General features: G+C 52.0%; 4 protein-coding genes across 12 annotated transcripts; 3 read left to right on the top strand and 1 right to left on the bottom strand.

Annotated features, from left to right (window-relative positions):
• The first annotated feature begins 33,913 nt into the window (after positions 1-33,913).
• On the top strand, positions 33,914-60,414 carry SP2 (Sp2 transcription factor). Of its 3 annotated transcripts, XM_032616887.1 has the most exons (8): positions 33,983-34,012; positions 35,543-35,655; positions 47,994-48,070; positions 48,870-49,844; positions 56,140-56,452; positions 57,311-57,485; positions 57,700-57,893; positions 59,148-60,414. In XM_032616887.1, the coding sequence occupies exons 3-8, from the start codon at positions 48,008-48,010 to the stop codon at positions 59,246-59,248; spliced, it is 1,821 nt and encodes a 606-aa protein (XP_032472778.1). In that variant the 5' UTR covers positions 33,983-34,012; positions 35,543-35,655; positions 47,994-48,007; the 3' UTR covers positions 59,249-60,414. The 3 variants fall into 3 exon arrangements, with proteins under 3 accessions (XP_032472779.1, XP_032472777.1, XP_032472778.1); XM_032616888.1 differs by lacking the exon at positions 35,543-35,655 and having other exon boundaries at positions 33,914-34,012; positions 48,870-49,721; XM_032616886.1 differs by lacking the exon at positions 35,543-35,655 and having other exon boundaries at positions 33,914-34,012.
• Positions 60,415-67,510: 7,096 nt separating this feature from the next.
• Positions 67,511-74,020, top strand: PNPO (pyridoxamine 5'-phosphate oxidase). 3 transcript variants are annotated; one of them, XM_032617703.1, is made up of 7 exons: positions 67,511-67,795; positions 68,679-68,803; positions 69,891-69,990; positions 70,863-70,877; positions 71,130-71,258; positions 71,583-71,653; positions 71,876-74,020. In XM_032617703.1, exons 1-7 carry the CDS (start codon positions 67,658-67,660, stop codon positions 72,042-72,044), a joined length of 747 nt encoding a protein of 248 aa, XP_032473594.1. In that variant the 5' UTR covers positions 67,511-67,657; the 3' UTR covers positions 72,045-74,020. The 3 variants fall into 3 exon arrangements, with proteins under 3 accessions (XP_032473594.1, XP_032473593.1, XP_032473592.1); XM_032617702.1 differs by having other exon boundaries at positions 70,824-70,877; positions 71,130-71,222; XM_032617701.1 differs by having other exon boundaries at positions 67,512-67,795; positions 70,824-70,877; positions 71,876-74,016.
• Positions 74,021-76,121: 2,101 nt separating this feature from the next.
• Positions 76,122-81,472, bottom strand: PRR15L (proline rich 15 like). Of its 3 annotated transcripts, none has more exons than XM_032616818.1 (2): positions 81,206-81,472; positions 76,122-77,287 (listed from the first exon to the last, which is right to left on the bottom strand). In XM_032616818.1, the coding sequence occupies exon 2, from the start codon at positions 77,256-77,258 to the stop codon at positions 76,956-76,958; it is 303 nt and encodes a 100-aa protein (XP_032472709.1). In that variant the 5' UTR covers positions 77,259-77,287; positions 81,206-81,472; the 3' UTR covers positions 76,122-76,955. The 3 variants fall into 3 exon arrangements, with proteins under 3 accessions (XP_032472709.1, XP_032472710.1, XP_032472708.1); XM_032616819.1 differs by having other exon boundaries at positions 81,401-81,470; XM_032616817.1 differs by lacking the exon at positions 81,206-81,472 and adding an exon at positions 79,268-79,300.
• A 9,817-nt stretch (positions 81,473-91,289) lies between these two features.
• Positions 91,290-101,700, top strand: CDK5RAP3 (CDK5 regulatory subunit associated protein 3). Of its 3 annotated transcripts, XM_032617569.1 has the most exons (15): positions 91,301-91,415; positions 91,640-91,685; positions 94,229-94,360; positions 94,642-94,742; positions 95,096-95,144; positions 95,776-95,954; positions 96,179-96,315; positions 96,711-96,855; positions 97,237-97,347; positions 98,064-98,142; positions 98,716-98,804; positions 100,121-100,326; positions 101,055-101,226; positions 101,317-101,339; positions 101,416-101,653. In XM_032617569.1, exons 1-15 carry the CDS (start codon positions 91,410-91,412, stop codon positions 101,555-101,557), a joined length of 1,617 nt encoding a protein of 538 aa, XP_032473460.1. In that variant the 5' UTR covers positions 91,301-91,409; the 3' UTR covers positions 101,558-101,653. The 3 variants fall into 3 exon arrangements, with proteins under 3 accessions (XP_032473461.1, XP_032473460.1, XP_032473459.1); XM_032617568.1 differs by lacking the exon at positions 101,317-101,339 and having other exon boundaries at positions 101,416-101,700; XM_032617570.1 differs by lacking the exons at positions 91,640-91,685; positions 101,317-101,339 and having other exon boundaries at positions 91,290-91,415; positions 101,416-101,700.
• The last annotated feature ends 4,211 nt before the right edge of the window (positions 101,701-105,911 follow it).

The raw sequence follows: 105,911 nt of genomic DNA, 5'->3' as shown, positions 1-105,911 counted from the left end.
CTCAGCCAACTGCGAGCTGGTGATCACGGACACTAACACCTTCCTCATATCCCCTCCTCTCCCCCACACTCTTCAAGCCTCCTGGGAAACTGGACAAGGTCCAGAGCTGGAGCCAAATGGTTTTCTTTCGTTCATCCTTTATTCACTGAACTAACACTTACTGAGGGTCTACCCAGGGCCAAGCACTACCCTGAGCACTGATTCTATTATAAACCCAAATGTCCCTGTAGCATCACAACCACTCTTGGTCTGAAAGATGAGCCCAGCTGAGGCTAGTGCATTTGTGTGTGTGTGTGTGTGTGTGTGTGTGTGTCTACAGATGTGTGTATCTACAGATGTGTGTGTACCCACCATGCCTGTGCGTAATCACCACACCAGTGTGTACCTACCCACCAGTGTGTACCTTTGGGGCTTGAATGTGGGGTGTCTGTCCTCTCTCCTCCATCATAAAGGGTGTTCCCCACAGGCCATGCACAGCGGTTTCTCCCTTATGACTTCTGCAGATATGCTCTCATGCATGAACTTCCATGTGGTGAGTGTGTGCCCTGTATGTCTGTTATATTAGCCCATCTTTTTCCTCAGAATGAAGTCCCCAGTCATCTATTAACCGGTGAAAGTGGTGAATCACCGCTCCATTTCTGCCTCAGATCTCAGCCCAGTCCAGAGACCTCAAGGAACCCTCTTTCGTTCTCCATGCATCCACTATCTCCCTCTTAGGTCCTCCTCCCCAGTACAGAGAGAATCAAGCCTTTTAACCCCTTCTCAATGATCCCCACTTTAGAGTGAAGACCTGATCCTCTTGTCCTCTGAACTGGACAGGGAACAGCCCCTCTTACCAGTCCATGGAGCCCAGAGTTGGCAGCGGCAGTGAGGGGCAAGTGGGGGTGATGGAAGAGCCAAGCTTTATAAAGGAGGCAACAGTCAGAGCCAGAGTGGGAGGTGAGAGACTCGGGCAGGGATGCTGCCAAGTCCTCACGGCCTCGGAAGCTTCTAGGATAATCCAGGAAACAGTGGCCCCCCAGCTCTCCTGGGGGAGCGGTGGGGCTGAGATCTGAGTCTCTGAGATCTGCCAGGAAAGGAGGATATCGGCTGGAAGAGCCAGCTGAGGGTGGGGGTGGGGATCGGGGTGGGGAGGAGCAGGACATCCTTCCCTCCGCAGAGGCTGGCCAGGTGGTGGGAGAGGGACAAAAGTGGTTCTTTCAGGATGGAGGAAATGAGAGCATCGCCAGGGGAGAGAGCTGGGATGGCTGGAACTCTCCAAATTCCAACCCCCTCCTTTTGTTTCCTCCATGGACATGGTGGGAGAGAAAGAAGTACCACTTTTAAGACCACACACACACACACACACACACACACACACACACACACACACTCTCCCCTTCACATGGTCCCTCCCTGCAGAAGCTGAAGCAGGTCTCTCCTCTGCTGGAGCCTTGTCCCTCCTCCCTTTCCTTTGTCTCCTTTTCAGTTACTTCTCAACTTGGAACCACCAGGAGGGTCCAATAGAATTCACATTTTGGATCTGGGATCTCTCATTGCCAAATAGGGAGGGAAGACCCTCTCCTTGACTTAGGGTAGCATGGGGCAGCTTGGAACGGACAAGAGTTCACCTAGAACCAGAGGCAGAGCCCAGCCAAGAACTTTCATGGATAATTCAGGAATCCCAGAACTCCAAGAGAGTGAAGAGGCTGGGAACATGGCCTGGAAAGGGAGAAGGGGCCTGGAGGTGAATTTAGGTGGACCCCCATCGTCCCCAACGAGTTACGTGAACTGAATTTTAGGCTAATAGGAGCATGTCCTGGAGCAGAGAGGGACAGAAGACCAGGAAGGGGAAAGCAGATGAAACAGGATAAGACTGGTTTCCCAAAGCACTCTGAAACTAGGAATTATGACCCACATAGGAGAGTGGCCTGGAGACTTTTCTCGTGACCACTTCCCATTCAGTCAGGGCATCTTCGCCCTGAACTCTTGTACTGCTCCTCCCCACACACCCCTAGAAATCTCTAGACTGAAGATTCCCAGTCCTCTCATTAGCTTTTCAGTAATTATCCTGTAAAGGCCCCAACAGGTCCTTCCTCTACCCATTTCAGAGGTGAGAACATTGAGGCCCTTAAGAGTGTGAAAAAAAACTCAGCAGAAAGCTACTCATCAGGCAGGAGAGAGTAGAGTGGTGGGGCGCTTAGGAGGCAGAGCTGCACCCTTTCCTTTAATCCCAGGGAAGATTAAGAGGACAGGGCGCGAGTACAACTCCCTGGGGGAGCCCAGGCGTCAGGACGGAGGCAGGCTCCAGGGAGGGGCTTCCCTGGCCCTCCCCACCTTCCAGCCCAGAAAATCAGAGTGAGGGGGGAAACAAGGCGAGGAGACCACACAGGTGGAGTAAATAATGTTAATACGGGAGCATTATCACTAGGGCATTTCCTCATGGATAAATGTCTCAAATACCAAAGGATGCCTCCAAATTATAGTTAATTACAGAGTTGATTTGCATAAATTATAAGGTGAGCATACAAATTCTTTCAATCGGTTCCATATGCTTAGGTAGCAGGTCCAGTCCAAAATGGGAGAATCTTGTGGGGTGGGGGGTTGGGCAGAGGAAAAGGATGAAGCCCTTGGCCTGGACCTGCTGGCCCACACCCCTCCCCAGCTCTCTGATCAGTAAAGAGTGCGTGGAGACCTTGCCTGGTTTGCAGGGAGGGGCTTTACCTGGATCCTGGTTCACCTGGACCCTGTCTGGCAGGAGACCCCCTTACCTCCTCTCTATTCGCACCTTGGAACAAAGTGCTCTCCCACCACCAGTCATGAGGTAGGCAAGTGGGGGGGGCGGTGCCCAATGGGGCCTCAACCTACATGTCAGGGGTGGGACTCTGGAGCCCAGGCGTTCAGAGGAAAGAGACAGCAGGGTTCGGGGTAGATTCAAGCCCCTCTCTTGCTCTCAGCTCCCCCTGCAGCCACCCCCACCCAGCTCCAGCTCACTCCCAGAGCCAACCTTCCAATCCCAAGTTTGATGTTGCCGCTGCCTGCACCTTCCAGGCGGCTCTTCAGAGGCTCAGACGCCCAGACTTTTGTCTCCAGTGCCTGGGCCCATTTCCTCTGCGCTCGCCTCCCAGCCCCACCTCCTCCCTCACCCACCTCTAGCTGCTAAGACTCTACTTCCTTCTCCAGCTCTCTAATGTGTCCCTCCCTCCCTCCTGGCCCCCATTCTCACCCAGAGGCCTGTCTCCCACTCTTCTCTCCACCTCTCTCCTCCTCCCCCAGCCTCCCTCCCCCAGAGATGCCAGGTCGCCCCTACACTCAGCTGTCAACTTTGCTTTTTCCCTCCCATCAGCTGCTGCCCAAGCTGCTTACCCTCCTGCCCTCAGATTTTCCTAACTCGTGCCATCCCCCAAATCCTTACTGTGTGTAGTTCTCTAATTTTTTTCCATATACCCGCTCCAAAGGCAGAAGTTACTGGATTAGCTTGGGGGTGGGGGGAAGGAGGAGGCTGGGCTAAGGCCCCCAGATGTGCGCAGGTGAAAGTTTACCTGAGAGAGAGAGAGAGAGAAGAAAGGAATGAAGAAATAGCCTTAAATGGTTTTTGGTACTTGGTAAGTGTGGCTTAAATATTTGTTGAATGAATGAGTTGGAAATGAGCACTGATCTGTGAAAATTCTAGAGAGGTGCCAACTTGGTGACAGGAATTACTTTTTTTTTTTTTTTTTCTGACAGAGCACAGTGAGGATTTATTAAGTGGTAGGTAGTTCGCTCTGAGGGGGACAGCGGGCCCACCTGGGTGAGTAGCTGCCAGGAATTGCTTCTCATTTGGATTATTTTTTAGGTCTCCTATGGGTTTTCTCCCACTTCTCTGCCCACCTACCCAAGGTGTCCCGCAGACCAATACCAGATTAATCATCGTGAAATGTCCCTCTACCTTGGCACACTTCATCTCAAACACGTCCAATTGGGGCTCTTCCCTGGTGGTGCAGTGGTTGAGAGTCCGCCTGCCGATGCGGGGGACATGGGTTCGTGCCCCGGTCCGGGAAGATCCCACATGCCGCGGAGCAGCTAGGCCAGTGAGCCATGGCCACTGAGCCTGCGCGTCCGGGGCCTGTGCTCCGCAACGGGAGAGGCCACAACAGTGAGAGGCCCGCGTACCGCAAAACAAAACAAAACAAAACAAACAAACAAAAAACACGTCCAATGGCTCCCCAATTCTAGCCATGACATTTAAGACTCTCCTACTGGGCCTCCATCACCTTCCCAGTCTGCACTTGCAATGGTCTTTGTACAGAGCCTCCAGCCCAGCCCGCTGGACTTAATCTTCACTAAACATGTCTAGCCTCCCTAGTTTGCTCCAACTATTTCCACCCCTGTCACCCCACCTGCCCTCAAGAAAGATTCTCATCCTCCAAGCTCCAGCCTCATGCTTTCTCTATGAAGTCTTCTCTTACCAGCACATCACTGGCTTGCTCCTGTGAACTTCCCTAGCACTGATTTCCACATGCCCTCTTTCCACAGAGTTGTCTTATCTTCCCTACGGTCGGTAGGCTCCTGAAGGGCAGGAACCATATCCTTTTCATGCCACACAGTCCTTAGCTCAGCACCTTTCTTTGAGAAGGGGCAGATAGGGCACAGATGAGTGAATGGAAAAGTGCTTCCCTGGAATCAAAGCTTCCAGAAGCTCCTTAGTCGGGGAGGGTAATGGTGAAGGCAGAAACCTGGGTAGGGAGGGAAGACACAACAGAAGCCTTGACACCCAAAGATTCATGAAGGAACCGAGCCCAGCTTCCCCACCAGCTGTCCCATCACCTAGCCCCTCCCCTACTTGTGTGATGGAGGTTGAATGACCTAGCAAGATGTCTGAGACATGAAGGGTTGGGGTGAGAGCTGGGAGAGAGTGAAGCGCTCTGCCCTGTCAGCCTGCTTGGAACAAAGAGTTGGAGGTTTGGGACAAAAGGAGCAAGGATAATGAGTGGGAGCTGGGAGAAAGGGCTGGCTAGACAGCAGCCATGGAGAAAAGAAGAGGCAGAAAAAGCAGAATCCTCTTTGTCCCTCTGTGGGCAGTTAAAATTCTTCTTACCAGGGTGGCAGGATCCTGATCATGTCATGCCTCAGCTCAAAATCGTTCAATAGCTCCCCATTCCTTGCAAGAGAAAGTCTGTACCCTTTGTCCTGGAATTTAAGCCCCATTTCCCCATCCGGTCTCAGCCTACCTTTCCAACCTCAACCCTCTCACTCCCCAGGCTCCAGCCACAGGGGGTTTCTACTCCATCCTATTGTTCATACAGTTTTACACCCTATAGTCTTCTTTGTCTGAAATGTTCTTCCCCATTTCTCTGCCTGTGAACTCCTATTGATCCTTCGAAGCCCAACTTATGTGTCCCCCTCATCTATGAAGACTTCCCAGTTCTCCAAGTTACCCTTCTCTGTGTTCCTAGAGTTCTAACAGATAGAGGCCTTAACATTGCCTGATGGGTGATACGATTAGTTGTGTGTGTATGTCAGCTCATGAGCCCCTTGAGAGACTGGAGTGTTCTCTGTTCATCTTTGTATCCCCCCAGCATCTCGTACAATGACTAGTGCTGAGTGTGCATAGATATGTGTTGCACTGAATTGAATTGCACCCTTTGCAGAGAATGGGCTGCCAGGCCGGGGGTTGGTGGGTTCTCTATAAATCCCATTGTCGCAGCCATCCAGAGTTTGCCTCATGGGCATCAAGATGTAGCACCAAAAGCACAAAAGCATGCCTTGACCCTTTGTCTTTCACCCCTCACTGTGCCCAGGGCCCTGTCAGGAATCCAAGATCAGGCTGGTGGCCGAGGCTTACTGAGAGGTCCAGCATCTTGTGTCGTGGCCAGCCGGGCACTGCCACCAACCTGCAGCCAGCGTCACCCAGACAACCTCCAGCTGGATGCCACGAGAGGGGAGTTAGAGGGGAGGGCTGGGATTCAGGAGCTGGCAGGCGAAATCTGACAGGGAAGGGGGAAGGCAGGCAGTGCCCTGGAAAGGGGGCCAGTCTCATTGTTGTGGTCTGTCTGAGAGATTCCTCCCCTTTTTAATTTGCTTCCTGATTGAGGGGTTGGCTCTGCCTGCCCAGCTCCCCAGTCATTATCTGCTGCTGGTGGCTCAGGTGCTGGCGAGCCTGGCATGGCCCCTAGGTTATTACCTGGAGCTCCGGGGGTGGCAGAGGGCTGCCCCTCTGGCCAGGGTGGGGGCCTGTCTAGAATTTGCCCTGATCCTACCACCCACAGGGCAGCCATCTTGACGCCTATCATAGTGGACATGCTCGCACAGCGGGGGCATGGGCTGCTTTTATGGGAGACCGCTGGTCCCAGGGGGACTTTAAAGTCTAGAATAAGCTTCATCTGTAAAGTCCCTACAATATTGATTCGGGAACCTGAGACACATAAGACGTGGGTGCTAAAGCACCCAAAGTCGGAGTCCTTCCCCAAAGGCTAGTGAAAGGTACTCAAGTTAGACATCAAGAAGAACTTCCCCGCCATGTTGAGAATGAGAAACAGAGGGCAGTGAAGTTTGGTGATTCCCACCCTGAATTCCCCCTGTTCTGCAGCATTCAGAAAGCCAAGAGTCATAGAGGGGAAGGAATATCATTGATCCGAGAACCTGTGACGACGAGAACCCAGAATCTAGAATACCCTCTATAGTGTGGGCGCAGGGGGCTCAGGCTCCTCACTGAGCACCCTGGAATATGACACCTCTGACCTCTGCCCAGTGTCCCTGAACACAGCCTAGAAACCTACAGGGGAGGGCACACTGGCCTCTCCCTCTCTCTGAGTCCCTCAAAGCTCTGGCCCTTTGCCCCATCCCTGACTGGGCCTGTGGGCTTCAAGGACAGAAGACAATATCAAGACAAACAGGAAGTGCTGAATTAGAGACATGGGGTTTGTTGTTTTAGAGGGCGCCCAGCGCCAAGCAGCGGTGCCAGGTTGGCAGCCGGGACCCTGGCGTCTGCCTGCTCTCCAGGCAGCAGCTGCCCCTTCCCACCCTCGCTCAGGACCTCGGCAGGTGGACTCCCTGGAGAGGAAGGGAGTGGGGAGATGGGGCATGGCAGGGAAGGGGTTAAACAAGGGATTCTTTCTTCCTTCACCAGCTGACTTTTTGCAGTGTTACCTCTGATTCATATTGGGCATCTAGTCACTCATTCGGCAGATGTCTGTAAGTGCCTGCTTTGTCCTACGAACGTGCTGAGCACAGCCCCTTCCCCCTGTAGCTAACATACTCCTTGCTGGAGGCAGGGGGTTTTGTTCATCGCTCCACACTCCCAGTGCCTGGAAAGGTAGGTGCCTGGCACTCTATGAAAGCTTTATGAGTTTGCTGAATGGACTAATGGAAGGAAGGATAGGTGGAAGGAAAGAAGGAGGGGGCACTTAGAATGACTCTAGGAGGGTCCATGATTTTTCAGTCTACTGGACTTCTTAGTGGAGTCTAGGAGGGTCTTAGAATGAGTCTAGGAGGGTCCATGATTTTTCAGTCTACTGGACTTCTTAGTGGGAGCACCGGTGATCCACAGGTGTTCTCCTCCTCATCCTGGCTGCCCCAAATTAATCTTTTTATTTATTTATTTTTGCTGTACGCGGGCCTCTCACTGTTGTGGCCTCTCCCGTTGCGGAGCACAGGCTCCAGACGCGCAGGCTCAGCGGCCATGGCTCACGGGCCCAGCCGCTGCGTGGCATGTGGGATCTTCCCGGACCGGGGCACGAACCCGTGTCCCCTGCATCGGCAGGCGGACTCTCAACCACTGCGCCACCAGGGAAGCCCCCAAATGAATCTTTGAGTCTTGACGCCAGTAGGTGGCCATTGTCCATTCTCTTGCCCAGATGCCACCTGGGAATTCAACTTCTAGGCTTCAATCAGAGAGGATGAGGAAGGAGGGCTGATCAGGAAACATGGGTGGTCCATGGGGTAAAGCCCACCAGGCCACGACAGTCCCCTCCCTGGGCATCAGGGTGCTAGTGGCCTCCCAAGCCCGGAGCTGTTGGCTCGCCAGGGCCCTGGCGAGCGGCCCTCTGCCCAGGCTCCCCTGCTCTCTCCGTGGTGGCACCAGGTAAGGCTTGGGGCATGGCAGAAGCTGAACTGAGAGCCACCCCACCTTGTTCCCGTGGCTCCATCCCCCATCCACACCCAAGAGGTGAGATCCTGGGGCAGTTCACATCTGACAGCCTGGCATTGACTCATGCCAACGGCTTGGAAGCTGCAGTAATTAGAAGGGAAGAGGGAGAGAGGGGGAGAGAAGGAGTGCGAAGGCAAGCTCAGGAGAAACCTTCTCTTGTCTGCCGCAGGGCAAACTACTTCAAACGAATTCGTTTCGCTCTTGTGAAACTGAAGACAATTTCCTTTTCTGTCATAAAACAAATTATTGCTCATCAGAAGTGCTGGGCTAGTCTCTCTCCCTCCGGAGGGTTTTCTCCTGCTCCCGTGCAGGGCCCCAGGTGGGCAGGAAGATGGGAGTGTCAGGGGAGGGGGCCCAGGGAACAGGAGGCACCTGAGGAGGGGCAGGGAAGGACGTGTGGAGAGAGTAATGTCCCCATCAGGACTGAAACAGCACTCTGTCCTCCTTGTCAAGCTCCTCCGCTGACCAGGGAAAGGCTCTGACCACCGGCATCAAAAGGGACTCTAGGGAGGTCATCTCACACCTCCTCCTGCCTCAGAGCCAGGCTGGAGAAGCTCCACTTCTTCCCTCAGGCACCTGTTCATGGGGTGGAGGGGTGGGGACAGGAAAGGGAGGCCCAGAGAGGTTGAGGAACTTGCCAGAGATCACTCAGCAAATTAATTAATGGCAGATCCAGGATTAGAACCCAGTGGGTTCTCTTCCAGGCCAAGATTGGAGGATGCCTGGGGAATTTGTTAGCACTTTATGACTTGGAATGGCTCCAGTGAGCCCATGGCACCCCAATACTACTGCCAGGCAAGTAGGGCTCAAGAAAGAGAGACCAGTGGAGCAGATTCCCTCCATCTCAACAACTGACCCCCAAAGCTGGCCTCCCCCATGCCTGGGTAGGAAGGAAACCTCACCTCTCTCAGCCTTTGCTTTGATAAACTCTTCTAGGGAACCTCCTGTCAGACTCACCAGAGAAGCCATTAAGACTTTCTTTCCGCCCCGCCGCTCCCCACTAAACTTTCATAACTCTTCCTTCCTCTTCTCTGCTCTGCTCCCTGGACCAGAGCTCAGGGACACACCATCCTTATCTATGCTTTAGCTCCTGCCAGTTTTTTCCCATCACCTCCCTGATAATTGCCCTCCCTCACATCTTCTAGCCCTGCTCTCATGGACTTTTCTGGGAATTGGGAAAATATCAAGGTTCCTATCTCTGCGGTGTTTCTAATAGGGGTGGGGGGAGATCCAGGCCCCGTCCTCGGGGAACTCCTGGCTTACTTATGTAAGACCCAACGCACACACCAGGAGAGACGCTGGCCGACTCTGGCTGAAAACACAGGGGACAACAGGACTAGGGAGACAGGGCAAGGCAGAAAGGAGGACGCATGGCCAGGTGAAGACCGACTCCCTGGAGAAGAAGGGGAAGGAATATGTGAAAATCCAAGCCACAGAATTCGCTCTTGTGAAACTGAAGACAATTTCCTTTTCTGTCATAAAACAAATTATTGCTCATCAGAAGTGCTGGGAGTAGAAAATCCAAGCCACAGAATTCTTGGAGACGAGGAGGAAGATGGGTCCAGATTGGGGAGGTATCATGCTGCCTGGGAAGGGGCTAGGAGGCAGGACACGGGGTCACCGGGCAGCTGGGAGGGTCCAATATTAGCAGCCATTTCCAGGCTGGAAGCCCAGTTTTACGCCAGGGTGAATGGAGAAATCTGGGGATTGGCTGCCAGACCGGAGCAGCCAGACATCTGTGGGGAACAAAGGGTTGGAGACAGCATTAAGGACAGAAGGGAGACAGGAGGAGTCCCCCTGTCCACTCTCTGCCCAGGCTCATGCTCCTGACCGGCACTCCTCTGCTCCCAGAAGTGGGGCCTGCCCCCTGCCCAAGCTCCCCACCGGATGATACCCCTAAAAGTTCTTCCTTGTGTCCCACTGCAATACCCCTGGTGGCCAGTGGGAGCTTGGCAAGGAGAGGGGCGGGAGGGAGACTGCAAGCTGCTGCCCCCACCTCACCCCACCCCCTACACTCCCACACCCCAAAAGTGGCTTCCCCGTGGCTGGGAGGGAGACAGGAAGGAGGAGGTGAGCAGAGGCCAGGGCTGGGAAAGGATCGTGTCTGGGCAAAGACTCTGGCTCATCGGACATGCCACCCTGGGGATCTGAGAATCCACGGTGGGAATGGGCCGGGCAGGCAGAACAAAGGATGAAAGGGAGGCTGTGTGGCCGGCTGGGACATACACACCCTCTGCTGACGTACTTCAGCGGCCGGTGACCTCAGCCGGCCGTCAGACCCCGTCTCATCACGCTGCTCCAGAGGGGTCCCCCTGCACCCAGCCCCCAAACAGGGCCTGAGAACATGGAGTCAGTTAGACTCCTGAAGGACCTGCTATCAGGATAAGCTTCGGGAATTGACTTTCCAGAGATGGGTAGAATCAGAGGAGGGGATGTGGGAGGTGAAGAGAAATGATGAGGCTTAGAAGGAAAGTGGGGAAACTGTGATATCGGCGCCCTCTGATTGAGGATCCAGCGTACCCATGATCAACGATTCATGTCTATGTAAGCACTCTGACAAGGACAGGGCAGGGCCCAGGTTGGCCTGGGATACAGGAGATTTGGGTTAGACACCAAAAACTTCCTTGCTTTTGGTTAGTAGGACCATTAAGGGTCTGACTGCAGAACCCCACAGCCAATATTGAAAGTGTGGAATCAGGTCTCCTGTGCAAGGGCAGATTGCTGCTTGGCTCCACAGCCAGTCAGGAGGGGACTCTGACCCTCCTGCCCCCGGCTCCTCTGGACCTACCTTAGCTCCCTGGGCCTCCCAAGGAAACCCACCTCTAGCACCTCACCAGTTCCCATGGCCCAAGATAGGAGGACTGTGGTGTTAGGGTAGTGGCAGCCTCCCATTTACCCCACTCTGGGGAAGGAGTGGGCTCTTACCCAGAAGCCCCCCTAATTGGGGACTTATCTGCTTCTCTAAAGACCTCCCCACCACTGGAAGCCCTCACAGACCCTCAGGTGCAGCCAGACTTGCACGTGACCCCTGCCATCCCCACGCGCCCAGACATAGATGGATACATCTCCTCCTGCACACTTTCACATGCAATCACATAGATCCTCTGCCATGACACACATACACACACATGCACACACCCCTTCACTCATCCATCACTGAGAGGCTCATTCAGACTCAAACACAGAAAGATGCCGTGGAGTCACTCCACTCCCCGTCTGCCCACAGCGACCACTCGTGCACGAGCCCACACACGGACCCCCCTCACTATGTGACTGTTACCTGCAGCAGTCAGATACACTCTCTTGCTGACACAGTGACCCTCACTCCAGAGGAGCCCTGCACTCATGTACCTCCATCCCACACTGGCAGATCCTATAGTGAGCACCTGCTCTGTTCTGGGCACTGGGCTGGAGGCAGATCCAATATGGCGCCCCGAGGAATTTGTTCACAAGGTGATAGGAGACTCGGACCAATAAACAGATTGTTGCAAAGCAGTGTGTTAAGGGCGGCAGGGGAGTAAGCACCAAGTACTATGGGGACTTCTACCCAGTCTTGGGAGTCCAAAGAGCCTTCCCACATAAAGTGACATCTTTCCCATGCTCAGATGCACCCCTACTAAAGGCTCAGGGCTTCACAACCATCATGAGGTAGGTATTAATAGCCCCATTTTACAGGAGAGAAAACTGAGGCTCAAATAAGTCAGAGCACAGTCATGCAGCTGGTAAAGTAATGGAACACAGACTCTAACCCAGAGCTGTTTGACTCAGAGCCTAGGTGCTCATGGTCACCATTAAACTGCCTCCATCGGGAACTTGAACTTTCATGCTCTCAGGCCCTCACCTACTCTCTAGAGCCATTCAGCAACCCTCCTAATGCCACCCAGACCCCTCAAGCCCCAATCTTCGTGTACACACACAGGTCCACCCTCCAGCCTGCTGCTCTCACGGGTCTTCCCTCCCAGGAGACAGGGCCACTTGTCACTAGAGGAGCCATAATAGGCAGGTGCTGAAGCTGCTGCTGGAGCTTTAGAGCAGGCAGAAGGGAGGGAGGAGAAGGGTTCCTGAGGCAGGGGGCTTGGGCGCTGGCACGGGGGAGGAGGGAGGGGGCTGGCTCCACTGCCCTCTCCACTCTGCAGGTGTAATTAGCCCTGGCAGATGAAAGGGCGTCTTTGAAAGCGGGCGAGATCCTTGTCTGTCAGCAGGGCGCTCTGGGTGGCATCGGCAGCTTATCCTGAAACCACACACGGCACCAGAGTCGGGCTGTCTGGGCGCTACCCAGGAGGCAGGGAGGCAGACCCCAGGGGCGTGGGCCCTTGACTCCCCACTCCCCAGTCTCTCGGCCCTGGGCTCCCTGCCTCTTTGGGCAGGAGCTTCTCAGAACCAAGAATCCTCCAGAACCTGGAGATGCCAATCCCAATAGGCTGATGCCCCATCCCTGGGGCCTGAGGGGATAGAGTACTTCTTCCCCTCCCCCACCAAGCTGGACAGCAGGCCAAGGACAATGGCTCTAGGCAGTCCTTTCATCCTGAGATCTCAAAGCGCTGTCTAATTAACCCCACCCAGGTCAGGGACTTCTTCTGAGTCCCTTTGGAGGGGTGTGGTGGGGGACCAGCAGTTCCCAGATCCCATCCTGGATAGCAGCCCTGAGAGGACAAGGTCTCCCAGAATGTTCATCCTGTTTGGGACCTGGAGGTGCTGAAAGGGATCTCAGGGGAGCCTGAGTTTGAGACCTAAAGGGGATAATCTCTGATACATCCCATCCCACCCCTCACAGACAGGTTCAAACTCAAGCAAAGGATGAATCTCACAAACATGTGGGGTGAAACAGGTCATATGCAAAAGAGTACACAGTACACAACTGTATTTATATGAAGGTGGAAAATCGGCAGAAAAACGGTATATGCTCTTTGAGGTCAGAATATTCTGTTACTCTTGGGTGGGGTAGTAACTGGAGGGGACACAGCTGGGGCTTTGGGGTGGTGGTCATGTTCTGTTCCTTGAGCTGCGTGCTGGTTACCCAAGTGTGTTCACTTTGTGAACTTTCACTTCATTTTTTAATTTGTGATTTACTTATGTCATATACTTACGGCACCTTTCTATATGCATCTCATAGTTCAATAAATGTTTACATTAAAATATTTTTACATGTCAAGCCAAAACTTTGCTTTATGATTCCTTGGAGGGGCTCTCATATCTGTCTCTTTCCTCAGCTGGAAGATCACAGGGGTCACTCCAGAATGAAGACCAAGTGGGGCCAGATTCCTGGAGAATTTCTTGACTGTATTTGTGTGTGTGGATAAGAAGGGGGATGGATATGAAGCTCCACAGACTGAGCACGTTGGTGGAGGATCCTGCACCCCTCTCCTGCCACCGCCACCACCAATACTCACACTAACACACTAACCAGTTCTACTTTGCTGAAAGCCAATGGATGCTTTGATGTCCAAGGAACCAATGAGATTGCCAGAATCTCTACTCTCCTCGGCCCCACCCCCTCTATCTGCTCCTGAAATCCATTCCCAGTCAGCTCCCACCTTCTGCCTACCACCCCAAGTCAGCTCTGTCCCTTTCATCTTCCTCCTCTGCTTCAGGGCCTAAAACAGGTAGCTGGGGAGAGGTGGAGGGGTGTTTGTGAAGGAGCCTTTGGTCTCTACCTCATCAGATGACATCCTTGCTTCTTTGTCCTTCCTCCCCCCTGGAAAAGCGTAGGAGGCATTGCTTTCTTCCACTGCCACTGAGGGAGAGGGTTTTGAGTTGGACCTTCCAGACAACTTCCTGATAACTGAGGTGGTAAGAAGTGCTTGGAGGGACCAGGAGGGAAATGCGGGAACACAATGACGGTTCTTCCTCCTGATACTGCCTATCTGGTTGGAATAAATGTTTTTGGTTTCTCAGCTGGTACCCCAGAACCCACAGCCCTACCAGATAGTGAAACTCTGCCTGCGCTGTGTGACCTCAGGAGGAACCCACTCCTTCCTGCCTCCGAACTCAGTGGGGAGACCTGGTCTACACTGGTTCGATGGTCTCCATAACCTGGAGCCTCAAGCTCACCTTCCCTAGTTTTCTGGCAAATCCCAGCACTCCCTGAACTCGTGCTCTCTAAGTACCTCCCCTAAAACACACTGAGAAGAGGGATTTGTACTTTCTGAACTTCCTTCCAGCAGGCAGAGTCCATGACCTTCTCACGTCTTCCCAAGGATCTTCATTTTATTCACTAATTGTATCAGAAACACCCAGAACAGTGTCTGGCACATAGTAGGAGCTCTATAAATATTTGTTGGATGACGAATGGTTCTTATGCTTGGAAAGTCCCTCCTCCAGAAGTCCATCCTACATCCCTATTGCTGCCATTTAAATTTTCAGTTGTCTGGGCCTCAGAAGAGAGGGGTCATCTGCCATCAGTTATGATTGATGGCACACCTCCTGTGTGCAAACCTTTGTGATATGCGACTGTCTCTTCATAATTTAAGAGTCTTTGTACAGCATGGGGAAGTATACACATCATTTTCTGGTGACTTTAATTGGAGTATAATCTATAAAAATGTTGAGTTGCTATGTTGTACACCTGAAACTAATATGATGTTGTAAGTCAAAATACGTCGATTAAAAAAAAAAGAGTCTTGGCCCATCCCAGTGTCTCTCACTGCCTCCCTCCATCCTCCACGTCCAGGCTTCATTCAACTTCAATGGTCTATTCTCCAAGAGTTACCCAAGATTTAATAAAATACCACAAGACAGGGTGGGAGGGAGGGAGACGCAAGAGGGAAGAGATATGGGAACATATGTATATGTATAACTGATTCACTTTGTTATAAAGCAGAAACTAACCCACCATTGTAAAGCAATTATACTCCAATGAAGATGTTAAAAAAAAATACAACAAGAAACAAGAGGCTTGCTTTTTCTAATTATATTTGTTCTGTCTATTTCTTCTTTTGTCACCATTTAAGTGAAGGCCTCTCCATTTCTCCATCCTTTTGTCTCTGTGTGCCTCTGGCTCTCTGTGTATCCTTCTCTGCGGCCCCTCTGTGTCTCTGTTTCTTTGCTGGAATCTGTTTCTTTCTTTGTCTGTGGGTGTGTCTCAGGCCCTCTCTCCCTCCATCTCTCTCTCTGTTTTCTTCCTTTTCCTTACAGCAAGTAGGTAAACAGGTGGTTGAGAAATGGAAAAAGGGTGGAGTGGGGGAAAGAAGAAGAAGCTAGAGTGGAGTGTTTTCTCCCAGGTATCAGGGTCGCAGGTAGCTCCAACCCTAACTGGGAGCGAGTCTGGACAGGTGCAACTCCTGTCCAGATGTTGCGCAAGGGGAGGCGCGTGCCCAGGGCCCGGGTCTGGGTCAGGTTCCCGGGCAGGGACAGTGGTGGAGGATTTGTTCGGACCAGAAATATCCTTTCAGGTCCCTGTCCTGGAGACAGACCGCGACCGGCCGGGACTTCTCCTCCCCACCCGGCTTGGGGGCGGCGGGGGGTGAGGAAGCGGGGAGGCCGAGAGGTTGTTTGCCGGGAAAGGACAGTTGGGGGCCGGGGAGGGGAGTTCCCCGCGTCTGGGCCGCGGGGGGAGCTGCAGGCCAGCGGGGATGAGTAAGGCCCAGCGGACGCAGGAGGCTCAGTGGCGGCGGCGGCGGCGGCGGCGGCGATGGGGAGGAGGGTAATTACGCTGGGAGGCTCTCGCCACAGCACGTCCCCACAAATGAGAGGCCCCGGGCCCCAGACACCACACAACAAAGCAGGACGCAATTATTTGGCTCCAGTGGGAGGGGACAGCCCTTCGCCGGCCCACTGCTGCTGAGCGCCGGGCCTCGCCGAGGGCGTGGAGGCTAAGGGTGCAGACTCTGCTCTCGCCGGCCCCCGCGGGCAGGGCGGCCCCAGGGACTCCCGCTGGGTTACCCTCAGTGGGGGTCCCCGTTCGGAAAGGCAGAGCTGTAGGAGGCCCTCAGCATTACAGCCATCGATCAGCCAGCCCAGAGCCTCCCACAAGGCCTCCAGGAGGCCTCCTGGGCACCCAGGGAGCGAGGCAGGAAGACCGGAGCAGGGCTGGGGCACGGGAGGCTCTTTGTCGGTCCTGAGGAAGCCAGTGGCCACCACCTGAACCCCACCCTCCACCCCTGTTCTCCAGCTGTGGCCACACAACTGGCAACCGGGAGGCTCTCAGGCAGGTGGGGAAAACCACAGAGGAGGGAGCAGGAGACAGGGAGATTCCAGAGCACGTGGCCGGGCCTGGAATTCACACAATCGATATGCAAATCAAATGCAAATTTGTCTTCTTTTTTTTCCCCCTCAAAAATCTTGGATCAGGCCCTTTTGGAAGAAGTGCGGTAAGCCTGACCAGCGGGAGTGGGGGTGGGGGTGGGGGGTGAGGGGATGCTCCGGCATCTGCTGGCCTCCCTCTCTCTTTCCATCCACCCATGTTAGCTACAGGAAAACTGTTAGAAATCCTGTTACTACCTTGGATTCATTTAGGGCCTTCCTGCAAAGGACCTTCCCCTCTCTAGATGAAAGGACCCAAAGTACAGATGCGGAAAAAGAGGTCTTAAGAGATTCAGGTCCTCTCCCCTGTACTAACAGCGCACCTGGAGGATGGCAGGGCTCCTGGAACCTTCTGACAATAGCCCTAGGTTATCAGCGTGCTTACCGGGGGAGGGGAAAGAGTGCGGACTAGGAGCCCTAAGATCTGGTCTCTGGTCTCAGCTCTGCCCCTAACTGGCTGGGTCATCTTGTTCAAGTTACTTCTCCTCCTTAAGGCCCGGTTCCCCTGAATGTCAGATGACCAGCTCTGGCAAAATGCTCTTCCAGACATGGAGTCCTCTTCTGGTACCAGGGCCATCCAATGCTGCTGCTCAGGGGCCTTTGAGACCACTGTCCCCCTCTTCATCCCCACCAGCTCTCACCCTTCCCTGCTCCAGGTCAACGGAGAGTGAACCCCTAACCCCTGTCTTCCTCTATCATCAAAATCTCACTCAAAATCCACTTCAGGGAGCCTGCTCTGATTAACCCTGCTGAGCTGATTGCTCCCTTATGTTGGGGTTCCCACCATCTGTGAAAGGCTCTGCTTGTCCCCTAAGTTTGGTTTTGTTGTTATTGTTGCTGAAAGAACTCTTAAGTAATTTTGAGGATGTGTGTAATATCCCCTTGTGCCTCCACCCTCCACCCCAGGCTGCAGGCAAGGACTGTGTCTCTTCCACTGGACTAGGGCCTTCCCAAGGACCTGGGCTGTGTCCTGGGGACAGAGGCCCCCATCAGGGTGGAACTGTGTCTCTACCATCAGATTAGGACTTTTCCCTGGGGTTGAGGATTCTGCCTCCCCGACTTGCCCCAAGCCTGTTTCAGGAGGAGCCATTCTCAGGGGAGGAGGGACCCAGACAGCCTGCCTCTCCCAGGTCTTCACTGGCTGATTTCTCAACTTCTCCTTCAACCCTCTGCCATGGCCAGGGTGGCTGACTTTGCCATCTGCCTCTCCTGCCCGGGAGTCATTCTGCCTCTTCCTTCCTCAAGAAACTCTGGCCTGGCACCTGCCTCCTCCCCCTCTTCCAGCCTCCTGTCTCCCTCATCCCTCTCTAGGGCCTCGGGGCAAGTATTTGCCATCTGCCATGTTAGTACATTCCTAGGGCTAGCTCCCAGGCTCTCAGCTGCCCTGGGAGGCCTGAGAACCCTGCTCATCAGAGCTGCCCTCACCACCCCCGGAATGGATCCCTTGCTCACTCCCCTCCTAGGCTTCCTGGGGCCTGCAGTGCCAGGGCTCCTAAAGTCCTAGACCGCTCTCTCTACTCCAGAGCTGGAAAGGCTGTCAGAGTAAGCCTGGAGGTGCCACTGGAGCTGCAGGCATCTCCCTGAGCGTCTCTCATCCACATCTTCTCTGTCTTCACCTCAGAGAGACTCCTTACGTTGGAACCCCGCCACTTGATATCAATTTGTATACTGCGTATATTGGTCCAGCCCAATGAAATTAATGCAAACACAATGCAAACAAAATACAAAGAGGCAGCAACATTGGATGGCCAAGGAGAGGACTCCACATCTGAAAGAGCCTCTCCTCTCTTTCCAGAGATGGTAATTTGCAATTCAGAGAAACTGAGCCTTAGAGAGAAGTGATTTACTCATGTGTTCCTGGCTGGGATCCCTGGGCCTTTGGAAAATTCCAGGGGCCACTGACCTGAGTTGTGCAACAGGTGTGCTCTCCTCTTCCTTAGACCTCATCCAGCTGTGGCTCTTCTTTCACACAGCTTCTATACTTTTCCATCTCTGTGAGTTTCCCCTTCTCTGCCTCCTGCCACTCCTTGCCCTCGGCACAGGAGCCCCAAACCCCACCATCACTCCCTGTCGTTGGGTGACAGAGGTGGTTCCCCATGTAGACTCTGAGGGGCCTCACCTGCCCCAGTGGGTGCTCCCCACCAACCTGCCCATGAGCCTAAAATCCCTGCCATTAGAGTGTTTCTGTGGATGCCAGTGGTGAACGCAGACGTATTCTATTTAAAGACCTGTGACACTGGGGTGGGGTGGGGGGAGGGTCTGGCTGATGTGTTACCACCTCAGCAGAAAGCAGGAACTTGGAACTCCCCCTCCCTGTGGATTTGGGATTGTTGGAGAGGCCAGGGAAGAAAACTGGAGTGACAGAAAGAGTAGTCACTGTCTAGACATGCATTCATTCAACGGGTGTTTATTGAACACTTACTATGTCCCAGGCACTGAGCTGGGCCCTGAGGGTGTGATGGAGAAGAGAACCTGCCTTCGTATAGCACAAGCGGGTGTTCTCAAGCTTGAATTACACCAGCATCACCTGCAATGCTCATTAAAACAAAAGGTCCCACGCCCCTCCGGATTTAGTAAGTCTATGAGGTCCCAGGACTATGCGTTTAGACAAGCATCTCTCCCTCCCTTTCCCAGTGATGTTCATGCAAGTGGTCTGGGGACTACAATTTAAAAAGCCCTGGTGGTATGTTTTGGATTCTAAGAACAGCCTGAAGTTTCGAGGCCCCAGGGAGGCAGAAAGAGGGGAGGAGGGTGTTGAGAGGAAGAGTCAGCTGGAGCTGGAGGGGAGATGCAGTGTCTTCTCCTCAGGGCCGCTCTCTGCTTGCTGGTCCCCTCCTGGTCCCTCGCCATCCTAAGGAGTAGGCCTGCCTCCCTCTCCTGGGGAGGGCGTTGCACATTCAGGTCTCTCAGTAGCCTGTTGAGTCTTGCCCTTCGCCTCCCTCAGAGCCTCAGGGCACCTTCTCTGGAGTCCATGAAGGGTCAGCACCGGTGGGGATGGATGGCAGAGCTGTCTGGCAGAGACCCAGACCATTCTCCCCACCCTACCTGCTCCTTCCCCCTGGTCTCAGTCAGTGACCAGGCTAAAGAGAGAGGGGCTGAGAGGAAGGGACTGAGGAAGCAGAAACAGAGGTAGAGAGCAGAGGCAGGAGGCTGCCCCCCTCCCCTCCACGCCTGGCGTTTGATGCTGGGGGTACTGAGACATCTCCTGTCCCGGAAACTCCGAGGCCAGACAGATAAACACAGATGGAGGGAGAGACTCAGCTGCTTTATTTATGGGCCCCGTGACAGGCCCTCTTCTGTCTCAGAGTCACTAATCTACCAGGCGGAAGAGACATCCCACCCCCTCGCACCGTCTTCCCTCCCTCCTAAGACTGGGGCTCAGCCAGGCTCCGAGCCTGCCCCCCCGCCACTCAGGCGAAGGTCTGTGGTGCTAGCTCCTGTGGGCTGGGGGAGAGGGTCCGGGGGCTCAGGGGATACCCTCTCCCTTCCTCTCCTCCAACCAAGTGGGGAGCACACATCCCACTTCTTGCCCCTCTCCCCCATGTCCCACCCTGTTGTGAGTGGGACATAGAGAGCCTTTGACTCTGCCAAGGAGACCCACTCCTGTGAATGTGCCTGGGGACAGGGGGATGACCCAGGCTGCCACCTCAGGGGGTCCTTCCCCCTGAGAGGCCAGACAGTTCAAGTGTCTTGATTAGGAAATGTCTCAGGAGACCCCCTGGGCTGGCCCTGCTTGGGCCTCCCTAAAGCAGGGGCTGATAAGGGATTCTCTGATGTCCCTAAAGGGTCAGACCCAGAGCCACAGGATCCAGTTGCCTGCAGGGTTTCCTTCTTTTTTTTTTTTTTTTTTGTGACACACTGAGTGGCTTGCGGGATCTTAGTTTCCCAACCAGAGATCGAACCCAGGTCCCCTGCAGTGGAAGCGTGGAGTCCTAACCGCCACTGGACCACCAGGGAATTCCCTGCAGTGTTTCCTTCTAATGAACTCCCTCTAATGGCAGTTAGCACCCACATAAAGGGGGTCTGGGGACCCATGTGAATTCTTCCTTCTCTCCCACACAACATATTCCTGCTCCTGGCACCCTCTTACATAGGGTTAAATTCCACTGCAGTACCGGAGTGGGACCCAGCCGTGGTCAGACTGAACAACGTGGATTTCTCTGGCACCCCTGCCCTGTGCCCATCTGCACAGCCTCTTCATCCTGCCATTTTTATCCAGGTCTACCCCAAATCTGGGTAGGGGGAGGAGTAACTCAGCCTTCCAGAATGGGTCCCTCAGGCCCATTCTGGAGGTCAGAGTGCAGCAAAAGGGCAGGAAGAGGAGGGGGTCAGGGAGGGGGCAGATCCCTACCTGGTGGTCAGAGCTGGACACAGGAAGCCTTTAAAGCTCCAGAGATTTGGGGATTTGGCTCAGAGGATCAGACGGCCAGCCGGCTGCCTGACTCACCAGAGGGGGACCTGTTCAACTTGCCTCTCTTTCTCTCTCTCTCTCTTTTTTTTTAAATTTATTTATTTTTGGCTATGTTGGGTCTTCGTTGCTGCGTGCGGGCTTTCTCTCTAGTTGCAGCGAGGGGGGCGCTACTCTTCATTGCAGTTTGCCGGCTTCTCATTGCGGTGGCGTCTCTTGTTGCAGAGCAGGGGCTCTAGGCGCTCGGGCTTCAGTAGTTGTGGCACACGGGCTCAGTAGTTGTGGCTCGTGGGCTCTAGAGCGCTGGCTCAGTAGTTGTGGCGCACAGGCTCAGTCGCTACACAGCATGTGGGATCTTCCCGGACCAGGGCTTGAACCCGTGTCCCCTGCGTTGGCAGGCGGATTCTTAACCACTGTGCCACCAGGGAAATCACTCTCTTTTCCATTTCAGTGACTTTGGCTCATCCGTGGGCCAGGGAGGAAATTCACCAAATGACATGCTCCCCCTCCCGCTCCCTGGGAGTGCCCTGCCTTGCCCGCCTGCCCCTTCCCTTCCTCCACACCTATCCTTGTTCCCTCCCCCTAGCCTGGGAAAAAGGGGCGATTTGGAGTCCTAGCCTAGATTTACCATGAAGTCTCAGGCAGTCTCTTCTTCGGATAAATGGGTATAGCTTAAGGTTAAATGGCATTCACTGGCTTCTTCCCCTAAATCGACTTCACTTTCTCCTCCGGGACATTTTCTTCCTATTCTTCCAGCACCACCTCAAGAATTCCATTCATTTGCTGTCTGCTCTTGTTTCTGGACTCTGATGATGAATCAGGGATGTGTTCTGTCTTTCCCTTCAGACTGGGAAATCTTCGTAGTCTAGAGCCATATCTCCCCTGTCTAACCAAGAGCTCCCTGAAACGATCTCCTTCTGGACCTACTCCCAGCACCGAGCACGGAACCCTGCCCACTGGCAGGCGTAGCCAACAGCCCTGGGAAGGGAGGAGGGTGGAGGAAGACAGGCACATTCATTTCTCTACTCCTGTAAACAGATCACCCCAAAGGTAAGCCCAGGGAGCAATGGGAACTTATAAAAAAGGCTTCTTTACCAGTGGGGGTGACTTTTAATTTGAAACTAAAAAGAAGAAAGAAGAGAGGGCATTTTCCCCCAAGAGCTTCAGAGCACCTCCTCCCACCCTGCCTTCCCCTTCCCACTTGTTTCTTCCTTGGAAGCCCAAGACAGAGGGCAGAGGGTCTGTCCCATCTCTTTTGTAATGTCATGGTGCTCCCTCCTCCTCCCACTAGCCTGTCCTGCCCGCCTGAGGGCCCTGGCTCCAAGCCAAGTGTCAACCTACTCAGGTTCACCCAGCACCCTTATTCAGGGCAGAACCAGCTGCGGAGGCAGTGCCTCCTTTTCCTCCCAACATCTGTCAACGTGAAGGCCCCCTTCCGCGTGATGAGAGGCAGTACCAATGTGTGAAGCAGCTTGTGGACTGCTCTGAACTCAGGGGCATTTCTCTGTCCATGACAGAGTAGGTGAATGTGTGTGTGCTCAGCTTGGGTGCATTTCCACCTCCTTCTCTCCCCTCCTCCCTCCTTCAGGTGAGTTTAGAATCCATGGTCTGGGAGAGGTCATTGTGTCCACTCCCCTGCCCACGCCCAACCCTCTACCATGCTGGATGAGCATCTCTGTTGGGTTTGAGACTACTACCACCCTAGTAAAGAAACCACCATACCCCTGGGAATTCCCCGGCAGTCCAGTGGTTAGGACTTGATGTTTTCACTGCCGTGGCCTGGGTTCAATCCCTGGTCGGGGAACTAAGATCCTGCAAGCTACGTGGCTCGGCCAAATAATAATAATAACAATAATAATTTAAAAAGAAAGAAATCACCATACCCCTCCCCAGTCTTCTGAAGCAATGAAATGCAGAGACCCACACAGAGCCACTCCCACTTTGAGGGCTACCCCTCTAAACCTAGGAGGCTGGGGTCCCATCTGGTTTCTATCTTTTTTTTTTTAACATTTATTTATTTATTTTTGGCTGTGTCAGATCTTAGTTGAGGCACGAGGGATCTTCGTTGCAGCGCGTGGGCTTAGTTGCCCTGTGGCACGTGGGATCTTAGTTCCCCGTATCGAATCCACATCCCCTGCATTGGAAGGCATATTCTTAACCACTGGACCACCAAGGAAGTCCCTCCTATCTGGTTTCTGCTGCTGCCCAGGAAGGAGTCTCTTCCCTTTTGCCAGCTGCCCAAAGAGCTAATAAGAGCTTGCATTTACTGAGCCTTTATCGTGGGCCAATCACACAGAGTTTCTTGTTGACTCTTCACAACAACCCCTGAGGTGGGTCTTACTATTACCCCATTTTACAGATGAAGAAGTGAAGGCTCTGACAGGTTGTGGTTGCCCTTCCTAGCCAGCATGCAGCCCCCACTTTGAGCCAAAGACTGAACCATTGTTTGATGGACAGCAGCGGAGGCCCACTTGAGGGAAGGGGCAGAGAACAAACGAGGCCTGGCCCTCTCTTGGGAAGACACCTTCTTGAGCAGTGTTCAGTCTAGTGGAGGGGATGGATGGTCTGAGAGAGGAGTCAGACTGTGCTTGAAAAACCAGTGATTTCCTGACCCTTGATGCCAACATCCAAGGTGGCACCAATCAGAGGCTTCCACTACTGTGTCTGGGTCCCAGGTATGAACCTGGCTCCCTGTCAACCTTGTCCTAGGAATAAACAGACCTGGGATTTCTCTTCCCGGAGGACAAGTGAAAACCCCTTTCTGATGCTGAAGGACTCTTGTGAGACACAAAGACCTTCTGACTTCCATGGGGCAGGCCTCCCCTGAAGGAAACTTTTCCCACCCGGAAGCAGGGGGATGGTTGGAATGAACTCTGAGGGCATCTTGGACTTCCATCCAATCCCATTTCTTCTTCTTCATCCTGGCCAAACTCTGAGGATTATGACAGTCCTCAGTGTGGGCAATAAAAAGTGCCTAATTGGTTGTTGTCCAGACAAGGCTGCTCCCCGTTTCCCTCGTGGGGGTAGGAAACCAGCTGAGTCAGTTTCACTTGTGTTATTACAGCTTTCCCATGGTTGCTGGGCACTAGCGGAAGCAGGGCACCCAGTGGGAGTCGGCAGCTGGTGCCTGATGCTGCTTCAGAGGTGGGCATCCCCTGGGAGGCAGAGGGCCCCCAGAGAGGACCAGAACATTAGGCCATTCTGTTCCTAATCTGAGGAAAGAGGACACCACCCCTGCTGGCCTCTGTGGGAGCCAGGAGGAATGCAGGGGATACCCTCTGCTTTGGCCTCGGTGATAGCACCCCTTACTGCTGCGGTAGAGAGCAGAGGAGAACACGGGCTCCGGAGCCAGGCTGCGCCTGACTGTGCCATTATCCAGCTGGGTGATCCTGGGCACCCAGGGTGATTATTTAGCTCACTATGCCTCATCTTTCTCATCTGTAAAGTGGGGCTAAGTATATGTAAAGTGCTTGGAGCAGTGCCTGGCCTGTAGTAAGTGCTGAATAATTGTAGCCATTAGCACTGTCATAGCTTGACAGTGGGAGTGAGGAGATGGGATGTAAGTCAGGCTGAATTTGGACATGGTGGGATGGGGGAGGGGTGGGTGAGATGCCCTCTGGGGCAGAGAACCTGGGTTTCCCAAGGTCTTCTCTGAGGTTGCCATGCTGAACACAGCTCTCCTTGTTTCCTTCTGGAGATAATGGACTAGACCTGTCTACTTGGGTCTCAGCCAGAGATGGCACAGAGCCACCAGGCCAGCAGTCTTCTTCCCCTCCCATTTTGGGGGCAACCCTTCTAAGCTTGGGCTGCTGGAGAGCCCCGAAAGCCAGGAGGGTGAGTGAGACCCCAGAGTGGGAAATTCTTTGCCCTAGAGGCTGCCTCCGACTCTCCCGGTGCCCTTTCTCCCACCACCCACCTTGCCTCTCCCGACCTCCAGCAGGAAGGCTGTTCTCTTCCTGCCTCTGATTCCAGGAAGCCCAGAGCCAAGCACAGGCTCCTTATATTTCTGGCAAACCTGCTCAAGTCCCCCGCCCAGGCTGCATCCTCTCCCCCTGCGAGTCTTCGAACAGGCTGTTTCCTCCACCTGGAAACACCCTGCTCCCTCTGCAGCTCTCACCTTGTCCTTCCTGAGCCCCTCCTGTGCCCATCCCTTCCCTGCCTGCCCCTGCCCTGAGACTCACCCCAAGGCCGGCAACGTGACCCTCCTTCTCTCTGCCTCAGTCCTGGATGAGTGTCCAGCCTCCCCCATCAGACTGGGAAGGTGCAAATTGTGTTTTACTACTGAACCCACTGGACCATGCAGGTCATCCATGACCCCTCCAGGTCTCAGCCACAATTACCCCTTTTCCCATTCTTCAGGCTCCCCAATTTTTTTTTTTTAATAAATTTATTTATTTATTTTTGTCTGCGTTGGGTCTTTGTTGCTGCGCGGGGCTTTCTCTAGTTGCAGCGAGCGGGGGCTACTCATTGCAGTGGTTTCTCTTGTTGCGGAGCACAGGCTCTAGGCGTGCGGGCTTCAGTAGTTGTGGCTCGTGGGCTCTAGAGCACAGGCTCAGTAGTTGTGGTGCACGGGCTTAGTTGCTTCATGGCCTGTGGGATCTTCCCCGACCAGGGCTTGAACCCGTGTCCCCTGCCTTGGCAGGTGGATTCTTAACCACTGCCCCACCAGGGAAGTCCCAGCCTCTCCATTTTTGACCCAGGAGAGTGGCATAGTCACTGGGCTGCCTGCCACCTCTGACTGCCCCTGGGGGCTTGGCAGACAGACAGCCACCTGTCTCAGGAGGTTCAGGTGGATGCTGGCAGGCAGTGGAGGCCAAGGACCTCCCCACCAAGGACCCCCCCAGAAGCCCCTCCAGTGCTGGAAGCTGCCACAAGAGATCATCCAGTGACAGGGTCAGAACCCAGCTAGGCAGCAGCTGATACCAGAGCAGCAAGGGAGAGGGAGGCCCCAGAAAACCCCCCACCCCTTCCCTGCCACTGCTCTGTGTCTGCTGTCTCTTGGTTGGGGGGATGCTTATGGGTAGGGGGTGGAGTGGGAGGAACGCTGCTCGGCCCCTAGGGGGGCAACTGAGATTTATGGGACTGGATTTTTACGGGCTGGGGAGAGGCCCCAGGCGGGAGGAGAGCATGCATAAAACCTCCCAACATGAAAGTCTCAGCAGCAGGTCCCCCCGCCAGGCCTGTGGGTGGTGAGAGATTTACAGCTCTTGCACAAGGCCTGGAGGGAGCCTGGGGAAGTTGCAAGGACACTTCAGAGCCAGAATAACTCCCCACCAAGGCCTTCACCTTTCTCCTCTAGGAAAAAAATTACTCACCAAGAGAACAGGTTGGAGCTGCCAGAAAGATGGTTAGCACTGCGGGGAACCCGCCCCACCTGAGTCTAGGTGACTCCCAACTTCCTCCCCCACCCTGACCTCTTCTCTGCCCCCAGGTCGGGGGGGAGATGCCTGGAGCAATGTGGGGGAGGGCACGGGGACAATGTCCAGGAGGGCCTCCCTCTGGGGACAGGGGGGCTCGTGCTCCTAGGTCCCTTTTCCCAGATGAGGAAAATGCAACAGTGGCCTGGAAGTGGGAGCAGGAGTGTGGGTGGATTCTGGCCAGTTCTGGAAGAGTCTCAACATTTAGGGAGTACTTTCAGAGCGTGTATATGGGGTAGGAGTTTTACCTGAAGGGAGACACGGGTGGCCCAATAAGGACACAGAAACACAGAAAGCCCCTGTGCTCAGGGGCTGCCTCTCATTTCATCCAATGAGCCCAAAGGCTGGGCTGGGACTCAGGAGTGGAAGGTACCTGACCCCAGCCCTACACCCTCAGTTCTTGCCCACCAAACTCAGCTGCCAGTTTTCCCTTGGGCCAGACCTCTGGCTTCTACCTCACCCATGGAAGGATTATGTGCATCTAGGCTCTACCTCACTGGGGACAGCTCAGTTGTTTCGAGGGTGCGTTTCTGCCTCTCCCTGACTCTGGACTCTGCACCCCATCACCCTGGTCCCCCCACGTCCCCTTCACCTGCACGGAGAAGCCCTAAACCTCAGCTGGGTGGGGGAGGGGCACACCGCTAACCACTTGAAAGGGCCAGGTAGGCATCCCGGGACAGGTGAGGGGCCAGAGCCTTTGAACTGGGAGGGGGCGGGGCTGCTGCCAGAAGATGGAAATCCTGGGCCAGGCTTGCAGCGCCAGAGGGAGAGGGACGGGGAGGAAGCGCCATAAAAGGCCGACCCCACCCTCCGTACAGCCCAGGCTTTCCCTCCCCACCCCTTAGTCCAGCCTCCCAAGACCAGAGCTGGCACTGAGACAGCCTACTGAGTAATGTCTCAGGTGCCCCGCCAGCTGGACAGAGACTCGCCCACTGGCAGGCCCCACCCTGAGTGGTCGGTCAGCACTCCCCAGGCCAGGGGCATGGTGGGGAGGAGATAGAGGCACTGCCCGTCCAAGCAGGGCACTGCTTGAGCCCAACCCGACAGGAAAGAGGTTGGGGTGGGGAGCCCCGTACTGGGCAGAAGGTGGGGATGCAGCTGTACTGCCCGCTTGCCCTTTCTCTTGCTGGCTGGCTGCAGGGCAGGGAAGGAAGACTAACTCTGGGTCAGCGCTCCAGCAGGGAGAGGGGGAGTCAAAGAGGAAAGATGGCTCTGCTCCCTTGGCCCCCAACCCCCTTCAGACTGCAGGCTCAAGGAGGAGTGGGGCCGGGCTGGTCAGGACCTGCCTCCAGCCTGCCTTCCTTCCCAGGAAGTCGGCAAAATTACTCTCCTGGTACTGCTCTTTATTTTTTGAAGCCAGATCAAAGGTGGGAGCCAGCTGGGAGCTCTAGTAAAATCTCAGCAATGTGGAGCCTTGGAGTTCAGTCGGGAAACCAGAAGCTGGGGGGAGGGGCATTGTCCCAGGCCCTGCCTGCGGGCTCAGGGGTGAGACAAGAGTCCGGAGTGGAGCTGGTGGGTGGGGACCAGTCAAGAAGGGTCTGTGACCTGAAGGATCCAGGCCAGGCTGTGGTCACCTTGGTTTCCACTGCTCTTCTCTCCAAGTAGGGACCCACCCACGTATAACTCTTCCAGTCCCAGCATCCAAGCCAATTGGAACCCCTGTTCACATTGGCCACAGGTCATCCCACTTTGACCTCACTGCCCTCATCCTCGTCACCTGCTCCAGGGCATTACTTTGTAAACCAGGAAGCTCTTAGATTAGATAAACTTACTCCCTCCTGCAAAAACAAAGCACATTCCCCCTTTCCCTTCCGAGTTCAGACTAGAAAAAAGCAAAAGCATCTCCTTATTTTTTTATATAGTTTCCTGGTGAAGCTGAGATTCAGTCACGTGTGCCAGCAGCATCTTTCCCCTCCTCCCCTTGCTCCTGTCCACACTGTCTTCCTGTGTGGGCCAAATAATTGTCATTCTTGTTCGGGAGACCTTCTCCTTCCTCCCTAGGACTACCACATCTCCTCACTGGAATCACATCGCCATCCCTAATATTGTGGCTGGACGGGGTCAATGGGATTCTTCATTCGTACTGGTTTTCAGGGTGAACACGTCCCTGGCATTATCAGTGGGGGACATGTTGGGTGGGGCCCTCAGACATCCCACACTTCTTTCCTCATGAGTCCTGAAGTCTGGAGAGGCTTGGTCCTGACTGGCACGTCGCCAGATGCGAGGCTCGTCCAACAGAACAGTGAAAGATTTCCCCAGAGCCCTGGCTGGCCCCGAGAAGCCCTCCTCAATCATGACTGGGATGGCACTCCTCGTTGCCCCGGGTCCAGCTTCTCCCAGATGTGGAGGTCCCTGGCAAGGCTGATTGGGATGGACAGTGAGAATGTGTGTGTGTGTGTGTGTGTGTGTGTGTGTGTACCTGGGCACACACACTTAGGTGGGTCTGGATATAGAGGAAAGGAAGAGAGAGTGCTACTTTACAAATTCTGCCATCATGAATGCACCGTGTAACTGGCCAACTCCCTCACCTTTTCAGGGCTTCGGTTTCTCTGGCCATAAAATATGGGGTTAACTGTCCCTCCTAGGGAAGCTAGGAGGATTCACTGGGCAATGGCTCTGAAGTGTCTAGGAGGAGAAGGAGAGCTATAAATATAAGCGATCATTAGAGGGTATTTCACAGCCATTTCTGTGGCCCCAACGTTTCATTAATATTATTATTGCTATTGTCACCACTTCCCGAGTCTCTGCTAGCTGGGTTGGAGCTTCCAGGTGAAGGTCAGGCTCCTGAGCCCAGCATCCCCGATAATGACCTCACTGAATCCCCACCCTCCACACTCAGGGTGCCTGGGGGACTCTCAGGAAGCTAGTGATGCTGACTGAGATGAGGCCTTGACAGGAGGGGGTCAGGGACCCAGAAGAGAAAGTGCCCGCCCAGGGAAATTCACAAGCCCTCTCTGTCCCTAGGGATGTTTCCAGTCTGCTGTGGGAAGCCTGGGCTCAGAGAAGCAGACATGGAGCTGTGGTCCCGAGGTCAGGAAGGGTGGAGAGGGGCTGAGTGCAGGGGAGAGGCCAAGGTGGAGAGAGGATGCTGTTACCCAGGCAGTAAGAGGAGCTGGTTGGTAGGAAATGATTCCTTGGAGAGGCAAATGGTTCTTTTCAAGGAGTCTTTGTAGAGGCTAGAACATACTCTGTTTCCAGGTGAATCAGGGCACAAGCCTGGCAGACAGTGGGCACTCAATGAATGCTTGTTAAACTGAATTTCCGTTTAGAAAATTGTTTAGTAGAATTGCCTTCTTACTCCAGTAAGATTAAAAAACCTGGCATTTGCTTTTGGAAATGCCTTGGACGCCCCCTGGTGGCGACACACAAAGGCTGAGGGGGCACCAGTGCCTTCCATCCTAACTGGTTCCTGGGAGGGCTGCCCTTTCCTCCTGAGTCTCCACAGACCTCATCCCAAGGGGACTGGGAGTAGGAAGAAACAGGGAAAAAGGAAGAACCCTGTGGGGGAAGGATGAGTGGAACGTCCTTGCTGGAAGATTCCATGGCAGTTGGTAGAGGACAGCCATTGGTCTGGGCAGGGGAACCAGGGTGCAGAGGGAGTTGATGAGTCAGTGTAGGACTGGCATCCCTGAGCAGTGGAGAAGGAGGGGTGGCTGTGTGTGCACCTGCGGTGTGGAGTGGGGTAGCTGCCAAAGTATAATAGGGAGACACATTTTACAGCCTCTGTTAATTTTTCATGCTCAGAAAAAGACTAAGGAAACCTGGATAATTGAAATCAAAGATGGACCTGGGAGAGAAAAAAAAAAATGGTTCATTTAAACTAGGTGGAAAGAGGAGAAATGAGAACGTAGAAAACCAAAGGAAGAAAAGGGGAGAAGCAGAGGCTACTGGGAAAATTCTTAAGGCAGAACGTGCAGCCTTTAGAAGACTGGGTTGGCTTCTTCAAAAATAACAATAAAGCTTGGGTTGTAGGGGTGAGTGAGGATTAACAGATAGTCAAGGGCTGGGACATTGATATTCTTCTAGTTTCTGGACATCCAACACCAGCTGCTGCACCATGTGGTTCCTTTCATAGGAGGCCCCAGAAGGAATGTGGAGCTTCTTAAGGGCAGACTGTGGTTCTGCAGCCATCCCTCCCTCCTTCTGGTGCCCTAGGCATCCTCAGGGATAGATGCTCACTCTCTGGTACTGATGAATCAGATGGGGGCAGCCACATGCAGAAAAGAAGGACAAGGAAAATGTCAGGAAGCAGGAAAAGCATGGGAAAATGAAGAGGGAAGGGGGTTAAGAGGCAGACAGGGAAGGAGAAGTGAAGTGGAGGTGGAGGAAGCTGGGCTTGGAAGAGAAGGGAATAAGTACAGGAAAAAGGTTAAAAAGATGCAGTCATTCAGTCAGTCAACAAACATTTACTCTACACCTACTATATATCAAGCAATGTGCTGGGAGTGGAAGGTGCTATGGTGGACAAGACAAATATGGGGATTTTAGGAGTGGCGGCGAATGGATAGCTTTATAAATTAGAAATGGGGAGAAAGTGACAACTTAGAACAGGAAGAGGCTGAAAGCATTGGAAACAAGGGAAATATCACCGAGGGAGAAACTGTCTCCAGATGCACCCAGGGAAGAGACGTTTCTCCTGGTTGGTGCTGAGACCCACAGCTGGAACCGCCTGTTGGCTCTGGGGCCATGGAGATCGAAGCAGGTAGGATGGGCAGGGGAGAAATTCAGGACGGGGAGGGACAGGAGTGGGTAGAGGTGGAGGGTACAGATGCGAAGCTTCACAGCGGTTTACTTGAGCACCACCGTCGGAAGATATCTTTGGGCTGATGAGTGGTTCTCTAATTTGGCTGCCTGTTGGAATCACCTGAGGAATTTCTTAATACCGTCACCAGGGTTACACTCCCAGAGATTCTGATTTCCTTGGCCTGGGATGGGACCCAGGCTTTAAAATTTATTAAATGCTCACAAGTGAGTCTAAAGCGCAGCTAGGACAAAGCAGGCATTAGGGGCTGGCTGCCCAGCCTCTTTCCTCTCTGTAGAGTATGGGGGCATCTGTGGGAAGCAATCTGTGGGAAGCAAAACTGTGTGGTGGTTTTAGGGTGTTGTAACTGAGGCTCAAAGACACCAAAGGTCCTGACAAAAGTATAACGGGGTCCTCTCCTTAGAAGATGCTCCCTTCCTCTGCTGTGCCTCTGGTAAGAACAAGAAAGATGGCAGGGAAGAGCAATTTAAATTACTCAGAACTGCTGGCAAATTCTTCTACGTTTTTGCACCCTGCGTCCCCACCCACACACACGCAAACTTTCCCCCCCCCCCCACTTCTGCTGTCTTCCTGATGGGGCCTCTGGGGTAGGAGAAGCACAACTGCCCCAGCTTTCATCCCATAAGAGGTCTGGCAGGATATTCAACCCCACCTCCCTGGCCCCCAAATCCCTGCACCCTTAAATAGCTGAGTTCCTGAACCCGGGTGTAGTCCTTGGCTTGACAGTGAAGCAATCTTAACTTGAAAAATGGCCTGGGAACAGAATGCACGGTCTATATAAACAAGTCCCATGTAGATGTAATTGTATGCAAATATTCATTCTTTAACTAGGCATACATTTCCTGTTGGTCCTCTAGTCTGGGCCTCTAACCTTCCACTGCAGCTCACAGTCTAGTAGGGAAGTAAGAAGTAAGAATAAAAGTGTGCAGTGCAGTGTGAGTGAGTGAAGCCCTTTGCATGTGCCAAGAGCAGCCCAGAGAAGTAAAAAGCTCTGGCTCGGCAGGAGTTCAGACTTTGAGCAGGTTCGTGAAGGATGCATAGGAGTTTACCAGGAAAAAGGAAGGAAAAAGTAGGAAGGGAAATAGAGAGATGCGTAAGTGTTTAGGAACTGTGGAATCTTTTCTTGAGGCAAAAAGATAGGATTTGTGGAAGGACAATAGGGTGGCAGAGGGAGATAAAGCATGAAAGGTACACAAAGAGTGTGAAGGACATTGTTTGCCTAGAAAGGAGTATGGACTTTTTACCCAGAAGGGTGCAGGGAGCCAATGAAGGATTTAACTAGAGGAGTGATATCTTTTGAAGTCTTGTTCTTTCAAAGGCTAAATCTGAGAGGGGTAGACTGGAAGAGACTAGTAACATTTATTCAACAATTACAATATACTGGGCATTCTGCTCTGTATTTTATCACAGCAACCCTTTATGATAGTGTTCTTCAAACTGCCAGTCATGATCAAGAAAAGGAAGTGGTGGGAGGGATAAATTAGGAGGTTGGGATTAACATATACACACTACTATATATAAAATAGATAACCAACAAGGACCTACTGTATAGCACGGGGAACTATACTCAATATTTTGTAATAACCTATAAGGGAAAAAATCTGAAAAGGAATATCCATCTATCTATCTATCTGGATCACTGTGCTGTACACCTGAAACTAACTCGATATTGTAAATCAGCTAGACTTCAATTGAAAAAAAAAAAGGAAGGAAGGAAGGAAAGGAGGAAAGAGGGCGGGAGGGAAGAAAGAATAAGATAGGACAGGATAGAAAACATCAGTCCATCACGCGTAGGAAGGGTAAGTATTGTTTTTGGAAAGTTTTATCATACACTCACAGGAGTATAAGTGTACTGGGTCAGGATGCAAATATATTTCTCACTGTGGGGTTATGATTTTTTTTTAAAAAAAGGAAAGCCACTGCTCTAAGATGTAGGTGTGATTAGCCTCATTTTACAGGAGGACATAAGGCGCACAGTTTCGGTACCCTGCCTCTCTGTAAGTAGGCTGTGCGAGTTTCGAGCCCAGGCTGGTCTGAAACCAGAATGGATTCCTTCTCACTAACGCCTTCCAAAGTTACACAGCCATAGGGAAGATAAACCTACCCAGGTAGAGCTTTGGCCAAGTGCTGAACTCACAGCACCTCGTTCAAGGAGGTAAGTGGGACAGAGGCCAATTCTGTCCACCCGAGGCGCTGGTTAGAATGCATATTCCAGGCGTGCCCCCCACACGGGAGGCAGCCCCAGGAATCTACTTTTAGAGAGCTTCAGGTGATTTTGATGCCCCCGTTAGCGGGTCGATGCAATAACCAGGTGAGGATTAAGAGGGGTTTGAACTGAGACGGCGAAAATATTCCCCTCTGAGAGGTGTCACTTAGCCCCAACTCCCGCTATTGTGTCTGACTCCAATGCCTCGCTGTACAAAGTCGCCCAGAGGTTCACCTCCCTCTCCAGAAGCGATGAAGGGCGAGAGACTAAATTAAAGACTGGTGGCTTTCCACTCAACAGGTACTGGGTTCAGTGGCCGAAGACCGAAAGGCCCCTGCCACACCAGGGCTACACTGGATTGAGGCGCAAAGTAGATGCTATTTATGGGGCATTTTTCGGCCTCACCCTGATGACTTCTGATTGGCTTTAGCGCAGATCTATCACTCATCTTCTGGGTTAGAGGTGGGTGGAAGGTCAACCACGACCAATACAAAACCACTCCTCAGCTAAGCCCCTCCCCATCCAGCTTCCTGTTGCTGTCCATCAACTACCTTGTAGGCGGGACTTTGCCTCCCGCCAGTTGGCTGGCGAACATGTCGTTCACTCTTCAGTAGGCTTCCGGTTGGCGCGCTCTACCGTCCATCAGTGACATTTCACAGTTCTATTGGCCAAACCAACGTCGCTCTAGGTGCCTCTCTTTGATTGGTTGGTGGTGCTGTCGGTCCCCAATGTACCGAACTCTTATTGGTGAACGCTGCCGTCGCTCGGGCGGTGGCGGGCTCCGGGATTGGCGGGTGCTAAGCGGGCGGTGTCAGGCTCTCGGTGGCGGCGGAGGCGGCGGAGGCCAGGGAGGAAGATGTCGTAATGAGCGGTGGGTCCTGGCCGCTGCCGGCGGGGTCTTCCCGGCTCTCAAGAGTCGGGAAGACGGGCAGAAGCCGCAGGGAGGAGGAGCCGGGGCTGGGGGTTCCCCCCTGGGGCCGGGCCTGGCGCCGGGGCCCGGCTCCGGGAGGGGCGGGGAGGGAGGATTCCCGCCCGGAGGAGGAGCGGGGCTGGCCAGCCAGGCGGAGGCACCCGGAAGGGGGCGTTCGACTCCCCGCCCCCTCCGAGCCCGCTGGGCTGGAAGGCGGCGCTTCCGGGGGCTGGCGAGAGGATCGGGCACCCGGGGCGGGCCTGGCACCCCCTCCGCCCGGTGGCCGACACGCGTGAGCGCTACCAGGCCCGGGGACGTTGCCTGGGTCTGCTCTGAGGAGGCGGTCGGCGTCCTGTGCGCTTGTTCTGTGTTCGGGGACCCTCTTGCACTCTAACTCTAGGTGCCCATCTGCAATTCAGGGTTCTCCCGTGTGCAGAGAGGGGCGGGGGAATGCTTGAAATTCCGACGGCGCCAACCACATGGGCACTGCTGGGTGTGGAAGCCAACCTAGTTAGCGATGTATCCCAGTCGAGAGAGAGTGTCAGGACACGAGGGCACTCCCTAGGCAGATGACCTCTCGCCTGAGACTGCGGAGTGGGCAGAAACCTCCTTTTAATATTTTTCACTTGCATCCTTGAACCTCCAACTAGATTATCTGCCAGCTCTTTGCAGAATTGTGAAACGTTTAAGAAATTGTTGACAGAGTTCCCAGCCTGTTACCAGACATCCCAGGCGGGGAAGGGAGGGGACTGCCGAATCCCAAAGGCCAGGAGCAAACCTAAGGAATGACAGAAGAAATAAAACAAAATGGATACTTACTTTCTTCCTCCACCCCACCTTCGTCCCCATTACGGTTCTCAGCCTCCTACCCATGCTTCTTGGCTTATGTTCCTGGTGGCTTTCTAATTTTAGATGAAAAGGAACTGCGTCTTCTCCTCTGGGCAATTGAGAAACTTGTCCTCACTTCATTCCTTGGTTTTGATTCCAATATACTGTCATGTCTAATTGTTTCTTAATTAACTTGATCCAGAGGGACTCAGTCTGGCTTTTCTCAGTGCACATTCTCCCGAAGTTTGTTTCTTCTGAGGCTACTTCTTGCTCACTTATTTGTTTTCTTAGAGAAAGGGAGGGAGGTAGTTCTGCTTTAAACAATTGGCCCATGGTCCCCCATGACATGGGTTTTGTTGCAGATAGAAGGGTGATGATTGTTGCAAGGTACACTGGCATGCACTGTCTAAAACTTGCATGCTGTACCAGAGAAGGCATTAAGTATCACAGTGGAGGGCTAAATGTTGAGTTGGTATTTTGGATACGAGTTTTTGGGCTAGAAGGTTTAGGGTGTTGGCCAGCTCACAGTTAGGCTTTGAAGGGAATGGTGGTGGAGTCCACACCACAGGAGTAATTTTGATTTGATAACACAAACCTGGTGTCTGCAATAATGAATATAACTGCAGTGTCTTGTTTTGTTTTAAATTCTTGTGTGCGATGAAGGGGGCGAATCTGTCAGACAACCTATCAATTGGGCTGATGATGTCATTGTTCCAGTGGCTTCTAACAGGCATTAATACCTGTTGGAAATGGATTCTCATTGGCTGGGGCGATTGGTAAGTTTTCTAATTCTGGTTCTTCCACTTGGTTGTACAGAGGCGTAACCTCTTTGTTTAAAAGCAGCAACAACAGGGCTTCCCTGGTGGCGCAGTGGTTGAGGGTCCTCCTGCCGATGCAGGGGACACGGGTTCGTGCCCCGGTCTGGGAAGATCCCACATGCCGCGGAGCGGCAGGGCCTGTGAGCCATGGCCGCTAAGCCTGTGCGTCCAGAGCCTGTGCTCCGCAATGGGAGAGGCCACAACAGTGAGAGGCCCGCGTACCGCAAAAAAAAAAAAGCAGCAATGACAACAAAAAAAAAAAAAAAGAAAAAAAAATAAGCTGGTCTGACATAATTATGAGCCCCCTGAGCTAGGCTGCTAAAGACACAGTCTCTTTGCCAAGGAGACCCAAGTAGAGTTAGTTCATAATTGGAGCGTCACCTGACTGCTCAGCAGGAAGAACTGACTCCAGGAGGAAGGAGGAAGAGTTTGGCCTCACTGTTGAGAGCACATAGACTGGCAGGCTCTTTTCTCTCAGATTCTATTAAGTTTGGGCGTCTGGAGGCTTGTCAGAGGAGAGAAGAAGCTTTAAGAAGATTGTGGCAAATGCCTGGGGGAAGGAGCCTCATGGCATAACAGCAGAGAGGACAGTTCATTTTGATATCTTTGGCCTTGAAATTTCTAGTTCTTCTGTTGATGAATAGCAGCCTTTCAGAGAAGTTGCATAGTCTCTTGTACCCTAAACAGTTCTTTGCTATAGGTATGTGATCATTCCCAAGCTTGCTTTATGCAAGTATTGCCCAACCAGGGCCTTTTTGAAAACATTTAAGCTTGTTGCAGCTGACCAGTAGACCCTGGTATTGGCTTGGGTTTAGCAGTCTTCTAGACCTTGCCCACTCCCGTCTATATGATGGAAATGTAGCATGTTCTTCTAAGACTTACCTTTACCCCTTCTCTGTAGACACACAAATTGGAAGCCTTACTTCCAAAGATTGAAAAACTTAGGAATTATTTTGGAGGAGATGGAACAACAGCCACAGAATGAAAGATGCAGAGAAACACTGGGTGTGTAGAGTATCAGAAAATGTAGAGATGTGAACACTTCTGAGTTTAAATTATTACATTGTCCGGTCTGAAACCTCGTGGGCTGCAAACTTAGAGCAAAATCTATTTGGAGAAACTCCAATATTTTCTTATGAGTGTATTGGGTGATACATCTGGAGTGTCCCTTTGAGCAGCTTAACTGGGTTTGTGAACGTCTTCCCAGCAAGCTCTAAGCCAGGACACTTGGCTTCATGGTGGGCTGGAAGCCAAGATGGGCTGAGAAGTGGACACCGTTGTGGATACATTTGTTGATGCTTTTGCTTTGCTTTTGTTTGGATCCACGTGCAACTCCTCTTGTGACTTCCTTCTGCTGAAGGAAGGGAAAAAAGCTTTCTCTTTATTTCTTCCTTCATAGCGCCCAGCACTTAGATCTTTATATTTCTGAACATAGTTGAAAGTCTCTTTCTCTCTGAAGAACTACTTCCTCGGTTATCAGACCTTTTTTTGGCTAGCAGCATTGTCTTAGGAGACCTCAGGGTGGGGAGGTATCACTTTGCTGTCAGTTATCTGTTGGAGCTGGGTGGAAAGATGAATGAAGTGGGTAAAAACGTGGGGCATTCCTAACTCAAGGGCACTGTCCGCTTGAGTAGGAAGGTTAGAGACTGCCCTTGTGGAGATGTTCCCAGGTAGTACTGGTTGATTTGTTCCAGTTGACAGGGTTCCAGAATGGAAAACTGATTTTTCTACTGCCTCACTCGAGGCTGAGAAGAGAGCCCAGGAGCAAGCAGTCAGCACTGGCAGCCTGAGGGACGCTACCACTTCACTGCACGTCTAGGTCGCGCTCTTTGCCGATGCTCTGAGGCCGCCACTAGCATAGGGGATTGCTTCTCATCAGGATGGGCTTCGAGCTGGCATGCTCTTGGGAGATGGGCTCCACTCAGGAGCAGAGGAGTATAAAGAGCTAAGTGCCCTGTTTTGCTGCTTCTCGGTTTAGCCTCTGTGAGCAGCTCCGAGCAGTGTTGAGATGTCAGGGCTGTTTGTGTCACAGGAAGAACGTGCTTGCAGACCCAGCTGTTTGAATCCTTCCTTTGGCCATTTCCCCGAGCTATAGTTTGTTTCAACATCGGAATTGCATGCTGTCCCTAGCCAGAAGCGCCACCACACTGAGAAGTGTTTGTCTCCATGCCGTGATTTAGGCTGTTAGGTGGTCTCTTTGTCTCAGCCATGCAGTGAAAATGGCTCAGGAACCAGCAGGCACTGGCCTCCACACTCCCAAATGTCCTCTCTCCAGAGCTTCCTCTTTGGGGTGTTTGTTACCTCTCCTAGGGGACTTGGTGGAATCACAAAGCTGCCTTTCAGAGGGTGTAAATAGGCAGTAAGAGACAGCAGGCAGGGTCACGTGATTGGATGTGGAATATTTCTGCCCCTGGCCAGTGTCTAACTGGGAGTCTTCTCAGACTAGCCTCAGAACAGACCAAAACATTTCCCAGCCATCAAAAAAGTAAATGGTGAGCCAGCCCTCTCGTCCCAGGGGAAATGAAGTCACTACTCATTTCAGAACCGATCGTAGCCCCGGATGAATGTGTGAAGTGACTCACAAATAAAGCAGAGAGCACGTGTTTGTACCTAATGATATTGTTTAGGGGGGAAAAGTATGTCTTGGTTTTTTTTCTCCTGTTTTCGACAGAGTTCTGAGGCCCAGTATTTTTGTACCATTTCCTGGGACTGCTTCTGTCAGAGTGAAGAGTTCTCACCATCCCCTGCTGGCTGCCCCGTGTCCCCACTCACTTCTCCAGGGTCCCTTCCAGTCTGATAGGATGCAAACTAGCAACGACACGGTCACGTTTTCAGGAGAGAGATTCAGGGTGGAGACACATAAGAGGTATTCAGACAGCAGGTACGCACGTTGTCTTAACTCACTCGGAAAAGAACTTCTTCCCAGTACTTGTTAATTGAAAGAAGCATTGAGATGTGGTGCCCGGTGTGTGGTGATGAGGTATGTGCTTTGAGAGTTCTGTCCGGGAGAAAGACCGCACCGTGCTGGTCCACGCACAGGCTCTTGTCCCCGTGTGAGGTGACTAGCAAGGTTGAGTTCCTGCTGGGACTGGATCGGCAGAGTTGACCTGGTGAGTGGATCCCAGCCTAGTGCCAGGATATGCAAGTCTGCAGGTTTTCTCCTTTGGTTCTTAAATTCTACTCAGGCTCTCCCGCTCTGCAGTCTCCAGGATTCATTCATTTATGCACTCAACAAGCATATATCGGGCACTTGCTGTGTGCCAGGTTGTGGGGTGGGGGGGTGGGGAGTGTATCACTAAGTAAGGCAGAGAGAAGTCCCTGCCTTTAGGAAGCTTACATCTTAGTGGGAGACAGTAAGGCTAACTAGTAGATACTAGACAATGAGAAGTGCTAAGGGGAAAAACCAAATAGAGGACGGGAGAAGTGAGAGGAGCGGTTTACATAGGGTGGTCCGGGAGGGTAGTCTGAGTAAAACCCTGAAGGAAAGGAGGGATTGAGCCAGGCTCAGTCTGGGGAGGGGGTGGTGAGAACTCAAGCAGAGAGAACAGCAAGTACAGAGTCCCTGAAGAGGGGCCATACCTGGCATGTTCAGGAACAGCAGGGAGGCCAGCGTGGCTGAAGCGGTGAATGAGGGAGAGTGACGGGGAGAAGTCAGAGAGGTCACATGGGCCCCTTATGTGTCATGGTGTGGGCTTTGACTGGGAGACGGAATGTACTGGGGGCTCTGAGCAGAGGAGTAACATGATTTCATTTAAGTTTGATGGATCTCTGGATGCGTGTTGAGAATAAACCAGCAGGGACAAGGTCAGAAGCCCAGCTAGGAGGCTTTCGCAGTTATCCAAGTGAGAGGTGATGGGGACGTGAACCTGGTTGTTAACAAGAAGTGGTTGTGAAAGCAATCAGATTGTGAACATATTTTGAGGGTAGAGCCGAAAGTGTTTACTGACATGTGTAGAGTGGAGAAAAGAAGGGTCGAGGATAACTCCCAAGGTTTTAGGGCTGAACAGCTGAAAGGATGGAGTTCTATTCACTGCCGTGCGGAAGTCAGAAGAAGGCACAGAATTAGGGAGCTAACAGGAGCTCTGTTTGGGGCTAGGTAGATTTGAGTTGCTTATTAGTACCTCCAAGTGGAGATGTCAGTAGGCAGTGAGATATACAAGTCTGAAGATATAAGTTTGGGAGTCGTCATTATATAGAACCTGTATATATTATTGGTTTCTAAAGCTCTGAGACTAGATGAAATCCTCCAGCAAATAGGTGTAGACAGAAGAAAAATAGGCCCCAAGACTGAGCCCTGGAGCAGCCCGACCATTTAGAGTTTGAGACAAGGACCCAGCAAAGGAGTCTTAGAAGAAGCAGCTGGAGAGGTAGGAGGCCACCCTACAAGCCAAGTGAAGAAAGTGTTTCAAGATAAGAGGGGCCAGCTGTCAGATCAACACCAGCTGAGGTCTACGAATTAACCATCGGACTTGGCAACGTGGAGGTCACTGGTCGTGGGAGCAGTGTTTGTGGTGTGGATGGGAGGGGGCAAGCTAGCTGGAACAGGTTCAAGAAAGACTAGCAGGAGAGAAATGAGGGACAGCAAGTATGGGCGACCCTTGCAAGGAGTTTTGCTTGAAAAGGAGAGAAATAATGGATCTTGGCTTATAAAGGGAATTTTAACTTCTTGATGAAATTGTGGACTCACATCAGGGCTGAGGCTGGGGGTCAAAGTTGGGAACAGGGAAGACAGGATGGCTCAATAACTGGGTGGAGACAAGATCTCCACTCTTTAGCTTGTGGCATTAGCCACACCCAGAACTGTTCTCATTTCGTGAAAAGTCAATGAAATTCCTTTTACTGTTAGGAGTTAGTATAGTTGTTGGAGATTTGCTTCTCAGAAATGCTCAGAACCATTTGGAGTCTTTCTTGATCCTTTCTCCAGCTAAGCTGATTCTCTAAGCCCATTTGTCAGCTCCCTTTGAGGTCCAACTTTGTTCTCTAAAACCAGCTGTGGCTTGCTTTTCCCTCAACAGCTCTGAATTCTTCCAGGCTAGGCAACTGGAAAAGACTGGGCTTAGGAACAGTTTTGTTGGCTTCAGGCCCAACTGAGCTGACCAAAATAGCCAACAGGAGAACTGTCTACACAGAGTGAAATTCCTCCAGGGGAAATACCATAGCAGACAGCCAAGATGGCCATAGCCAGGGTGGTGGGACCCCACGAGGCAATAAAAACCTAGTACCCCCAGGCCTGGCTGTGGAGTTTGAGCCAAGTTCTTGCCCAGAGCCTGCTGTTGTGGTATTTCTTTGGATCCCTTCTCTCTCAGCCCCTGTCTCAAGAGTAGTATTCTCAAGTGAAAGACCAGTGGAACAGCCCCTAGTCTGATGGCCAGGGCTCCGGGGTCCCACCTGAGGCCTCTTCCTGTTACGCGGTGCTTGCTCCCTGAGTCAGCCTATGGAGAGAGCCCTAGAACAGAGCTGTACTCCCTGCTCCATCATGGGGGGTGGGGAGAGTTCTGTGAGGGGTGCTGTGGGGCATATACACTGGCACAGAGCAGGGGCACTTGCCCCAGACTTGGGGAGCAGGAGGGAAGATGTCAGGAGAGTTATAAATGAGCTCTGAAGAGGGACCGGAGGTGGCCAGACAAATGGGAGCAACTGTGCTTAGGCTCCGAGTGAGAGGACAAGTTGTAGTTTCAGAAATGGAAAAAACTGAAGTGTTTGTCCGGAGGGCTGGAAGGGCAAGAGATAAAGTAGGAGAGGGGGAGGTGCAGGGAGGGAGGGGGCGGCTTGTTTTGGCCTTTATAAGGTTATCTTAAAATCCTTTGGAAGCTATTGAAGGATTTAATCTGGGGAGTAACTGTGTGGGATTTACATTTTAAAAGAGTCTTCAGACCAGTTGGTGGAGGCTGGATTAGAGGTGGCTAGGCCAGAGGCTGGGAAGCCATTTTGAAGACTTTGGGCCGAAAGTGGTTAACCAGCATAATGCAGATGGAGAGAGGTTTGTATTTAGGAGGTAGACCCAGGAGGACTTAATGACTGAACGGTGATGAGGATGGCGTTCAGGTTTCCTTGTGATTGAGAGGCTGGTTTAACCAAAACTATTCATCATTCATTCAGCCTGCAGGCACTGAAGTGTCGCTGTGCTGTGTTAGGTTTGATGTAGCAGTTCAGCGGTGAAGACAGACCTGGGCCACCCTTCCATGAGTGTGGAAGAGAGACATTAAGCCCATGATTATTTAATGGATGGTGAGTTACCAAAGGAGTTAACCTCATCTCAGGGGTCCTGGAAGGCCTCTCTGAGGAAATGACATACCTGTTACATTACATAGTGGGCTCTTGGGGAGAAAAAAAAAACCTGCCTGAGACCTGAAGGGTGAGTAGGTAGGTATTAGCTAGTGAAGAGAGAAGAGAGCTCTAAGCAAGGAAAGGGCAGCGGCAGAGATGGAGGCTCTTCAAGGATCTGGAAGGAGGCCCGTGGTGGCTGGGGGTGAGAAAGCTGGGGAGAGAATGGGCAAAGGTGACAGCTCAGTGTTGGAAGTTCTGTGGCCAGCCCAAGTGGAAGGCCCACAGAGGGCTGGATGTACTGGTCCGCCACTCAGAGGGCAGATGTAGGCAGTTCATAGACCTGGGAGTCATCAGCCTGTGGAAGGTACCTGAAGCCACGTGAGTGGGCACAGTCACTCGTGGAATGGGTGTTGGGTGAGAAAGATGATGTTGAGGAACATCCGTATTGCAGGGGTGGCAAAAGGAAGAGGAGCCCACAAAGGGAAGAGTTGGTCGGAGAGGTAGGAGAAAATCCATGAGGATTTCAAAGAGGAGGGAATCGTCAACGGGTCAGAAACTGCTGAAGGGGTCAGTTGGATTAAACAATGAGGAGGTCCCTCGTGACCTGGGCAAGTGCAGTGTCAGTAGAGAGCTGGGGTGAAAGTCCAAGTGAGGGGGTGGGGTAGCAAAGTGCTGGCAGCTTTTCCACTAAAAGCTGAGAAGGGAGGAAGCTGTAGCTGGAGGGACGGAGGTGGAACTGAACGATCTGTATGTACCTCAATAGCCGGGACACTCAGGGGATGCTTTTTCCCTGGTTTTGGAATTAAATTGGCTTCCAGCATGGGGAAAAGGAAAGTCAGGTGTGGTCCTATCAGGCACTGGACACCCCCCAACCCCTGTCTGGAAGCCGTGTTTGATAGCCTTGGAAATTTTTCTTGCAGCTTAAGAGAGTTAACTATTGCTTATGTAGTAAATCACCGTAAAACTTCACGAGCCAGGGGACTGTTGAGAAGGTTTTAGCCAACCCAAATTAATGAAAGTCTGAATGATAGCACTCTGAAGGAAATGCAGCCTTTCCTTCCAAGAATATGCAATAACCCCACTCACCAACCTTGCTAAATGTAGGTTTCAGTGAGCAGATATAAACTGCTGTTAAAAGCAAATGGTACCATTGAAACAGTGGCAGTGGTATAAAACAGTTCCCTAACTATGCCTTAGAGTCCCTTTGCAGGCTTCATACACTATTTAGCCTCGCTTTGAATAGTATGAAGGAAAAGCTAAGAACAGTTTATGTCCAAATTATACATTTTAAATATAAGGCTCCAAATTAACGAGGTTCTAAAGTACCTTTGAATATAGTCCTGCAGTTAAGCATCTATGCTACTTCTTAACCACTGTTCATTTCCAAACACCAACTGGAAATGCTGCTTTTCCCTTTCATGGGTAATCCCAGGATATAATTCTGCAGTGGCAGGGAGATTAGTCGCTGTTTTGGTTGCCCAGGTCCACAGCCCAGGGGCCACAAAACTCTGAGTGACTCTAGGAGAGAGTTTGAGATCTGGAGGAGTATTTCAGGGGCCAGCGGGGAAGGCAAATGAAACCAACCAAGATGGTGTGGGTGGAGCGCCCACAGTCTGCAAGGGCATCAAGACTCTGCTGTAACTTTTTTTTTTTTTACAAAGTTTATTTATTTTTTAAATTTTATTTATTTATTTTTGATTTTTGGCTGCGTTGGGTCTTCATTGCTTTGCATGGGCTTTCTCTAGTTGTGGTGAGCGGGGGCTATTCCTCGTTGCGGCGTGTGGACTTCTCATTGTTGTGGCTTCTCTTGTTGTGGAGCATGGGCTCTCGGCATGCGGGCTTCAGTAGTTGCAGCACGTGGGCTCAGTAGTTGTGGCTCACAGGCTCTAGAGCACAGGCTCAGTAGTTGTGGTGCACGGGCTTAGTTGCTCCGAGGCATGTGGGATCTTCCCGGGCCAGGGCTCGAACCCGTGTCCCCTGCATTGGCAGGTGGATTCTTAACCACTGCGCCACCAGGGAAGTCAGTCCCTGCTGTAACTTATTAACTGAAGAGCCTCTTAGCCCAGCCCAGTCTCCAGACAGTTTGAGTCCAGGGTGATAATGCCTGCAGGGGGAGAGAGGGAGATGGGAAAGGGAGGTGAATAAGCACTGGGCCGGTTTTCATTTTGTTTGCACTCTGTCCTGTTCTAGTGTCCTTCAGTTCCATAACAGGGGATGTCTGAGGGAGAGTCATTCACCATTTTTAGCTAAGTGAACCTAAGCCCAGGGGAGCCTTCTGGGAGAGGCCCTGCCTTCCCTTCCCAGTCCTGCCGGCAGCTCACTCATCTTGTGTTTTTATCGGCAACATGGTTGGAGGATTATAAACAAGTTTAAATTCTCAAACAAGATCATTTAGTCCAACTTCCCACCCCATCTAGACATCCCATCTCTGACAGAGACACGCATCCTGTCTCTGGCTAAATGATTTCAGAGAAGGGAGAACATTACCTCAGGAGGCAACTGATTCCGTCTTTTGAAAGTTGTCCCCTCTAATAAACCGAAATTTCCACCCCAAAGTCTACCCATTGAACGCATGTATGGAATAAACACCCTCGTGGGTATCGCTCCTCTGGCACCCTGGTCACCACCATGGCTGCCCTCCTCTGAACGAGCTCCATTTGAAAATCCCCCTTTTAAAATGTCCCTCAGGACGGAACCTGACACTCCAGATGGGGCCCGAGTGCAGAGCAGATGAGGACTATTATTTTCTTCTATGAATGAACTTTTGGAAATTCAGTCCAAGATTGCAGGAGCTTTTTCGGCCACCACATCTAGATTCTAACTGCTTCCCATTTAACTTTGAGTCAAAACCACTGGGGCTTTTTCTCATGAGAACCGCTATTAAGCTCTGTCTTCCTCTCCTATATGCATGATTTTTTTTTTTTTTTTTTTGCTTAACCCAAGTGCAGTGTTTACTCAGCTTCAAAGTTTAAACCACCATTTATTGATAACCCCCTGTGTGCTCAGTGTTTTTCATATTACTGATGCCTCCTAGAATCCTGTAAGGGTGACATTACCTCTGTTTTACAGACGGTGCACTGAGGCTGGGAGAGGAATGCCCCAGCGATCCCACAGTCTGCATTCTCATTTCGGTCTGGAGCCTGGTGCTGTTAAGCACTGCACATACCAGTTTTTTAAGATCTCTTTGAACCCTAATACAGACACCCATTGTGTTTACAGTCCTCAGTTTTGTGACATCCATAAAGTTAATTTGCCTTCTAGGTCTTTTGCATGGTTTCCCAAACTTGGGTGGTGGAGAGACTGCTTTGAAGCCGTGTTTTCCAGCCTGTAGGGCACAAAACCAATTTAGTGAGTCACAACTGGCATTTTAAAAAATGAAATAGAGTAGAAAAATACCAAAGCCCATGACATGTAGCAAGGGCAAATTTTGTTTCAGGAAATTCTTACTACATCAGCACAGGACAGGGAAGTGTGTGGGGGGGTGCATATGCGTACACTGGGTCTTGATGTAAATTGTTTTTATGACTGTGGTTCATGGTCTAAATAGTTTGAACACTGCTCTAAAGGGAAAATGTTTTTCAGTCAACTTAGATTGTTTTCATTATAAGGCTGCAGCCTTAATTATGTATGCACATAAATCTGTTTATCAACTCATAGATCTAGTTCCTGTAAAATTTAATAACTACAGAAAAGCCAATAAAACTCAAATCAACAACATCATTTTGGGAGGAAAACAGTTGACCGAACCCAAATTGCTGCTGTCAGCGTAAGCGCAGCACAGACTTGACATCCGGGCTCCTTGAGTTCCGCGTGCCCACCCTGCAGTGTCTAGTGCCCAGCCGCATAGTCTTTCCAGGCTTCTGAAGAGCCGTCATTCCTCACTTTGCACAGATGTATCATGAATTACACGTGCAGAATTGAGTTGTCTTAATTAGCCCATGTAGTTAGAGTGGTGCCACTTGGTACCAGTACAGTTGTAAACACACACACAGGCCCAGAAATGTGCAAATCTTGGTTAAGCAGCAGTCACCCAGCGATCTGTAGTATATGTTCATTTTTAAAAGATGATCATCGCGGTGAAAACACAAGAATAAAACATGCTGGTAGAGAAAGCACGAACCTCCGAGGAGAAGCCTGCATATCCTGGTCCTGGCGTGCACCCGTAGTTTGAGACCCTGGTTGACACCGTAGCAGCAAACTGCTCAGGATGACCTGGGTCTCAGCACTTGGGTGGAGGCACGTTCAGCTTAGCCCCCAAACCAGACTATCATCCTGCCTGCAGTTCTTTTCCTTCTCGTTCCTAAGAATACTATGAACATTTCAGTCAGATGCCTTGTTGTTACAAAGTACACAGTGTATACCATTCTCTTGATGTAGCCAACCAAAACCCCCAAAAAAGAAACAGGTTTATTCAGCATGACTTGTTTTTGGCAACCCCACGCTTATTCTTTGTGATCACTGCTTCCTTACCTCAGTAATTGTAGTTGCTGTTCAGTCATTTGTTCTAGGATTTTGCTAAGGATCAGTGTCTGTAATATTTCAGGATCCACATATACGATTTTGCCCAGAGCTCTCCTCTGGCTCCTCAAACAGTTTGCAGATGTGCCTGCAAAGTGCCTCCCTACTCTGGAGTGCAGTTCATGTGGCCTTAGGGCCAGGAAACCATTTAAGGCTTTGATGAGCCTACTGTACTTACCTGTACTGGGCTGCAGTTCCCGCTTTACCTTTTCTTTACCTTTCCCATTTAAGAGTCACTCCCCCAAAGAGAGAAGCCAGAGACAGCTGAAACGTGAGCGGTTCCGCCTTCTTCCTGACCTCTGTCTTCTTCCTGCCAGATGCCCAGCAGGGGCTCCATGCCTGAGTCATTCTGCCTCTTCCAGTCTCTGAGTAATACCCTTCTTGTTTCGGTACCTCCTGAAACTTACTTTCCAAAGGTCTAAGATACAAGTCTGACTCTCTGCCTGGTGTTCTTCTCCTTAGTGATTTATAAATTATAAGATGGCTTAGATCCTTTCCCCCCAAATTCTCCTGATTTCCAGTTTACTTGTATTTCTCTTAGATCAGACTTAAGTTCAGAGTAGAGATTCCTTTCGTTACTTCCTCAACGTAAAACAAGTATAGTAGAGTGTATTCGTTGTGGGGAAAATGAGAAAATACAGAAAAACAGAGGGAAAAATTCTTTAAGTGAAGAAAAAACCTACCACCAGGAGATAATGGCTTTTAACATTTTAGCCCCTTTTTGTTTTTAGACTTTTTCCTGCTATATTCATATGTAGAAATATATACACATTTAAGGAAAAATAGGATTTATTATATTTTCATTCTCATTATATTCAGTTATTAGCTCTCCTAATCTCGGTGATACCTATGGGGCCATGCCTGTTGTCCTGTGTAAAACTGAATTCATTTAAAGTGATTCCCTGTGTGCTATCTATAATCTACACCTGGGCCATTGTGCTTATGTGGTGAAAGCTGAGCACAAAGCGCTCAACACTTTTGCATGGAGTGGGTGTGTCCTCCTCAACAGGGATCCTGGCCCTGAGATGCTTCTTTCCCAGCCTGGCTTGGCATCTGGCTACGGCAGGAGTGAGCAGGAAGCCTGGGTCAGAGCCACAGGATTAGCTGGGGGCTTCCCCTGCCCACCGTATAGGGGTTCCAGTCTAGCTGGGGAGAGGCAGCAGTACCCGGCAGAGAGGGCTCCATTAGGTGGTACAGCATAGTTACTGAAGCCAGTGTTCTTATAATCTCAGTATCTTCACGTTATCCTAGACTTTATGACGGTTGGAGGAGACGGTCCAGGCAGGACCCGCTGTCCTCACAGCCTCAGGTGGCTGAGTCTGAGAAAGGGAGAAGGTCATCTACTGAAAGAGTTGTAGGGCTGCTAACCTTGAGTGGGGAAGTGTGGGGAAAGGTCATTAACCTCTCATGGGGAGGCAGCCCAAATAGAGGCAAAAAGAAAATCTGAGGCAAGGGGACTTGGGTTCTTTTCGGGCATCATGGGTATTACTCTATCTCTTTTCTTCCAACAGATCCACAGACCAGCATGGCTGCCACTGCCGCTGTCAGTCCCAGTGACTACCTGCAGCCTGCCGCCTCCACCACCCAGGCGAGTGAGCAGTGGGCTCTGAGGGTTGGGGGCTGCATCAGCCTGGAAGGACTCACTGAAGCTGACATGAGACTGCATCTGAGCTCTGCCCTGGCTAACTATAACTCCCCGAGGCAATGAGACCAGGGAGGGTTCAGTTTTCCACTTTTTCTGAACTAAGAAACTAGGGCCACTCATCTAAGGTGCCACAGTTGAGTCAGGGGGAAAAGCAGGATGAAACTCAAGTCCTTTCCTCCAGACCCCACTAGCCATAAAAGGAAAACAGAGACTGTGTCCCCGCACCCTGGAGGCTCTTTCCTTGTAGCTTCAAAAGAACAGCCCTCCTTGATCAAAAAAGTCATGTCCCAAGCACTGGAAAACACTCTTCCAAAGGGTTTATTCCTCCTGTCCCCCTCCCTTTCTTTTTCCCTCCCTCCCTTCCTCAGTCCTTCCTCACTTGATGACTCAGTAAGGTGAGCTAACGGAGCTCCATCTATAAGCTGAGGGTGATTCCGTGTCCCCATTAGACACTAATAGACCAGTGGGGAGTAAGCGGTCAGCCCATGCCGTTAGTTCACCCTGTCAAGGGGTGCTTCTGGGGAGTTCCTTCCTGAGAAAGACATTTCTTACCCTTTCTCCCTTAATTTCTCAATGGAGAAACCAGCGGGGAAGGGGAGACAGGGGCCACTGCCCGGAGAGGATGCTAGCTCCCTGCCCGCCAGTGGGCAGGAGCCTGCGAAGAGGAGAGGATCTTAAAGGGTGGGGCGGCTGGGCAGCAGGCCTCCTGTCTCACTCCTTTTCTCCACGTGGTGTTTTGCAGGACTCGCAGCCATCTCCCTTAGCCCTGCTTGCTGCAACATGTAGCAAAATTGGCCCTCCGGCTGTTGAAGCTGCAGTGACGCCTCCTGCTCCCCCGCAACCCGCACCTCGGAAACTCGTCCCTATCAAACCTGCCCCTCTCCCTCTCAGTCCCGGCAAGAATAGCTTTGGAATCTTGTCCTCCAAAGGAAACATACTTCAGATTCAGGGGTCACAGCTGAGCGCGTCCTATCCTGGTGGGCAGCTGGTGTTCGCTATCCAGAACCCAACCATGATCAACAAAGGGACCCGATCGAATGCCAGTATCCAGTACCAGACGGTCCCTCAGATTCAGGCAAGCAATTCTCAGACCATCCAGGTACAGCCCAATCTCACCAACCAGATCCAGATCATCCCTGGCACCAACCAAGCCATCATCACCCCCTCACCATCCAGTCACAAGCCTGTCCCCATCAAGCCAGCCCCTGTCCAGAAGTCGAGTACGACCACCACTCCGGTGCAGAGCGCGGCCAATGTGGTGAAGCTGACAGGTGGAGGGGGCAATGTGACACTTACTCTGCCTGTCAACAACCTCGTGAACACCAGCGACACCGGGGCCCCCGCTCAGCTCCTCACGGAGAGCCCCCCGGCCCCGTTGTCTAAGACTAACAAGAAAGCCAGGAAGAAGAGTCTTCCTGCCTCCCAGCCCCCCGTGGCCGTGACCGAACAGGTGGAGACGGTGCTGATCGAGACCACGGCGGACAACATCATCCAGGCAGGAAACAACCTGCTCATCGTTCAGAGCCCTGGTGGGGGCCAGCCCGCTGTGGTCCAGCAGGTCCAGGTGGTGCCCCCCAAGGCCGAGCAGCAGCAGGTAGTGCAGATCCCCCAGCAGGCCCTGCGGGTGGTGCAGGCGGCATCCGCCACACTCCCCACCGTCCCCCAGAAGCCCTCCCAGAACTTTCAGATCCAGGCTGCTGAGCCGTCGCCTACTCAGGTACCACGCACACCCTCTGCACGCGCCGCCCTCTCCTCCTCAGCTCTACACGGCTGACGCTCCATCCCCATTGGCTTGCTTTCCTAGATGATGCTGATGCATCTCCTGATCTGACCTGAGTGTTGGGAGTCAGTACTGTTTGGGGTGGGTAACAAGTGACCATTTCTGCCAGTTCATAGGGCCACGTACTGCTTATCTTTAGAAATCAGATGCGACGTGCCTATGTACCTATATTTTGGAAACTTTCTTTATGGGAGTCTTTTGGCAGGGGGATGAGTAGCAGGCAGATACATACTTTTTAATAATAAAGGTTTTTTTTATTATAGAATTACATACTCCAAATGATAGCAAGAATGAAAAAATTCTAGTCAGAACCATAGAATTTGATGTAAAGTAAGAAAACCAATGAGAAAAATGCTGATCATTGTTAATGACAAAAAAAAAAAAATTAGGAAGAAGCACCCTAGCTTCATAGCAGGGACATTTAGGATAGATTCTTCTGGGATGCCAACTTCAACAGGAACTTATTTTTGGCATTCATTAAGGTGCTGTAATACTAAAATTTATTTGGCTTTGCAGGGCAGGTTTTATGCTTTGTGTAAGCCTAGTAAATGCCAGAGATTAGGCCCATGTTGAAGATGGAGAACCTGGAACTCAGAGAAGTTACCCAGTATCCAGCTCTCATGGAGCCCAAATGACAAAAGAGCCAGGATTCAACTCAGATTTCTGACCTACACTTTTGTCCTTACTCCACCCTGGCCCACCCTGGCTCTTGTGTATGGCAGGGGCTACACTTAAAATTGTACAAGGATTTTTTTAAATATAAAAACCAGCTCCTGCCATGGAGGAATTTACAATCCAGCTGTCTGTAGAGAGAACCGAGGCGTCAGAGTGAGTGACAGAAGTAGGGAGCTGTGTAGTCTCCCAGGTGGAGAAGTGCCCTTGAGTTTGAGCTGTGGACATAACGGATGCACAGGAAATCTGAGGCCTGCCCTCAAGTGCCTCCTCCTTTCTGGCATATTGCATACTGCCAAGGGGTTTTCTATGAATCGTGTAATTTGTTACAACACGTGTGAGGCTCCCTTATCAGACCTACCTTAAAGGTGAAGAACTGAGGGATACCCGCTAGCTCCTCTCTCGCAGTGCCTCCCCTCCCTTCCCTGAGGTCCTGTGTCTGGAGACTGATGGAGGCAGGGCTTAAAACTAGGTCTTCCTAAGGAAATAAGCATACGTATGCAGAAAGATTTAGCTACTGCATTACTTTGTAATGGTGACATAGTTTTCCAGTATCTGGAGGTGCTTTCTGTTACCCAACTGTAGATTTAGGCTGTTTCTAATCTTATCGCTAAATAAATTCCTAAAAGTGGGTCAAAGGATATGCACGTTTTAAAAAACGTATTATACCCTGTATCAGAGAAATTGGCAATCCTCAGCCCTGAGGTCAAATCTGGCCCATCTATCTGTTTTTGTAAATAAAGTGTAATTGGAACACAGGCATGCCCATTTGTGCGGCTTTTGCACTACAAAGCAGAGACCTCATGACCTGCATAGCCTAAAATATTTACTCTCTGCCCTTTACAGATAAAGTGTGTTGACCTCTGCTCTACATTGTGGGAAAGAAAATGTTCTAGTAACAGAAACTTCAGATATGCAGAAAATAGCAATGATTTGCAAAAGGGGCACATACCAGAAAATTGAGGATGAAATGTGTATTTATTAAGAGATAACATGAGGTTTGTTTGTTTGCTTTTAACTGAGAACCACAGTCCCAAATAATCCAAGGATCAAAAATAACCCCAATCAAAATCACAGTAGAATTTTTTTTTAAACAAGTGACTTTTCCCCCTGTATCATTTGAGTGTAAGTTGTCACCATGCCTCTGTTACTTCCAAATGTTTTATAGAAAGTGTGTAATTCTTATACGCAAGGAGGACAACAGCACAACCTTCAGACATAGGCAGTTAGCAAGGAAACACACTGACGTCTAATTCAGAGACCCCATTCAGGTTGCTCATCACTTGCCGCAGTGATTCCTTTGTGGCAAAAGGATCTCATCCAGTATCACACATTCCATTTAATTGTCATGTCATCTTAGTCTGTTTTGACCTGGAATAGTTCCTCAGTCTTTACTTGATGTTCATGACCATGACACTTTAAAAGGCCAGTTACTTTGTAGAGTGTTCCTCAGTTTAGGTTTGTGTGATGTTCCCTCATGGATAGATGCAAGTTGTACACTTGTTTTTGCAGAAGTATCAAAGAAGTGATGCTGTGTTCTCACTGCATCCCAAAAGGAGGTGCATGGTTTTGATTTGTCTCAGTACTGGTGATGATTAAAGTGATATTTAGCGGGTTTCTGAACCTTAAAGTTACTTTTTTTCTCTTTGTAATGGATTAGTATTTTGTAAGGAGATACTTTCTGTGTAAATATCTCATTCCTTATCAGACTTTCACCTGCTTATTTTAGTAGCTTTTACTGTGTTAGAGATTTTTTTTTTTTTGGCCAGACTGCAAGGCATGTTGGATCTTAGTTCCCCGACCAGGGATCGAACCCCAGCCCCTTGCAGTGGAAGCACAGAGTCTTAACCACTGGACCGCCAGGGAATTCCTGTAACTTATTCTAAAATAAAAAGTTAATTTAAAAAAATCTCTTATCATGGGACTTCCCTGGCGGTCCAGTGGTTAAGACGCTGCGCTTCCACCACAGGGGGCCTGGTTTCGATCCCTGGTTAGTGAACTAAGATCCAACATGCCTTGCTGTGCGGCCAAAAAAGTTACATTTACAGAAAGGTTGCAAAGGTAGTACAGAGTGTCTTATACCTCTGACCTGGTCCCCCACCACCACCTTGTTAAACATCTTACATACCAGGTTGCACGTGTCAAAACTAAGAAACTGACATTAGCATGTTACTGTTCAGTAAACTCCAGACTTGATTGGATGTCACCATCCAATCAGTTAATCAGTTATGTCCTCTTTCTGCTCCAGGATCCCGTCCAAATACCACATTGCACTTGTGGGCATGTCTCCCCAGGCCCCTCTGGTTGGATAGCTTCTTAGTCTTTGTTTTCCATGATCTTGACAGACTAGAGGCACATTGGTCAGGTATCCTATAGAATATCCCCCAGGCTGGATTATGGGTTTTTGGAAAGAATACCACGGAGGTGAAACGCCTCTTTTCATCACATTATATGAGGGGTACATGATGTCCACACAACATCTCTGATGATGTAACATCCCTGATGTTAACCATTGTCACTTGGTTAAGGTCGTGTCTGCCAGGTTTCTTCATTCATCAAAGCTGCTACTTTTCCCTTTCTCAATTCTTTGGAAGTAAGTTGCTAAGTCTCCCATCGTCAGGGGTGGGAGTGGGGGTGAGAATTAAGCTCTACATCCTGGAAGGGAAGGTATCTATATAATATTATTTGGAATTCTTCTATAAGGAAGATTTGTCTCTTTTCCATTTATTCATTTATTTATATAAATTTATTTATTCATTTATTTTTGGCTGTGTTGGGCCTTCGTTGCTGTGCACAGGCTTTCTCTGGTTGCGGCGAGCAGGGGCTACTCTTCATTGCGGTATGCGGGCTTCTCGTTGCAGAGCACGGGCTCTAGGCATGCGGGCTTTAGTAGTTGCAGCATGTGGGCTCAGTAGTTGTGGCTCGTGGGCTCTAGAGCGCAGGCTCAGGAGTTGTGGGCACGGGCTTAGTTGCTCCATGGCATGTGGGATCTTCCCAGACCAGGGCTCGAACCCGTGTCCCCTACCTTGGCAGGCGGATTCTTAACCACTGTGCCACCAGGGAGGTCCCACCATTTATTTTTTTATTCGATCATGTATTTATGTCAGTAGAGACTCATGTATATTTATTTTATACTTTGGGGTACAATCCGATACTGCGTTATTTATTTTGTTGCTCACATTGTTTCAACTCTGGCCATTTGGAACTCTTTCTGGTTGGCTCTTGCATCTGTGTGACATACTCCCAGTCTTTTTTTTTTCTTATCAGCTTTTTAAAAAAATAGATTTATTTAAATTTTATTTATTTATTTTTGGCTGCATTGGGTCTTTGTTGCAGTGCACGTGCTTCTCATTGCAGTGGCTTCTCTTGTTTTGGAGCACGGGCTCTAGGTGTGCAGGCTTCAGTAGTTGTGGCACACAGGCTTAGTTGCTCCACAGGTTGTGGGATCTTCCTGGACCAGGGGTCTAACCCGTGTCCCCTGCCTTGGCAGGCTCATTCTTAACCACTGTGTCACCAGAGAAGTCCCCTTTTCAGCTTTATTGAGGTATTCGCATACCGTGAAATTTACCCTTTTAAAGTGTACAACGCAGTGGGTGGGTTTTAGTATACTCATGGAGTTATGCAGCCATCACCACTATCTAGTTTTAGAACATTTTTGTCACCTCAGAAAGACCCCTTTAGTGGTCACTCCTCATTTCCCCCTTGCCCCAAGCCCTGGCAACCACTAATCCATTTTCTTTTTAAAATAAATTTATTTATTTATTTTTATTTTTGGCTGTGTTGGGTCTTCATTGCTGCACGTGGGCTTTCTCTAGTTGCAGCGAGCGGGGGCTACTCTTTGTTGCGGTGCTCAGGCTTCTCATTGCGATGGCTTCTTTTGTTGCAGAGCACGGGCTCTAGGCACATGGGCTCCATAGCTGTGGCGCTCTAAAGCGCAGGCTCAGCAGTGGTGGCACATGGGCTTAGTTGCTCCGCGGCATGTGGGATCTTCCTGGACCAGGGCTCGAACCCGTGTCTCCTGCACTGGCAGGCGGATTCTTAACCAGTGCGCCACCAGGGAAGCCCTAATCCATTTTCTATCTCTATAGATTTGCTTATTCTGGACATTTCATGTAAATGGAATCTTACCATAGGTGATCTTTTGCAGCTAGCTTCTTTCACTTACTACACCGTTTTCTGAGTTCATCCATGCTGTAGCAAGTGTCAGTACTTCATTCCTTGTATTTTCCCAGCCCCAGTCCTGGGATCAACCATTTGTCCTAGGAATCCTAGTTCCTTTTATTGGAGGATGTGATAACAGTTTTTTAAATTCTGTCATTTTCTTCTCCATTTGTTTATTTATGTCAGTATGGATTCATAGGTTCCTGTTTCATTCACTGAGTTATAATCCATTAGTATTGTTATTTTGATGTTCAAATTATCCTATGTTTAGCCAGTGGGGGCCCCTTCAAGCTGGCTCTTGTGTTCTTTTCACATGTCACCACCATTCTTTGAGCATTTCCTTACTTTCTGGTATAAGAGTTGTTCCAAGGTCTTCTTGTACTTCCGCTGACCAAAGTCCTCAAATCAGCTATTTCTCCAAGGAGCCCTGGTTTCTTTTAGTGGAACATGGGATTTAGAAGCTAAGAGCTGGGTGCTAGGTGAGCTCATTGCTCCTGGAGTTTTGCTGCTTTCAGCCTTTCTCAGTGGACACAGTTAAGAAGTATATATAAATATACCTATACATATATCTGTAATATCAAGATAGATACAGAAATGCACACACATATATACATACACTTATATTTTTCTATTTATATTGAAACCTAAGAGTTTCCATCAATACCTCTAATCCCCATCCAGTACCACACGGTTCATTCTCGTTCTCAGGCTCTAATATGCATATTTTTAAAGGCTTTGGACACATACTCCCAGTTTCCCTCCAGCAAGCCTAGACCACTTCACACCCCCTGACGTAAGAACACGTGCCCATTTCCCTACTGTCTCAGCAACAGTGAGCATTATGTTTTATCGTTCCATCTTCGTTGGTATCAATTGGAGAGAGGCAGTAGTCTCCCCACTATTGTGCCTCCTAAAGGCTGTTTTCATTTCTGTGAAGAGCATTCACAGCGCATCTTTTGTGAGGTCATCATTTACCTGCCATCTAATTCTTCAATTCGGAGATTTGGCATTATATTTTTCCACGCTAAGTAAATTAAATGTTTTGTTTCAAATCAACAGTCGGCATTTGTCAGCTTAGTACAGGGATGCCATCAGCCTTTTTTGCTGAACATCAACAGTGGGTGAACGTAGGCCTGGGCTAGTTGGAGAAGACTTGGGTGGACAAAAAGGCACCCGCTTCTCCCTTGGGCAGGGAGATGATGCTGCATTGAAAGGGGGCAGGAGGGCTTCCCTGGTGGCGCAGTGGTTGGGAGTCCACCTGCCAATGCAGGGGACACGACAAGAGTGTTATACCAGGGGATGGATGATATAAACGTTCTTTAATGCAAAAAAAAGGGGTGGGGGGGCAGGAGCCAGGGCTCTCAGGGGGCATTGACTTTTTCTCTCTGGCCCCTCCCAGGTCTACATCCGTACACCTTCTGGTGAGGTACAGACGGTCCTTGTCCAGGATGGCCCCCCAGCAACAGCTGCGACCACCTCCACCACCACTTGTAGCAGCCCTCCATCCCGTGCTGCTCATCTAAGCGGGACCAGCAAAAAGCACTCGGCTGCAATTCTCCGGAAAGAGCGTCCCCTGCCAAAGATCGCCCCTGCCGGGAGCATCATCAGCCTGAACGCAGCCCAGCTGGCGGCGGCAGCCCAGGCCATGCAGACCATCAACATCAACGGGGTCCAGGTCCAGGGTGTGCCCGTCACCATCACCAATACTGGCGGTGAGGGAAGGCCCCCGGCCCCAGGCATGGGCAGCCTTGAGTTAAGGTTGGAAGGAAAGGAGGGAGCCTTTGGACTGGCTTGTGCCGCACTTCTCAGTTCAGTGGTAACATTTGGTGATATTTACGTTATGAAAGCAGCCTTGCACATAATCAAAGGAACATTGTAGGTACCTAGCACAAATGGTTCGTTGCATTCTTTAGCTGGGTGAAGGGCAATTTTCAAGGTAGTGGGGGTTCTCTGAATCTCCTCCCTTCCTCCTTGAATGAATTTCCAGCACTTTATGCATTTGGTTTAGTGGCCTGGGAGAAGTCCACCCACAGGCACTCCCCCTGCTTTGATGGCTTTATGCAAGTCCTAGAGGGCTTGATTTGTTCCAAAGCCCGTAGAACTCTCTCTCCCTCTGTTAACAGAAATCCCTGGAGACTTTCCTGGGAGCAGAGTTGGTGTCTCACAAGGGCCTAAGGTTGGAGGAGATTCTGGAAAAACACTCCAAGACCCATGTGGGCAATGTCTGGAAGTGAATTTGGCCTATGTAGTATAGTGGTTCTGGGCATTGACTCTGAAGTTGACTGGGTTCCCATCCAGATTCTACAAGTTCTACATGTGTGATCTTGAGTGTCAGTTTCTTCACCTCTAAAAGGGGGATGATAGTACCTATTTCATGGGGTTATGAAACTTAAGTGTATTAATACATTTAAGATCTCTAAAATGGTATCTGGCACATAGCAGGCTCTCAAAAATATTAGCTGCTATGACTGTCAACCTTACTATGTGCTGGAAGGAAGAAGGGGGTCAGGCTCCCTCTTCCGCCCCTTTGCGCTTCCTCATCCTGAACTCTGCTCCACTCCTCCCCACAGGGCAGCAGCAGCTGACAGTGCAGAATGTTTCTGGGAATAACCTGACCATCAGTGGGCTGAGCCCCACCCAGATCCAGCTGCAGATGGAACAGGCCCTGGCTGGAGAGGCCCAGCCTGGGGAGAAGCGGCGCCGCATGGCCTGCACGTGTCCCAACTGCAAGGATGGGGACAAGAGGTGAATTGAGGAGACGGGCCAGGCGGCCAGCCTGGCGTGTGTCCTGTTCCCCAAGCCCTCCCTGGGACACAGACAGAGAGGGGACCAGGTAGCGGCTCCGTGCTCTCCGACCTGACCCCACATCCTCTCTCCATCCTGTCCCGCCCCCATCTCTCTACCTCCCCGCTCTCTCTGCTTCCCATTCCCTCCGCCCCACCCTCAACCCAATTCCCAGGTCTGGAGAGCAGGGCAAGAAGAAGCACGTGTGCCACATCCCTGACTGCGGCAAGACTTTCCGAAAGACGTCCCTGCTGCGGGCTCATGTGCGCTTGCACACTGGCGAGCGGCCCTTTGTCTGCAACTGGTTCTTCTGTGGGAAGAGGTTCACACGGAGTGACGAGCTCCAGCGGCACGCCCGCACCCACACAGGTCTGCTCCCTCCCCTGCGGCGCCCTCCAGCCCCCCGCCCCCCCCACTCCGCACTTCAGCTCCCTGCCTCTCTCCCCACCCCAACTCCATTGTCCTCAGCGACATGGAGACTCCTGGCCTGGCCAAGGAACTATGGCACTGAGTGGGGCTACAGACTGTCTCCTCGGGGTGCAGGACTACCCGGAAAGTCTCGCAAGCCATTCCTTATTGCAGTGTTTCCCAAAGTGAGGTCAGTTGCGTCGCACAGCCTTGATGGCTTCTGCCCTAAGCTGCATGTGTGTTTAACGGTCAGTGGCACCTCGTGCAGGCATTGTACTACACATTCTACCGTTAACTGTGTAATCCTCACACGACTCCATGGGGACGGCGCTGTGACTGTGCCCATTCTACTGAGGCATGGAGCGGGGGCCGGGTCACACAGCCAGCGACTAGTGGAGCTGGTTCAACCCAGGCCCTCTGGCTCCCAAGTTCACGCTCTTCGTCACTATCCCACGTTGCCTTTCCTACTGTTATTTACCGAATGATTTTCCTTAAATCACTTCACTATTTTTACTTACTATCTTTTCCACCATTTTTACTCTCTTATGTCCAGTGCAGTATTATTTTTCACATCACAGGCTTGGGATGATAGCTAAGTGTTTTAATGTACTGGCAAAGTAGAAAATCGTTCATGCATCTGCCGCCCGAGATTGCCCTGCGTGTCTCCAGTGGTCCACAGCACATGCTTTGAGAACTGCCGCTCCGGCAGTTGCCTGTAGTGAGCAGATGCCTGTCCTGGGCCTGGGGACACGAGGCCCAAAGCTCTGGCTCCTGGCCAGCGTGGCGGGGCAGGTCACGCCCACCCTCTGCAGGCTGCAGAGTAAATACTCAGAACAGCGGCAGAGCCAGCCCGGGTGTGCGGCTCAGTCTGGCAGGTCAGAGGGGAGTGGGGTTTCCCTGTGAGGGGGCGGACTTTGAGCCGGGGTTAGTCAGAGGGACGAAGATCAGAAGAAAGTAGGTGACAGGCTACACGGGAAGCGTCCTGGGTGCAAGTATAGCATTTGGCACAGCACAAGGAATGGAAGCAAAGTAGACTGGAGGGTGATGGGGGGAGGGGATGAGGACTGACAAGGGTTCCCATCAGTGGATCACAGGGAGCACTGTGAGCAGCAGGTAGGCCGGTGACACGGCTTCACAGGTGCCCCTCACACCTCACGTGTGTGCCTCCTTTTCCGGGGCATGGCACTGTGAGTGACGGGCATCTCCTCTTCCCAGGGGACAAACGCTTCGAGTGTGCCCAGTGTCAGAAGCGCTTCATGAGGAGTGACCACCTCACCAAGCATTACAAGACCCACCTGGTCACGAAGAACTTGTAAGGCCAACTGAGGCGGGAGGCCTCGCAGATTGCAGACCCCTGCCTGTGTCCTGCCTGGGCCCCTGGAGGAAAGAAGGCCCACGGCTGCCCCGGGCCCGCCCTCTCCCGTCCCTCCTGTTCTGCGACTGTCCCCACAGGAAGGGACTCTACCGCCCCCATACTCACCTCCTTCTGAAGCCCCTTGGCTCCTCCCTGGCCCTCCCCTCTCACCACAAGCTCCCGGCCTGCCCAGACCGTGGACAGTGGCCGTGCCCAATGAGACGTTCTAAACCAGGACGAGTGGGAACCCTTATTTCCAAAGGAAAAACGTGAATTTCACTCCATCGAGGAGCAAAGTGAGCCCGCCCTCCCCCAAACACTGCCAGAGTCGCATCGTGCCATGCCCCTCCCTCTCCTGCACCTCCCTGGCCCCCTCAGCCACTGCGGGTGCCCCGGGGCCCTGCACGCAGGGCACCACTGGCATCCAGCTCCACCTCCGGAGAGGCTCCAGAGGCCGCCTCCACTCCACATTCCCCTGTCCCACCCCAGCTCTCCTCCAGCACATTCCAACTTTCTATTTAAAAAGTAAAGCTACCCACGGACTCCCTGATTCCCCTCTTTTTCTATGGGGAGCGTTGCCTTATACTCTACTTCCGATGATGAACACTGTGTATTGTGTGCGCTTTAAAGAAGTTTTATTTAATTGCTCCCTTCTTCCTGTTCTTGTTACTCACCTCCCCCATGCCTGCTTTTAGTTTAGGGTTTTTGGGGGGCAATGATGAGCATATAAATTTTTTTCTCACTCTAGTAATTCTCTTTTCTAAACGACACAGCATTTCAACTCGAATCTGGATTCAGGTAAAACACCTTCCCATCCTGAACCTCATCCCTCCCCCTCATCTCACCCACCCCAACCAGCCCAAGCCCTACTTGTGTACAGTGTATATTGTATAATAGACAATTGTGTCTACTACATGTTTAAAAACATATTGCTTGTTATTTTTGAGGCTTTTAAATTAAACAAAAATCCAACTTTATTTTTAGTTGTAACTGCTTGAGGTATGTTTTTGAATTAAGTGACAGATTTGTTATCCTTTATTAACGATGTACTTTGTTGGTCAGCGCTGGGCTGACAAAAATTTTTTCTTGCTAATAAATTTAGTTGCCTGAGGCAAAATCTGCAACGTGGCACTGCAGCTTCCTTTGTCTTTCCCCTCGGAGAGCTCCGAGAGGGGAATCCTGAGGAGGGAGCCCTGGTCTCTCGGAGCTGTCCGCACTGGGACCAGGGCAGGACCTTGTCCTCCTGACCTTGGCAGATCTAGGCCACAGCCCGAAAAGGACTTCAGCCACAAGGACCTCCTGGCATTGGCACAAGCCCCCAGAGCACCTGGGGGGGTACGGCAGAGGGCAGGGCCTGGTGCAGGAGTTCCTGCTGTGTTCCCTAAGCCAGTTTTGCCCAGATCAAAGCAGGCATACTCTGCCCAGAGACTCAAGTGAACAGCAGTGCCTTCCTTACCAGCAGTGAATTCCTCCACTCAACTCTCCAACCCCTGGAGCAGGGCTTTGGCCTCAGAGCCCGTTAGTAAGAAGCTTAGGGGAGAAATCCAAAGGGACCTTGCCTCAGTCACTTCCAGAAGGCTAAAGAGTCTGGAGAAAACACAAGGTCCCTTCCCAGGGTGGAGGGCCAGGCCAGAACCCAGCTCTACCCAAGAGAGAACCCTGGCCCCAGTTTCTGTTCTTCTACTGTCCCTCACCCCAGCACCGCAGGGAAGGCAGCAGGCTGATTTTGGTTTTAGCAAGTGCTGCAGATCTGAAATTTTGGTGGGGATTTTTGGGGTGGGCAGGGGATGGGACAGGGCTCATTAGGAGATCAGGGGTTGGGATGGTAGGCAGACTGCGATGGGACCCAGCTCAGTACCTGTGTTTAAACCTAGCAGGGGCCTGAAGAGCATCTGAGCCGAAGGAAGAGGCAAGTTGTTCTCAAGCATATAGAGAACAGTACGTGCTTTCCTTGTAACAACAATGCCTCTTAATCAGCCTCAAAAGGACACAGCCAGGGTGGCTGTTCTGTGCAAGAGTGGCAAGGCTCATTTAGAGCTATCAGTCTCCTTAACTGTGTTTCCTTTGTCACCAGCGCCTGCATTTTTGCAAGCAAACAGCTTGTCCTTAGAGCCAGTCCACCCTCACGTCAGCTGAAGAAATAAAAAGGAGATGGATCTCAGATAGATCACAGGTCCTCTGCCCCCATCACTTCTTTATTAACAGGCAGGGAGTCCCGTCCCAAGCATACTTAAGCCCTTTGGGTGATACCAGACCAACCACTGTCTCTACCCTGACATGGAAGCCTCCTAACCAGCCCAGCAGCCCCACTTCTCATTGCTGCACTGGCAGGAGGAGGAAGACATGAGGTATATTTATCTACTCTCACGTGCGGATTGTGTGACTAGAAAACTGCCTTACTGTGTTCTTGATCGGGATTGGCGAGAGAAGGGGAATGTTAATAACTGACCTCTTTCTGCCACATGTTCCCCACCGGCTTTGCTCTCAGGCACAAAGAACTATCCTTTCCTGGGAACTGATTCCAAGTCATGTGCTTTATGCTTCAAGTGTGGAAACTGACCTGACTCCTTGGCATCCTTTGGAAATGAGGTGTCAGCCCTCAGCGGGCAGAGCGGTGTGCTGGCACTCGGGATTTCCCTTCTCCAGTGAGACTCACGGGTTCAAAAGTTATGCCTGACCATCTCTGCCTCCCGTGGGATGCCTGAGTTAGAAAGGGAGCAGGAGGGCTTCCCTGGTGGCGCAGCGGTTGATAGTCTGCCTGCCAATGCAGGGGATGGGTTCGAGCCCTGGCCCGGGAAGATCCCACATGCTGTGGAGCAGCTGAGCCTGTGCGCCACAACTACTGAGCCTGCGCTCTACAGCCCGCGAGCCACAGCTACTGAGCCCACGTGCCACAACTGCTGAGGCCTGCGCGCTTAGAGCCCATGCTCTGCAACAAGAGAAGCCACGACAGTGAGAAGTCTGCGCACCACAACGAAGAGTAGCCCCCAGCTCACCGCAACTGGAGAAAGCCCGCGCACAGCAATGAAGACCCAACACAGCCAAAATAAACTAATTAATTAATTAAAAAAAAAAAAAAGGGAGCAGGAAAATGTATTCTGCCTAGCGCGGCTGTTGGCCTGGGGAGAGAACGGAGAGACCTGGTAGCAAATTAGCCCTCATCTGCTTTAATCCATCCCTTATTTACTGGAGTTGCAGGGGGTGGGACTGTTGACACTGATGTGGCCCAAGCTCGCCCCAGGCCAGAGGCCTCCCCAGGACACCTGATTGGCCCTGGTTGAAAATCTGGGGGCAGGTTACTCCCAGCAGCTTGAGAGTGGGGGTCACACAGCCCGAGTTCCCTCCCTAGGGTCCTGTGCACCAAGGCCACCCCTCACCACCCGCTCCTGTCTGCTCAGTGATGGTCAATGCTACAGCTCATCCAGATACTAGGATTATGAGCCCGAAATAAAAGGGGGCTGGGGAAGACCCTCCCCTCCTGAAGGCACATTGGGCAAAGTACTTTTTTGTTGTCTAACTAAACCAGCAAATAGATCTCAGGCTTCCGTCAAACTACTCAGTCCATCTTGACAATCACCTTCGAGGCCCCACACTTGAGTTTAATGATGGGAGCTGCCTGCAGCATCTCAGGTCCCTGCACCCATCAGGGGCTTGTGGCTGAGGTCTAGATGGTGGTGGATTCCAGGGAACCTAACTTGGGGGTCAGACGCTGCCTTGGGACAGAGACCTCCTGTCACCTGACCAAGGTCTCTGGGGCTGGGATGAAGCCACTAAAGGAACTGCAATAAGCTCAGGACAGGTGGCAGTTGGGTTTCCTAGTGAAGAGGTCCTCGGGGAGTGGAAGCGCAGGAAGTGAGCCTGGGAGGATGGAATAAAGAAGAGGGGTGTGGGTGAAAAGAAAGCAAACCATGGAGGGAGAGGCAGAGAATCAGGGCTTGGAGGGGAGCGTCAAATACCTGCTAATCGGGATTGTGGCCAAGAGGAAATTAGAAATGACCACAGGTCAGGCCAAGAGGATTGACCAGGATTTCTTAAATGAAACTAAGGAACCGCCAGGTCATATCCTTTGGGCCTGCTGAGAACTCATCAGGCCTCCTCCCCCTACCTGTGGCCCACTCTCTGATTAGCCAGTGCCCGGGCTAAGAGAGGTGACCCAGCCAACTCACCCTGGAAACCTTAACATCCCTCCAGCCAACAAAGACCCTCTTGGTGGCCCTGCTCCTACCAGGTGCCAAAAAACCCCAAGCCCCACTCACCAAGTTCAGAGAAGTTTAAGAAAAGCAGATTATGCATAAACATTACAGATTAGCATTTCCTGGCTGGGATTTTGAGAAGGAGCCAGGGAAATTAAGCAGTCCCTCCCATGAAGGAGCTTCTCAGGGGGAACACATATGAAAACAATGGGACAGATTCAGGGAGCAATCCGTGAGCACATGCAAAGGATTGTGTGAGGGGTTAACTCCATAACTGTAAGCAGGACAGTCGGGTAAGGGTCAGCCGTCCTGCATCCCCCTCTGGGTCACCTGATAACCATACTCAGGGCTCAGGCATCTGCTGGCCGAGCACCAAGTACCCACCTGTCTGTATGTCCTGAGGCTCCACACTGAGTTCACCCAAAGCTAGGCTGGAGAATTCCTGAGATCTGGGCCCCCAGCACACCCCTTCTGGCCTGCTGTTGGTCCCCTGGAAAGCTGGGTGCTATACTTCAGGAGCGTCTTTACCACTCTTCCAGGCCCCCTTCCCTTCCCAGACACTGTCATCCTCCCCCATGGCTTCAAGTGCCACCTCGGAGGCTCATGACACCTAAACCATCCCATCAGCCCAGACCTCTCCCCCAGCTCCAGAATTGATTTTCCAACCCAACCGAATGTGGTTGTCCCATAAATCCTCACACTCAACAGGTCTGATGGCGACTTCATCTTTCCCTTAATCCTCTCCAACATTCCCCCACTTCAATGAACAGCACCGCCCATGTCGCCTAAAGCCAAGCTGCTGAGTCAAATCCCTCCTCTCCACCCCACACCCCCCAAACTCAGGCATCAGGCTCTGACACTTAGAGAGAACACAGCAGCGTCTTGCCCTCCTTCGCCTATCACCCACTCTGTCACCAGAGCCGCATCCCAAAACAAAAATCCAATCACCAGGGGCTTCCCTGGTGATGCAGTGGTTGAGAGTCCGCCTGCCGATGCAGGGGACACGGGTTTGTGCCCCGGTTCGGGAGGATCCCACGTGCCGCGGAGCGGCTGGGCCCGTGAGCCATGGCCGCTGAGCCTGCGCGTCCGGAGCCTGTGCTCCGCAACGGGAGAGGCCACAGCAGTGACAGGCCCACGTACCGCAAAAAAAAAAAAAAAATCCAATCACCAAGATGTAACTGAAATGTATAATTCAATCAAACAATTAGACTAAAAGGTGACTTAAGAACATAAATGCAGGGCTTCCCTGGTGGCGCAGTGGTTGAGAGTCCGCCTGCCGATGCAGGGGACACGGGTTCGTGCCCCGGTCCGGGAAGATCCCACATGCCACGCAGCGGCTGGGCCCGTGAGCCATGGCCGCTGAGCCTGAGCGTCCGGAGCCTGTGCTCCGCAACGGGAGAGGCCACAATAGTGAGAGGCCCACGTACCACAAAAAAAAAAAAAAAAAAAAAAAAAAAAAAAAGAACATAAATGCAAAAGCCTCAGAAGAAAACAGGCAAGGCATAGCCCCCAAACTCACAGCCAGCCTTTCGTTGCATATTAAGAAACCGGGGTGCCTCTGTACAATGCAGTATTGCAACATAGCTTCTAGTCACTGAAGACTCTCGAGAAAAGATTAGTAACTTTACAAAGCTGGGTGTGGGGGTGGGCAAAATGTTTAAGACAAAGCAGTAACAATAAAAAATTCATTTCTCCCAAGCAGACAAACCCCTTGCTGGGGTTGCAGCAGTAGCAACACAGCCAGCGGGCATGTCTCCACCCTGGTTTGCACTGTGGGGCTGCTTTGTGATCTAGACACCAAATCCCACTAGGCAGAAAAGCACAATACAAGCCTACTTATTATCTTCAAGGTGAAGGAGCAAATATAAAAAGGCAACCAGTTGCAAACTTCCTCACTAACAGCCAAGGATGGAAGAGGCTGTCAGAATCTAGAGCTTTTTCTCTCTACCTGGCCTTAAAAAACCAGGAATTAGACACCCTGGTTTGACAGCAGCACAGGATAAAAACTTAGAATAGTTATCTAAAGCCTAGTCCTTGCTACCTACCTGATCTTCAGCAGGCACTGAGCCCCTGACTACTTGCCTGGTCTGTTTTCTCACTACCTAGCTACAGCAGCATCACACTCAAGTTGCTCCCTCTTCCTGGCATGCCTGTTCCGTTGTCCATCTGGAGAACCCTTACTCATTAAGGCAAATCAAATGTCTGCTCCCTTTATGAAGCCTTTACTGACTGAGTGACCTCTGGAGACCACTTCCTCCTTTTTGCTCCCCCTTACCTTGCAGAAACACCTGTTAAAATTCCTGTAACTCCTTAGCTTACAGATCTGCCTCCCACTGTAGACTATAAGCCCTTCGTGGGCAGGAACCATGCATCTTCATCTTCATATTTTCAGACCTAGCTCAGTGCCTGGTCCAAAAGAAGTCTTTAACACATGTCTACCCCACTATACCGAGCCCTTGGCTTTTAATTTTTAAGCAAACCATTCAAATGATCCTAGTCTTGGTACCCCAGAATCTTGGGTCCAGGGTAGCATAGCCCAAGCAGGGCTAAGAGTGTAGCTGCGTGAACAAAATCATCTGAGCTGAAGGGTACTAATCACTGCTTACCCAGGTTCAAGTGCAGGGCCTTGGGAGGAGGGGAGCAACGTTCATATGTGGAAAGACAACTTCAACAAGAAAGAAAGCCCAGTCAACTCTCTCTCGACTGTGTTGACAGAGAAAATTGATGGCAACACAAAAACTTTGTACCAGCGGAGGATCCATAGATCAACATCGTTAAGCCTTGAGACAGGTATTATTTCTTTGCAGCAAATTTGTCTTCCAGATTCTATTTGGCTCAAGCTATGTGCACATAATAAAGGATGATAGGTATCTAATGTTGGGCTTAATGAAGCTTGGCTGTAATGCAGACACCTGGGCAGGGCAGGAAGTTTCCCTTACCTGGCACAGTCCTGGGGCGCCTGCCTAGGTGGCTCCTGCAGCTCCCCTTCCTGATGTTGGTGGAAACCAGGACTACACAGAGGCCTTGACCCAAGGCTGCCCCAGCCAGGTCAATGCTGGAATGGGCACTGGCAGGTGTCCTATTTCTCAGCCCTGAGTCCACAGCCTGGAAGTGACTTTTGCATAGCCACCTGCTCCCCTGTGCTCTCCTTTACGGCTGGCACTGACCTGGAAGCTAGACTCCAGCTACCTAGAAAGGGCAAAATGTGAAAAAGGGGAAACGACAAAGATGGGGGTGGCCCGGGAGAGGTGGGGCAATCGTTCCATCTACCAGAACACTGGCTAGTGTGAACTCTGCTGCAACCACAAAAGGGCAAACCATGAGGAAAGGGAGCAGCATGCTCTGACCCAGGTTATAGCCATGAGGCTGGAGAGGAGGGATTCCGAGCTGGAAGATGGTTCTGGTCTGGGATGGCTTGATCCCAAATTTCCCTCTTTCCCTTTCCCATTCAGCCATCTGCTTTCTTAACCATAGTCTTGGTAAGACTGCTCCTCCCCAGACCCCAGAGTACCTCCCCATACTCACACACTGTACAGTACCTATCCCGTGAGATCCACGAGTCATTTGCAACCTGTCCCACTCTTGAACGCCAATTTCTCCCCCCCACCAGATCGCCCCTTTCTGTGTCTCCACATCACCTTGCCTCCGAGTCTGGCCCCTAATTCCGTTTTCCATTTGTCCTTTCCTGGCACCAGCCTCCTCCGACGGGTACTTTCTGCACTAAGCTGGCCTTCAGGCACCTGCTAGGGGCCGGCCCCTTGATACTGACTACTCCGCTCAAGCCCCCAGCGGCTCATTCCCCGTCCCGGGCCAGGGCAGCTTCATTTCCTATACCTTTAACAAACTCCACGTGCCTGTTAACGGCGGTGACAGCATTTCCTTGTCTCTCTGCTCCCGCCCCCGGAGGCGCCGTCCATTGGCTGCAGGGTTCCTCCGTTCTTGCCCTAATTGGCCTCGCTCTTGGAAAACTCTGACCAATGGCATCTCCGCGCCCGGCTCCCTCCACCAACCCTGGCTTCCTCTTGGCTCCCATTGGCTCGGAGGACTTGGGCCTGTGGGCCTGGCTCGGCAACTGGCAGATTCTTCCTTGCCGGCGTAGATTCCCGGGCTAAGAAACTGGTTCCGAACCCAACGGAACCCAGCGCGGAGCGACGCCGGGTCACGTGGCCTGCGGCACCATGACGTTCGGGCTACGGGGCGTCATCGTGACGTTCGGGCGACCCGCCGAGTGGCCCCGCTGCCTCCGCCACCTGTGCAGTCGCGGTGCTGTCATGGACCTGGGACCGATGCGCAAGAGTTACCGCGGGGACCGAGAGGTAACGCCGCCCCGCAGGGCCTCCGCAGGGGCGGGGGCACAGGGGATCCGAGTCATCGCCGGAGCGGAGGGGAATGGGAGGGATAACTTGGGGTTTCTGTTCCACCCCTTGGGGCTCGGGGTCACCTTCGTGGGAGAAGGGGGTTCAAAGACAATCAAGGGGGGAAGTGTTCCGGGGAAACGAGGATGAAGGTGGACTCCAGAGTCAGCTTGTCTTAGGGGTCAGGGCGCGCACTCGGGGGTCTGCCTGGACATCCTGCAGGTCGCTCCGCGCACCCCTTGGGCGGTTTACTCACCTCCTTGGGCCTCTGTTTCCTCACCTGTGAAGTGATAGTACTGACCTCACGGGGATATTATGGACTTTGATATTTGAAAAGTGCCTAGAACAGTGATAATTAGCTTATACATGTTTGATAAGTAACACGAGGGGCAGGAGAACTGTTTTATGCAGGAGGGGAGGAGAAAGCTCCTGGCTCTTACTGCCTTTTCCCTCCTCAGGAGAGAAACCAAGAAAATTATTTTGGAATTGGGAACCAGGGCCTGGTTACCAAATCTGGTTGCATGTGAGCATTTCCAGAAATGCATGTTAAATATGCAAGTTTTCATTAAACCTCAGACCTATTGAACGAGAATTTACAGGGTGGAGCCCAGGAATCTGTCTTATTTTTTAGGCTCCCCAGGTGATAGGTTTGACACCCATGACATGAAACCCTGATTTGTCCATCAGTAGGTGTGGGACCTATTCACCTTTTCGTGGTTTTTGTTATGAGATAGTTGTTATGAGGACTAAATGAGTTAATATTTGAAAAGTGCCTAGAACAGAGCCGTGTACACAGTATGCACTACATGTGTTTGTTAAGTGAAATAAAACTCTCCCTTCCCAGGCGTTTGAGGAGACTCAGCTGACCTCCCTGAACCCCATGAAGCAGTTTGCTGCCTGGTTTGAGGAGGCTGTTCAGTGTCCTGACATAGGGGAAGCCAATGCCATGTGTCTTGCTACCTGTACCAGGTAGGCATAGCTGTGGGCCCTTCTGAAGGTGGGTACAGATGAAGTAGGAAACTTAGGAAGCTCTCAATTTGATGGATGACAACTTTATGATTCTAGTTGTGTTATTAACATGCTGTGTGGCCTCAGGCGAGTAACTTGTCCTCTCTGGACCTCAGTGTCCTTACCTCTAAACCAAAGATTAGACTTTACTCAATTCCATTTCAATGATAAAATATAGTGCCTCATTCATCTCTGCCCTCGATGCACCCAACCCAACACACACCTTTGTCTCCCACATCTCCCAGTCTCCCCAGTTCCCATCTGCTCTTTGAGAGGCAGATCTCCTGGAACTTCTCCATAAAGCCCTCTTCCTCTCTTGAAATCTAGCACAGTTCTTGTTTGTGTCATTCATTTGACAATCCATCATAAACCCCTTGAGACATCTCTCATATTAGCCTCTTATTCAACTCTGCTTGTCCCCCACTCACTAAAGCACAAGGCCTTGAAGGCAGGGCTCTTGTACTGTGCCCCCAGATATCCCCCAGAACTAGTTTGCTTGGGCCACCATAACAAAGTACCACAGACTGGGGGGGCTTAAACAACAGAGATTTATTTTCTCACAGTTCGGGAGGCTAGAAGTCCAAGGTCAAGGTGCTGTCAGAGTTGGTTTCTAGTGAGACCTCTCTTCCTGGCTTACAGATGGACACCTTTTTTGCTGTGTCCTCACATGGCCTTCCCTTTGTGTGCGCAGGGAGAGAGGGCTCTGGTGTCTCTTCCTCTTCTTATAAGGACACCAGGCCTGCTAGATTAGAGTCCCACTCTTATGACCTCATTTAACCTTAATTATCTCCCTAAAGGCCCTGCCTGCAAATATAGTCACATTGCGGGTTAGGGCTTCAAAACTTAATTTTAGGGGAACCCAGTTCAGTCCATTACAGAGCCCTAGGCAATGGTGTCATACTGCACCTCCAGGACAAATTCCCATGGGCAAGCGGGAGTGGGCAGCCTGAGTGCACAGACAGTGCAGAATCAGGGGGTACAGGTGTAGGGGTGCTCAGACATCCTGTGGGGAGGGGCTCTGACCACGGTGCTCCGCTCTTTGCCACAGAGATGGGAAACCGTCCGCCCGCATGGTGCTGCTGAAGGGCTTTGGCAAGGATGGCTTCCGCTTCTTCACTAACTTCGAGAGTCGAAAGGGACAAGAGCTGGTGAGGGTTCACGGTAAATCCTTCCTGGGCCTGCAGGGTCCAGCCCTGGCCCATTGGTCACCTTCTCATGCCATAGCTGCCCCAACCCACCTGCCGACTGTGCTCAGGCACCATCCTGCCTGCGGGCCTTTGCACTTGCCCTTCTCTCTGCCGTGGATGAGTGCTCTCTGTAGGCACCCCTACCTCCCCATGTTTACCTGAGTAGCTCCTGTTCCTTTGGGTCCAGCCCCCACGTTACCTCCTCAGGAAAGCCTTCTGGACTCCCAGGCTGAGTCGGCCCCTTGCGCTGTTTGCAGTCATTATAACTGGCAACTTTCCTTTCTGCCATTTTTTTAGTTTCTAACCAGGCATGTATTTATGGGATTATGTGATTAATGTTTGTGTCCTCTGCCAAACCGTAAGCTCCTTGGGGTCAGAGCCTGCATCTGTGGTATCTCTGTTATGCCCCCAGCACCTCTCCTAGGGTTGAGCAGAGAGTTGGCACTTCGTATGCATTCAATTCGTGAATCCAAAATGAGTACCCTTCCCTGAGTCCAGTGCAGCCGAACATACATTCCTGAGGATTTGCAAATCTATGGGTGAGACAAATGGCAAGCCTCACTTTGGAGTCCATCTGGCCCATTCACCGTGTGAACCTGGGCACGTTACTTAACCTCTGAGCCTGTCTCCACACCTGTAAAAGTAGGCCTACCTCTGAGGATTTAAAAATGAGACGTTACAGTAAATGCATCTGCAGTGGGCCTGCGCGATGCAGACTCCCTGCCTTCCCCCCATGCTGGAGGCGTCCTCACTTCTGTCCGGATGACTGTCTGTGGATTCTGTTTCATTTCCAGGACTCTAATCCCTTTGCTTCCCTTGTCTTCTACTGGGAGCCCCTAAACCGTCAGGTGAGTGTGCATTCCTGGGACAGACTGGGGTGGGCAGGGGTGGGAAGGGCCTGAGTTTATGAATGAACCTGGTGAGGGTCCCCAGGCTGGGCAAACATCCTGCCTTTCAAACGGCTCTCACTTAGCTGGGCTAGCTGGAGTCAGGCGTGACAGGGCAGTGGATAAAGAGAAGAACAGAGAGGACTGGGGCCTCTACTGGTTGGGGGGGCGGGTGGCACTGAATGCCGTCTAACCAGGACCATCCCTGTGCAGGTGCGAGTGGAGGGTCCCGTGAAGAAGCTGCCCGAGGAGGAGGCCGAGTGCTACTTCCACTCCCGCCCCAAGAGCAGCCAGATTGGGGCTGTGGTCAGTCACCAGAGTTCCGTGATCCCCGATCGGGAGGTGAATGGGGCTTCTCCTTAGTCCTCTGGGTGGTAGTGCTTTGGCTCAGCCCCAGAGGCTGTCCCCAGGGGGTGCCAGGGCCCTCTCTCTCCAGCAAAGTGAAATGGATGGTCTCCCTGGGGGACGTGGATTTGGCGAGCAGGGAACAGGCCTCCTGTATCTGTCTGACCCTCCCGTTGGACTGTGCCCCTAGAGGCCAGAGGCCAGCCGGGCTTGCGCACCAGTGTCCTCAGCACCTGGCACAAGAGCACATGCTCAGTAAGTGGTGATTAAGTGAATCACTGACTGGGTCTGGCCCTTCCTCCATCTCCTTCCCCTGGACAGTATCTGAGAAAGAAAAATGAGGAACTGGAGCAACTCTACCAGGAACAAGAGGTGCCGAAGCCAAAATACTGGTGAGTGATACCTGGTGGTCGTCTAGAAAGGAACACTGGGACCCTCGTGCTTACTTAAAGCCACCCTGTCCATGGAATTCCAGATCTCCTCCTTCCTGGCAACCCTTTGTTTGATGCACGCCAGCAACTCCCTTCACGGGGCGCTGGGATGGCGCGGAGGGTGGTGGGGTTGCCTGGCTGGACAAACGCGCAGAGCACCGAAGCCTCTGCTTCTCCTTGTAGGGGTGGCTACACCCTGTACCCCCAAGTGATGGAGTTCTGGCAAGGCCAAACCAACCGCCTGCATGACCGGATCGCTTTTCGACGGGGCCTACCGACAGGAGACTCCCCCTTGGGGCCCATGACCCACCGAGGGGAGGAAGACTGGCTCTATGAGAGACTTGCACCCTGACTCCCAATCTCCTGGCGCTGACTGGAGCTGGGATCCGTGCTAAGAGAGGGTATGGGATCAGGAGCCAGGCCCTTCTAAACTCAAGGCATTTCCCTTCCCACCTCTTATAGTCAGGGCCCTTCAGAGAGTTCTCTGTAGTCAGCGGGTCTAGTGGAGTCTAACAGTGGCATGGACAATCACAAATGTAAAATAATCCCATAATTATTCTTGACCTTAACTATGAATTATTGGAATAGCTCCCTCTAGGGGTAGCATCTGGTGTGATTCCCTTTTTTTGTGACAGGGGCTGGGCCCACAGCAGCCTTGTCTGTTATCACGTGACAGTCATACCGGCCAAAGCCCGTTGGTCCCAGCAGAAGCACCTGAGCCAATCGAGCCAATTGTTTTTTTCTCATCACCAATTTGAAATTTGAAACGGAGGGACTCAGAGCATAGGAGTGTCTGTAGCCAAGTCAATAATGGCCGCCTAGAAGCAACAGCCTCTGGGCGCTGCTCTTGCAACTCTCTCAGCAGTCCCTGGATCCCTCCTTCCCGCGTCTGGGTTGTGCAATTCCTCCTCCTACCTCAGAAAACCCATTATCTCTTTACAAAAAAAAAAAAAATTTTTTTTCTGCTTAAACTAGCCATTATCTATTTGTGTTGCTTGCAACGAAAAGTACCTTAACTATCTCATTTACTAATAGGATATTTTTATACCACTTAACCCAGCTGATAGCTGCCTTCCATTATCCGAAGCACAGCAATGTGGAAAAGAGAATAAATTTATTCTCTGTAGCCCCAAAGGACCCACAGGTGGAAGCTGCACAGAAGTACGTTTCACCTCAATATGGGAAGAGATTTCAAACAATTGGGGCTGCCTAGGAGGGTGTAGGTTAGGTAATGAGTGTTCTGTCACTGTCAGACAGGAGTTTTGTAGAAGGCACTTGTGCTGGTACCTATGTATCAGGAAGCTTTTCATCAAGCTTTACTTTCCATATTTGGTTATAAAAACTATATGTATGTGAAATACATATATACATACATTTGTATGTATTTTACTTTCCAGGTATAAAATTAAATAATAGAAATTAGACTTTTCTGACACTCACACATCCTTTTACCCCCACCCCCACCCCCAACTGATGATGACTCCTAGATCACTGGTTTTCATCCTCACTGGAATTACCGAGGAGCTTTAAAAACCCTGGTGCCCAGACCCACCCTCAGAGATGCTCTGACCAGTGTGAGTGCAGCCCGGACTTGGGGAAGTTTAAAAGGTCCTTGGGGAATTCTGTGCAGCCGAGGTTGAGACCCCCCAGTAGTAGATGCTTGCTACTTGCAGTGTGGTCCACAGGCCAGCAGCATCAGCATCACTTGGGAGCCCAGCCCAGACCCACTGAATCTCACTCAGCTTTCAACAAGACCACCCCCGCCCCCAGGTGACCCAATGCACTAGCCTCAACTTCTAAAGCAACCGCCTCCCGCCCTCACAATTGGATTCTTCAGTCACCCTTGGCTGAGGCTTGTGCTGAGCTGTAGTATTCGCTCTCCTCGAGCCCAATTCTGGTGACCAGGGACAACCTGGATGAGCGGCCTACAGGCTTCGGAGAGGAGCCAGGCTGGCCAAATGTTTGCTGTGACTAAGCCGGGATCAGAGAACTGACTATTTGTACACATTGGCCCTGAGCTTGCTACCCTGTAAACTGCTTCATTCCACTGCATGGGTGTGTGCTTCCGTGTCTGTTACTGACTCCCTCCTCCAAGGGCGGCCCTCTGGGTGTTGGCCCCCCTTAAGCCTGGGTGCAGGAAGGCACGACAGTAATCCTGTGGCCACCTGCAGGAGAGGGTGCTGGGGTGCCCTTCCCTGCCGTGTCCCGTTTGCATCGTTGGGGGCTCTGTATCCCCCCTGCTTTGGGCCTGGTCTCAGCTGTTCCTCTCCTCTCCTCTGTCTGACAATCACTGCGCCGAGTCTCTAATAAAAGCTCGTCATCCACGCATGATATTAACGTTCAATCTAGCCCAGTCTCGTCCCCGCCCCCCAGGATTGAGGGGAGTTGGGGAATTAAGCAACTCCTCCCAACTGGCTTCTCCCCTCCGGGAGGTTGGGCGTCCAGCAGGGGGAGCCCGAAGCCCAGGGTTGGCCCCTCCTGGGCGGCGCAGGCCAGTTCTGGTCGGCCCTCCCTGCCTCCCCCTTTCCCCCTTGCCACCCCTGGGTCTTGTCCCAGTGAAACTGTGGTCGATAACCCGCAGCCTCTCCCGGCTCCCGCACATATCTGCACCCTCGCTTCCTCCTCCTCCTGCCCCGGCCTCGTGAAAACTTGCAGCCGCCTTGTCTCCGACTCCCTGGGCAGCCAGATCTCCCTTTGGCTTTTAGTACCTCCCCCCCACCCCCATTCATCCATCCCCCAGCTTAGGGATATATGTGGAGTTTCCCTGGAAGATTCCGCGGACATCACTTTGGGCCGTGGAGTGGGGTGGCAAGCATGGGGCAGGGGGACCTGCAGACTCTCTCACCTAAGAGGGTGGTGGTGCATGCGTTGCCAGCATGAGATAGAACCACGGGTCAGTGGCCCAGGGCCCAACCTCACCCTCCCTTGCCTCAGGGAACCTCAGGATGGCTGAGGTGGCAGGTCCCTACGGTCTGGGGTCACAGGGGACACTCACCTTTGAAGCTGGTTGACTTTCCCTCACTGGTTCCAGGGTCTGGGCAGCCCCATCGGACGGTGCTCGCCGTCCAGGATCCCGAGGCCCAGGCATAACCCCACCTCCCCTTCTGCAGAAGGTGACTGTGCTCCTTTCCTTGTTCTGAGCCTCAGTTTCCCTTCCCTAAGCAGATAAAAATCAAGTGTGGAAGGGGCTGTGTGGTGCAGCAGTCATGTGCACAGCTCTGGCCTCCGTCCCAGCTCGGCCACTGCAAGCCCTGACCTAGGGCTAGTGACTTGACCTCTCTAAGCCTCAGCTAACGCACCTGGAAAAGTGGAAAACAGCGATAATGATAGCACCTGTGATGAGTTAAAGGAGGACCCTCGTGGAGGACTTGTCACAGCGCCTGGCCTGTTAGAAGCCCTCTGTGAGTGTCAGCTGCTAACCCTAGGCAGAGCTGCAGCCCTGGGAAAGTCAGCTCCTCCATGGGAGGCTTTATGGACTGAGTGATTGATGGGACCCTAGAAAGTTCCATGTGGTGGGGAGGGATACGGGAAGAGGCTTTGGGGAAGGCAGCACACCTGAGCCCGCCTTCCCTCCCTCCGGCCCCTGGTCTCCCACACTCATCCTCAGAGTTCCCTCTGGCCTGGGTGAGGCCACCTAACAAAGGCACCCTTGTACAGGTCTGTTTGTTTTGGTAAATTTCCTGGGTACCTCCCTGGGGTGGCCCAGTAGCCTGCGAGGAGCTGACCTGGAAGCCACAGAATCACATTGTTTAGTTGTCACCTGGGTCTCTCTCTGTTCCCACCATGAGCTCCAGAGATTTGGCCAGTTTTTTCCAGTTCTCAGCTCCTGGGTCTGGATCTAACAGCATAGGGAGTAAGCTCTCTCCTTGTCCTTAAACGGTAGCTGTGGGCTATGGTGGAGTTCCTTCATAAAGGAAGGGGAAGGAAACCGATATTCACTGGGCTCCTACTATAGGACTACTTACGGGCCACTTAATACTGACCACCCCCTGTGAAATAGGTATTATTACAGCCTCTTTTACAGAAGAGGAAACAGGCTCAGAGGAGGTGATTTTTGTTATTGTTGCTGTTGCTGCTTTTTTTTTCTTTTTAATGTTCCCCCACATCACACAGCTACTAAGGGGGGAACCAGAATTTGAATCTGGATCCCAAACCAAACCACTGAGATTTGGGGATTGGTCACCAAAGGTCTACTCCATTCTCTTGGAGCCCCTGACAGCCTCTCTTGCTGAGGTGTAACTAGCTCCCTCCTTTACTCTCTTCATCTCCAGATGCTAAAGATGGCTTGGTGGTGAAGTCAGTGACCCAGGTGCTACATTTTTACACCTGGGGACCCTTCCTGGTGCTTGAGAGGAATAGTTCGAACACAAAGTAAAAAAGAGTAAAGGCATGAAAAACAGCATCTCAGTAAATGCAAGACAAGAGCATAAACAGGTTCTCTGCTTCTGCAGCATTGTTTATTACAAAAAGAGAAACCTACGAGGATTTTTTAAACAAAATTCAAGGCTGCAGGACTCACCTCTGAGGCTGATCCATCTTAAATACTAGTAGGGGGAGGAGGGCTCCTGTCAGAGTCTCCCACCCCCTTTCTGAGTTTGGACCCGCGGGGCAGTGTAGCTTTCCTTTGAGGGTTTGTTCAGGAACCCATGGGGTCCCTAATCTGGCCTTCTGCAGCACCCCCTAGGGAGCGCCAGGGTTGCCCTCCCCCTGCACCTGGGGGCAAAGTTCCAGGAAGTTTCCCACCTGAGTTAGGAGGTGAGCTCAAGTTCAGCATCTCCGCCTCAGCTCCAGGAAGCCACCCCGCATCACGTGGCTTCTGGAAAATGCACTCTCAGAATCGATCCAGAGAATAATCACAGGTAGAGAAAGTAGAGGGAGCAGCAATTCAAACTCATCCTTGACCCTGTGTCCCAGGAGGGGGTGAGGTCTGTCCAGCTCCCTGTTCCATTCCTTCCACGCCCACCTCCCTTCTGGTGCTTCCACCTCTTCGAGGAGGGCTGTCCTTCCTGAGTGGGACTTTTCATCCTTGAACTGGAGTGCCTTTGTGTGTGGTGGGGGAGGGCGGGAGGACCTGGGATCTCTCAGGCCTTCCAGAAAGCTGGAGCACATAAATACAAACCTAAAACCAGACGTTTCCTGCCAGCAGGCATCGACTGCCGTCGAGGCTTCAGCTGTGACCAAAGAGGCCAGCGTGGCGAGCTCCCGTCTCAGATCCGGCTGATGGCAGGGAGTGGGGAGGTGCTAGCCTCCTCCTTGGCCCCCTTCACTGTCCTTTGCCCTCCCTGTCATCAAAGAGGTTGGGGTTCTCTGCCAGCGTAGCTCGGACTTTTTTCTTCTCCTTGAAGCGGCCCGAATTGGAGACTTTGACGTGCTTGCCCTTCGTGTTCTTGTCCACAATCTTCTCCAGGCGGGTGTTAAAGTTGCTGTTGGGGCCCCCGCTGTCAGGCCTTGGGGGCTCTGCGCCGCCCTCAGTTTGGGTGTAGGTGTCAGGGATCTCATACAGCACCTTGGGAGTGGATTTCTTTTTCCGGAGGAAAGTCAGCTTCCACCAACCAACTTCGGTCATGGTGCTCTCAGACCCGAGGGTGGGGCTTTCTGCAGGAGCAGGGGATGTAGAGAAAGGGGTCAGTGGGGAGAAGGAGCGGGGGCCTCGGAGCAGCCCTTTCTAGTCTCCCAAGTGTGGGCTATTTTCATAGCCTGGGCTTGAAAGAATTGAAGCCTGGGGCCAAATGAACCCAGGATTCAGGTAGGCGATGCAATACTTTTGGGGTACATCAGGAGAGAGAGGAGTCTGGGGAAGGGGTGGCCAAGAAGACATCCATGGGGAAGCCATCTGAGCCAGGCGGAGGGGACAATGGGACAACCAAACACCACTGCCAGGCAGCTTTGACACTCCAGGCCCCTTGGGGCTGCAGGAAGGGGAAGAGCTCGCCCCGGTCACACAGCAACCAGGCCTTTGCCACCTCCCCATGCTGTTCCTGCTATACCTCCAGGCCCTGCTGCCAGGAGTGGACAGATGGTCAGCTGGTATCAGACGGACAGAAACACGCTGTGCATTTTACTTGGAATTCATTACAAAATTAAATAGGACTTGTGATGGTCAGAGTAATTTGGACTTCCCAGTGGTCCCCACCACGACTGAATGAGCAGCCAGGGTTTTTCTAAGGGGAGAAATGTCAGGCTGGGAGCGGGAAGTCCCGAGGACTGTTCCAGCCTCGTGACCTCTGGCAAGTTACTTCTCTGGACCTCAGTGTCCTCACCCATCCCTTTCAGCCCTAACATTTAGCTCTAACGTTAATTCCTGCCCAGGAGGTAGACATGCTTTGCAAAGTATTCAATAACATTTATGCTAATGTGATAATTATTGAGGGGTGGCTCCCCTTCCCCATATGGCTTCCACAAGGACAGGGGTTTGAAGGTGACCTGAACATTTGGAAGGAAGTTTGGTGGGGCCAAGAGGTACATGTGGGGTCTGGTTATCACAGGCTGGACCCTCCATAAGGATACCCCACAAGAGGTGGGGCAAGGGGGCTGAAATCCAGGCTTCTCCCCTGTCGTGACACAGATGTGGCCTAGCCTTTTACTAATTTCCACAAAGTTGCCGCCTGAGCTAGTCGAAGTTCTGGCAGATTAAGTTGCCTGGACACCACAAGAAGAAGAGAGCATAGACTGGAGGGATTAAGATCAATGAAAAAGCATGCAGAGCAGTGAGAAATGGAGACATCTCTGGGCCTGGAGGGATTGGTGGTCTGGTTCTCAGGACTCCGTGGCATGGGCTGTGAAAGTCCTGAGGGGGAGGGTGCGATAGCCACAGTACACAGTACAGAAAGCTACAGCCGGCCTAAGCCCAGGCAAACGTGTCACCTCCTTTTAAAAACTGATGGTCTTGGGAATTGCCTGGCGGTCCAGTGGTTAGGACTCCACCGTTTCACTGCTGAGGGCCCGAGGGCCTGGGTTCAGTCCCTGGTGGGGAACTAAGATTCCGCAAGCCATGCGGCATGGCCAAAAAACCCAAAAAACCAACAAACAAAAAACCCCTGATAGTCTTAACTACATTTACATTTTCTAAAAAGACCAGAAAGAAATATGACAAATGATTAATATTGGTTTTCTTTATGTAGAAGGAATAGGGGATGTTTTCTCCTCTCCATTTTTTAATTTATTTTTTATTTTTTTTTTTAATTTTTTTTTTTTAGCCGTACGTGGGCCTCTCACTATTGTGGCCTCTCCTGTTGCAGAGCACAGGCTCCGGACGCGCAAGCTCTGTGGCATGTGGGATCTTCCCGGACCAGGGCACGAACCCGTGTCCCCTGCATCGGCAGGCAGACTCTCAACCACTGTGCCACCAGGGAAGTCCTCCTCTCCATTTTTTGATTCCCAGGTTTTCCATAATGAGTCTGGATTTCTTTTAGAGGGGGAGCATATCAAATTCAGAAAAAATGAAAGCAGGATACTGACCTAGGCTTGGAATGAATTGAGTGCCTGCCTCCATGGCCCGCTTGTTGCGGTCATCCCCTGGCCCTCTGTATACCCATCCCCTTGCCCAAAGCAGATACCCAGTGGATTGCTTCCTACCTCTCTGTGCAGGAAGCATATCCCACTTTGCCAGCTCTGTCCCTCGAGTTGAGCTCAAGTAGCAAGAGAATCCCAGGGAGATCTAGTGCAGCTCCCACTTAGAAAGTGAAGGAGGGGGCTTCCCTGGTGGCGCAGTGGTTGAGAGTCCGCCTGCCGATGCAGGGGACACGGGTTCGTGCCCCGGTCCGGGAAGATCCCCACATGCCGCGGAGCGGCTGGGCCCGTGAGCCATGGCCTCTGAGCCTGCACGTCCGGAGCCTGTGCTCCGCAACGGGACAGGCCACAGCAGTGAGAGACCCGCGTACCGCAAAAAAAAAAAGAAAGTGAAGGAGGGGTGAGTAGTCAGATAAATACCTTCAGGGCACCCTGGAGAGGTGAGCGCACCAAGGGGATAGCCTGAGAGCTTTGCTTTGGCAGTCTGCCCCACCTGGGCTGAGCACAGCCTTGCACAGAAGTTGGTGTGCCAGAATGGGTTTCTGGAAGGATCTGTGGGGAGGGCTGGGAAGGAGGGACATGGCGCTTGCTTGGCCTGTGGGTGCCCCAGTCACTACCTGATCGGGGCAAAGTCCACAGCTGCACCACCTCCCACTGCCAAGGAACTTGGGGAGTGGAGGATCCAGCTCCTGAACTGACAGTAACCACCAAACTGTGTCAGAAAACCACAGAGGGAGGTCGGAATAGCCCTCGGACCCTGCCCCGGAGCCTCTACCACGGCACCAAGGCATTGGTGCCCTTGTCTCCTGGCCTTGGAGAACTCTGGTCTCTCCAAGATGCTTTTTGCCATGCCTTGCTATCCCTTCTGTCCAGGAGGACATGCACGCACCAGTAAGCAGGTGTTTGGCCTTCTAGGCAAGCCTGACCTATGGAAATCTGAACTTGCGGAACAGATAAATTAGTGGACTATTCTTTGTTTTACAAGATAACCTGGCTATAAGATTCTTTTAAATAGTGAGCTACCCCAAAGTAGTGTAAAATCTGATTTGCTTTAGAAAAAAAAAAAAGTGACATGATAGCCAAACTTCCCAGGTATCCAAAGTTGCAAAGAGCCAGATGCCTACAGCCACATGTCCATGCCTAGTCACAGAGGCTAGGGAGGCCTGGGGGAAGGGAAGGTACTTGGGATTTTGAACAGACTTGGCATTTGGTGACACGTCTGCTTGTGCAGGACCCTGAGCAGGCCGCGCTGAGGGCAGGGCCCTTGCCCCGGGGCCTTGCCATCCATGGGATGATAGAAATCAGCCCTGAAGATGTAAGCTACACCTCTGCTGTTTGCACAGCTTGGGAACCCACAAAGGGCCTCACGGGACAGCCTGCGCCCCCCGCCCCTGCCTATGGTGGTCAGCACCCTGGCATGCATGTAGGCACCCCAGGACAGCCCCCACCATGCCAGCTGGGTTCTGTGAGCTCTCCTAAGGGCCTTGCCCAGACTGGGCTAGGCTCCTTCTGAGCTGGGACAAGTTAACCATTGACAGGGGTGGAGGTGGAAGGGTGGAGGGGGATTGAGGGAGCAAGTCAGCGTCCATGTTGCAAGACAGAACTCAGAACCCCCATCCCCCATCTCTCTGCAGGGCCCCTGTGGTACTTCTTCACTCTGCATGAGACTGGGGTACCCTGGATAGGACAGGGAGATGTTCCTACTGGCCAGCCAGAAACATCCTCCAGGCTGCGGGTAGGAGGTGGTAGGCTCCAGCTCAGCAAGAGTTAACAGAGCCCCACTCTGGAGTTAAACTTTCCCAGAAGGAGCTCTGTTGGAGGCCTGGATTGACTCCAAGAAGCCAGTGGGATGAGTGGAGTTCTGCCTGCCCACCTAGCGAGAGATGGGAGCCTGCGTGCCTGGTTCCCCCTCCCAGCTGGGCCTGTCAGCTGTGGAGGCAGAACTGGGTCCCCTGACAGAGGTCTGTGCCTTGGTTTCCCCTCCTGCCCACCCTCTGCCTGTACCTGTGATCCCGACCGCTCCGGGCTGGAGGCGAGAGCTTCCCTAGAGAAGGAGCTGAGTGGAGGAGCTGCCCCGAGGGAGGCTGAGGGAGGTAGGGGTGCCTCCGGGGTGCCACGCCAGGCAAGGCTCAGGCCAGGAGAGCTGAGTAGGAGCAGCTGTGCGGCAGGTGAGAGAGAAACAGGTGCAGGAGCGGGTACCTGCTCAGCGGCGCTGCAGCTCCAGGAGTCAAGGTGAACCTGAAACCCAGCCCTTCCCAGCTAAGTAAACAGAAGCAGAGGCTGGCTTGGTTGATGAATATTCATCACCCCAGAAATCCAACCCCAGCACCCCCCCGCACCCACCCAGAAGCCAGGGTCCTCCAGGGACCGCCCAGCCAGGAGGAGGCAATCCTGAGAGAAGTCTGAGGTGGGGAGAACACGGGAGCCTCTCTCCTCAGTTTCCCCACTCTCAGGTGCCTGGTGGCAACCCCCAACCATAACCAAGGTCACCCCGACCCGTTTCACGCCCCAAAGAGACCAGACCCTTCCCCGGAATGAACTGCCGCATGGACGTTGCCCCGGGCACAGTTGGGGAAGGGTTAAGGGCCGCTGCTCCCATTGGCTGGGAGGGACGGGGTGCACCCAGCTCCTTTGAACTCCGGAGTCGAAACCAGTCCCTGGTTAAACTGGTTGGCAGACCGGTTCCCAGGCTCTCCTCCCAGGCTGTCCGCTCCCACCCCAAGCCTCAGGCGGGTGCTGGGTGGGGGGCTGTGGCTGCCTCCTGACCTGAAGGGCCTTCCTCAAGATCTCCCTGGAGGTGGGGTTGAGCATCACCAGCCCCTCCTTAGGCCAGGTTCTCCAGACCCACCACAGCCTCAAGCATCCTCGTCCCCTGCTCCCTCGCTTAGAAGTAGGCTTCAAAGACCTTGAAATCCTACCTTCCTCCATGCACCGTGTCCCGTTCCAGGCTCAGAGCAAGGCACTGGGTAGAGAAAAGGCATATGATTCCCCCTATCCCTGGCTCTCCCTCCAAGTTACATTCTAAATTCTAATTAACCAACTCTCAAACCTGCCCTACCATCTCCAACCCTGCATCTACTTGGTTCAGCTTCTCATGGCCTCTTGAGTACGTGTTTGCCTCCATCCTAAATATCCCCTTGTGCCCCTAGGCCTCAGGCGGACAGTCCTTCAAAGGCTCCCCACGTCCCATAGTGGAACAGACTTGGCCTGGCCCTCCTAGGAAGGGGCCTCTGCAGCCTCCTCTCCCAACGCTCCCTGAATGTGCACATGAGGTCTTTCTCTGCCTACCTTCCTGGGTGCAGAAGCTGCCTAACAGGACGAGATTAGGAATGGCCTCTCCACACCCTGAGTAAACCAAGACAAACTCCTATCCATCCCTCAAGGCCTAAGTTAATTATTATGCCTCCTGCTCCACCAGGAATTTTCTTGTTCCTACAGGGCTTGCTCACATGCTTCTATTTTAACATGCTATATGCCATGATTGATTAAATATGTACACACACACATATATAGTATTATTTTTTAATTTATTTATTCATTTGTTTATTTTGGGCTGCTTTGGGTCTTCGTTGCTGCTTGTGGACTTTTACTAGTTAGGGCGAGCTGGGGCTACTCTTCGTTGAGGTGCGCGGACCCCTCATTGCGGTGGCTTCTCTTGCTGTGGAGCACAGGCTCTAGTGCGCAGGCTTCAGTAGTTGCAGCACGCAGGCTCAGTAGTTGTGGCTCACGGGTTCTACAGTGTAGGCTCAGTAGTTGTGGCACACGGGCTGAGTTGCTCCGTGGCACGTGGGATCTTCCCGGACCAAGGCTCGATCCCGTGTCCCCTGCATTGGCAGGTGGATTCTTAACCACTGCACCACCAGGGAAGTCCACATGTATAGTATTGTAATGATCTAGTCTTGTATTTGCCTCCCTTATAGAATGTTAGCTCTTGGAGCCCAGAGTTATCTATCACTGATACTGACCTGATATATGGCAGGTACTTAATGCAAACTTTGAAATACAAATAAGAGGGACTTTCCTCGTGGCACAGTGGTTAAGAATCCGCCTGCCAATGCAGGGGACACCGGTTTGATCCCTGGTCTGGGAAGATCCCACATGCTGCAGAGCAAATAAGTCCGTGCACCACAACTACTGAGCCTGCATGCCACAACTACTGAAGCCTGCGTGCCTAGAGCCCACGTTCCACAACAAGAGAAGCCACCGCAATGAGAAGCCCGTGGACCGCAACAAAGAGTAGCCCCTTTTGCCGCAACTAGAAAAAGCCCGCGCGCAGCAATGAAAACCCAATGCAGACAAAAATAAATTAATTAATTACTTAATTAAAAAAATACAAATGAGATACAGAAGTATTGTCTTTAAGAAATTCTTAATGTAACCACTTGCCTTTGTCCTACTCTCCCTGGGGCAGGCAAATGTGAAAGAAAACACATTTATTTCACCTCTTGTGGTTTCAGCTACACCAGGCTTGCTGATACGTTATCAATTCCCCTGGGGTCTATGTGAAGAGGATATTACTTTGTAAGGTTCTCCTGCCTCTCATGAGAGGTACACACAGTTGTCCCAAGAAGGTTTCTAGATCTGTCACTTTCTCTGAAAGCCTAGTCTATTTGAGAGTGGATGTCCAGTCCAGAAGACACCAGAAGAGGCTAAAAACTTAACTCAGGTGTTGGGAAGATACTGGAAGGATGATGGGATGACACTATCCTGGAGGACTGTAACCAAGGGCCAGGACAGCATTTCCATCTGTAGGAGGAGGGACTTGTGCTGGAAGCACTCCCTGCCCCCACTCCAAAATTCAGGGCTTTCTGATGTGTGGGACCCAGGAGGGCAGAATTCTGTTCTCTCAGCTCCAGTCTGGAGGATGCACCCTGGTGGGTGGGATTCAGTGGATACCCACGTAGCCTGCCCTTTGAAGAATGCCAGCAGGACCAGGTGCAGGGGTAGAGGCCCGCCCCAGTTCCCCTTCCTGGGAGGGACCAGCCTGGGAAGTCAGGCCCAACCCCTGACCTTTGGTAGGTTTGTTTCTGGGAGGAGCAGGATTGGGAGGGGAGTTTGAGATAAGGCTATAAACTATGAATATCCCTTAAACAGATCACCCCCACAAGGCTGCTTTATTGCTTTCTAGAATTTTCCACCTTTAAATGCACCTTCCTAAAACTAGGTTCAAGTATGATATTCCAAATACAAACATGCAATGTGCACTTTTTCAGAAATGTGTCCTTGTTGAGTAAAGGAAGTAAAATACACCTAAGGGAGCCTCAAGGACCTTGGTGCCTGTTGGGACATGCAGCCACCGGGCCCCACTGGATTATAAATCTCTAATCTGGCCCAACAGATCATTCCTCTCTTATTGACCTCTGCCCAGGGAGTAGATCTAGGCTCCAGGGAGAAGAGAGGGGCTACCATTCTCCTCAGCACTCCCCCTCCTCTGGAAGGCCAGAAGATGGGAGATCCTGGGGGGGGCGGGGGTTGGGCAGCTTGGCTGAGGGGATAAGTGGGGCCAGGCCAAAGACTGGCCTCTGGAAGCTACACCAGGCGCAGCTGGGAGGTGGGCAGGGGCAGGTCTGAGTTGGATGTCGAGGTTGCCATTGGAGGGGCTGCCGTTGCTTCCCTTCAGGGAGACCTCAGTGGGGACTGGGAATACGAGCAGCCAGTGTTCAGAGTGACTGTGTCCCAGGGACCGCCCCAAATGCTCTACGTGTGAGAACTCGGGATCCTCACTGCCACCCCAAGGTAGAGCCTCTGAGTGGGTTCACCAACTCGCATCCCCACCAGCAATTTTCCCGTTGCTCTTTGTTTTGGTTCCCTGTGGCTAATGTAACAAATTACCACAAACTTGATGGATTTAAACAACAGAAATATATTGTCTCACCAGTTCTGGAGGTCAGAATTCTAAAATCAGCTTCACTGGCCAAGACCAAGATGTTCCTCCTCCCGCTTCTGGTGGCGGTAGGCCAAGATGTTCCTCCTCCCGCTTCTGGTGGCGGTAGGCATTCCTTGGCTTGTGGCCGCATCACTCCCATCTCTTCCTCCATCTTCACATCACCTTCTCCTCTTCCATGTGTCCAATCTCTCTCTGCCTCTCTTTTTTTTTTTGCGGTACACGGGCCTCTCACTGCTGTGGCCTCTCCCATTGCAGAGCACAGGCTACGGACGCGCAGGCTCAGCGGCCATGGCTCATGGGCCCAGCCACTTCGTGGCATGTGGGATCTTCCCAGATCGGGGCACGAACCCGTGTCCCCTGCATCGGCAGGCAGACTCTCAACCACCGCGCCACCAGGGAAGCCCTCTCTGCCTCTCTTTTACAAGAACACTTGGGAGAATATTTAGGGTCCACCCAGATAATCCAGGATGATCCTTACTTGATCACATCTGCAAAGACTCTTTTTCCAAATAAAGTCACATTCACAGGTTCCAGGGGTTTGATGTGGGCATCTTGCGGGTCGGCGGGGAGCATTTGTTGGCCTGCCTCACTCTTCATTTTGACCACCTCTGTATTGTCAGACTGTGGTAGACAGTGAGTGTGCCAACCAGACTCCCCACACCCCGTGAGGAAGGACTTGCTGCCTTCCTTGGCGGTTGGCCTCCAGCTGTCAGCTCTTTCAGGGCCTGCTGCAGCTGCAGAGAGCACGTCTCCCAAGAGCCTGCCCTTCTGGGGCAGCCTGCATCTGGGGATATAAGGACCAGCCATTTCAGCCCCATGAAGGGCACTCGGACGGGCAATAATCACTCCAGAGCTCTCCACCAAATTGACTGAAGCTTTGTCAGGCCAGCATTACAGTTGGATTTCTCCCACTGCTCAATCCTACTGCTGTCTGGTTCCTCTCACAGGGAGTGATCCCTAGTAAGCATCTTGCCCCCCAAACTTCACCTACTTCTGGAGAACACAACCTGGGTCACAGACATTATAATATTTGCCAGTATGATGGAAGTGAAGTAGCAATTTTTGTGTCTTATATATTTTCATTTCCCTAGTGCACTGGATTGAATAGTGTCCCCCAAACTCATGTCCACCTAGAGCTCCAGAGTGTGACCTTATTTGGAAATAGGGTCTTTGCAGACGCAATTAGTTAAGCTGAGGACAAACTAGATTAGGGCGGGCCTTAAATCCAAGGACTAGTGGCCTTAAATCCAAGGACTAGTGTCCTTACAGGAGGAGAGAGACAGAAACACGCAGGGAGAATGCCATGTGACGACAGAAGCAGAGATTGAAGGGATGCAGCTGCAGGTCAAGGAACAGCAAGGGTTGTCTGCAACCACCGGAAGCTGGGTAAGAGGCCAGAACAGACTGTCCCTCAGAGCCTTTAGAAGGAATCAACCTTGCTGACACCTTGATAGCAGACTTCCGGCTTTCAGAACTGTGAGAGAATACATTTCTGTTATTTTAAAGCACCTAGGTAGTGGTAATTTGTTACAGCAGCTCTAGCTAACTATACACCTAGTTACTAGTAAGACTGAGCATCTTTTCATACACGTATTGGTCATTTGGGTATCCTGTTCTCTGAAAGCATCCTTTCTGAACATAGAAAATCTTCTCCACCTCCCCATATGATTGTTGTCCTTCTAGCATGCACTAAAATAATACAACCGCATTTATGGATTCCTGGACTCTTTGCACAATTCTATAGCTTTCCAGGGATCTGCTGCCTATTGGTTGGGAACCCTGATCTACAGGATTCAATTTCAACCCTTTGTCATGGACCTGAGTATTCTTCATGCTCTCACCTTGCCACTCTCTTCAACCTAATTTCTCTCTCCACAAACATCCCATGTTCCCACAATAAAGTTCTGGAAGAGTCATGCTGTCTCTTACCTATGTGCTTTATCCATGTTATTTACTCCCCCTTCCTAGAATGACGCCCATCACTCATACACCTCTCCTCTGTCCTCTCCCTTCTACCACAATTCATTCCCATCCTACCAGACTCAGTTCAAGTGTTACTTCTCCCAGGAGCCTGTTCTGATAGCTTTCCATCCCCATCCCATACCCCCCAATTGAGTTAGATACTCCCCCTTTCTGTTCCCTTAGCACTCTGAGCATCCCTCTTATTTTGTTTGTATGGATTTTTTAAGCTCTTACTATATATGAACACAGGGCTAGGCTCCGGGTGTGCGGTCACGGGATTTAGAATGTGGTGGGCCCCTCACACATCATACCATCACTTTCTTTGAGGGCTGGGACCATGTCTTCATGTTAAGGTCCCCAGCACCTTGGCAAACAGTGCTTGACTGATAGAGGGTAACTAACACTGAACTGCATGGGAAAGGAGGCTGACAGATGAGTGGTTTGGCAGTGGACTTGGTTTTCCTTCCCTTGGAAGAGCAGATTCCCTCTACCCGCCATGATGGAGATGATGAAATGCAGTGGCATCCTTAGAAGATGACACCTTGGACCCAATTCATGAAGCCACCTAGTGAGTTGTTTTCCCCCGGACGACTAACAAAGGTGAAGGGATGGGGAGGGCAGAGTGGCCAGGGTTTATCGGGCAATTATTGGCCCCAACCCAGCTGACTGGGCCCTCATAGGCCTTCTGGCCTGTGTTAACTCGTGAAGCCAACCAGCCCTGACATCTTCCCCTCAAATTCCTCCCTCTAACTCCAAGTGGCTCCAAGTCCTGAGCTGTAGGGGGGAAGTGACGAATAGAGCTGGGGAATGCACAGCCCACCCCCCAGGCCAAGTGACCATGGTCCCCACTCATCACTAAAGACCTTCCTGCACCAGCGGCACCTTCTCTCATTCCTTCCTTCACAAGCATCCATCAAGCACCTGACACTCAACATGGGGTGTCATGCCAGGTGCTAGGGTTACAGAGATGAACAGGCCTGTACTCCCAGCTGAGGAGGCTGGGTTTCCAGAGCTTTCAGCCCAGCAGGCAGATACACCACACACACGCGTGCACACACACACACAGCACAGTCAGTGTGGCTGTGAGCAAACACACATAAGACATGGACCATAAAGTCATAAACCTATGGTAGATAAATGTCTGAATGTCAAGGGTAAGCCCTCCTTTTATGGATATTACAGGAACATAGGTAATGGGCCTTCTTGCCCGGAATGGGGCGTGGTAAGAAAGAACTCTGGGAAAGTGCAGGGACTGCCAGGGTGAGGGTGCTAAGTGTCTGACACAACAACAGGGGAGAAAGTGGGAATCAGGCCAAAGAAGAGGGAGGAAGAGGCCTGCGCCTGTGGTGGCCGAGCTGTGGTGCTTGAATGGGGCAGGCAGGGCTGCCGGAGAAGCCACATCCCACGGAGAACAAGAATGAGGGCTGGGGAGGCAGACAGGCCTGGGTTTGGATCCCAGCCTCACCAGATCCAGCTCTGTGATCTTGGACAAGTTACTTAATTCCCTAAGCTTTGGCTCCCTTGCCTTTAAAATCTGCCTAATAACAGTACCCACATTATAAGGTTTGTTTGGAAGGATCAAATTAGATAAGGCTTGTAAAACATTTAGATCTACCCCGGCACAGGGCACAATGACTATCGCTTGATAAGCAAACAAACAACAACAACAAAGGATGACAAGGCAGTCTGCATACACACCATCCTGGGGCTCTGTGCTTTCCTGTCCAAAGCTGCCACAGGCCTGCTCTAATCCTTCCTCACCTTCCTATGTGCTGCCCCTCCCCCACCTGCTAGATCAGCAGAGAATTGAGAGATTCACAGCCAGAAGCCTTTCACAGCCTCTCCCTGCCACTTTCCAGATGATGGGAGTCCTGAAGACCTCGATGCCCTGGATGCCAGACCACTTGTGTGCTTATCTGCCCATCGGCCCTGAGGTTCTCTATGGCCTCAGAAAAGGACAGACTGTGCAGATACTGTGCAAAATCCACACTCCTACGCTCTCCGGTGCCACCACCCTGAGGCCAGGAGCCAGGCAGAGCTGTTCTCAAACCCTTCTGTTCCACATGAGCCACCCGGCGTGCTGCGGGGGTGGGGGGAGGTGAAGTGCTGGTGGTCTCTGCCTCCACCAACCCACAAGCGCTGGGCCTTCTAGACTCCTCCTGTCCTGCCCTGCCTGTTGGTTCAAGGAGGAGAGATGCAACTTGAGGGTAGGGCAGGGCCATGCTTCTTGGGATGTCCCAGGGAACCAGGAACACATAGTTAGAGCCCCGCTAAATGTTCGTTTAATCATGGGGGAGCCCCAGCAATTCCGATAGCCTGAGTCAGGACTCTAACATGGGAGCCAAATTCCCACGAGAGAGCCCTGAAGAGGCCCTTAGTTCTGCCCTATGAACCATTTTTACGGAAGTCTTTCAACCCATTCTATAAAAATAATGATTAATGTTTTATATACACATACACCCACACAGTTTGCAAATAATGAGAAAAATCTATGAAAGCATGTTGTAAGCTATAAAGAGTTACGTACATCTAGTATGCTTATTTGTCTAGGCTTGTAAATAGAAATACTCTGAGGTGGTCAGGATAGGTGTTATCTCCATGTTGAGGAAACCATGGCTGGCAGAGAGCTTATGGAAATGGTCCAAGATCTCACTGGGCAGGAATCTAGGCCTTCTCACTGCCCTATCACATCACACAGTTCAATAAAAAATTTACTAAGCCCCAAGTGATGAGACAGGGCCGAGTGGTGGGGGGAGTAGGGGGTCATTTAGAAAGACCCAGGCAGAGCTCCCTTGAGGAGCTAACAACCTGGAAGGGGAGGAATGCAAAGTGGCACACCCAGCCCTGTGAGATCCCCAGCCCCCCCCTCTCTCCTCACACTCCCCACTTCTTGCCCAATCTCATGCCCTCTCTCAGCTTCAGCCACCACCTGGACCACAGATCAGTCAGCCTACGGCTCTCCAAAGCTGCATCCCCAGTCCCCTGAACTCCAGAGCTACAGACCCAAGTGCCTCCTGCACACTTGCCACCTGGGGGTCTCCCAGGGCCACCAACCCCACAAATTCAAAGCTGATATGCCCTCCTCCTCAACCCCGGCTCAGCATCCTGCAACCCTGTCTTAGGTGGAGGCACTCGCATCCAACCACCTAGGTGTCATCCTGCTGTCCCCCAACCACACGGCCAATCAATTGCCAAGTTCTGTCCATTTTCCTCCAAAACATCTCGGAAATCCAGTCCTTCTCTTCCTCCTCATGCCTCTGTCCCAGGTCAGGCTCTAACTCCTGTATGATAACCTCCTGACAGTCGTATCTCCCACGAATCCATCTTCTTTGCAGTCAATCTGTATAGGTCCCTCCCTGTCTCAAGGCTCAAACCCTTAAAACCCTCCAATGGTTCCCCTCTCTCTGCAGGGGTGAAGTCCAAGTTCCTTCGTGAGATGATATGATACAATACTACCCTTCCGCCTCTACAGTCTCTTGTGCCTCAAACCTTTCACGGCACAGAGGCTGGCCTGCCTGCAGGGCCGGCTTCATGCATGTGAGACCTCTGCAGTTCATATTTTTTAACAAGGGCATTTTAATTCTGCACTGGACCCCACCAATTATTTTGCTAGTCCTACCTGCCGGTTTTTCCCTGCACCCCCTTGCAGTTTGTGGCCTGTAAAACTTTGTACAGTCTCCTCCACCCAGAACACCCCTCCCACATCACCCTCTTTCTGCCGCCCTTCTTTTAACACTCAGTTTAGGTGTTATCTTCGGGACGCCTCCCTTGACCCTCCTCCCTCCCGATCCCTGCCCTAATCACACAACACATAGCAGGTGTTCAACACTTGCCTATTACATAAACTGAGAAGGCAATGTGTGACAAGTGCCACAAGAGACCTTCAAACTATGATCGATCGACGGTAAAGCAAGGCAAGGAGAGAGAAGGCATTTCTAACGACCTCCAGGTTCCTCAGGGGGGCGCTAGGACCTTGTCCGCAGACGCGTTAATCCTTGAGCAGAGGGCTCTACTCCTGCCTGGCCGGAAGCGGCCGGGATCGGCTCTTGGGCGCCGCCTGCCGCAATCGCGTCGCCACTGCAGCCCTCTCCGTGAGCCCCCGCCCCTCCACGGCCGTGAGCCCGCCTCACGCCTCCCATTGGCTGTCTCCTCTTCTCCCGCCCTTCCCGGGCTCAGCCACTCGGAGCCCCGGGGTGGGTGGGGCTTGAAGCCCGGGTGGAGCGCGCGCCCCGATTGGCTCTGAGGAAGGCGGTGACGTGGCCGGAGGAGACCTAAACTGAGGCTCAGCCACACCACCACTGGATTAGTGGTAGGCGGGGCGGGCCCGGGTCGGCGGCCGGAAGCGGAAGTGGTGGAAAGATGCAGGTGGGGGGACAGTAGCTGGGGAGGTGGGGGGCTGCGTTGGGACCCCTGAACTGAGTTCAGCCCGCCCGTCCCTGATCTGCTTCCCGGGCTCCCTCCGGGGCGCGGCCCTCCCCGGCGCGTCGTGCTGGCCCCGCAGGGTGGCAGTTGGGTCGGTGAAACGAGCGCGCGAGTGGCTTGTTCGCTCCCAGGACTCACGCCCCGTTCCCTGCCGTGTTTCCCGCCAGGACCATCAGCACGTGCCCATCGACATCCAGACCAGCAAACTGCTCGGTAGGAGGGGGCACCCCCGCTCAGCCAGCTATCAGGCAGAGGCCTGGCCCCTTTGCCCCCTGTCACCAACAGCTGGAGCCCCGACATCCCAAGGCCCCTGTTGAGGCGTTGACCACTCGCCTTGTTCTATGCCCCCATCTGTGGCCGGATTGCCCCGCTAAGAGGAGCGGGAAGGAAACAGACATAGAGTCTGTACTTGACCTGTGTTTTCTACTTTAATATTTATAACATGTGTTGTCAATCATATCTTTCAGGCACAGAGAGGGTGAGGTGAGGGCTTACCTTAAAGATGGTCAGCTACTGAATGGCAGGGCTTCCCTGGTGGCGCAGTGGTTGAGAGTCCATCTGCCGATGCAGGGGACGCGGGTTCGTGCCCCGCTCCGGGAGGATCCCACATGCCGCAGAGCGGCTGGGCTCGTGGGCCATGGCCGCTGAGCCTGCGCTCCGCAACGGGAGAGGCCACAGCAGTGAGAGGCCCGCGTACCGCAAATGGCAGATCTGAAGTTAGAACCTAAGTCTGTCAGGTTCCAGTATCTATGCTTTTTTGTATTACGCTGAAAAAAACCCTTTTTTTAAAAAAAAAAAAAAAAAGGTTCCATCTCCCCTTGATTTTAGGAGGAAGAGGGACATAGATCCAGTTGGAAAGAAAAACCTTTTAGTGGCCAGGCCATCTCCCTGCCATCTGTATCTGATCTATATACCTCCTCCCCAGTTCAGAGCCAGGGAAGGACCTCTTCATTCTGACCCCTCCAGGGCCACGCACAGCTCCTGGGTTTGTTTTATATATATATAAATGTATTTATTTATTTTTGGCTGTGTTGGGTCTTCGTTGCTGCGCGTGGGCTTTCTCTAGTTGCGGCCAGTGGGGGCCACTCGTTAATGGTGCACGGGCTTCTCATTGTGGTGGCTTCTCTTGCTCCGGAGCACGGGCTCTAGGCGCGCGGGCTTCAGTAGTTGTGGCACGTGGGCTCAGTAGTTGTGGCTCACGGGCCCTAGAGCGCAGGCTCAATAGTTGTGGCACACGGACTTAGTTTCTCCGCGGCATGTGGGATCTTCCTGGACCAGGGCTCGAACCCATGTCCCCTGCATTGGCAGGCGGATTTTTAACCACTGCGCCACCAGGGAAGCCCTGGATTGTTTTGATGCTGGTTTGTCATTAAGATGACATCTGTTTGCCTCATCCCTTTGCTTCTACTTCTGTGACATCTACAGAATTTTTCTTTCTGAAGATTTTAGAGGAATACAGTGGAGGGAATATAACTGATAACTAGTGTGGGCCCTCAGTGTTTGACCAGCTGGCAGATTTATTAACAAGGGCAAGGTGGCCACTTAGTGGAGCTTCTATAGTTTCGTTGCAGATTTGTCCCAGCTCTTCAGCACACGTACACTCTTTTGTTGTTGTTGTTGTTTTCGGTATGCAGGCCTCTCACTGCTGTGGCCTCTCCTGTTGCGGAGCACAGGCTCCGGACGTGCAGGCCCAGCGGCCATGGCTCACGGGCCTAGCCGCTCCGTGGCATGTGGTATCTTCCCGGACTGGGGCACGAACCCGTGTCCCCTGCATCGGCAGGCGGACTCTCAACCACTGCGCCACCAGGGAAGCCCAGCACACGTACACTCTTGATGTCATGAAAGGGACCAGTAGAACAACAACCACTTATTGAGGGTTTATTCTATACAAGGTGCTGTTTTATGTGCTTGACATTATGAAAATGAAGATCACTACAATTCATTGAGCCCTTGCCATGTGTCAGACACAGCGCTCAGTGTTTTACCTTCATTCCCCCTTGTACTCAGTATCTTTATCATCCCCGTTTTACATGTAGAGAAACTGAGGCACAGAGAGGTTGAGAGACTTGCCCAAGAAAGTTAGTAATTAGAAGCCAGGACCATCTGACCACAAAGTCTAGTTCTTAGCTCTCTCCTACTGAGGAAATGTGCATGGCTGTTATCCACCTATACCCTCTACTAAAAACACAGATCTGGGCCCAGAATCCAGGAGGTCAGTCACATGGGTATTCATGTGTGCAGGATGGTACTTCACTGGTAAGAAGAGACCAGTGTTATCTAGTCCTTAGGGTGCTGTAGGTAGTAGGGGCTTTGTAGTTATTCATTCATCTGGTATTTGGCATAACCATCTTGTATTTTCCATTGTCATGGTTAATCCCAGCCCTGAGGAAGTGGAAGTTGAATAGCGTCTGCTGTCAGTAAGAAAGATATAGTTATACGTGGAAGCAAAAATATCATGGAGAATATGGTCCAAATTGGCACTTTGATGTCAGGACCAATTTAAAGTTTTACTTTATCCCTGTGTTGAGGCAATTGCTTTATAAAAGTCACACTGTGGATGAAGTCAGGTTGCCAGAGTCTGTTTAGCCCCAAGCATCCCTTCGGGCCTGTCTTCATTCCCATCTTCCTGTGACCCCCACACCTTAACCAATATGAATACAACTTTTAGCCAATGCCTTAGCATGTTTCACTTGAATCAGTGATGGAATTTTGGCCATGGGAATGGAAATGCTGTGATTTGGGTGTTTCTCCTGTAGACTGGCTGGTGGACAGAAGGCACTGCAACCTGAAATGGCAGAGTCTGGTGTTGACCATCCGAGAGAAGATCAATGCCGCCATCCAGGACATGCCAGAGAGCCAAGAGATCGCCCAGCTGCTCTCTGGATCCTGTGAGTGCTTTGGGGCTACATTACTGGACCCCACCCCTTTCCTGGGGTGGTACATATCAGCTGAACTGCTCCCTTTCCTTTAGCCATAGGGCTGACCCCTAAAGAAAGAGAGGTTTTTATCTGGGGTATAGATGCTTGTTTCTTTCAACACAAAACGATGAAGGGGAGAGCTATGCCTGCTAAAGTTACTAGCATGTACGTGAGTCAGCCATGCATAGTGGCCGCAGTGGGTGGGGAAGACACTGTAATTCTCAAAGTCTTTGTTCTTCCTTGCTTTCCAGACATTCACTACTTCCACTGCCTAAGAATTGTGGAGCTTCTCAAAGGCACTGAAGCCTCCACAAAAAATATTTTTGGCCGGTATTCTTCACAGCGAATGAAGGCAAGTGTGGGCGACGGTGGTAACACGCAGCTGGAGACCTCCAGTCCAGGGGGTCAGAGCCTGTCTGGTCTTGCTGAGGATCCAGTGGAGACGCCTACATAGAATATCTCCTCCACTTTCTCTCCGTCCCCACAGTTTATGCCAAAAGTAGCCTACCCCTGGCTTTACATTTGCTTTGGGGATCGCTTGTTGGCATCACACTCTTAAAATAAAGTGGGTGGTCCAGCCAGCATTATGGAGGAGGACGAGGAGATGCAGAGACTGGGAGAGCCTCCCCGGCTGGGGGACTGAGCTGGGATGCACTCAGCGGCTGCTGAGTGCTGTTCAGGCCCACTTCCTGTTTCTTTTCTTAGGATTGGCAGGAGATTGTAGCCCTATATGAGAAGGACAACACCTACCTAGGTAAGGTGGCCCAGCCCAGGAGTCCCAGTGTCCATGGGGAGGCCGACTCCCCAAGTTCTGAGACAGTGGGCTTCTAGGAGGCACAGTTCACGTGGGGGAAGAGGCTGGGGTGTAGATGTTTGTGAGGTGGGAAAATAAATTCCATGAAGTGTGTTGGGAGGAGGACGACCACCAAGCAGGTGTGTGCAGGTCTTCCACCAGTCACCTCCTGGTGACTGACTCGTCCACTGAGCACAAGAGGCACGGGTTGTCCTGGGAGCTGTATCAGGGGCCTGAGGGAGTAACTAAAGGGCTGACTGTAGTTCGGGTTGTGTTTTCTAATAGTATAAATAATTGTAATAGCTAATATTGACGGAACACCTACTAAATGCAAGGGATTGTACTTGTGTTTTATGTGGGTTCTCTCTCTTGATCTTCACGATAACTATTATTGCTCCTGTTTTATAGCTGAGGATTGGATTAGAGAGGTTAAATGACTGTCTTAGGTTCCACAGCCAGGAAGGGGAAGAGCTGGGAGGCCAACCCCGTGCTCTTCGCCACCCGACTGGGGTATGTTTGTGCGTGTCCTTGGGGCATGCCTGCCTTATGGTGTGCAGATCTGGGGTGAACTTCCTGGGCCCTTCTTTCTCAGTGGAACTCTCCAGCCTCCTGGTTCGGAACGTCACCTACGAGATCCCCTCCCTGAAGAAGCAGATCGCCAAGTGCCAGCAGCTGCAGCAGGAATACAGCCGCAAGGAGGAGGAGGGCCAGGCGGGGGCTGCCGAGATGCGGGAGCAGTTCTACCACTCGTGCAAGCAGTATGGCATCACGGTGAGCGGCGGGTTCTTGCTGTGGCAGGAGGACGGACACCTGGGGCCTCTGTCTGTCTTCCTGGGCCCAACGCCTTTGCTTCTGGGAAGGGCTTCCTCTCAGCCTGGTTGGGCCCTTCTCAGGCCATTTTCTTGCCTATCTCTAATCTTCAGGCGTATTCTTTAATCTGTTGTACTCTGCTTCCCACCACTTCTGTCTGAGCCCACCTTGTGGATCCTCTCTAGGGTGACAATGTCCAAAGAGAACTGCTGGCCCTGGTGAAGGACCTGCCGAGTCAGTTGGCTGAGATTGGGGCGGTGGCCCAGTCCCTGGGGGAAGCCATCGACCTGTACCAGGCCTGTGTGGGGTTTGTGTGTGAAAGGTACCGAGGGCCTGTTTCTCCCCAGCGGGGGGGACAGTTTAGCTACTTCCCCAGCTGTGCTCTCTTCTCCACTTGTATTTTTTTTTTTTTTTTTTTTTTTTTTTGCGGTACGCGGGCCTCTCACTGTTGTGGCCTCTCCCGTTGCGGAGCAACAGGCTCCGGACGCGCAGGCTCAGTGGCCATGGCTCACGGGCCCAGCCGCTCCGCGGCATGTGGGATCCTCCCACACCGGGGCACGAACCCGTGTCCCCTGCATCGGCAGGCGGACTCTCAACCACTGCGCCACCAGGGAAGCCCTCTCCACTTGTATTTTCCCCACGTTACATCTGAGAGGCGGGGCCCATGCTGGCCTCCTGAGTGGGCAGCAGGAGGGTCAGCTGCCTTCTCCGTTGCAGCCGCACAGAGCAGGTGCTGCCGATGCTACGGTTTGTGCAGACGCGGGGGAACTCCACGGTGTATGAGTGGAGGACGGGCACGGAGCCCTCGGTGGTGGAGCGGCCGCACCTCGAGGAGCCCCCTGAGCAGGTGGAAGAAGACGCGGTAAGACAGGCCTAGTAAGAGCCGCTTCCTCCCTTCATACGCTGTCCACACCCCATTTGAGTTCAGAGTCCAGAGGGAAGAAAGGGGTATTCCTGTGAGAGAGACTAGGTGGAAGGGCCCGGAAGGCCCTACCCCTTTATTTTTCTGGCTTTCTTGAGGCCAGAGAAGAGATGAGCTCTGAAGAGGCCCAGCAAGCTGGTCAACTTTGAACTGGGACCCCTTCAGTCCCCTGAGCTCTCTGAAGATGGGCTCTCCTTTGGGAACTTGGAGGCCATTATGCTTAAACAGTGCACTTCCTACTGAAGCAGCTGAGGCCTAGGGGAAGGCAGGCCCCTTTATTCACCCATCTTCTGCGAGCTAACACTTTTTTCCCCCTTCCAGATTGACTGGGGCGACTTCGGGGTGGAGGTGGTGTCCGAAGGAGCTGACTCTGGCATCTCTGCCCAGGCTGCTGGAATTGACTGGGGCATCTCCCTGGAATCGGACTCAAAGGTTAGGATGCCCTCTCGGTCCATCTCTCTGAGGACTTTCTGTGATTGCTGCTTTGGTGATAAGAAAAGTGTTGTCTCTGTCTCTAAAGACATCAGATGAAGTTCATAGTTCTTGGACCAGGTGTAGTCCAGTGTGGGGCAGAGTTTCCAAAGTGACATATCAGAGTTTTGACCTCTTTCTTCTGGTGTTCGGGGCAGGTATGGGGATGTAGGCAGGTGGTACCTACATGCATGGGCCCATAGTGTCATCTTTGCCACCTCCATCAGGGCCGCAATGTGCTGTCATTGAATTTTTTTTTTTTAGAGGAATTTTTTTTTTTTTAATTTATTCACTTTTGGCTGCGTTGGGTCTTCGTTGCTGCACATGGGCTTTCTCTAGTTGGCGGTGAGCGGGGGCCACTCTTCGTTGTGATGCGCGGGCTTCTCATTGTGGTGGCTTCTCTTGTTGCGGAGCACGGGCTCTAGGCGTGCGGGCTTCAGTAGTTGTGGCACACGGGCTCAGTAGTTGTGGTGCACGGCCTTAGTTGCTCCACGACACGTGGGGTCTTCCCGGACCAGGGCTCAAACCCGTGTCCCCTGCATCGGCAGGTGGATTCTTAACCACTGCGCCACCAGGGAAGCCCCATCATTGAACTTTTGAGGGCTTTGGTTTATTCTGGCTCCCTTTACTGGGGAAAGTTCTCCCAACACTGCTGGGGTTCTTTACTCTCCACCCAGGAAGCTGGGGGTGGTGAGATAGACTGGGGAGACGATGCTGCTGCTCTGCAGATCACCGTGCTGGAGGCTGGAACCCAGGGTGAGTGCACCCCTCCCTGCAGCCCTGGCAGAGCCGCCCCCGTGTCTCTAGAAGCAAAGAAAAAGTACACTACCATGATTGGGCTTCTCAGACGTTTACCTGTTTTTTCAAAATCATGATGATGTGAGTTCAGGCGGATGGAGAGAAGTTCTTAAAATTAAATCTAGAAACTCTCAACTTTTTGGATACTGAATGCGGGTCAGCTGTTCTCTGGGGAGGTTCCGAGAGGGCTGATAGGCTCTGAGGCCTGACCTGGTCCCCACCTCCCCATAAGCTGAGAGTAGGGATCTGAGCCACTAGAGGGCAGTGCAGGATGAGACTTCACGTCCACTAGAGCGAAGGAACTTTCCATTCTTTGGAACTCAGCTCTGTGGTCCTCCTCACAGACTTGGGTTGGCATTAGTGCCTGATTACGGCTGAGACAAATGGGAAAGGGTAACCTTTCCCACTTGGGTTGGAACAGGAAGTGGGCTTACTGCAGTGTCTGTGTCCATATTAACCCACCAGGACTTCTCAAACTGAGAGTCGATTCTCCAGTCCTCAGCAACTTTATCACTTCTCTCTTCCTGGCAGCTCCCAAAGGTGTTGCTAGGGGCCCAGATGCTCTGACACTTCTTGAATACCCTGAGACCCGGAATCAGTTCATCGATGAGCTCATGGAGGTACCTTTGTCCTCTGGGTGATGCGGGGGGAGGCCTGGCACCAGTGTAGGCGGCCTCGCTCCAGATACCTTACCTGACCCTTCCTTTTTGTGTAAGGGTGCTGAGCACTTTCCTTGTTCTGGAGCAGGGACTCGCGTATTAGGAGGCTCCCCCATTCATTCAGCTGTGTTTATCATGTACTTCCTAAGCCCCTGGCACTGTCTTGAGGTGCTGAGCGAACAAATCAAAGTCTTTGACCTCATGGATCTTATATCCTAGTGGGGAAGGCAGACAAGAAACAAGAAAAACAAGTAAAATATGTAGTATGTCAGATGTTAACGTAAGTGCCATGGAGAAAGAGAGCTGGGGAGGGAGATGGGGTTACTGGGAAGGGCTGCAGTTTTATGTTGGTGGTCAGAGAAGGCCTTGTTGCCAAGGTGACCAGTAAGTCAAGACCTGCAGTGGGTGCAGAGAGAGCCATGCTGATATGTGGCAGAAGAGTTTTCCAGGCAGGGGGAGCAATGCAGAAGCTTTGAGGTGGGAGGTGTCCTGCACGTGTGATGAACAAGGAGGCCGCTGTGGCTGAGCAGGGGAGCTGGGGGAAGTAGAAGAGCCCAGAGAGCTGAAGGGAGTTGGGAATTTGGCTTTTACTCTGAGGGAACTGGGAAGCTGTTGGAGGTTTGGTGCGACATGTTCTCATTTGTGTTTTAGTATCATCACTGTGGCTAAAGTATCCGGCAGCCTAGAGTAAGGATCCAGTGTTCTTGGCTCTTCTTTCTGGGACTGGGAAGCAGGGGGCTTGTCTTTGTTAATCTCTGAGTCTGTCCATTTCTCGGTGGCCTGCTGGCTGGGGAGGGCCTCATGGAAGGCCTTGTCCTCGCGAGTCTAGTTCAAGTTTCCATGGTCCAATAAAAGTGACAAGATATGCAGCTGGTTCTCAGATTCTTCCTAGCCTTTTCTTAATCCAGGGCTTCTCAAACATGCATTCCTATTCCCTGAATCTCATTCTTCCCATGGAGAGAAAATACCGTCACTGGGCAGAGAGAACCCTTTGAATCTCTGCATCGTAGTTATGTGCCGCATAGCCTGGGAGGAAGGAGAGGGGTCCAGGGCCAGGTAAGGCCTGAGACAGCAATGAGGGACTGAAGGGTGATGGTGGAGGCTGCCCCAAACTCCCACGTTATAGTTGGTGAGTTTCTAGCAATAAAAATGTTCAGAGGAAATAACTGCTCCTCAACCAGCATCTAACCCTCACCTTATTCTTCATTTTGACCAGCCTGAGGGCCTAGTTTCTGAGTTCTTTTCTCGGTTTGAACCAAATCCTCTTCTGTCCTCAGCTTGAGATCTTCTTGTCCCAGAGAGCAGTGGAGATGAGTGAGGAGGCAGACATCCTGTCTGTGAGCCAGTTCCAGCTGGCTCCAGCCATCCTGCAGGGCCAGACCAAAGCAAAGATGGTCACCATGGTGTCGGCACTGCAGGATCTGATTGGCCAGCTCACCAGTCTTCGAATGCAGCACCTGTTTATGATCCTGGCCTCACCAAGGTCTGGCTTTCCCCTTGATGTTGGGCTGTTCAGGGCACGCTGCAGGGCCCTGCCATCTCGGGCAGCCCTGACTCCTTTTTTTTTTTTTTTATAAATGTATTTTATTTATTTATTTATTTACTTACTTACTTACTTATCTATTTATGGCTGTGTTGGGTCTTCATTGCTGCGTGTGGGCTTTCTCTAGTTGCAGCGAGCGGGGACTTCTCATTGCGTTAGCTTCTCTTGTTCCGGAGCACGGGCTCTAGGCACGTGGGCTTCAGTAGTTGTGGTTCGCGGGCTCTAGAGCGCAGGCTCAGTAGTTGTGGCGCACGGGCTTAGTTGCTGCACGGCATGTGGGATCTTCCCGGACCAGGGCTCGAACCCGTGTCTCCTGCATTGCCAGGCAGATTCTTAACCACTGCGCCACCAGGGAAGCCCCAGCCCTGACTCCTTGTTTCCTCGTCTCCATAACCCCTTAGACCTCATCCCTGCCTCCCATAACTGCACCATCCCAACAAGGGATGGTGGTTCTCTTTGGGGCAAGATGGGGTGGTTTGAGGTATGCAGGCAGAATCTGTGTCCCCTGTAGGATGGGGAAGTGGGAGTGGTATTCCTTGCATGAAAGGATTGAAGGATGTGGAGGCTGAGAGGTCAATTAGAGACTTGGTTTCCTGAGCCTCAGCAGTTGGATGGGGACACCCAGGTTGCCCAGCGACACCACACACTTACCTGAGTGCCCGGCCCAGGTATGTGGACCGAGTGACTGAGCTCCTCCAGCAGAAGCTGAAGCAGTCCCAGCTGCTGGCTTTGAAGAAAGAGCTCATGCTGCAGAAGCAGCAGGAAGCCCTTCGGGAACAGGCGGCTCTGGAGCCCAAGCTGGACCTGCTGCTGGAGAAGACCAAGGAGCTGCAGAAGCTGGTGAGACAGGGAAGGCGAGCCCGCCCAGTTGCTGCAGAACGAGGTCCCTTTGTCTCTGCTTCCTGCCCACTCTGTATCACTGTCTTTCAGATTGAAGCTGACATTTCCAAAAGGTACAATGGGCGCCCCGTGAACCTGATGGGAACCTGTCTGTGACATGCTCCCCGTTCTTCCTGCCTGTCTTCTCAGCCTTCAGGATGGAGGAGGGACAGCCAGGAGCCCTTCCCATCAAGAGACCAGGCTGACTGGAGGACGGAAAGCCCCAGGATGGAACCGTCACCCAGATGGTTACCTTGGCACTCACTGTACTCTCTGCAAGAAGCTGTCTTAATTGGTCCTGTGACCCGTCAGCCTCAAACCACGGCTTCTGCTCTTCCTCATTATCTAGTTGGACTTAATAAAAGAGGAAGGGACCCTTGTTTCACTACTGATAGTGCCGTTTTCTGGGCCTGGGGTTGAGGCTGCATGGGGTTCTTGATCCTGTGGAGTGCCAGGTTGGGGACTTTTCCTCTTTGCTTCTGGTGACGGGGGTGGGCCCCGATTAGTATCTACAAATGGTTCAGCAAGGGGCTCTGGGGTAGCTGAGTCAGCTGGGCCCCTTTCTCTCCATAGCCAGGCCCAGACTGCCCCACTCAGGCCAGAAGCCCCAGGGGAGCAGTCAAGTGGCAGCCTTGTTGGAGCCAGCAAAGCTGTATTTTCCTTTTAATCACTGCTTACCTCTAGGCAGAGGGAAAATGCGGTTTGCGGAGGAAGGGTCTGATAAACAAGGTGGAGACAGGAGTTGTCACCTTCACAAGCTGCCTGTCCACTTCCTACCCATAACTGGCTGCTCTGTGATTGGGTAGAGCCCACCCCAGGCTAGCACCCTTCTCCCCGGCCACCTACCCATCCCCATTTCCCAGGAAGGGTAGGGGTTGGGGGTGGCCAGCAATTCGATTTTAATTTCATAGCAGAGCAGTTGATTCATGGCTCTTTGTCGCTGGCGTTGACTCCCGTAATGACTTTCCATCAAAATGAAAAGTGGAGTGACACCACTCATTATTCCTGCTGCTTGTTATCTCAGTTCTGGGGAGGGCCGCCCCCTCCCTGCTGCCTTTCAGCCGTCCTGGACAGTGAGTGATGGCCCCTATTAATCACCGACCCCGCGGACTCCAGCGGACACACGCTATCCAGAGGAGAGAGAGATAAGGTGGCATGAACTGCTCGAAGCCGCTCCTATCAATTAATGTCAGCCCATCACTTCCCCCCAATCTTTGCCTGTTCACCTCCCTCCTTTTGGGGGGATTGAAAGTCTAGGAACTGAAGATGGAAAAATATTGGTATGGAATGTCGAGGTAAAACTGTCCTTGGAATAGAAGGACATCGAGGGACCTGAGCGGGCTGCATCCTGCCCTCAGCTGCTGTGAAGGCTCTCGGCGGGGGGCGCTGTCTGCGTCTCTCAGTCCCTTTCTCTCTGAGAGAATGTCCACTACCCGCTGGCCCACCTGTTTGGCGGCTGGCTCCACTGGCCTTCTGGCCTGCTCCTGGTGGCTGCCACCAGCTCACCGAGGCATGCTACGCCTGCCCACTCTAATGTCCCTCATCCAATCACCAGCTATTACATGGGCTCTTTGCTCGCTGGCGCCCAGCTTTGGGGAGAAGCCTTGTGGTCATGTGACCATGGCAGGCTGGGTTCAGGCCTCCGAAGCTCTTGCTTCTGCCCTCGCAGAGGAATGCCTTGCTTGCCTTCTCTGCCCTGCCTGGGGCCGACGGGGGACATCGGATGTGCTGAAATTTGGCCATCTTTGCAGGACAGGAAGTGGGTTTAACAGAAGGTTTTCTCAGCAGAGTTTGGCCACCTTGGCAAGCAGTGGGGCTAGGGGACTGTTCTCTCAGAGGAATTGGGCTCATTTCACTGCTTATCTGGTGAAACGAAGGCCCACTCAACCCCTAGGTTCATGTAACTGGTTTCTTAAAAGCCTTTGACTCCATAACATTGGATTTATTCTCCAGAATCTTTAGCCCCATTTGGCTTTGACCCTTTGCTTTGCTTCCTGGGTCCCACTTTCCTGACCACCCTATGGCACTGAAGATCCCACCTGGCTGTTTGACCCCTCAGGAGGGCAGCTCTGTGTCTTTCCGATCTGCTCCCAGAGTTCCCTGAGCATCACTCTGATTGCATTTAGGTTCCTGCTTGTTCGTCTCAGAGTCGCCTCAGAAGTTGTGAGGATCAGATGACTTAATGTGCACAGAGGTCTTAGAACAGTGCTTGGCACAGAGTAAGTGCTCGCTGGAGAAACGTGAGCTCCTACTTTGGGTTTGTGAAACAATGCTAAGGACTCTTCATTCTGTTTCCTTCTTGGAACGGGGAGGTGAGAGTTTCCTTGTAGAGCTTGAAGACCAAGTTCTGGGCAGTCGGGTTTCTGGAATTGCCAAAACAAACAACAGGGAATTCCTGGGCGGTCTAGTGGTTAGGACTCCACGCTTCCACTACCAGGGGTCCGGGTTCCATCCCTGGTCGGGGAACTAAGATCCCTCAAGCCACGTGGCATGGCCACAAAAATTAATAAATAAAAATTTTAAAAAAAACAGGGAGAAAGAGGAGGTGAGCCCAGATCACACCCTCGGAGTCCTGCGTTTGATGCGAATTGTATTGTCAAGAACACATTCTACTTTGATAATTACTTCAGTGCCGCCTCTTTCCAGAGAAGATTTAAGGCTCTCACTACTTAAGCTAAGTCCAGTCATTACCTGCTTCAGATAAGGAAAGAGTCACCTTTCCAAAATCCTCTCACCCAGCCAAATCCAGCCAATGCCCAAGCCTACTCACCATCTCTCTGCTCACATGAAGCCTTTCTTCCTGCATAGACGCTACTGTGTCCTTTCGAAGTCTGGTTCTCAAAGCGTAGGATCCATTTGCACTGCAGCCCACGATGGTTGACCGTGAATGTGGGCTAAGTAGACGGCTAGTGATTACTCATCTGGGTTCTGGCTGCCCACTAAGGGCTTGCCAGGGAGATGTGGGGTCCTACACATCTAGAACTAGTTTCCCAAAGCCAGTGCGGGGCAGGGGATTATCTGCATCATTCAGGCCAAAAATCTCACTCATATGATCTGCTCCAGAGAACTGGCCTGGAGCTGAGGACCAAAAAAAAAAAAAAAACAGATTCCAGGCCTTGGGGAACAGGAGCTAATCCTGCTCTCTCGTGTCTCTCTGTCTCCCTCGTTAATTCTACAGGTGTTGCTTACACAGTTTCTCCCCTAGAAACAGATCCTGCGGCTCTTCCTGCCTTTTCATCCACCTGCCTGTCCTGTTACTACAATTCTATTTCATCTTTTTTCTTTTTTTAGCTGCACCATGCAGCTTGCAGGATCTTGGTTCCCCAACCAGGGCCCGGGCCCTCGACAGTGAAAGTGCAGGAGGAGCATGGGGGAGGGAGTTCCCTTCTCTTCTAATGTAAAATTAAAAGACTCCCTGTGCCTTCCTGTCTGTGCCTGTCTCTGGCTGGGTCGCCTGGCCTAGGACCCCACCCTTGGGAATCTGGGCATCTTAGACATGAGTTAAACTCCTGACAACGGGGCTTGGTCAGACCTGATCCCGGATCCTAACCACTGGGCCGCCAGGGAATTCCCCATTTCCTCTTTTTTTTATACTAAAAAATTTTTTTTGGCTGTGCCATGCAGCTTGTGGGATTTTATTTTCCTGACCAGGGATTGAAGCCGGGCCCTTGGCAGTGAGAGCGCCAAGTCCTAACCACCGGACCACCAGGGGATTCCCATCCCCTATTTCATCGTTTTTTTTTTACCCCTATTTCATCTTCTGATTGCCACTTGTTTATTTTCCTCTCCTCCCCATTCCTGTACACACACACACACACACAATCTAATAACAGTAACAAGAAGACAGCAGGCAAAGCAACGCGGTAGTGATTAGCATCTTCTCTAGATCTAGACTGCCTGGGTCAAATCCTGGCTCTGCTCTTGCTACCAGTGTGATCTCGGGTGAGTCCCTGGACCTCTCTGCACCTCATTTCCTTCACCAGTGAAATGAGAACAATACTACCAACCTCAGGGTGGGTAGCTGTGGTGAACATGTGCAGCACCCAGATGGTGCCTGACACGGGAAGACTCACCTGTCAGCTTGTGAGGGGTGGTGGACTGCAAATAGCCTGGACTGAGGTTAGAAACCTGTGTTCGGGTCCTGGTTCCATATGTCCCAGATATCCTGACATGTCCCAAACCAACCCCATTATCATCCCCGTCCCACGCTGCATCCCTCCCTGATATCTGCTATTTCTGTTCTATCAACAGGCTCCCAGTCTCTGCTGGCTCACCTCTAATCCACCTTTTCCATGTGCTTTGTCACCCTAATCATTTCCCTACTTAGAAATTCTGATGCCCCCTCAGCTCCCCAGATTCCTAGTGTAGCAGGCCAGCCCTTGATATTCGGACCTCCCCCTAACTTTCCGGCCTGGGTATCCACGCAAAACAGCAAACCCACGTGTGTCCCCAAACCTCTTCTTGGCCCCTCCTAGCCTTTCTGACCCAGCTAAGTTGAGTCCCGAACGCATCTCTGTGGACATTGCCAGTTCCCAGGCAGAATGAGCCCCTCCCTCCTTGGCAGCATCCCTGAACCTGTGTGTAGATGCCCTTCGGGGAGCACCTATCAACTATATGACAGTGCCTTCGTATGGTGTGCGCCCCAG

Source organism: Phocoena sinus, chromosome 20 (assembly GCF_008692025.1).
Source record: "Phocoena sinus isolate mPhoSin1 chromosome 20, mPhoSin1.pri, whole genome shotgun sequence".
NCBI classification, from domain to species: Eukaryota; Metazoa; Chordata; class Mammalia; order Artiodactyla; family Phocoenidae; genus Phocoena; species Phocoena sinus.
The sequence above is the reverse complement of the archived record's forward strand: the minus strand, read 5'-3'. Positions and strand labels throughout refer to the sequence as shown.

Coding starts and splice junctions, on each gene's coding strand:
- SP2 (XM_032616886.1), top strand. Junction 49,845..56,139: donor CTGAGCCGTCGCCTACTCAG/GTACCACGCACA, acceptor GGCCCCTCCCAG/GTCTACATCCGTACACCTTC. Junction 57,894..59,147: donor GCACGCCCGCACCCACACAG/GTCTGCTCCCTC, acceptor TCCTCTTCCCAG/GGGACAAACGCTTCGAGTGT.
- PNPO (XM_032617701.1), top strand. CDS start 67,658: ATGACGTTCGGGCTACGGGGCGTCATCGTGACGTTCGGGCGACCCGCC. Junction 69,991..70,823: donor GTCGAAAGGGACAAGAGCTG/GTGAGGGTTCAC, acceptor TTTCATTTCCAG/GACTCTAATCCCTTTGCTTC. Junction 71,259..71,582: donor CCGTGATCCCCGATCGGGAG/GTGAATGGGGCT, acceptor TCCCCTGGACAG/TATCTGAGAAAGAAAAATGA.
- CDK5RAP3 (XM_032617568.1), top strand. Junction 91,686..94,228: donor CCAGACCAGCAAACTGCTCG/GTAGGAGGGGGC, acceptor TTTCTCCTGTAG/ACTGGCTGGTGGACAGAAGG. Junction 94,743..95,095: donor ATTCTTCACAGCGAATGAAG/GCAAGTGTGGGC, acceptor TTCTTTTCTTAG/GATTGGCAGGAGATTGTAGC.